General features: G+C 38.6%; 1 long non-coding RNA gene across 1 annotated transcript; it reads left to right on the forward strand.

The window, feature by feature from the left end:
• The first annotated feature begins 24,964 nt into the window (after window positions 1-24,964).
• On the forward strand, window positions 24,965-89,445 carry LOC132513552 (uncharacterized). The gene is made up of 3 exons (XR_009538500.1): window positions 24,965-25,047; window positions 82,064-82,123; window positions 89,397-89,445. It is a non-coding gene; the product is annotated as an uncharacterized LOC132513552 (long non-coding RNA).
• The last annotated feature ends 27,500 nt before the right edge of the window (window positions 89,446-116,945 follow it).

Here is a 116,945-nt window from a genome sequence, read left to right on the forward strand (position 1 = left end):
ATAGAAAAATATTTTTCTTTTAGGTAATAGTCCCTGGCAACACTGGTCTACATGGCTGTACAGGGATCCAGTTCCCTTCAATCTTCTTGCTCTTCTGTCTCTCCTCTGTGTTTGTTTATGCAGTTCCAGGTGGCTTGCCATAATATTCATGTTCCAGACAGTAGAATAGAAGAAGCCATAGGAGGGAGGGAACTAAAATATGCTTCTCCTTTTAAGGGTGAGAACTAAAGTTTGCACATGTAACTTCTCTTCACACGTTAATGGCCAGAACTTTATCACATGGCCATACATAGCAGCAAAAGAGGCTCAGAAATTCAGCCTTTAGTTGGGCAACCATAATCAGCATAAACATTTTTTAAACATTTATTTATTTATTTTTGGTTGCATTGGGTCTTTGTTGCTGCACGTGGGCTTTAGTTGTGGCGAGTGGGCACTACTCTTCATTGCGGTGTGCGGGCTTCTCACCGCGGTGGCTTCTCTTGTTGCGGAACACGGGCTCTAGGTTCATGGGCTTCAGTAGGTGTGGCTTGTGAGCTGTAGAGCGCAAGCTTAGTAGTTGTGGCGCACGGGCTTAGTTGCTCCACGGCATGTGAGATCTTTCCAGACCAGGGCTTGGACCCGTGTCCCCTGCATTGGCAGTTGGATTCTTAATCACTGCGCCACCAGGGAAGCCTAGCATAAACATTTGATTACATCAAAAATGGATCACAGATACAAATGTAAAATGCAAAACTATAAACCTCCTAGAACATAGCATAGGAGAAATTCTGGATAACCTAGGGTTTGGCAATGACTTTTTAGATAAAACACCAAAGACACAATCCATGAAAGAAAGAATTGATAAGCTGGTCTTCATTAAAATTAAAAATTTCTGCTCTGTAGGAGACACTATCAAGAGAAAAAAAGGGAAGCCACAGACTGGAAAAAATATGTATTTTACTTATATTATAAAAAATATGGTAAAGGACTGTTATCCAGAATATGCAAAGAACTCTTAAAACTCAACAATAAGAAAAGAAACAGCCAGATTTAGAAATGGGCCAAAGTCCTTACAGACACATCACCAAAGAAGACATATAGATGGCAAGTAAGCATATGAAAAGATGATCCACATCATATGCCATCAGGGAAATGCAAATTAATACAATGAGATACTACTACACACCGATTAGAATAACCCAAGTCTGGAACACTGGCAGTGTCAAAAACTGGTGAGGCTGTGGAGCAACAGGAACTCCCATTAATTGCTGGTTGGAATGCAAAATGGTACACTTTGTATGACAGTTTGGTGGTTTCTTATAAAACTAAACACACTCTTATACAATTCAGCAGTTGCATTCCTTGGTATTTATTCAAATGAGTTGAAAATTGTATGTCCACACAAAAACCTGCTCACAGATGTTAGTAGCAGCTTAATCCATAATTGCCGAAATGTGGGAAGCAACCAAGATGTCCTTCAGTAGGTGAGTGGATAAATAAACTGTGGTACTTTGAAACAATGAAATATTATTCAGTGCTAAAATGAAATGAGCTATCAAAGCCATGAAAGATGTGGGGGAAACTTAAATGCATATTATTTACTGAAATAAACCAATCTGAAAAGGCTACATACTGTATTATTTCCAACTATATGACATTCTGGAAAAGGTAAAACTATGACAGTAAAAGGATCAGTGGTTGCCAGGGGTTAACGAGGAGGGTTGGCAGAATAGACAGAGCACAGAGGATTTTTAGGGCAGTAAAAATACTTTGTATGATACTATAATGGTGGATATATGTCATTATACATTTGTAGGGACCTATAAAATGTAGAACACCAAGAGTAAACTGTAATTTAAACTATGGACTTTGGGTGATAATGATGTGTAGCTTCTTCAGTTGTAACAAACGTACACTCAGATGGGGCATGTTGATAATGGGGATAATGTGCATGTGGGGGCAGAGAATATATGGGAAATCTTTGTACCTTCCCCACAGTTTTGTTGTAAACCTGGAACTGCTCTAAAAAACAAGGCCTATTAAAAAAAAAAGATACTCGGTGGGAAAAGCCCATAGATTAAGGCAGGGTGGCCTCAGAGGTAATCTAATTTAATTCATTCATTTTGCATTTGGGAAGAGTGAGGCCCAGAGAGGGTGAATGACTTGCCTGACATCACACAACCAATTACAGTATAACCAGAACGACTCTTGACTGAGGGATCCCTTTTTGGGGGCATGAAAGATAACCATGACTCCACAGTTGAGCAGAATCTCTATCTGACAAGATCATCCCCAATCTTCAAGGCCTGACACAGCTCATTAGCTCTCTGGGAGTCTTGAGCAAGTTTCTGTGTATTTCCATGGCGTCCTCATGGCCACCATTTTCACATGGAGAACATGAGGCACAATGAGCCTGCTGTCATGCTGAGGTTCCACAGATAGTAAGAAGCTATCCAGAGCCTGGGTGCTAGGTCTCTTGATTTCATTCCTTACTGTCCCCATCTCCCTCTTTCCAGAAAAGAGACCTTCCTCTTTCACGTACATGTATAATGTTGAGCAACCACTCAAGGCACAAGATTCTCCGTTATGCACTGGCAGCACCACAGACAAGGCACCTCCCTGCAACCGTTTCTCATGCCACGACACACAGCTTTTTCCCCTGTGCTTCTGGAGCTTTGCCTATATCAGTCATGGCCACTACCAAAAAACGGTATTACATAAAAGAAAAGGAGAGCAGATGTTGGGGGACAGCCAGCAGCCCCTCCCATACTTGGGTTCCTGTGATCTTCCTCTGGATCTTTTGCTGTCATTGCCACATAGCCATCACGCTTGGAAAGTCACCTGCTTGTATCAGGGCTCTTGGTATTTGTGGGAAATGCTCAGTATTTACCCACATTTAGATATATTTTTTGGCATTGTATTTCATTTAATTAATTAGTTAATTAATTTTTAATTGGGGTATAGTTGTTTTACAATGTTGTGTTAGTTTCTACTGTACAGTGGAGTTCCCTGTGCTATACAGCGGGTTCTCATTAGTTATCTATTTAATACATATTAGTGTGGATATGTCAATCCCAGTCCCCCAGTTGAAATTTTAAATGTCGTAATCTTTGTATTGCTAAGGAAATTTAAAAGTTTTGCTTCTTGCCAATATATTGTGCCTGCTGCTGTACCTTTTTAACTGGAAATTGTTTCTCGTTCTGTCTGTAGAACCTGCAGCTTTTGTCTGTTACATTCACCTGACCACCCTATTTTCTCGTTTCTTTAGTCGAATGCTGCTTACTGTTTTTATGTTTGACCAGCAGTTTTGCTCCTTTGTATGAGGATGTTTTGGTTATTTCTTTGTTTATTCCTTCAGGAATATTTATTGTGTCTACTATGCCCCGGGCAGAATATTAATTCTTGGGTAGTGGACAGGACAGGCACAGTTTTTGTCCTCATGAAATTTATGGTACAGTGGGGGAGGAAAAAATAAACATTATATAATATACATATGTATACATATATACACAAACCACACATGTATATGTACATATATGCATGAATATATACACATATATCTTAGAAATGTTGCGAATTGCCTTAAATAAAAAGAAAGGATGGAGTCAGAGTAAATAATGGAGATAAATATAATTTAGTTTGGGTGGGAAGGTCAGGAAAGGGTTCCCTGAAGACATGACACTTAAGCTGAGACCTAAAAGATAAGAAGGGATGAACTGGGGGAAGAGAGGGGAGAAGAGTAGGCTAGGCAGAGAGAAGAGCATGGATTAATGTTCTGAGGAGGGAAAGAGCTTAATAAAAATTGGGAAAAGTGAAAATAGGTGAGTTTTAATGGAACAACGTGGAGAGTGGTGGAAGATGAGGTTAAAGAGGTTGGCACAAGCTTGAAATTCATGGAAAGCTATGGATGTCATTTTGAATTTTATTCTAAGTGCAGTGGAAATTTGAAGAACTTTAGGAGAATAACATGATGTAGCTTACATTAAAAATTCCTTTGGCTGCCTTTCGGAAAGTGGAGAGCAGGAAGGCCAGAGTGGGAGCACAGACACCAACTCAGAGACTATCAGGATAGTCCAGGAGCATGATGATGGTTGCTTGATCTAGAGTGGTAGTGGTAGAGATGTGTTTGAATCATATTTTGGGGGTAGGTTTAGCGGGATATGGCAATGGGCTGAATATTGTAGATGAGGAAGAAGAAAGAATCAATAATGTCTGTCAGGTTTCTAAGTTTATCAATGGGCTGGAGGTGGTGGCTTTTTCCTGGATGGGTAAGAGTGAAAGTGGAATAGGTTTTGCAGAAAGATGAAGAGAAAGTTTGTGATTGGGTCTGGACTGAAAATAGCCTTATCTAATGGGTTAAAATCTACTCGTGGACACAGCAGGTCAAGGGTTTATGGTTAATCATAGTGCCTTGATTTTAAGATGCCATAAGTTTTAAGGCGCTGAATTGATTTAACATCAGCTTTTCATAAAGAAAGGAATGCTATCATATTAAATCTGTACATGGATGTAACACACATCTCAACTGAACTGTTAGAATGTGGAAAATACATCTTAGATTTGAGGAAATTTAATATTTCAAGCCCACTACCACATAAAGTACAATTGTAAATAAAGGATAATAATAATGGATAGACCCAAATAAAAAGTTTATTTTTAATTTCTAAAGAGCTTCAGGAAATCCTTTCACAACTTTGCAGAAATGGATATCCATTTGTCTATCGGATGTCTTTACACAAATGTCTCATGAATACCTCAAGGTGCTGTGTGTTTGAAATGGAATTCACTCTTTCCCATTAATCCCAAATCTGCTTCTCTTCCTAAACCTCCTATTTTGGTTAATGGTGCCACCATCCTCTCAGTTTTTCTTTCTTTCATTTATTCATCCATTCAACATATATTTTTTGAGCTCTGACTAGCAGTTAGGTACTTTGTTTTCATATCCCTTTTTATATCTCTTATCTTTCTGAGGGATTAGAGTTGCGGTAGCTTGGGCATGTGACATGCTTTGGACAATGGGACGTAGTAAATGTGATACAAGTGGACACTTAAAAAGTACTTGCACAATGGGGTTTGACCTCTCTTGCTGCTCTTGGGAACTTTGTGATTATCACTGTGTGAATAAGCTTAGGCTAGCCTGCTGGAATGATGAGAGTTATGTAGCCAAGCTCTTCTTATTATCCCGTCTGACGTCAAGTCAACAGTCAGACATGTGAATGAGGCCAGTCTAGATCACCTAACCCAGCCAGGCTGGCCCAGACCAGAAGAAATGCCAAGGCAATTCACAGAAGTATAATAATACACGTTAGTAGTTTTAAACACTAAGTGGTGAAACGGTTTGTTATGCAGCAAAATCTAACCAATAAGAGTCGTGGACTATTTCCTTAGTAACTCTGTAGGAGTGGGTGGGTGAAGGAGTCTGGTTTCACAGCTGTGTTCTGACATTTACATTTAGATACCTCAAGCAAGGAGAGTCCCATTCCAACATCCTATGATGTTAGACATTAGCGTCTCCAGTTTTACAGAAGGAAGAACAGATCGTCGCGGAAGTAAAGTGGCTTGTCCAAGGTCACACGTAAAGTTGGAGAGCTATGATTTGAACTCAGTTCTTTTTGAATCCAAAACCCTTGCTTTTTTCTGTAATATCAAATTATATATTTCTCTAATATTCCCTCAAATTTTCTGGATTAATGTTAAAGGATATAGCATGATTCCACATATGCTAAGATGTTTCCAAATAACTTTTATGTTTCTGCAAAACAAAACAAAGCAAGATCAAAACTCCCCAAATCATGTCATATTGTGCATTTTGTGTGGTTAAGAGACTCTTAGCTAGAATAGTACTTAATACATTTCAATTTCAAAGCACTGGATTTGTAATCTGCTTTTAATTAGACAGATGTATGTATTTACATGTTCTTATATAAATAAACATCTGTGCAGTGCACTGTAAGTACTTGAGATGATTACATTTTCACTTAAGGAAGAGTCCCTTCATTCTATGCCTACAACCTGTTTACTTATCCTCTTATACTTCCATTTCATATTCATGCTCAGCCCTAAATGGGCTCATACTGCGTTTCTCTTCTTAGTTTCCTTTGTGTAGCATCAGTTACTACAGAGAATGAAGTAGATCCTGTGGGGTGCACAAGCTCCTGCCTGGATATAAATTAGGAACCTAAAAATATTTAAAATATATATTATATTCATTTATACTATATTATCATATTTATAATAGCTTCAATTTTTAAAATAAAAACTGTGGGCCTTTAATTCTAAAAGGCAAAACATATGCTTGAATATATAGTACAATACACTGATTTTTTCCATTTTTATTATTGTTTAAGTATAAATATGCTCAATTACACATGTAGAATATAAATTTTCAATGGCCAAAACTTGAAGGTGGAGTGGGGACTGAAATTAGTCTCTATCTTGAACTCAGTTTATAGCAGAAAATGTAATTTAGTCAGTTCTAGGTAAACTCAGTCCCTTCTAGTTTCTGTTTTTCTGTGTCTTTTTCAAGTTAAAACTGTGAGTTTTCCATCATTCAGTTTTCTCCATGAGCTCCTAATTCCATTCTACTTCTGTTACGGAGTTTCATCTTAATATAATTTATTTTATCTTTAGATGTATGTTACTTCTCTGCCAAAATATACATAAATGAATAGTTTAAAAATTTTCTGTGTCCTTCATGGGGCTGAAAGTGTTAAAACAGTGGCTTTAAATTTAAATTAAATTTCTTTCACAGGCACTTCCCTGAAAGTCTTTGCACATTTAATCCCATTTTGGCATCTGTTCTTGAGAGGACCTGGACTAACACATCTGTCTTTCACTTATTGATTCATAGGAATCCTTTCTATAGTCTTGACATAAGCCCTTTGTTTTTTGTGTATTACAAGTATCTTTTCCCAGTCTTGAGGCTTGCCTTTTCACTCTTTTGCTGATGTCTTTTGATGAAAAGGTGTTCTGAATTTTAATGCAATACAACTTATTAATGGTTATTATTTTTTTATGTTTAGTTTAAAAATGTTATTGCCTCAAACGTATGGACACCAAGGGGGGAAAGCGGCGGGGGGTGGTGGTGGTGGTGGTATGAATTGGGAGATTGGGATTGACATGTATACACTGATGTGTATAAAATGGATGACTAATAAGAACCTGCTGTATAAAAAAATAGAAGAAAATTCAAAAATTCAAAAAAAATGTTATTACCTCATGCCTGGATCATGAAGTTAATTTCCTACCTTCTAGAAGACTTACTGTTTTTTTAGATTTCTGAATTTATTTTTGTATATTGTGTGAGAATGGAGTCAAGTTTGTTATATTTTCCATGTAGATATTAATTTGACTAAGAAGCATTTATTGAAAATGCCACCCTTTCTCCTCTGATCTGCAGTACCACCTTTGTCATAAATCAAGGGTCTTTATATGTGTGAGAGTTTGTTTCTGGTCTCTCAACTCTGTTCCATTGTTCTATTTTTCTGTCTTTGTGCCAATACCATGATGTCTTAATTTCGGTAGTTACAGAGTAAGTTGATGTCCAATAGACTGAGTTCTCCCACATTATTTTTCAAGAGTGTGTTGGTTGTTTGATTTCTATATACTAGTTTATGCCCTTATTTTTTCCCTAACTCTACTTTTTTGTTGTAATTTGCTCTTCTTTTTCTAACTTCTTGAGGTAATGCTTAGATCATTGTTTTTCAGGCTTTCTAATAGATGCCTTTAAGTTTATGTTACCCCTTAAGCATAGCTTTAGTTGCATCCATAAGTTTTGATACATTGCTTGTTTGTTTGTTTTTTGAAATTATCGTTCAGTTGAAAATACTTTCTGATTTTTGTCATTATTGCTTCTTTGAATCATGGGTCATTTAATTAATTGCTACTTAATTTCCAAATATATGAAAGATTTTCTAGTTATCTTTGTTATTTATTTCTAGCTTAATTCTATTGTGATCAGAGAACATACATTTGGTATATGATCAGCTTCTTAAATTTTTTTTTTTTTTTTTTTTGCGGTATGTGGGCCTCTCACTGTTGTGGCCTTTCCCGTTGCGGAGCACACGCTCCGGACGCACAGGCTCAGCGGCCATGGCTCACGGGCCCAGCCGCTGCACGGCACCTGGGACCGGGGCACGAACCCGCATCCCCTGCATCGGCAGGCGGACTCTCAACCACTGCGCCACCAGGGAAGCCCCTTCTTAAATTTTAATTAAATTTAAATAATACATTAAATTAAATTAATTCTATATAGAATTAAACAATATTAAATTATTAAAATAATAAACTTTAATAGTTGTTTTATATAGTCGTATTCTTTTATGTGTACCTACATATTTATTCATGTGTTTAATTTTCATTCTTTTTTATAGCTTCTTCCACCTAAGAATATTTTACTTGTGATTGAATATGATGATAGTGAAGATCTGTTAGTGATAAATTGATTCTTCTAGTGTATGTCTAAAAATGTTTTTATTTTACCTTAATTTTTGAAAGTGGGATAAAATTTCAGGTTAGGGTCAGCACTTTAAAATTTTAATTACATTGATTTATGGCTTCCACTGTTTTGTTGAGAAGTTGGTTGTCAGTCTTGTTGCTGCTTCTGTGAAATGAACCTATTTGTTATATCTATCTGTAGTAGGACTTTCCTTTTTGTCTATGGCTTTAACAAGTTTTCTGTGATGTGCCTAGGATGTTGTATTATGGTTCTTCAGAGAAACAGAACCTGTAAGATCTATCTATCTAGATACACATCTATAGATATCTATCTATATCATCTATGTCTATCTTACATCTATATCTATAAATAGATATAGTAATATTCCATTTTTCCCAGTCCAGGAGGGGATCTTCCTGGACCGGGGCACGAACCTGTGTCCCCTGCATTGGCAGGTGGACTCTCAACCACTGCGCCACCAGGGAAGCCCGCACATACACTTTTGATTTTTTTATTTTTCCTTCAGTAAAGCTCAGAAGTTCTCAAATTTTAGGGGGCCTCAGAATCAGTTTGTGTGTAGTACACAGCATACCATTTGTTACAGGCAGTAAACTAATTATTATGAGTAATTTAAGGGATTTTCAAAAATGATTTTTACTATATGCAATATTTGCTTTGCATGTTGAATTTAGTGACTAAATCCCAAGTAACTCTCCTCTGTAGGCTTAAAAACATCATCATGGCATGAAGGGTTGAAGGTAGTAAGGTGGAGAAAAGGGAAATGGAGACATGAGTATTCGATTTTGGAGGGTAGAAAATTTAGCAAATACAGAGAAGAATAATGTAGAAAAGCAATCAGCGTTAACTTCACCACCCCAGAGATGATTACTTTTAATATTTCGGAATATATTCTCCTAGCTTTATTTATTAATTTAATAAACATAAGATAATCATTTGCATATTGTTCTGTAGCCTCCTCATTAATCTGTACTGGGTTACAAACCTTGTGTGCCATCTCAGGTTTCTTTAACCGTTTCCTTTTTTCTGCCCTTTTGATTAATGCTCCATCTGCACTGAGTTATCCTCCACATTCAGACTGAGAAGAAATATTACAGTGGGTTGTAGGATCTGGTTTCTTGATCAGCTGCCCACGGGTCATTTGGTATTACTGGGGAATGTGCGAAATGGGAGCGGGAAATGAGTGATAAGGAGCTTGTCAGATAGAATTTGCCTCCTTCCTTTCTCCTCTGGAGTGCTCTGAAGTACCTACGAGTCCTTCTAGCAAAGCTTCTAGAGAAGTCCTATGTGCTGAGCGAATGCGTCTGCTGAGTGTATTACTGTGTCTCCTCGTGGTTCCTTGTGAAGGCAGTCATCATGCTAAGTAATTGCATGTTTTGCATTTTTCCTTATCTTGCTCCTTACCTCATCCCTTTTTTCCTCACTCTTACTGCCCAAGTTTGCACCTCCCAAATAAAGTTTAATGTCTTAATCCTTGCCTCAGGTTCTGATTTCTTCATGACCTGGGATAAGGTGGCACAAGCTTAACTATATATTGTGCATATTTTCTTAAATCATTTTTGGCATCTCATAAATTATTTTTATGTATTTTTATTTTAATAATAAAATAATTTATGGAGAAATGTACACATCTTACGTTCAGTGAGCATACAAATATATACACATGTGTGGCATCCCAATCAGATTTGGAATGTTTCTGTCACGCAAGAAAGTTCCTTTTTCCCATCATTAAATATTATTCACTAATATCCTAGCTATAATTGTCCAGTGCTTCCTTGTTGAGAAATCAGTGCTGAAACTGGGGTTTCAGAGTTGTAGTGGAAAGAGCAATGAACTGTGAATAGTGAGACATAGGTTTAAGTCCAATTGTCATAAAAAATTAGCTAGGGTGACCTTGAAAGAGTCGTTAAAATGCTTTGGATCTGCTTCATTATATGTCAAACAGAAGGGTCAAATTAAATAACTCTTATTGTTCCTTCAATTTTAACATTCCAAGCCTCAGCTGTACTTTGGGAAGCCCCTTTTCTTCTTTCTCATGAGCGTAGTAGTTGGATGCTTCTTAAAGCAACCCCGTTGCACCAGGAGTCACCATCTAGAGCCAATTCAGTCATCTTATGTGGACATAGTGACATTATGTTTTGGGTTCTACCCAGAGTTTCGGTGACTGTTGGTGTAGCCTCCTTTGAGATGTTTGGGGGGATTTCCTTCACACTCAACCTCCCTTGATATCTCAATGAAATGAGAGCGACCTGTCATATAATCAATGAAAGTCTTCCTTGGGCCACAGCAAGGTAAAGTGCCACTTTGTCCCTTCTCAGGCTTTCCTTTTAGGTTGTGAGTAGTGAGGTGAGGGTTTACTTGGGGATCAAGTATGTACTGAATGATTATGCTTCTCTTTGATGAGTAACATAGAGGTCACCCAAGACTGTAAGAATAGCTTTTCTGCAGGGCACATAGAGGTGTGTTCTTGTGTATTGCATGAAGGTGTTTAAGAGGAGGATACCATGTGGCCTAGAGTTCACATACACACACACACTTCATTTTATTTATAGTTAAGTTATAAAAACAACCGTCTCATTTTCCACTCAAATTTTTTTAAATACGATTACTAGGATCGGGCTTCCCCAGTGGCGCAGTGGTTGAGTCTGCCTGCCGATGCAGGGGACACGGGTTCGTGCCCCGGTCCGGGAAGATCCCACATGCTGCGGAGCGGCTGGGCCCGTGAGCCATGGCCGCTGAGCCTGCGCGTCCGGAGCCTGTGCTCCGCAGCGGGAGAGGCCACAACAGCGAGAGGCCCGCGTACCGCAAAGAAAAAAAAAAATTCCTAGGATCGAACAGTTGGAACTTGGCAGCAGTTTCATGTTTGCTTGGATTGTCTCATGTAAATTGATTGGAGTCTTGTTTGTGTTCTCTCAAAGAATAAATTATTGGCCATTTAAGTGCATAGTGTAGGATTTAATATGGATAGGGCATTTCTACTATAATTTGGTTTGGGATGATTCATACTAGTTGGAAATTTTTAAATAATGTTCACTTCTGAATACCTAATTTGTCACTTTTTTAAGCATTCCCAGAGAGTCATAAGCATTCATGAGATTTATTATTAGCTGTTCTATTTATGACTGGGATTCTAAACTATTTTTGAATTAAGGAAGAAACAGTAGAATGCATAATCTCCAATAGTTTGATCTTGAGAAAATGATAATAACATTTACTTAGGTAAACTTCCACAAGAGAACAGCAAATGAGGGCTTCCCTGGTGGCACAGTGGTTAAGAATATGCCTGCCAATGCAGGGGACACGGGTTCAAGCCCTGGTCCGGGAAGATCCCACATGTCGCGGAGCAACTAAGCCCGTGCGCCACAGCTACTGAGCCTGCGCTCTAGAGCCCGTGAGCCACAACTACTGAGCCCACAAGCCACAACTACTGAAGCTCACATGCCTAGAACCTGTGCTCTGCAACAAGAGAAGCCATGGCAATGAGAAGCCCGTGCACCGCAACGAAGAGTAGCCCCTCCCTCGCCACAACTAGAGAAAGCCCATGCGCAACAAAGACCCAATGCAGCCAAAAATAAATAAGTAAAATAAATTTATTTTAAAAAAAAGAGAACAGACAATGAGTACTTTAATATACACCATAAAAAATCCAGTTTCTCATAGTTTTATTAGTGCTATTTGCAAGTGGTTTATAAAAATTCATTGGTGCCCTTCAGAAGAAGATCAGTATTACCCCTTTTTGGGTAACTATTTTCATTTTTGAAATTTTCTTTATTTCTAGGTAATCATTGTTGTCTTCCTGCTATGTTCTCTAGGTGATTTTTCCCCGTACATGGATGGAATTGCCCTGTTCTAGTTATACTTCAAAATGCTAGTCCATTTACAGGATAATAGCCCAAATTAAGTGGGAAGTATTTGACCACAACCCAGAGGAAACTAACCATGCCACAGCTCACATAAGCCATGACCTTGGCCTCTTTCCTACTTTGGGGACAAGAAATATTCTCTTTTCCTTTATCATACAAAGGGATTAGAAAGGGAAAGGAGAGAAGTGAATTGCTCTGATAGATTGTATTATTGTTCCCAAATACTAGCTCCCTTACTGATGAGAAGTTTTTATGTTTTTGCTTGTTGGCATTTGTGTTGCTGTGCCATCTTTTTTTTTTTTTTTTTGCGATACGCGGACCTCTCACTGTTGTGACCTCTCCCGTTGTGGGGCACAGGCTCCGGACGTGCAGGCTCAGCGGCCATGGCTCACAGGCCTAGCTGCTCCGCGGCATGTGGGATCTTCCCGGACCGGGGCACGAACCCGTGTCCCCTGCATCGGCAGGCGGACTCTCAACCACTGCGCCACCAGGGAAGCCCTGCTGTGCCATCTTGAAGGCAGAGTTTATAATACTACTACATTGACTTTAGGCTTGGACATGTGATGTAATTTAGCCAATGGAATGTGAGTAGACGTGATGTGTGCCACATCTGAGCATCACGCACGTCCATCATCTCTCTTGCTTGTTCTCTTTGCCATTAAAATGGGTATGTCCCAAGTAGGGGCGTCTCCTGGAGTCTGGACCCCGGAATGAAATCACATATGGAATTGCAGCAGCACACCTGCAAGTGCAACATGATATGAGCAAGGAATAAATGCTTGTTGTTGTAATCTTGAGATATTTGAGACTGACTGTTTTACAGCAGAGCTGACATTAATACACTTGCTCTCTCAAGGTATGAAGGGTCCTTGGGATATTTTAGGGTAGGAAGTGGAAATATTATATGTAAAGAGGGAAGAGATATGGGAACATATGTATATGTATAACTGATTCACTTTGTTATAAAGCAGAAACGAACGCACCATTGTAAAGCAATTATACGCCAATAAAGATGTAAAAAAAAAAGAAATATTATATGTATATTTTGCTATGTGGCTTCAAAACTTTAAGGGACCTGAGACATTATTTACACTGGTGGCTTTGAAACTTTTTGATGACAACCTACAATTAAAAAAATAATTTTACATTATAATTTAGTACAATCAAACATATATGTTCATGTATGTGTATGTAGACATGGTATATATGGAAATAAATATACATTATATATGTAAATAGCTATATACATGGAAATAGATTTTAAGAAACAATTCTTACTCTTAAGTGTACTCTAATATTTTCTAGTTTTCTGTTCGGGTTTATTTCTTTTAAAATGCTGCTTTTGATATGCTCAATCAATTTTACAGTTCACCAATGAGTCTTAATTTGCAGGTCAAAAAAATCACTGATTTAGAGAAAACTCTTCATTATAAAATGATGACGAGCTAAAAAGAGAGTGTACTTACAGTTACACTGCCATCATTTGGAACTTGGCAAAATTTAGATGTACTTGTAAAGTTCACACACTCAAAATATTTTTATCTATTTTTAAGGGAAGAATGGAGGCCACTAAGCTATGAAATAAAGAGAATTAAAGCTTGTCACTGCTTTACACATGGCAACTGATACATGAGCATAAAAATGAGCAGTTGATAAAATTAAGGTCAAAAGATACACGTGTAATCCATTTTGAGTTTATTTTTGTGTATGGTGTTAGGGAGTGTTCTAATTTCATTCTTTTACATGTAGCTGTCCAGTTTCCCAGCACCACTTATTGAAGAGACTGTCTTTTCTCCATTGTATATCCTTGCCTCCATTATCAAGCAGCTCAATATCAAAAAAACAAACAACCCAATCCAAAAATGGGCAGAAGACCTAAATAGACATTTGTCCAAAGGTATACAGGTCACCAACAAACACATGAAAGAATGCTCAGCATCACTAATCGTTAGAGAAATGCAATTCAAAACTACAATGAGGTACCACCTCACACCGGTCAGAATGGCCATCATCAAAAAATCTACAAACTATAAATGCTGGAGAGGGTGTGGAGAAAAGGGAACCCTCCTGCACTGTTGGTGGGAATATAAATATGATTATATTTTAAATGGCTGATTCAATACCAACCAGTTTTGCTATGCCAAACTGTTGCAAACTTTCCCACTCTGCCAGGATAATACTAATAAACTGGAAATTACCTGAACCTTAAAAAAACCCCATAAAACAAAACAAAACAATAACAACAACAAAACACAAAAAAGCAATTCTGCCAGTGATACTCTGGATCCTATCACCCTTATCTTCTTAAGCCCTTGCTCCTTCAATTATGCTTTTTCTTTCCTGCAATATATATTTCTGTTTGTCTTATTTGGATCATTCGCCCAGCATATATGCTGTGGTCTAGCCATCTTAAGAACCACTCTGCCCCTCAAAAAAGAAAACCCAATATTGGCTCTGCATCTTTCTTCAGGTACTAAATTATTCCTTTGTTTTACTTTACAGCGAAGTGCTCTAAAGTAGTCTACAGATACTGTCTCACTTCTTCACTTCTCATTTACTTTTTCAAAGTTTAATTTGGTTTTTATTTTTGTCAAATGTATACATATCCATTGTTAATAATTCAAATAATTCTACAAGGCTTGCTCTGAAAAATAGCTTGTTCCACCTAGCCACCACCATTTCTCACTTCCTAGGCAAACACTTAACTCTTTCAGTTCATTCTATTGGTATTTATGTCCATATCTAAATAACATGCTCACATTGTTATGTATCATTATCCCCCATTATCAACATTCTCCACCAGAGTGGTACATTTGTTATAATTGATGAACCTACATTGACAGATCATTATCAGTCAAAGTCCATAGTTTACTTTAGGGTTCACTCTTCGTTTTGTACACTATATGGGTTAGGATAAATATATAATGACATGAGTCATTATGGTATCATACAGAGTATTTTTACTGCTCTAAAAATCCTTTGTGGGGAATTCCCTGGTGGTCCAATGGTTAGGACTCTGAGCTTCCACTGCAGGGGGGACAAGTTCCATCCCTGGTCAGGGAACTAAGATCCTACAAGCTGAGAGGCACGGCCCAAAACAAAAAATCCTTCGCGTTCTTCCTATTCATTCCTCCCTACCCTTTCCTACATGTTATCTAAATAACATGCTTACACAACCTAAGTGTCAACTGACAGATGAATGGATAAAGAAGAGGTGGTGTGTGTATATATATATATATATATATATATATATATACACACACACACACACACACAATGGAATACTACTCAGCCATAACAAGAATGAATTTTTGGCATTTGCAGCAACATGGATGGACTTGGAGGGCATCATGCTAAGTAAAATAAGTCAGACAGAGAAAGATAGATGCTGTATGATATCACTTATATGTGGAACCTAAAAACCACAACAGACTAGTGAATACAAAAAAGAAGCAGACTCACAGATAGAACAAGCTAGTGGTTACCAGTGGGGAGAGGGAAGGAGGGAGGGGCAATAGAGGGGTAGGGGTTAAAAAAAGGGTTATTATGAGATTATATGAAATCATGTGTGTGAAACTTTTGAAAATTGTGAAGCACTATAGAATTTACTTTTTTCTGTTGAATTTTTATTTTTAATTTTTATTTTAATTTTAAATTTTTATTGGAGTATAGTTGATTTACAATGTTGTGTTAGTTTCAGGTGTACAACAGTGAATCAGTTATACATATACATATATCCACTCTTTTTTTTAGATTCTTTTCCCTTATAGGTCATTACAGAGTATTGAGTAGAGTTCCCCATGCTATACAGTAGGTCCTTATTTGTTATCTATTTTATTTATAGTAGTGTGTATATGTCAATCCCAGTCTTCCAATTTATTCGCCCCCTCCTTACCCACTGGTAACCTAAGTTTATTTTCTACATCTGTAACTCTATTTCTGTTTTCTAGATAAGTTCATTTGTACCCTTTTTTTTTTAAAGGGTGTATGCGTTTTTTTTTTTAAAGAAGATGTTGGGGGTAGGAGTTTATTAATTAATTTATTTATTTTTGCTGTGTTGCATCTTCATTTCTGTACAAGGGCTTTCTCTAGTTGTCGCAAGCGGGGGCCACTCTTCATCATGCTGCGCGGGCCTCTCACTATCGCGGACTCTCTTGTTGTGGAGCACAGGCTCCAGACGCACAGGCTCAGTAGTTGTGGCTCACGGGCCTAGTTGCTCCGCGGCATGTGGGATCCTCCCAGACCAGGGCTCGAACCCGTGTCCCCTGCATTAGCAGGCAGATTCTCAACCACTGAGCCACCAGGGAAGCCCCATTTATACCCTTTTTTAAGATTCCACATATAAGCAATATCATATGATATTTGTCTTTTTGTGTATGACTTACTTCACTCTCTATGACAATCTCTAGGTCCATCCATGTTGCTGCAAATGGCATTATTTATTTTATTTTATTTTTTACGGCTGACTAATATTCCATTATGTGTGTGTGTGTGTGTGTGTGTGTGTGTGTATACACACACACACATATACAATCACATCTTCTTTATCCATTGCTCTGTTGATGGACAAAGAATCTTTAATTCAATGAAAAAAAAGGAAAATGATAAAGAAATAAATAAACAAACAAGTAAATAAATAAATGACATGCTTACGTTGCTACTTTGTGAATTTTTAGCTTTGGCCAGAACCATTGGTTTCTGACTAGAGAAGAAGAGGATTTAGTTTCTTTTACTACCATCCCATCCCCTCTACACCTACATGCTTGTGCACACACAGAAGGACAAGTCCTTTTATCCACCATTCCAATATTGTAATTTTAGTTATATCACTATTCAGTATTTATGTGATAATCCCTGTGTAAAATGTTCTTCACATTGGTTTACTCCTCATTTTGATGGAGCACAGCTGTGAATAGAGCACGTTTTCCATTGGATTCCAGACAAGGGATACATAGAAAGTAGATAGTTTTTAGAAATTACATGTCTGAAATTATCTTATTTCTACCATCCCACTTAATTGTTAGTTCACTGATACTTTTAAGAAGAATTAAAATAATATTTTATCCATCTTTTTTAGTTGTCCTCAGTGGAAGCATTGATCTAAATTACCTAGCCCACTGTTACTGGAAGTGGAAGATTCATATGTTTCTTTTTTATTTTATTAATTTCTTCTCTCATCTTTTGTACTTCCTTCTACTTTGTTGGGGATTATTTTGCTGCACTTTTTTCTAATTTCTTGAGATGGCTGCTTTAGCTCTTTTATTTTTAGTTTGTCTTCTTTTCTAATTTATACATTTGAGACTATATTCTCTAAGTTCCACTTTAGTTGCAGTTAATATGTGGTATTTCTTTATTCTCCAGTTCAAAATATTTTATAATTTTTATCATGATTTCCTTCTTGCCCAATGAGTTATTTAGAACTGTGTTTCTTAATTTCCAAACATGTGAGTATTTCTAGTTTTCTTTTTGTAATTTTTTTCTGTGTTAGTTGTTGTCAGAAAATATGCTCTGTATTATTTGGTCTTTTGAAATTTGTTGAGGCCAGCTTCATAGTCAAGCATTTTGTTTGTAAGTATTGAATATTCTGAAAATAATTCTACATTGAGTATATTTTATTGTTGTATTTTATAAATATCCATTAGAACTTGTGTGTTCATCATGTTGTTCAAATTTTCCATATCCATTCTGATTTTTTATTCCATTTATTTATTAATTACTGAGACGTGTGCTAAAATCTCTATGTTTATGACTTTGTGTATTTCTCCTTTTTCTTTCAATTTTTGCTTTAATTATTTTGATGCTATATTATTAGGTACAAGTTTTAAATGGTTTTATCTTCCTGGTAAACTTTACCTTTGATGTATATAAAGTGATTATCTTTATCTCTGGTAATACTTTTTGACTTACATATTTTCTGACAGTACTATAGCTATCTATCCTAGCTTTCTTTTGATTAGTGTTTGCATGGTATATTTTTTTCTGTCCTTATACTTTAACATTTTTCTAGCCTTAGTTTTTAGATATTGTCACTTTTGATCAAAATGTAGTTTTTTGATTAAAATGTAGTTTTTTAAAGTTAAAATATATCTTTTCTAAGAACCTTTGTCTTTTAACTGGAGTATTGGATTGATTTACATTTGAAGGAATTAATAATAGGTTTTGGTCTTAATTAATCATTCTATTTTGTGCTTTGTATTTCTCTCTTTTATTGCATTATTTCAGATTGAGTACTTTTTAAATCGTTCTAATTTTTTCTACCAGTTTCAAAAATTAAACATTTTTTTCTTTTAGTGGTGCCCTTAGATTACAAAATACTTACTTAATTTGTCAAGTCTAAAATTCATAGGTACCTTTATTTTTCTCTTGGATACTGTAAGGGTCTTAGAACACTTAATTTCATTATTTCTCTCTTCAGTTATAAATTATTCTTGTTTTGTAAAAATTATATTTTAATTTCAAAAACATTATTATTATTGATATTTTAAAGTAATTTTTAAAAGATTTTCCGACAGCTCCACTTCTTCCTTGCCTCTATATTCTTTGTTCCATCATAATTCTTCCTTCTGGAATTTTTCTGCCTGAAATGCATTCTCTAGAATTTTCTTTAGTGAGATTCTGCTGGAGGCAAATTCTCTCCATTTTTGTTTGTCTTAAAACTTCTTCAATTTACAATCACTCTTGAGAATTTTCAACATAGAATGGGTGGTTATTTCCTTTTAGAATACTGAATATATCATTTTACCTTCCTCTGGTTTCCATTGCTCTTGTTAAGAAGTCAGCTTTCAGTCTGTCATTCATCTGAATGCAGTCTGTTTTTTTTTCACTCATTGCTTTTGAGATCTTCTCTTTGTCTTAGGTGTTCTGCAGTTTTACTATTATGTGTCTAAGGTAAAAGTCCTTTTATATATCCGGTTGGGACTCACTGGATTTCTTACGTCTGCAGATCTGTGTTTTTCATTAATTCTCAGTCATTAACTTTTCAAATTCTTACCCTTTCTTTTCTTTCTTGGAACTCTAATTAAAAATGTGTTAAACCTTTTCACTCTACACTCTACATAGAGTCTCTTAAATGCTTTTTATTAATTTTCTATACTTTTATATTCCTGTGCTGCATTTTGGATTCTTCTGACCTGTATTTCATTTTACCAACGCTCCCTTTTGCTATATGTAATCTGCTGTTAAACTAATCCATTGAGTTTTAAATTTTAGATTTTAATTGTTTTTTTAACATCTTTATTGGAGTATAATTGCTTTACAATGGTGTGTTAGTTTCTGCTTTATAACAAAGTGAATCAGTTATACATATACATATGTTCCCATATCTCTTCCCTCTTGCGTCTCCCTCCTTCCCACCCTCCTTATCCCACCCCTCTAGGTGGTCACAAAGCACCGAGCTGATCTCCCTGTGCTATGCGGCTGCTTCCCACTAGCTAGCTATTTTACGTTTGGTAGTGTATATATGTCCATTTCTATAAGTTCTTTGGCTACATTTTCAAATCTCCCTGGAAACTTTTTGTGGTTTCCAGTAAAGTTACTTTCAGGCTTGTGTTTTATTTCATTAAGCTTAGTAGGAATAGTTGTTTTAGATCTGTGTCTTAACAATTCATTCCTATATTCAAAGTCTTCGAGGGTCTGTTTCTACAGTCTCTTATTTTTTCTTAATCTTAATTATGGTATCTCGTTTTCTTGGGGCTTTCTTATTTTTGTCTGTGTAATGGTCATTGTTCTTGAAAACGGTGTGGGACTTCTTTGCAACCTAGGAATGATGTGCCTTCCTCCAAATAGTATTTGCATTTACATATGCTTTAGGATCACTAACAGTGGTTCTTCAACTTGGCTATATATAGAATTGTCTGATGAACTTTAAAAAATCCTGATGTCCAAGCTGAACTATATAGACCATTTAAATCAGAATCTGCAGAAGTCGAATCCAGGCATCAGTTTTTAAAGCTACTCAGGTGATTTCAATGAGCATCCACGGCTCAGAACTGCAGATATAAAATAACAACCCTTTCTGACTTATTTATATACACTACCAAATGTAAAACAGATAGCTAGTGGGAAGCAGTCGCATAGCACAGGGAGATCAGCTTGGTGCTTTGTGACCACCTAGAGGGGTGGGATAGGGAGGGTGGGAGGGAGGGAGATGCAAGAGGGAAGAGATGTGGGGATATATGTATATGTATAGCTGATTCACTTTGTCATAAAGCAGAAACTAACACACTGTTGTAAAGCAATTATACTCTAATAAAGATGTTAAAAAAAAAAAAACAACCCTGCTTGAAGTTGTTTTTGGCCCACCCAGGTGATTTGACTTTGGGATGCGAATCTGCTGGAAGCTACTGTCTTTACAAATTCTGAGAGATTTCCCCTTCATCTACCACTTGCTCAATACCAGTTGGCATATGGTAACTTTTTTCTAATGTCAACAGTATATTGAAGATGAGGAATACAGGGACAGGATTATAGGAGATTTTGAGAGAGTATTTAATTCATCTACCTCCACCATTTATGAATCATACGCAAAGCATTTTTTACCTTATCCAATTATTCATTCATTACATTAGCTGTACTAAGTTAAAGATAACGATGGTGAAAACGTAAAATGCTTTTTGAATTTTATGGTGTTGTCCATGAAACATGTTGGTTTTATCATGTATTATTTAATTTCTTCTGGGAAGTTTTCATGCTGACCCCTAAAGAATATCTGTAGGGTCTGATTATTCAACTTGTAAGTAAAACGATTAATTTTATTGAAGGTGGACCTTGCTATCTCCTGTTGGAAAGACCCCTAGACAATGTTAATGCATTATGAAATCATAAATTGAAATTGGCTTGCTTTTATCTGTAAGGATCTTGGCATGTATTAGGATTAATCAATATATTACTCCCACGTATACTTCATTTTTTGATAACACATTACATTTAGTATGAGCAACAGAAATCATGATTTTATGTTAACGGAATGACATCATCTTCCTTTTTTCCTTTCAGCATTAAATACCTCATTCCTGTGTTGGGAAATAACACGTTGCGGCATTTGTCAGTGTTATTTCCAGTCCAACTTCTCCTTTTTAAGTTCATCATTCTTTTAGGTTCTTAATTATGAGCTGTCTTCTACTCAGTGTAGTTCACTATTTCTGTAATCATAAGAATCCATTCTCAGTCCTTTATAGGTGAAAAAAGGACAAAAACTACCCAAGCAGCCATTGAGTGCTGGGTACTGGATCGTGTCCACTAACCTGTCAGCATTTCCCAAGATGTGTGTTGGGCAGAATTAAGTAGGTTCATAGATATTCTGTAAAATATATTTCCATGGTCAGGTAAGTTCAGGGAGGGCTAGATTAAATGAAGTTAAGCTGGTTTGTTTAAGGGAGGCTTGGTAGAATCTTTAATATCCAAATATGCATTTTGAATTTCTCAAGGAAATGTTTTATTTGAGCATTTAAAATGATTAATGTTCTTCAGAAATTTGGAAAATACTCATATATGATGATATTAAACCTTCATAATTGCCTTTTCACGTAATTATTGGTCCTGTTTTTACAGATGAGGGAACTTAGGTTTAAAGAAGTTGTTAGTTTGTTCAGTGTCAAAGAGCTATGAGGTGGAGTCTGGATGCGGATTCAGATCTGTTGTATACAAGAGTCTGCATTCACTCTTCCTCTCCCTTGCTCCCTCCCTCCTTTCTTCTCATCCTGCCTTTTAAAATTACATTTATTTATATGATTGTAAAATTAACATATATTTTCACTGAAGACTCTGAAAAAACAAACAAAAGCACAATGAAGAAAATAAAAATTACTCATAACCTCCTTCCCTGAGATAACATTAGAATTTTAATTAAATTAATTAATTAATGGCTGTGTTGGGTCTTCGTTGCTATGTGCAGGCTTTCTCTAGTTGCGGCGAGTGGGGGCTACTCTTTGTCTTGATGCACGGGCTTCTCATCGCAGTGGCTTCTCTTGTTGTGGAGCATGAACTCTAGGTGCGTGGGCTTCCGTAGTTGTGGCATGTGGGCTCAGTAGTTGTGGTGCACGGGCTTAGTTGCTCCACGGCATGTGGGATCTTCCAGGGCCAGGGCTCGAACCCATGTCCCCTGCATTGGCAGGCGGATTCTTAACCACTGTGCCACCAGGGAAGTCCAGCATTAGAATTTTAACATTTTATTTTATTACTCTTTTTTTGGACTTTTTTTTTGATGTGGACCATTTTTAAAGTCTTTATTGAATTTGATACAATATTGCTCCTGTTTTATATTTTGGTTTTTTGGCCACGAGTCATGTGGGATCTTAGCTCCGTGACCAGGGATCGAACCCGCACCCCCTGCATTGAGAGGCGAAGTCTTAACCACCCGACCGCCAGGGAAGTCCTGAATTTTAACATTTTAAATGTTTTAAACACACATGTAAATTATATCTATATAGTGTGTGTGTGTGTGTGTGTGTGTGTGTGTTTTACAAAATCCATATCATACTGTGTGTATTTTTAAACCTGCACTGTTAATTTAATGTAATTAAATAATTTTCTATAATTCAATTCTAATGGCTGCAAATTATTCCATCACAGGCATGCACTAAATTTACTTAGCCAGTTCTCTGTTGTTGGACTTGTAAGTTGTAGCCAATTTTTCACTGTTATAAATAGCATTATGATGAACAACTTAGTACATTACATCTTTGTGCACTTGTCTGATTTTTCCTTTGGATTAAACATATACACTCTACTAATAGTGTAGGAGAGTGCTTGTTTATTCATGTTCTGGTCAATATAAGTCTTATATATTTATTTTTATTTCTTGACATTTTTATAAGCAAAACATGCTTTTTATTGTTTAGCTCATTATTACCTCAGTTGTGCCCCTTTGGCTGTCATTAAGCTGCCCTCCTAGTAGTAGGGCTTGTGCCCTATATGATTCGTCCATGAGTGGAGGTTATTTTGCATCCAGCTTTCTTGCTGGTTTTGCCTTATGATATGAATTAGTCAAATCAGTCAGTGAGGTAAGGAGTACAATCTGAGTATAAGACAAGTAATCCACATGGGTATTAAACCTACAGCCATGGTTTTCTTAGCTTCTTGTTCCAGTCTAGCAGTTTTCAACCTGTAGTACACATAACAGATGGCATTCACATGTTGGACACATCATATGGGTACACTCTGTGGACTTCTCACAATTTGTGACATGCTCCATATAATTATACTTCTTTTCTCCTGCTCTATAAAACACTTTGGAATAGAAGTTAGTGTGAGTAGTATTATAATAGGACAACTACTCTAATGTAAAACAAAATAAATAACTCACAATCATCCATCCTTAAAATTTTATTAGTAAGAAATTACTTGCCATGTATCTATAATAGTATAAAATCTCTGCTCTAGCAGAGATGAAAATGAACAATGCCTTAAACAAGATAGAGGTTAATTTATTTATCAAAGTAAAATCTCAGCAGTTATGATGCTGCTGTACTGAGACGTCATCTAGAGCCCAGGCACCCTCCATCTTTTTGCTCTGTCATTCTTAGAATGTTGACTTCATCCACATGATCCAAGATGACTCTCCTAGCATCTGAATTCCAGGCAGCAAGAAGGGTATAAAATGGGAGTAGAGGGCCACATTCTTGCCATTAAGGACATGACCCAAAAATGTAAACTTTACTTTTGCTCATCTTCCTTTGACCAGAACATAGACACACAGAACCACACCAGTTACAGAGTAGCATGGAAAATGTTTTAAACTGGGGAGGCTAAGAGTCTAGCTTAAAATCAGGGGTTCTCTTATTGTGAGAGAGAAGGGGGACAGCTGGAAGTGCCTGTCATAATGTTTCTCATGAGTGTATTGTTTCTGGGTACTTGATAAAACTGCCTTAACAATCTCAACCCTCGGGACCACTGATCACTGCAGTATCTACTGTCCTTCCCCTGCGTCCCAAACTGGTCAATATGCATTCCCAGTGGTCCTGTGTCTAGATCATTAACCACATTAGTGGACTGAACTGAATATGGGATACATGGTTTGAGACCCACATTGTTCAATATTTAAATTGCTCTTTTGTTCATGGTTTGAATTTTAATGAGAATTTAATTTGTGCTGGGGTCCTGGCCTTAATGTGAATAAACCTAAATGGTTAGCCTTACCATTTTTCTATACTGTTTACACAGGAGCAATGCTAAGCTGAACTAAATGGAAATTATCATGTGTTAGTTATTGGCATTTAGAGAATAAAGGGTATACATATTAAGAAAATGTAAAAAGAAACAATTTTATCACTGCCATTTCAAAATGTGCCTTTAATATATCCCCCCTTTTTACCCAAAGGAAAATAAGCAAGTCAGCAATACATTTTAACTTGAAAAATTCTAGCTGAAACTTTCTTGGTTGGGGTGGGGTGTGGATTGTGGAAAGGTGGGATGACTACTCTTATTGTTAAGAAGCTGGCATCACTGGCATTTTTTCTGCTTTATTTTCCTAAATATTCAATCATGTGATCTCCCAGTTACATAGCATCTGCTTCCTTCACGTTTTAGCCTAGGGCTGGCCTTGAACGTGGTTATATCGTCATATGAAACAGAGAGGAATAGCCCTTGAACAGTCTTTAGTCATGGTTGATATGATGCTGGAAATAAAGGATCCAAGCTAATGAACATTAATATTAATGCATGTTTTACAGGTGCAGCGTGAGTCTTTGATGTGTACTCAATTCAGGCAAACCTAGCAACTTGGAAAGTGTCATATACATCAAGTTCAGATCCGTGAGTAGATATGAATAACAGATGCTTCTGTGTTCTGGAGCACAGTTCTGAAACCCAACATGTTCTGAATGTTCTTTATACTCAAGGAATTTAACAAGCCAGATCAACATAATGACCATTAAACTCATACCCCACCCTCATATCCAACCCTTTTTCTGAATACTCATTTTAGAGAAATATGGGACTTTTTAGGATATGTGTGGGTGAGTCTACCTGTTGAAAGACAATTTCACACCTCTGCCAATTTCCTAATTCTCTGTAGACCCCGATGGCTTCTTTTTTCTTCTCCTATGTTTCTTTTTTTTTTTACATCTTTATTGGAGTATAATTGCTTTACAATGGTGTGTTAGTTTCTGCTTTATAACAAAGTGAATCAGCTATACATATACATATATCCCTATATCTCCTCCCTCTTGGGTCTCCCTCCCACCCTCCCTATCCCACCCCTCTAGGTGGTCACAGAGCAGTGAGCTGACCTCCCTGTGCTATGCGGCTGCTTCCCACTAGCCATCGGTTTTATATTTGGTAGTGTATATAAGTCCATGCCACTCTCTCACTTTGTCCTAGCTTACCCTTCCCCCTCCCCGGATCCTCAAGTTCATTCTCTATGTCAGTGTCTTTATTCCTGTCCTGCCCCTGGGTTCTTCAGAACCATTTTTTTCTTTTTTAGATTCCGTATATATGTGTTAGCATATGGTATTTGTTTTTCTCTTCTGACTTACTTTACTCTGTATGACAGACTCTAGGTCCATTCACCTCACTACAAATAACTTAATTTCGTTTCTTTTTATGGCTGAGTAATATTCCATTGTATATATGTGCCACATCCATCTTCTTTATCCATTCATCTGTCGTTGGACATTTAGGTTGCTTCCATGTCCTGGCTATTGTAAATAGTGCTGCAATGAACATTGTGGTACATGACTCTTTTTGAATTATGGTTTTCTCAGGGTATATGCCCAGTAGTGGGATTGCTGGGTTATATGGTAGTTCTATTTTTAGTTTTTAAAGGAACCTCCATACCGTTCTACATAATGGCTGTATCAGTTTACATTCCCACCAACAGTGCAAGAGGGTTCCCTTTTCTCCACACCCTCTCCAGCATTTATTGTTTGTAGATTTTTTTGATGATGGCCATTCTGACTGGTGTGAGGCGGTAATCACTGTAGTTTTGATTTGCATGTCTCTAATGATTAGTGATGTTGAGCATCCTTTCGTGTGTTTGTTGGCAATCTGTATATCTTCTTTGGAGAAATGTCTCTTTAGGTCTTCTGCCCATTTTTGGATTGGGTTGTTTCTTTCTTTGATATTGAGCTGCATGAGCTGTTTATATATTTTGGAGATTAACCCTATGTCCGTTGATTCATTTGCAAATAATTTCTCCCATTCTGAGGGTTGTCTTTTCGTCTTGTTTATGGTTTCCTTTGCTGTGCAAAAGCTTTTAAATTTCATTAGGTCCCATTTGTTTATTTATTTGTGTATTTATTTTGCGGTACGTGGGCCTCTCACTGTTGTGGCCTCTCCCGTTGCGGAGCAGAGGCTCCGGACGCACAGGCTCAGCGGCCATGGCTCACGGGCCTAGCCGCTCTGCAGCATGTGGGATCTTCCCGGACCGGGGCACGAACCCGTGTCCCCTGCATCGGCAGGCGGACTCTCAACCACTGCGCCACCAGGGATGCCCCCATTTGTTTATTTTTATTTCCATTTCTCTAGGAGGTGGGTCAAAAAGGATCTTGCTGTGATTTATGTCATAGAGAGTTCTGCCTATGTTTTCCTCTAAGATTTTTATGCTGTCTGGCCTTACAGTTAGGTGTTTAATCCATTTTGAGTTTATTTTTATGTATGGCGTTAGGGAGTGTTCTAGTTTCATTCTTTTACATGTAGCTGTCCAGTTTTCCCAGCACCACTTATTGAAGAGGCTGTCTTTTCTCCATTGTATATTCTTGCCTCCTTTATCAAAAATAAGGTGACCATATGTGCATGGGTTTATCTCTGGGCTTTCTATCCTGTTCCATTGATCAATATTTCTGTTTCTGTTCCAGTACCATACTGTCTTGATTGCTGTAGCTTTGTAGTATAGTCTGAATTCAGGGAGCCTTATTCTTCCAGCTCCATTTTTCTTTCTAAAGATTGCTTTGGCTATTCGGGGTCTTCCATACAAATTGTGAAATTTTTTGTTTCAGTTCTGTGAAAAATGCCATTGGTAATTTGATAGGGATTGAATTGAATGTGTAGATTGCTTTGGGTCGTGTAGTCATTTTCACAACACTGATTCTTCCAATCCAAGAACATGGTATATCTCTCCATCTGTTTGTACCATCCTTAATTTCTTTCATCAGTGTCTTATAGTTTTCTGCATACAGGTTTTTTGTCTCTTTACGTAGGTTTATTCCTAGGTTTTTTTTTCTTTTTGTTGCAGTGGTAAATGGGAGTGTTTCCTTAATTTCTCGTTCAGATTTTTCATCATTAGTATATAGGAATGCAAGAGATTTCTGTGCACTAATTTTGTATCCTGCAACTTTACCAAATTCATTGCTTCGCCCTAGTAGTTTTCTGGTAGAGTCTTTTGGATTCTCTATGTATAGTGTCATGTCACCTGCTAACAGTGACAGCTTTACTTCTTCTTTTCTGATTTGGATTCCTTTTATTTGTTTTTCTTCTGTGACTGCTGTGGCTAAAACTTCCAAAACTATGTTGAATAATAGTGGTGAGAGTGGGCAACCTTGTCTTGTTCCTGATCTTAGTGAAAATGGGTTCAGTTTTTCACCATAGAAAACAATGTTGGCTGTGGGTTTGTCATATATGGCCTGTATTATGTTGAGGTAAGTTCCCTCTATGCCTGCTTTCTGGAGGGTTTTTTTTTTTATCATAAATGGGTGTTGAATTTTGTGGAAAGCTTTTTCTGCATCTATTGAGATGATCATATGGTTTTTATCCTTCAGTTTGTTAATATGGTGTATCACATAGATTGATTTCCATATATTGAAGAATCCTTGCATTCCTGGGATAAACCCCACTTGGTCATCGTGTATGATCCTTTTAATGTGCTGTTGGATTGTGTTTGCTAGTATTTGGTTGAGGATTTTTGCATCTATGTTCATCAGTGATATTGGCCTGTAGTCTTCTTTCTTTGTGACATCCTTGTGTGGTTTTGGTATCAGGGTGATGGTGGTCTTGTAGAATGAGTTTGGGAGTGTTCCTCCCTTTGCTCTATTTCGGAAGAGTTTGAGAAGGCTGGGTGTTAGCTCTTCTCTAAATGTTTGATAGAATTCGCCTGTGAAGCCATCTGGTACTGGGCTTTTGTTTGTTGAAAGATTTTTAATCACAGTCTCAATTTCAGTGCCTGTGATTGGTCTGTTTATATTTTCTGTTTCTTCCTGGTTCAGTCTCGGGAGGTTGTGCTTTTTTAAGAAATTGTCCATTTCTTCCAGGTTGTCCATTTTATTGGCATAGAGTTGCTTGTAGTAATCTCTCACGATGCTTTGCATTTCTGCAGTGTCAGTTGTTACTTCTCCTTTTTCATTTCTAATTGTATTGATTTGAGTCTTCTCCCTTGTTTTCTTGATGAGTGTGACTAATGGTTTGTCAATTTCATTTATCTTCTCAAAGAACCAGCTTTTCTGCTAACTTTGGGGGTTTTTTGTTCTTTTTTCTCTAATTGCTTTAGGTGTGAGGTTAGGTTGTTTATTTGAGATGTTTCTTGTTTCTTGTGGTAGGATTGTATTGCTGTAAACTTCCCTCTCAGAACTGCTTTTGCTGCATCCCAAAGGTTTTGGGTCGTCGTGTTTTCATTGTCATTAGCTTCTAGGTATTTTTTGATTTCCTCAGTGATCTCTTGGTTATTTAGTAGTGTATTGTTTAGCCTCCATGTGTTTGTGTTTTTTACAGATTTTTTTTCCTGTAATTGATATCTAGTCTCATAGTGCTGTGGTCAGAAAAGATACTTGATACAATTTCACTTTTCTTAAATTAACCGAGGCTTGATTTGTGCCCCAAGATATGATCTATCCTGGAGGGTGTTCCATGAGCACTTGAGAAGAAAGTGTTGTCTGTTGCTTTTGGATGGAATGTCCTATAAATATCAGTTAAGTCCATCTTGTTTAATGGGTCATTTAAAGCTTGTGTTTCCTTATTTATTTTCATTTTGGTTTATCTGTCCTTTGGTGATAGTGGAGTGTTAAAGTCCCCTACTGTGGTTGTGTTAGTCTCGATTTCCCCTTTTATGGCTGTTAGTATTTGCCTTATGTTTTGAGGTGCTCCTATGTTGGGTGCAGAAATATCTACAATTTTTATGTCTTCTTCTTGGATTGATCCCTTGATCATTGTGTATTGTCCTTCTTTGTCTCTTGCAGTAGTCTTTATTTTAAAGTCTATTTTATCTGATATGAGAATTGCTACTCCAGCTTTCTTTTTTTTTTTTTTTTTTTTTTGTGGTACACGGGCCTCTCACTGTTGTGGCCTCTCCCGTTGCGGAGCACAGGCTCCGGACGCGCAGGCTCAGCGGCCATGGCTCACGGGCCCAGCCACTCCACAGCATGTGGGATCTTCCCAGACCGGGGCACGAACCCGTGTCCCCTGCATCGGCAGGCAGACTCTCAACCACTGCGCCACCAGGGAAGCCCTCCAGCTTTCTTTTGATTTCCATTTGCTTGGAATATCTTTTTCCATCCCCTCAACTTTCAGTCTGTATGTGTCCCTAGGTCTGAAGTGGGTCTCTTGTAGACAGCATATATATGGGTATTGCTTTTGTATCCATTCAGCCAGTCTGTGTCTTTTGGTTGGAGCATTTCATCCGTTTACATTTAGGGGAATTATTGATATGTATGTTCTTATTACCATTTTCTTAATTCTTTCGGTTTGTTATTGTAGGTCTTTTCCTTCTCTTGTGTTTCCTGCCTAGAGAAGTTCCTTTAGCATTTATTGTAAAGCTGGTTTGGTGGTGCTGAATACTCTTAGCTTTTGCTTGTCCGTTGAATCTGAATGAGGTCCTTGCTGGGTAGAGTAATCTTGGTTGTAGGTTTTTCCCTTTCACATTCAGCCTTTTTAAAAAAGAAGGATATTTTGCCATTTGTGACAACATAGATGGACTTGGAGGACATTATGACAGTGAAATAAGCCAGACACAGAAATTAATTCTTATTGTAGCATATCCCATCCAAAACCATTGGCAAAGACAGGCAGCAAAGAAATGTGCCACACCTGGCTCATCATTTGCTAACCCCTCTCGACCTAATGCTGTAAACTCCTCATCACGTGAATGTTACATAAGAGCAGAAGCTTTGTTTTGTTCATTGCTGTACTGCCAACAGCTAGAACAGTGCCTACAAGCAGCAAGTGCTCAATACAAGTTGATGTTGCTGGACATAAATATAGCTCTGAGCCTTGAAAGAACAAAGTCACCTTTTCATAACCAAGGTTATATATGCAAATATTAGCTTCTTCTAATTCCCATTTCCATTATGAAAACTTTTTTGGCAAAACTCAGATTTACAGGTCTGCATCTGATCTGCTAAACCAGTCACAATACATGTCACTGGAATAAAAGTACATTTCAGATCTGAGCATTTGTGAGTATACAAGTATAAAGATTGTTATTTCCAAGGTTCATGTTTTACCAAATTAACATTTCATGCAAGATAAATAAGTTCTGTGCCTATAGCTAACAATACTGTATCATATACTCACATTTTTCTAATAGGGCAGATTTTTTTTTTTTTTTTGCGTACGCGGGCCTCTCACTGTTGTGGCCTCTCCTGTTGCAGAGCACAGGCTCCGGACACGCAGGCTCAGCGGCCACGGCTCACAGGCCCAGCCACTCCGCGGCATGTGGGAACTACCTGGACCAGGGCAGAAACCCGTGTCCCCTGCATTGGCAGGTGGACTGTCAACCACTGCGCCACCAGGGAAGCTCTAAGGCAGATCTTATGTTAAGTGTTCTTACAACAAAAAAAATAATGAAAGTGATGAGAGCAAACTTTGGGAGGTAATGGAGGTCTATGGATGCCTTGATGGTGGTGTATACTTATCCCCAAACTCATCAAGTTGTATGCATGAAATATGTCCCGATTTTACATGTCAGTCATACCTCAGTGAAGTGTTTTTTTAGAGAATGTCTTAGTTTGCATTTCCCCAGAAGCAGACCTCAAGGCAAAGACTCAAGTACAAGTAGTTCATCTGGAGGTGAGGAAACATTGGTATGGGAGTGGGGAAGTGAGACAGGAAAGAGAAGGTGGCCAAAAAAACCCCACCAATGTGAGTGATTGTTGCTTAATGTCATGAGAAAAGTCTAGGAAACAGAGCCTCCCTCCTGCGGGGCAAGGGAGCTGGGATGTTTATATGCCAACTCCCATTAGTCATCCATTGAGGCCTTTTGGGAGCAAGGTTGATGCTAAGTCTGGCTTTCTGTGTGAGCAGCAAGGTGGGCTTTGGTATCCTAAGAAAGCCCTGAGGCACAGGCACACAGGTTCTGGAAGCTGGAAGACAGCACAGCACGCAGTGAGTTTGTAAGGACTGAGGTTAGAGGATGTGGGCTGGGCTGCACAGATGTTGAGGGAGAGCTGGTTTTCCACAGTAAATGAAAGCACTCCTCCTGTTTCACAGATGGAACTGATGCATGGGCAAAGCAAACTGAAATAATTCTTCTAAGACTTCGTTAGTGGTGTAGTAAGATAGGTGTGTCACAATGGGCTACCTTTTTTTGTTGTGGGAGTATAGTTGATTTACAATGTTGTGTTAGTTTCAGGTATACAGCAAAGTGAATCAGCTATACATATACATGTATCCACTCTTTTTAAGATTCTTTTCCCATATAGACCATTGCAGAGTATTGAGTAGAGTTCCCTGTGCTATACAGCAGGTTCTTATTAGTTATCTATTTTATATATAGTAGTGTGTATATGTCAATCTCAATCTCCCGATTTATCCCTCCCCCTCCCTTATCCCCTGGAAACCGTCAGTTTGTTTTCTACATCTGTAATTCTATTTCTGTTTTGTAAATCAGTTAATTTGTACCCTTTTTTAAGATTCCACATATAAGCAATATCATATGATATTTGTCTTTGTGTGTCTGACTTCACTCAGTTTGACAGTCTCTAGGTCCATCCATGTTGCTGCAAATGGCATTATTTTGTTCTTTTTTATGGCTGAGTAATATTCCACTATATATATGTACCACATCTTCTTTATCCATTCCTCTGTTGATGGACATTTAGGTTGCTTCCATATCCTGGCTATTGTAAATAGTGCTGTGATGAACATTGGGGTGCATGTATCTTTTGGAATTATGGTTTTCTTCAAGTATATGCCCAGGAGTGGGATTGCTGGGTCATATGGTAGTTCTATTTGTAGTTTCTTAATTAACCTCCATACTGTTCTCCATAGTGCCTGTATCAATTTACATTCCCACCAATAGTGTAAGACGGTTCCCTTTTCTCCACACCCTGTTCAGGATTTATTGTTTGTAGATTTTTTGATGATGGCCATTCTGACCGGTGGGAGGTGATACCTCATTGTGGTTTTGATTTGCATTTCTCTCATAATTAGTGATGTTGAGCATCTTTTCAGGTGTTTGTTGGACATCTGTATGTCTTCTTTGGAGAAATGTCTATTAGGTCTTCCACCCATTTTTGGATTGGGTTGTTTGTTTTTTTGATATTGAGCTGCATGGGCTGTTTGTATATTTTGGAGATTAAACCCTTGTCAGTTGCTTCATTTGCAAATATTTTCTCCCATTCTGAGGGTTGTCTTTTTGTTTTGTTTATGGCTTCCTTTGCTGTGAGGAAGCTTTTAAAGTTTCATTAGGTCCCATTTGTTTATTTTTGTTTTTATTTTCATTACTTTAGGAGATGGATCAAAAAAGATCTTGCTGCGATTTATGTCAAAGAGTTTTCTGCCTATTTTTTCCTCTAAGAGTTTTATAGTGTCTGGCCTTAAAGTTAGGTCTTTAATCCATTTTGAGTTTATTTTTGTGTATGGTGTTAGGGAGTGTTCTAATTTCATTCTTTTACATGTAGCTGTCCAGTTTTCCCAGCACCACTTATTGAAGAGACTTATCTTTTCTCTGTCACTTTAGCAGTATAATTTTCTCTTACTGCTAGGTAGAACATACACTGGATTGGAGGTGGTACCTTCTTGTGGAGACACTAGATGGTGCTGTTCTCTAAGTAGAAATCTACAACTAGCATTCTGATGCTGGTCTATTATTACAGCTTAGCACACAATTTTAAATCAGTTGGGCTTCAATCAATCAGAAAGTATTTACTGAATACCCATTAAGCGCCAGAGTTGGGCCTGAAATAGAAAGGAAAATAGCATTAAGAAGAGAAAGGCAGCAAAGCCCCAAACCTAAGCAGGAGCTTTCCAATTTAAATCAGCCTGGATTTTCCCTTTCTTTAGAGAACCTGTAGAGAATTTATGTAGCATAAGAATTTTATTTTTTGTGTGAAAGAACTTTGTATTAATGCAACCATATTTAGCATCAGTGTTTGACTATATTTTTGATTGAATGTTATATATTCAGTTACTGATTAACTATATTTGCTTTCTGACTTTATAACGAAATAAAAAGCCATGTTTTCTGTAAAATAATGTTTTAATATCCTTCTCAAATATGTCTTCTCCATGAAGCTTTACCTGTGAAATCCCACTAGCTTTAATTACTCCAAACTTCTCTTCTTTCCCTTAGTAACTCTAGGGAGTCCTTAAAGCAGTGCTTCCTAAACTTTCATGTGCATAACAGGTACCTGGGGATCCGGTTAAAAAGATTCCGAGTCAGTGGTCTGGGGTACAGTCTGAGATTTTGCATTTCTAATGACCTCCCAGATGGTATTGATACTGCTGCTCCATAGGCTGCACTCTGAGTGGATTTTCACTGGGAAATATGGTGGTTGAATGAGTTTTGCCCCAGTTAGAAACATGTTTTAATTTTAATTTCCTGTAGGAAGAGTACTTTCTTCCTTTGTGACTCTCCTTCCATCTTCAACTTCCTTTACCCCAGCCCCACCATGTTTTTATAATTGTGTACATTGCATATAGTAGACACTTACTATATGAAGATGATGCTTGGGAAAAGAAAAACTGTTTTGCCCTAAAACATGGAGTGTTGGATAGATTCCATTTGTCCTTCCAGAGCCAGTCTCCTTTTGTGTTTGCCCTGGGATGCTGACCTGTGTGGATCTCATCAAGGTGTTTTATGTCCTCTGGCTTCCAGGTAGGTTCAGCCCATGGTAGCCCCAGCAGAAGTTCAGAGAGGGAGTGAGATCAGGTATTTATCTCTTGGCTCCCTCCCTCCAAAGTTACCTTGGGCTGGCTGAGAACTTCTGAAGGTCAGTGCCCTTCACACAACTCTCTCCTTTTGCTTTCTGGAAACTGTTCCCTTCCCCCGCTCCCTTTCAGCCTAGGGGTTGTAATTGTCCCTGTATTATTAACCCTGGGCTACTTGTGGTTCCCCTGCATCTTGCCCACACCTTTTTAAAAGAGGTCCTTTTAATATAAATCCTCCTCAAATTAACCTAATTTGCGAGTGCCAACCCATTTGGACCCTGACTGAAACACTTGGTTGCCATTGATTTTGGAAATATAAATAGGTAAAATTTGATGGAGCTGTAGGAAGACATAAAATAACAGAATTTGAGCCAAATAGAAAAGGCTTGATTTTGACAAATATTTAATTGCTTTACAATTTCAGGGACATGTCAGTATTGTATGAGTTTATCAACTCTGTGGGGCAATGACTGAAATTTGACTTAGGTTTTCCATTATCTCTGTGGTATTTGAAAGATTCATACAAATTCTTCTATTTCTCGCGTCAGTGTGGGTCAGAGTCTAAGTTAGATGTAGCTGAGCAGGGGCTTCTGGCTTGTTAGAGATTTCCCAGACTGCTGGTCTTTATTCTCATTACAATGGATTATGACAAACAACAGAAATGTAAATTTCACTTACTCTGCAAAACAATGGTAATCATTGTCTCTCTTTGACTCACCCTTTTTATCTGAACAGATTAATTTTGCTATTCTCTCATCTGACGGTATCTGTGCATACGTATGGGAATATAAAGATACTCAATCCAAGTATTTACTTACAAAAAAAGAGCTTTATAGTGGTCTGATTGAAGGAGATATGCTTTGTGTTAAATGTACCTATTACCATATTTAATTTACACCTATTAAAATGTCAAAGAATGATCCATTTTGAATTTGACCTGGAATATTCCAGGGTGATAAAGTTTCTAGTCCTCTTTGCGACAGGGATTTCTTTTTGGCTGTATTGACTCCTTCTCCACGAGACTCTAGCACTTGAGGCTGCAAATTCATTCTTCTCCTAAATAAATGGTCACGATGTTTACCAGAATTTTATTACTATGGCAGAGACCTCATCATTGGGATTTTTTTTTTTAATGGGGAAATTTCATGGCCTGTTTTCAAGGTTATTACTCAGAGCACCAGATATGTAACAAGGTTTTATTTTTCTTTTATATATTGTCACAATCGATGCCAACATAGCAGTTTCAATTGCTCAAATGATCATGGCAGCAGGAACTTTTTCATTCAAGACAATTAGGAAATCTAGTCGGAATGTTTAGAAAAATAAACAGTCGTTGATGGTTTACTAATTGATTTCTTCTTCACTTTAATCATTCATCCATTCACCACCTGGTGATTGAGAACAAATGCTAAGTATGTAGATAGGAACAATAAATAATCTTTCCTCATAGAGGTTATCTTTTTAGATGAGTAGCACCTGTACACAAATTAATTATAATTTATTTTAGCAATGATAAGGATACTAGGTACGTGACATAGAGGAAGGAGGGCCTAAGTGGTCTGTGGGGAGAGGGGTTAGTTAGGAGAGCTTCATAGAAGAGTTGACATCTGAGTATGGTTTTGAAGGTTGATTAGGAGATAAAGAGATGGCAAATAGGTAGGAGCCAATTTATAAAAAGTCTAAGGAAGTTGGGTTTTATCCTGTAGACAATGAAAACCTCTAGAGAATATTACCTAGGGAAGAAATATGGTCAAGTTTGCATTTTGGAAAGACAGACCTTTTTTGGTGAGGATGTAAGGGATGCCCTGGAAGGGAGGGGTGACATTGTGTGTGTATGAAGAAAAGTAACTAGTTGCTACAGAAAGAGCCCACATAAGAGCTAAAGACATTCTGGACTAAGGTTATAGTAGTGAGAATGAACAGAAAGAGGCAGATTCAAGAGATAATTAGGAGGTAGAATTGGCAAGACAATGTATGAGAAATTATTGCTAAGATATGGAGTATACATAAGAATATGTTGGGAAAATGGATAGGGAGAAAGGATGAGTTTACTTTTGGATTCTTTGAGATTGTGGCACCCCTAACAAGACAGCCAGACTACTAGATAACTCTGGAGCTCAGAAAATAAGTCTGGAGTAGAGCCACATGTTTGGAAATCAGGAAGTTGTTAAAAACCAGAGGAGTAGATGGGATGTTTGAGAGGTTGAGTGCAGAGCAGAGCCCTCCAAACTGCTTTTTTGTCTTCAGCTTTTCCTATGTGCAACACTCTAATGTCGCTAATTACAGGAGGATTTCCACCAGGATGCGGAGTGGGAGGGACATGCCCTGAGTTCAGTTAAGAAGATGGACTGCGAAGTTGCCTGTAAATGTAGGAAAAGAATGAGGAGAAGCTAAAGTCCCAGAGTCCAAGGAAAGAAAGAGTTTTAAGAAAGCAAAACTCAATTGCTTAATGAGATAGGTTGGTTTAGATTAAAAAAAAAGAGAGAACATTAAAATTTTTTTAAACATGTGCAGTGATAGTCATTCTTAAGCAGAGGTCTCATTTTAGCATGGAACATGGATGACTCTGAAGTCAGAAATAATTGAGAAGGACCCCGAAGCATTTGAAATGGTTGTCATGGACTGCTTTGCTGAAACCATATGTCCTTGATAGGCTTATCTTCACTTCACTTTGAGCCATCTTTGCTATTTTTAATACCAGCAAGAAGTACTTTGAACACATATTTAAAATTATTTTCTTCAGAATTTGCCTAATCATTGTTTTTTCTATTCTGAAAAAATTTCCTCTGGTAAAATCAGGGGTGCAAAGCCTGCTTTTCTAGAAACAGAATGATATATTCAAACTGCTGAGAGTGATTATTAGAATTCAGGGTCCAAACAGGGACATGACAGTAAAGTTCCTTCTGTCTATGCTGTGAGTAACCTTTGGTGAATCCACTTTGCAAAAACTGCTGCATGAGAGCCTGAGAGTGCTACATCCAGGCTCCCCACTGCTCCTAGTTTGCGACTGTTGATCAGACTTATTGCATTCTGTAGCAATAGGGATGTCAAGCTGTGCTATACTTGAATCAACAGAGAGAATAAAAGGAGTTGTTTATCTGTAAAGAGCGTCGCAGAAGTGTTACAGGAAACATGTGCTTGCACATATATACCTATGTTTATGTCTCGTTCAGTCTTCTGAAATGAGGCTGGGAAGGTGACGCCCCTTCTCTTGGCCGCTTGTATGTAGGGAGAATCTGGGACCCTGCCAAGAGGTCTGTCAGTGAGCTAGCTGCATGCCAAGGCCGGGTGAGAAGGCTTGGTGGGGTCTAGGTATTAAAGTATTAAAGCAGGAAGATTATGACTTCAGAAGTCAATGGAATGGCTGGGAAGGGCTGAAAACAAGCTCAAATAACAATGGAAATGCCCAAATGTGGATAGTCATTGTTGAGATGAGACCCAAATGGAACTAATGCTGACCTCCTAGAAGCAGGCAGTGGCCAGATGGTTAAAAGCCACATACATCCAACTAAGGGAGTTAGATTTTTTTTTTTTTTTTATCCTGAAGGCAATGGGAAGCCATCTGTTATCTCAGATCTTTGGTTTAAATATGGCATAGGATGTCCTAGGATTTCTATGCATTCCTTCTACATAAATGGCTTTCATTCAGGTTTATTGAGATATGATTTACATACATAAAACTCAGTCATTTTAGTGTACAGTTATAAAAGTATTGGCGAACACATACAGTTCTGTAACAGACAGCACCTTCAAGCTATAAAATAGTTATATCACTCACTTTGTTCCGTTGTGGCCATTTGTAGCCAACCCTTCCCTCCACCCCAACCTCTGGCAACCACTGGTCTGTTATTGTCCCTGTAGTTGAGCCATTTTGGCACAGCCGGTATGGAAAATAGTTTGGCAGTTTCTTCTAAAGTTAAATATACATTTACTATGTGACTCAGCAATTGCACTCCTAAGTACTTACCCTCAAGAAATCTAAATTTATGTTAACATTAAAACCTATATGTGAGGGCTTCCCTGGTGGCGCAGTGGTTGAGAGTCTGCCTGCTGATGCAGGGGACACGGGTTCGTGCCCCGGTCCGGGAAGATCCCACGTGCCGCGGAGCGGCTGGGCCCGTGAGCCATGGCCGCTGGGCCTGCGCGTCCGGAGCCTGTGCTCCGCAACGGGAGAGGCCACGGCAGTGAGAGGCCCACGTACCTCAAAAAAGCAAAACAAAACAAAACAAAAAAACAACCTGTATGTGAAAGTTTATAGGCAGCCTTACTCATAATTGCCCCAAACTGGATAAAAACAACTGGTTTATCCATAAAATGGAATACTACTTGGCAATAAAAAGCAAGTAACTATAGATACAAGCAACAATGTGAATGAATCTCAAATGCATTATAAGTGAAAGATAAGTAAAAGAAGGCAGCCTCAAAGTGCCTCAAAAGGCAGCATGCTGTATGATCCACAATGGCTGTACCGTTTTGCATTCCCACCAGCAATGTATGAGAGTTCCAGTTACTCTACAACCTTGCCAGCACTTGGTAGAGTTAGTTTTCTTAATTTTAACCATTGTAATAGATTTGTAATGTTATCTCATTGTGCTTTTGATTTGCATTTTCCTAATGACTAATGATGTTGAACATTTTTTCATATGTCTATTCAGTATCCATGTATCTTTTTTGGTAAAGTGTTTTTCATATCATTTGCCCAGTTTTTATCAAGTTGTTTGTTTTTATACTGATGAGTTTTGAGAGCTCTTAATGTATTCTGGAGACAAGTCCTTTATCAGACACATATTTTGCAAATATTTTCTCCCATTCTGTGGCCTGTTGGTACATTACTTTAGTGTCTTTTGATAGAGAAGTTTTTAATTTTGATGAAGTGCAGTTTATTATTTTTTTCTTTTACATAACCTGATTTTGGTATTGTATACAAGAATTTTTTGCCTAACTCAAGGTCACAAAGATTTTTTCCTATATTTTCTTCTAGGATACTTATAGTTTTAGGTTTTACATTTAGGTTTATGATCCATTATGAGCTAATTTTTGTATTTGATGTGACAAATGGACTAAAATTATTTTTTCTTTCCTTTCTTTTCCTTTTTTCCCCTTTCCTTTCCTTCCTTTCTTTCTTTTCTGCTTACATGGGGGTGTCCAAACGTCCCAGCACCGTTTGTTGAATACACTGTTCTTTTTTTTTTTTAATGTATTTTTTATTTTATTTAAAAAAAATTTTGGTTGCATTGGGTCTTTGTTGCTTCGCACACACTTTCTCTAGTTGCGGTGAGTGGGGCCTGCTCTTCATTGTGGCCCCCAGGCCTCTCACTGTGGTGGCTTCTCTTGTTGCGGAGCACGGGCTCCAGGCCCATGGGCTTCAGTAGTTGTGGCTCGTGGTCTCTAGAGCGCAGACTCAGCAGTTGTGGCGCATGGGCTCAGTTGCTCCATGGCATGTGGGATCCTCCCGGACCAGGGCTCGAACCCATGTCCCCTGCATTGGCAGGCAGATTCCCAACCACTGCGCCACCAGGGAAGCCCTAGACTGTTCTTTCTCTTTTGAATTTCATTTGAACTTTCATTGAAAATCAATTGACCATGTGTATGTGGGTCTGTTTCTGGACTCTCTTTTGTTCCATTGATTGATGTGCCTGTCCTTTGGCCAATAGCACGGTGTGTTGATTATATATAGTAAGTCAGTTAATCAGGTAGTGTGAGTCTTCCAACTTGGTTCTTTTTGAAGACTACTTTGACTATTCTGGTTCCTTTGCCTTTCCACAAACATTTTAGAATCAGCTTGCTGATTTCTATAAAAATCCTGCTGGTATTTTTAAAATATTACATTCATCTATAGATGAATTTGGGGAGAATTGCTAACTTAAGAACATTGAGTCTTCTAATCTACTAAAACTGTATATCTCTCCATGATTTTTATAGTTGTTCTGATTTCTTCGATAAGTGTTTTATAGATTTTATCATATATTTCATCACTTGTTTTGCTAAGATTCATACCAAAGTATTTTATGATTTATTTGATGCTATTTAAATCGTTTTTTAAAAATTTTATTTTCCAATTTTTCATTGCTAGACTATAGAAATACAATTGATTTTTGTACATTGATCTTGTATACTGCAATCTTGCTAAAGTCACTTGTTTGTTCTAGTAACTTGTTTGTAGATTCTTTGGGATTTTCTACATAGACACTCATGTCTTCTGCAAACTATATGCCTTTTATTTCCTTTTTCTTGCTTGACTGCACTGGCTAGCAATTCCAGTTTGTTGAATAGAAGTAGTAAGAGTGTACAGCCTTGCCTGATTCCTGATCTTAGGGGGAAGCATTCAGTCTTTAACTGAGGAGTCTGGCTCCTATATAAAATACCTATATGTGATTTATCAGGCCTGATCATAGGCAATTCCAAAGGCTTTACCTGGCAGACCTCACAGGGGAAATGCCCTTCCCACCAGACTGCACTGCAGTCTCTGAAGGGAGTTGCAGTCAAAGACTCAGATCTCTCTGGACGCCCATGTTCTTACACATGTTTTCATTCTTAGCCCAGGTACTCTTTGGGCAAGGCTTTCCTCAGGAGCCTCTGTGAAGGGTTCCTTTTGGGGATTAAGGGGAAAATTGAAGACACTTGTCCCCATTCTGAGTCAGTACTCAGTATTTTTCCATGCCTAGCCCTCCCCCCTCTCCCTCTCACTGGCCTGAGTCCATACAGGAGCCTTTTGTTTGGGATACGTCCACAGTGAGAGGACCCTCACCCACATCTGTGCTGATTTACCTGACCCTCAACTGCTGGGGAAAATCGAAGTGGGTGTGGAAGGGTAGGGAAAGTCAGTACTTTCTCTAGCTTTAGCCGTTTTGCTTATACTATTACAATAAATGTTTAAAAGCTTTATTGTTTGTTACTTTCATTCTTGGCTTATTTTTTTAATTGTCTACTCTAGACACCTGGCAGCTCAGCTCTCTTAACTCAGCTGAGCTCCTGCCATTCACCATTAAGTATGATGTTAGTTGCAGGGTTGTTTTGTAGATGCCCTTTATCAGATTGAGGATGATTCCTTTTATTCCTAGTTTGATGAATTTTTTCCTAAACCATGAATAGATGTTGAATTTTGTCAAATAAGTTTTCTACGTCTGTTGAGATGACTCTACACATTTATTTATTCTCTGCTTTAACATTGTTTTATGCTTCCCACTCTGTATCTAGTTTGTTCTTTATAATGTGTAATTCTTGATGCCAAAGGATTTGAGTCATTCAAGAACCATATAAAACATAAGGAGCTAGGTCCTTTGGTTTATTCTGATGAACACTCTCCCAAGCCCACAGTTTCCTTAATGGGAATGGAGAGGTGAATAGTATGAAAGCAGTTAAAGATTTTGAGTATTTGGATGTGGCTTCATTCTTTTCTTAAAATAATATTTATTTCTTTAGTATGTAATGAATACAGATATGCACACTTCTGCCATCTTTTCTGTGTTTGTACCCCTGATGCAGGACTTGGGAGGCGGGACAGGAAAAAAACCAGATGCTTTCTTATATGATTGTTCATGACAAGTTGACTCTCTTCTTTATTTTGGTCACAACTGCTTTTCCCATACAGGAGCAGCAACACTTTTGGTAGTTGGAAGAGTGGTAGTCCTTTCTGTGTGTCACCCAAGTCGATCTGTCTCATTTGTAGACTTATCATGAACTGATTGTGTCCCTAACAGGCCTGCTGGAGGGGAGCTCAATCCTAAGAACCTCTCCTAGTCTCCTAGGCCTTGGTGGTCCTTTGGGAATTTCACCTACCTCTTCTGACTGGTGACCTCATGCCTCTTTTCTCAGATCTTCTTCTTTGTCCCATGTTGCATTGGTTCACGGAAAGTGGATAGACCCTATCTTTCTTCTCTCATTCATTTCTCCAACTCTGGTAACACTGGTATATTCCAATTTTTGTTTTTAAAAAATTTTTTAAAGCTCTGTGTTTCTATTTTATTTTATTAAAAAAATTTTTTGGCCACACCACGTGGCATGTGGGATCTTAGTTCCCCAACCAGGGGTTGAACCTGCGCCCCCTGCATTGGAAGTGCGGAGTCTAACCCACTGGACCACCAAGGAAGTCCCTTTGTAAATCTTTTGAGACCTGAGAACTTCAAGGGAGAGCAATCTTTGCCCACTTTATACCTGGTCATACTATGACACTATTTCTGAACACTTTAGACCTCCCTTCTTTCAGAATCCACCAACTTAAAAAATAATTATTTTTTCTCCCCCTTCTCACTTTAGTTTTAAGGACAGAAATATGGCAAGTCTCCCCTTCTTTAAGGTGAAGTGAAGGCTAGCTTCTCTTTATAAATTCAATATTCTTCTTAAAAGGCACATTTCCTTCTCCCTTACAGTCCTGCTTTTTATATCAGTTTAGCTTGTCTTGTACCTAGAGGAAGGCTAGAAATTTTATACCGAGGATGAGGCCTTTATTAAATTTGAACTTGGAGAAATAAGTAACTTTGCTCTCAACAGGGTTTTTAAAAATCTTTGATACTATCCTTGTAGTAGTTGTTAAACACCAAGGTAAATAAAATATTTAAATTATCATCTCGTGAGATTTTTGTCACACGTTCAATATTCTTTTTCCTGTGAGTGTTAAGATACTTTGGGGTATGAGGAAAAGAACTTCAGAACTTGTAAAGCAACTTGAACTTGCTTCAGAAATGGAAACTTACTCAAAGAGTACCTGTTAGTAGATATAATTCAAGGAACGAACGATGGAAGGTCACATTCACAGGTTCTGGGTAGACATGAAGTTTGGGGGGGATACTATGCAACATAGTATATATATGCAGTCAATAAAAAGAATATGTATGTGTATACATATATATATATATATATATATATCCGTCTGAAGAATGCTTTTTAGTGGCTGCATGTTTTTTAATCATATGGTTAACTATAAGTTATTTTTCTAATTTTTGCCATCTAGGCTACTATTAATGAGTTTCTATTGTAACCAACACTGCAGTAAATATTCGTTTTTTTTTGGTTCCAGCATTGTGATTTTTTAAATTTAATTTCTATTTTATATTGGGGTATAGTTGATTTGTAAATGTTCTCGTATATACATCCTTATGTGCATATCCAAAAAGTTCCTTGCAACAAATTCCTAGGTGTGGAATTCGGGATCGGTTCCATTACATTTAATGTAATCTTTAATTTTTAAATTTTATTTATTTTTATTTTTTTATTGGAGTATAGTTGTTTTACAGTGTTGTGTTAGCTTCTATTGTACAGTGAAGTGGAGTTCCCTGTGCTATGCAGCAGGTTCTCATTAGTTATCTATTTTATACATACTAGTTAGTATATATATGTCAATCCCAATCTCCCCGTTCCTCCCACCCTCCTTTTCCCCCCTTGGTGTCCATACGTTTGTTCTCTACGTCTGTGTCTCTATTTCTGCCTTGCCAACCGGTTCATCTGTACCATTTTTCTAGGTTCCACATATATGCGTTAATATACGATATTTTTCTCTTTCTGGCTTACTTCACTCTGTAATGTAATCTTTTATAAGATACTTCTTGTAAAAGCATTTTGCCAAAGAAATTGCAGACAACTTCCTGTTCCAAAGCTAGAATTCTAGGTAGTGTCATTCTTTGTCTTTGAATTAAAAAAAAAATTCAGAACCTAAAAGGGAAATGGCTCTGCTGAAATAAACACACATACAAATACACAGATACCTTTTTGCTTCTTTGACAGACACCTTCTAGCTGGCTTCCTGTATGCCTCTTATATGGTTGTGCTTAAAACTGATGCAAGGAAAAGTAGTTGAAACCACATTTCATTATATTACCAAAAAAAAAAAACAGTCACACACAAACAGTTCAATGGATTATGCACTGTTTGTTCCTATAGTATCAACCTCTTGTCAGTGCAAAGAGAGAAGGCCTTTGTGAAATCTTTTTTTGTTATATTGTCAAAATACAATTTGTGTCATAGTGTTGTGAGTGTCTACTTATAAGGTGCTTCTGATATTCATGGTAGCTACTCTTGGTTGAAGTGCAGTCACTGCTAATGGCCAAGCTTTGTCGTTTATTTGGAAGGGATTGTTGCTATTGAAATTCCTCCTATACAACTTAAGAGAAATACTTAGGAAATGCCTGTAACTATTTCTGGTGCCAGGCTGACCTTTTGGCTTGGTTTGCCTGTAACAGTCATTTTGGATAAGCTAGTTTGGTTACTTGAGTGTAATTTCTATGAAAGTGTAAGAAAAACTCACTAACTTTTATACTAATTTCTGGGTCTTTGGCATGGATAAAGCTTTCTGGTGATTCTGTTCTTTGGGAGAAATGATTTATTTAAAATCTGATGACTGAATTATGGGAAAGTTGTAAAGTGGTATTACTGTTACTCCCAATGACATTGTTTTCTGGTAGAGCCAAATGTCATGACCAACAGCTTTATGATTACTTTTAAAGGATTGCTGGCTGGGGTTGAAAAAAATTACGTTGGCTTCATTGAGTATGCATTGGCTTTATACATGTTGGTTTAAAATTTATAGACAAGCAATGGCCTGAAGCAAATTCAGTCAAGTACATCCTATAAACAGATTTTGGTATCAGGGTTATTCTAGTCTTATAAATCAAATTGAAAGTCTCTTCCTCCTAGTGAAACCAATTCCCCCTAAAACTGAGTTCCCCTGCAGAATTTATAATTAATCTCTCTATCCAAAACTTTATTCCCTTTCTTGCCCCGCCCATGTTCCCCTCAGGATTGAGGAGTGTCAAAGAAAAGGGATTGAAACCAAGCAGGACTCTATAGGGCCTTCTTGGGTACAAAGGTCCTCTGTGCCCCCTGTCTCTTGTTTGTAGAAAAAAGACTTTAGTCTCCTAGGCCTTTCCTGAGTTCCAAAGAGCAGACTCAAGCAGTTAATGATTAGAATAACAGAGTCATGGGACTCCTAGTTCCTCCTGAAGGGATATAGATAACAATGTGATGCATATCTCTGAGTTGTTCTGCAGAAACTAAGACCCCTCACCCAGTGGAGGATGGTGACTCCATGCTGATCACAAGCACGTAGACCTCAGACTGGTTGGAACCAGAAGATTGCTGACTGAGATTCCCAAAACATCATCCTATGACCTCACCACCAACCAATAAGAAAGAAGGTCCACAAGCTAATCAGGCATCCTACGACCCTCTCCCCTAACACTGTCTTTAAAACCTTTGCCTGAAAGCCATCCAGGTGTTCTGGCTGAGCTGCCCATTCTCCTTGCTTGACACCCTGCAATAAATACTATACTTTCCTTCACCATAACCCGGTTGTTAGTAGATTGGCATTGCTGTGTGTTGGGTGAGCAGACCCGAGTTTGGTTCAGTAACACCGGGTTTTCTGAAAGATTTTGTGTAAATTTGTGAAAGATTTGTGTAATTCTTTCTTAAATGTTTGATAGGATTCACAGGTGAAGCCAAACTTGCCTTCAGTTTTCTTTTTAGGAAAGTTCATAATTTCTTTAAAAGATATAAGGCTATTCAGATTTTTGATTTCTTTTGTTAGATACTATAAATTATAAATTTTGTTATTTTGTTTTTCAAGGAATTTGTTCATTTATGTTGTCAAATTCATTGGTATAAAGTTGTTCAAATATTACCTTATTACCTTTTAATACCTGTAGTAGTATCTGTAGTAATGTCCTCACTTTCATCCCTGACACTGGTAGTTGATATTTTCTCTGATTTTTTCTTCATCAGCCAAGCTAGAGGTTTATCAATTTTATTAACCATTTAGATAGCCAATTTTTAGCTTTTGTTTTTCTGTTTTCTATTTTATTTATTTCCCTTTTATTATTTTTCTTACTTTCTATCTTAAACTTAGTTTGGGTTTTGTTTGCTCCTTTTTAAGTCTGGCTTCCTAAGGTAGAAATTTTCTTTTCTCCTAATACAAGCATTTTAAAGCTATAGGTTTCCTTCTAAATACTGCTTTAGATAAATCCTACAAATTTTGATATATGGTGTTTTCATTATCATATAGTTCAAAATATTTTCTAATTTTGTGTGATTATTTTTCACCCATGGCTTCTTTCAAAGATATGGCTTAATTTCCAAATATTTGCAGATTCTCTAGTATCTCTTTGTTATTGATTTTTAAATTAATTCAGAAAATAAATTATGTTTGATTCTATCTTTTAAAAACGTATTGAGACTTGCTTTGTAACAGCATATCTTTGTGAATATTAACTCTACACTTGAAAAGAATTGTTTATCTGCATTTGTTGAGTGCAGTGTTCTATACATGTTAATTAGGTCTAGTTGGTTGATATTATTGAAGTCTTTTATGTCATTACTTATTTTTTCCTACATTCTGTCTATTACTGAGAGAGACAGGGAGAGAGAGACAGACAGAGAAGGTCATAAGAGAAAGAGAGGTGTTAAAATTGCAACTATGATTAGTTGTCTATTTCTCCTCTTAGTTTGGTCAATTTTGCTTCATACATTTTGAAGTTCTGTTATTAGGTGAATAGCGATTTAAAATTGTGTCTCCTTTGCAGACAAAGATGTCACAAAAAAAGAAAAGTATAGGCCAATATCACTGATGAGAATAGATGCAAAAATCCTCAACAAAATACTAGCAAACCGAATCCAATGACATATTAAAAGGATCATACACCATGATCAAGTGGGGTTTATCCCAGCAATGCAAGGATTCTTCAATATGCGCAAATCAATCAATGTGATACACCATATTAACAAATCGAAGAATAAAAACCATATGATCATCTCAATAGATGCAGAAAAAGCTTTCGACAAAATTCAACACCCATTTATGATAAAATCCCTCCAGAAAGTAGGCATAGAGAGAAGTTACTTCAACATAATAAAGGCCATATATGACAGACCCACAGCCAACATCATTCTCAATGGTGAAAAACTGAAACCATTTCCTCTAAGATCAGGAACAAGACAAGGTTGCCCACTCTCACCAGTATTATTCAACATAGTTTTGGAAGTTTTAGCCACAGCAATCAGAAAAGAATAAAAGGAATCCAAATCAGAAAAGAAGTAAAACTGTCATTGTTTGCAGATGACATGATACTATACATAGAGAATCCTAAAGATGCTACCAGAAAACTGCTAGAGCTAATCAATGAATTTGGTAAAGTAGCAGGATACAAAATTAGTGCACAGAAATCTCTTGCATTCCTATACACTAATGATGAAAAATCTGAAAGAGAAATTAAGGAAACACTCCCATTTACCACTGCAAAAAAAAAGAATAAAATACCTAGGAATAAACCTACCTAAGGAGACAAAAGACCTGTATGCAGAAAACTGTAAGACACTGATGCAAGAAATTAAAGATGATATAAATAGATGGAGAGATATACCATGTTCTTGGATTGGAAGTATCAACGTTGTGAAAATGACTATACTACCCAAAGCAATCTACAGATTCAATGCAATCCCTATGAAACTACCAATGGCATTTTTCACAGAACTAGAACAAAAAATTTCACAATTTGTATGGAGACACAAAAGACCCTGAATAGCCAAAGCAATAATGAGAAAGAAAAATGGAGCTGGAGGAATCAGGCTCTTGGACTTCAGACTATACTACAAAGCTACAGCAATCAAGACAGTATGGTACTGGCACAGAAACAGAAATATAGATCAATGGAACAGGATAGAAAGCCCAGAGATAAACCCATGCACATATGGTCACCTTATCTTTGATAAAGGAGGCAAGAGTATGCAATGGAGAAAAGACAGCCTCTTCAATAAGTGGTGCTGGGAAAACTGGAGAGCTACATGTAAAAGAATGAAATTAGAACACTCCCTAATACCATACACAAAAATAAACTCAAAATGGATTAAACACCTAAATTTAAGGCCAGATACTATAAAACTCTTAGAGGAAAACACAGGCAGAACACTCTATGACATACATCACAGCAAGATCCTTTTTTGACCCACCTCCTAGAGAAATGGAAATAAAAACAGAAATAAACAAATGGGACCTAATGAAACTTAAAAGCTTTTGCACAGCAAAGGAAACCATAAACAAGACCAAAAGACAACCCTCAGATTGGGAGAAAATATTTGCAAATGAAGCAACTGACAAAGGATTAATCTCCAAAATATACAGGCAGCTCATGCAGCTCAATATCAAAGAAACAAACAACCCAATCCAAAAACGGGCAGAAGACCTAAAGAGACATTTCTCCAAAGAAGATATACAGACTGCCAACAAACACACGAAAGGATGCTCAACATCATTAATCATTAGAGAAATGTAAATCAAAACTACATGAGATATCACTTCACACCAGTCAGAATGGGCATCATCAGAAAATCTACAAACAATAAATGCTGGAGAGGGTGTGGAGAAAAGGGAACCCTCTTGCCCTGTTGGTGGGAATGTAAATTGATACAGCCACTATGGAGAACAGTATGGAGGTTCCTTAAAAAACTAAAAATAGAACTACCATACAACCCAGCAGTCCCACTACTGGGCATATACCCTGAGAAAACCATAATTCAAAAGGAGTCATGTACCACAGTGTTCATTGCATCACTATTTACAATAGCCAGGACATGGAAGCAACCTAAGTGTCCATTGACAGATGAATGGATAAAGAAGATGTGGCACATATATACAATGGAATATTACTCAATCATAAAAAGAAACAAAATTGTGTTATTTGTAGTGAGGTGGGTGGGCCTAAAGACTGTCATACAGAGTGAAGTAAGTCAGAAAGAGAAAAACAAATACCGTATGCTAACACACATATATGGAATCTAAAAAATAAAATGGTTCTGAAGGACTTAGGTTCTGAAGATGCAGATGTAGAGAATGGACTTGAGGACACGGGGAGGGGGAAGGGTAAGCTGGGATGAAGTGAGAGAGTGGCATGGACGTATATACACTACCAAATGTAAAATAAATAGCTGGTGGGAAGCAGCTGCATAGCACAGGGAGATCAGCTCGGTGCTCTGTGACCACCTAGAGGGGTGGGATAGGGAGGGTGGGAGGGAGATGCAAGAGGGAGGGGATATGGGGATATATGTATATGTATAGCTGTCTCACTTTGTTATACAGCAGAAACTAACACAACATTGTAAAGCAATTATACTCCAATAAAGATGTTAAAAAATTTTTTTGTCTCTTTGACGAATGTATGTTTTATCATTGCAAAATGAACCTCTTTACCTTCAGCAAAACTCCTTGTCTTGAAATTTACTCTGAGTTTAATAAAGCTTAGTGTTTGTGTGATATATCTTTTCCTATTTCTTTACTTTTATGCTGTTTGTGTCTTTGTACTTAAAATTGTCTCTTACAAATACCATATAGTTGGATCTTGCTTTTTAAACAAATCTCGTCTGATGACCTCTGTCTAATTGGAGTCTTTAGTTCATTTTTATCTAATGTAATTTTTAATATTGTTGGATTTAAATTTATCTTCTTGATGTTTGTTATCTCCTCCATTCTTCATTCGTTTCTCTTTTCCTATCTCCTCTAAGTTAAAGTTTTTTAAACTTTTATTTTTTAGTATTCCATTTTACTCTCAATCGGCTTTTTAAAACCATACCTCTTTACTATTTTTTTACGTGGGTTCTCTATGGATTTCAATATGCAACCTTAACTTACTGCAGTCTACCTTGAGTAATGTTATACCACTTCATATATAATATAAGAAACTTACAATATAATTCCACCTAGAGCCATTCCATCATTTATGCTGTTGTTGTCATATACTTCACTTCTACATATGTTAGAAACTCCACAATATACTTTAATATTTTTCTGTTAAAAACTCATAGTTTTTGGGCTTCCCTGGTGGCGCAGCGGTTGAGAGTCCGCCTGCCGATGCAGGGGACACGGGTTCGTGCCCCGGTCCGGGAGGATCCCACATGCCGCGGAGCGGCTGGGCCCGTGAGCCATGGCCGCTGGGCCTGCGCGTCCGGAGCCTGTGCTCCGCGACGGGAGAGGCCACGGCAGTGAGAAGCCCGCATACCGCAAATAAATAAATAAATAATAAAATAAATAAATAAATCTTTAAAACAAAAAACAAACAAAAAAAAACTCATAGTTTTGTCATACTAATGTTGATATTAGTATAGTGGCCATACTAATATCAGACAAAATGGACTTTATGCCAGAAATTCTTACTAGAGACAAAGAAAGACATTTTATGATAAGAGGGTCAACCCGTAAGGAGTATATAACAATCATAAATGAGAATAATAAGTCAGGATCTGTGTATTCCTCACCATTTCTCCCATCATTTACTTCTTCATAACCATAGTAAAATATCAAAACCAGGAAATGGATATTGGTACAATGCATGTATATAGTTCTATGCCTTTTAGCACATGTGTAGATTTGTGTAACCACCTCCACAATCAGGATATAGAACTATTCCATCACTACAAAGATCTCTCGTTGTACCCCATTGTAGTCACACCCACACGTCCTCTCCCCTCCATGGCTTCTGATGAGAAATCTGTTGTCGTTTAAATTGTTTTTGTCTATGGGTATTGCTCCCCTCTTGCTGCTTTCAGTTTTTTTTCTTTGCCTTTAGTTTTGAGAAGTTTGATTATGATATGTCTAAGCATGGGTTTGTTTGGGCTTATCCTGTTTAGGATTCACTCAGAAATTTAAATCTGTAGGTTTATGTATTTTCCTAAATTTGGGAAAATTTCTGCCACTCTTTCTTTGAATAATATTTGTGCCCCACCTTCTTTACCACTCCTTCTGAGACACCATTGATCAAGATATTAGATCTTTTTTTTACAGTCCCAGAAGTCCCTGAGGCTCTGTTCATTTTTTTTTGCAGTCTGTTTTCCCTCTATCGTTCTAATGGGATAATTTCTATTGTTCTATTTTCAAGTTCACTAATTCTTTTTCTATCATTCCCATTCTGCTTTTAAACTCATCCAGTGAGTTTTTCCTTATAGATTATTGTATTTTTTTTCTTTTAGCTCTAAAAGTTCGGTTTGGCTCTCTTCATATATCTTTTGTTTCTTTGCTGAGACTTCCTTTTTTATGATTTGTTTCAAGCACTTTCATAGTTATATTTTTATGATGGCTACTGTATTTTTTATTTATTTTGTGGCCACACTGAGGCAGCGTGCGGGATCTTAGTTCCCCAACCAGGGATCAAACCCGTGCCCCCTGCAGTGGAAGTGTGGAGTCTTAACCACTGGACCACCAGGGAAGTCCTAATGATGTCTACTTTAAATCCTTATTATGTAATTCTAGCATCTCTGTCATTCAGTGTTGATGTCTGCTAGTTGTCTTATTGTCATTCAAGTTGAGATATTTCTTGTTCTTGGTATGACAAGTGCTTTTCAATTGTACCATGGACATTTTGGGTGTTATTTATGACTTTGGTTCTTATTTAAATTTTGTGTTTTAGCAGGCCTCCTCTGTCCCCAAGCAGGCAAAGTGAACAAGCATGCCACCTCATTATTGTCAAGTGGGGGTAGAAGTCCAAGTTCCCCACTTGGCCTCTTTTGACATCCTGTGGGTGAGGGGCACTTTATTATTTCTGGGCAGGGGTGGAAGTTCATGCTTCCCATTAGGCTTCCACTGACACCCACCCCGTGCTGGGAGGGAGCAGGATAACTTGTTATTGCTCCCTGTGTGGGCCCCCACTGACACCACAGGGAGTGGAGTGAGGTTTATTATTATCCAGCAGGGATGAAAGTCCTTAGCTCCCCACTCAGACTTTTCTACCACCACCCCAGTTGGGGAAAAGGAGCACTTTGTTACTGCTGGGCAAGCCTCAAAATCTAGGCTTCCTATTAAGCCTTTGTTGATGGGGGTGGTGGGTGATGGGGCTGCAGCTTTTTGTGGTGCTAGGCTGGATTTGTGTGGTTATTGTCTAAAAGTTTGTCTTGCCAGGCTGCCCTTTTCCTGGAGAGTACAAGCTATTCTTGCAGTTGTTTTTGTCTCTGCCCACTGGCATTTCTGGGTTACTGGCTTCTCCAGCACTTAGTATAGGATATATTAACCAGAAGGAGAACCCAGAGAACTTACTGCTAGGTTGTTTTCATGATTCCTGAGGTCTCTAGCTAGTCTGCTTTCTTTTCACCACATTTCACAGTCTTAGGTTTCTTTTATATGTAATGTCCGGAGTGTTTAGCTGTACTTAATGGGAAGAACTGGGAAAAGTACATCTACTCTATCTTATCCTGGACCAGAAAAACAATGTTGGATGTTATATAGCTTTTTATTTTTTATTTTTTTTAAACATCTTTATTGGAGTATAATTGCTTTACAATAGTGTAAAGTTTAGTTTCTGCTTTATAACAAAGTAGCTTTTAATTTTTCAAATCTGATAGGGATTAAATTGCATTGATGTTTTATTTATGTTTATAAATATATTTATACTGAGATAAAGCATCTTTTACTATGGAATTGATTATATTCCCTTTTTCTTTAACTTTCTAGTCATATTCTCTGCCTATTTTTTATAAGATTGTTCACCTTTTTTATTATGTAAGTTATAAAAAGAAGCCATTTCCTATAGTTAAAAAATATTTTCCCTTGCTTGCTGATTTTTTTTGGTTATAATATTTTGTTGCCGTGTGGATATTTTATAATTTTTTCTTGTCAATTTAATCAGTATTTTACTTTATGACTTCCGGATTTTGCATCTTTTTTAGAAAGGTCTTCCCCACACCAAGATGAAAAGTAAATTCACTCTTGAGTTAAATAGATAAATTCCTTCTAGATCTTTCATTGTTTTATTTTCTCTATTTATACTTTTGTTTCGTAAATAATTTATTTTGGTGTAGGGTGTTAGCTGGGAATTCAGCTTTATCTATTTTGCCTTATGTTTAGTTAGCTATCCTAGTACAATTTATTAAAAAGAAACTTTCTCCCACTGATTTGAAATGCCACTTTTATCACTAACTAAATATCTATAGTGAACTAATATGTAAACTGCTTTACCAAGCAAACCGTTTTCAAGAATAAACTTTCTAAATATTTTCTGGCACTTTTGAAGTCAACAAACTATATACTAATTAAATATAATTCTCACCTATTTATTAAAAGCAAGTTTCCTGGTGTCTTCATTAAGCAACAATTTATTAGTCTAATTCTATCTATTGTATTTTGAGAAAGACCTACAATTGGATATCTTTAAACATATTCTAAAATTTAGGCCAGCTTTCATCTCATTACTTAGAATTAGTGGGCTCTCCCCATTACCTTTTGATTTCTTTATGTTTCTATTGTTGTTAGTTACAGTATTTTTTTACAGCTATTGAAATAACAGTACAGTCTTGGATAAATTGAGTCTCAGTCATTTTTGAGATACCAAACAATTCTATTAGTCTTTATTTTTTATGTTTAAAGATTGATTACATATATGGCTGATTTAACCCTTTATAGTTTGAATTTTTATATTTTTCCTCTCTATTTAATGAGAGCCCTATTGATGCATTTGGTCAAAGATGTTTGGGTTGCTCCCTCACATATAGGTATATCAAGAAATTCTTGTTACCATACCCGGCATCTTCTGCCACAAGCCTTTTATATTTCAGTAGTGTTTTTCAACCCTGGCTGCGCATCAGAATCACCTGGAAGGTTTTTACAGCCCTGATGCGGAGACCACAGCCAGGACCAATTAAATCAGAATCTCTGGGATGGCATATAAGTCATTTTAAAAGTTCCCCAGGTGATTCCAATATGCAGGCAAGCTAGAGAAATACTGGGTGAAAGGAAATTGAAAAGCTGAAATGTCATGCAGAATTTCTCTATACAAGGGTTTTGAAATTCTGAAATTCTAAAATAGAGTACTTAAAGTTGATTATGCTTCAGTTTATAGTTGTGTTTTTCACAACACAATGCCTTTATTGATTTTTTTTTTTTTTTTTTTTTTTTTTGCGGTACACGGGCCTCTCACTGCTGTGGCCTCTCCCGTTGCGGAGCACAGGCTCCGGACGCGCAGGCTCAGCGGCCATGGCTCACGGGCCCAGCCCCTCCGCAGCATGTGGGACCCTCCCGGACCGGGGCACGAATCCATGTCCCCTGCATCGGCAGGTGGACTCTCAGCCACTGCGCCACCAGGGAAGCCCCCTTTATTTTTTATTTTATTTATTTATTTATTTTTTGTGGTACGCGGGCCTCTCACTGTTGCGGCCTCTCCCGTTGCGGAGCACAGGCTCCGGACGCGCAGGCTCAGCGGCCATGGCTCACGGGCCCAGCCGCTCCGCGGTTTGTGGGATCTTCCCAGACCGGGGCACGAACCCGTGTCCCCTGCATCGGCAGGCGGACTCTCAACCACTGCGCCACCAGCGAAGCCCTCCTTTATTAGTTTTTAAAAATTCTGTAAAGTTGGTGTGGATGTTCCTTCTGTTTTCTCAATTCTGTCATAAGCACCTTGAAGGTAAGCACATTGTTTTTGTTTATTTGGGACTCCTCCTGTAGAGTTAATACTGAAGTTACCGAAAACTGTGAATATCATTGATTATCTTGAGCCAAAATCTCCTTAGGGTTATATATACACAAATCCTATTAGGACAGTCTTTTTTTCCACTCAAAACGTGTTTATTGAGTACCTATTCTCTTCAATCCATGGCTTTACTATACTTAGTTGATTTCCAAATATCTCTCTAGGTGTGACCTACCCTCTGAAATCCAGACCCATATATTCAGTCGCCTATTCCATATTGGCATTTGATTGTATAATAGAATTCTCTAATTAACATGTCCCAAAGAGAACTCTTGATTTACCTATCCAAACAGTATTCACCCAGTCTTTCCCATCTCAGTAAAGGGCATTAATATTCATCCACTTGCTTAGTCTAATTCCTAGATTCTTTTCCTAGTAACACAACCCCATCCAACTCATTAGCAAGTTTGGTCTATTCTACCTTTCAAAGCAGACTACTTCTTAACCATCTCCACATATACCACCCTTGTCTACTAGGGGTTGCTAGCCTTCAGGATTTTGTGACATTTAGATAAAGGACTCCTTTCAAGTGGAAATTTTCTTTTATTGAGATGTAATTGACATATAACATTATGTTAGTTTCAGATATATAGTATAATGATTTGATAGTTATATATTGTGAAATGATAACCATAATTAGTCTAGTTAACATCCATCACTACACAGTTACAAATTTTCTTTTTCTTGTGATGAGAACTTTCCTTTTTTATTGTAGTTGATTTACAATGTTGTATTAATTATTGCTGTACAGCAAAGTGACTCAGTTATACATATATATACATTTTAAGATCTACTCTCCTAGCAAATTTCAAAGGAAAATTTTATATTAGCACATTACTGCTCAATCTGAAGTGGTTGGTCCAGGGATTGTGGGTGGCTGATCCCTCTGGGTGCCATAGGCAACCCAGGACATGGCTCAGGAGTGAAGGCGGGGAGGGAGAGAGGAGCATGGGGACTCTACTTGTTGTGTGCCTGTAAGTATGTGCATGTGTCCTTTCCCAAGTGGGTAAGGCTGCATGCTTGGGTGGGTCTGTGTAAGAGGAGGCTCTGTCCTCCATTGCTCCAGGACTCAGCCAGGAGACCTGGAATCTCTATACCTGTACATTTGCCTACAGCTCTCACAGGAGTTACTCTAGGTCTATTTTGTGAATAGCACTTTCATGCAAATGACCCGATTGTGTCTTGTTCAAACTAACAACTGAATGTGCTTATCCTGTTTGTCCAAATATCATCTAGATTGCTTCAGTAGCTCTTAACTAGTGGCCTTGCTTCTCTTAATCCCCTACAGCCTGGCATCCAGAATCATCCCTTTAAAACACAAAACATTATGCCACGTTCCCAGTCCAAACTCTTCATTAGCTTTCTGTCACACTTGGAATGAAATCTAAAGTTCCTACCAAGGCTTACGTGATCTGGTCGAGCTACCTCTGTGACCTCATTTTCTACTTTTTCCCTTTTTCGCTTTGTTCTAGGTGCTTTGACTTGCTTGCAGCTACTCAAACACATCAGGAACGCTTCCAGCTCAGGCTCTTTGCAGTTGCTGTTCCCTCTTCTTCGAATGCTCTTTCTGCAGATACTCACATGGCTCACTCTCTCATTTCCTTCAGGTCTGTTCAAATGCCACAGTCTCAGAGAAGCCTAGCTTGACCACCCAGTGTTGGAAATACATTTCCCCTTCACCTAACCCTGATTTGCCTCTATTCTCTTACCCTGCTTTTATACCCTGCTTTTTATACATTATATATGTTTATTTGCTTATTTGTTGTTGTCTGTTTCCCACCTTAGAATGTAAGCTCTAAAGGGAAAAGACTTTGTCTATTTTATTCATTGTTGCACTCCCTAGAGCTGGGACCATTTGCACATAGTTTGCTGTTAATAAATACTTGCTGAATTAATAAATGAAAGACACTGTCCTCTGTAATCTGAGGAACATAAAAGTATATACGATACAGAGGCATGGTGTGCTGCTAAATGTTTAACGACTGTCTCTTTGTGTGTGGGGGAGCCCTGATGTGTGGCATTTGCTGATTTCCGTGGTGTAAATACACCCACTGTGACCCATTTCAAGCTACCAATATGACATCAGTGAAAGTGGAGTTAGAAAGAGATGCATACTTGGTGCTCAAGAGCTGGTACAAACTGGCTTCAGCACACAGCTACAGGAATTTAGTGGGATGGATAAGGTGTGTCCACAAATACCCATAATACATGATAAAATAGAATAAGTATGGAAAGAAATGGGTAAATGAAAAGTTACGAAAATTTAAAGGGCGATACTATTTTTTTCTGGATGTTGTAAGGTGTTTGCACATTGGTGGGGTCAACGTGCATCCTAGGACTAGTCTTCAACTTGCTGAGGATCTTCAGTTTTTCAGTTTACCCTGAACAAAGGGAGATTGTTATTTTATACAGAGTGGTCCAGCTAGGGTTCTCCGAGGAAGTGGCGTTTGAGCAGAGACGTGAAGGGAGTGAGGGAGCAAGCCATGCGAGTATCTGCAGGAAGAGCATTCAAGGGAGTGGGCAGAGGGCACTTGGACATTGATTTTCAAAAATGGTATTGGTTGGGATATTTTTGGCTCTGTGTAACTGAATACAATTCAAAATGGCATAAATAATAAGAAAATTGTATTAGCTCACATTTGAAGAAGCTCAGTAGGTGCTCAGGGTTGGGTAATTCAGTGGTTCAGCAATGTCCTCAGGGAAGCAGGTTTTCTGTTCTCCTGCTCTTCCACCGTCAGCATGCCAACTTTTCCCTTCAGCCTTGCTCTCCTGATGGCATCAAGACGGGTGCCTCAATTTTGGGGATCATGTGCAGAACCAATAATATCCAGTAGAAGAGAGACTCATTATCACTTTTGGGGGGGACTGGTTAAAGTTTAATTGCTCATAAAAGTAGAGAGCATAATATAAAAATTAGCCATATCTATCACATAGATATAATCCCATACCTATCACATAGATATAATTATTAACATTCTGACATATTTGCTTCATCTCTTTTCTGATGAATAATTTTAACTTACTGACATCATGAAATTTCTTTAGAATGCATCCCTGAAAAAAGGATATTTCCTTAACTAATCATATTATTTTCCTACCAAAAATTTAATAACTATTCCTTAATAGCATCTAATATTCCAGGCCATATTCATATTTCACAGTTTTCCCCAAAATGTCTTTTATGGCTGGTTCAAACAAAAATCCAATCAAGGATCATTCATTACATATTATTGTTATATTTCTTAAATCTCTTTTAATAGTGATTCTAGAACATTACCTCCTTCCTGTTTTCTGCATAAAATTGAAATGTCGAAAGGCCCAGTCTGTTGTCCTGTAGAATGACTCAGATTCACTTTGGTTGGTTGTTTCTTTGAGGTGTTTTTCTGTCCTCCAATTTCCTGTAAACTTGATGTTGGATTTAAAGAGTTATATAGGTTCAGATTAAACATTTTAAGAAGGAATACTTCATAGGTGATGTTGTGTACTTATTGCATCATGTTAAGAGTCAAGTAATATCAAGTCCCATTCTTAGTGGTGGTAAAATAAGGGGATTTCAGCCTCCTCTCTTCATTGTGAAATAACATCGTATAGTAACATTTTCCTTGCAACTAGTAAATAATTTGGGATATGGTACTTTGGCACTTAATGTAACTATCCAGGTCCCCATTAACCTTTTTTGACCTAATGGCTCTGGCTTCCACTGAAGATAGTTGCCTGACTCAGTTATTTCATTAGTGTTTTACAGAATGATATTTATTAGCTGAAATTCTTATGAAAAAAAGAGAATCAACTAGGACTATTTGTTAGGATACCCTTAAGGACTAGAAGGGTAAGATCAATGGTTGACTCAACTTTTAATTACCAATTTTCAAAGTGAAGTTTTGGTGTAATGGTGACAATTGAGTTTGTTTGTTTTGACTTTTTTTTTTTACATCTTTATTGGAGTATAATTGCTTTACAATGGTGTGCTAGTTTCTGCTTCCTAACAAAGTGAATCAGTCACACACACACAAATGTTCCCATATCCCTTCCCCTTCCTGTCTCCCTCCCTCCCACCCTCCCTATCCCACCCCTCTAGGTGGTCACAAAACACCGAGCTGATCTCCCTGTGCTATGCGGCTGCTTCCCACTAGCTATCTATTTTACGTTTGGTAGTGTATATATGTCCATGCCACTCTCTCACTTCGTCACTGCCTACCCTTCCCCCTCCCCACATCCTCAAGTCCATTCTCTAGTAGGTCTGTGTCTTTATTCCTGTTTTACCCCTAGGTTCTTCATGACATTATTTTTTCTTAGATTCCATATATACGTGTTAGCATACGCTATTTGTCTTTCTCTTTCTGACTTACTTCCCTCTGCATGACAGACTCTAGGTCCATCCACCTCCCTACAAATAACTCAATTTCGTTTCTTTTTATGGCTGAGTAATATTCCATTGTATATATGTGCCACATCTTCTTTATCCATTCATCTGATGATGGACACTTAGGTTGTTTCCATCTCCTGGCTATTGTAAATAGAGCTGCAATGAACATTTTGGTACATGATGCTTTTTGAATTATGGTTTTCTCAGGGTGTATGCCCAGTAGTGGGATTGTTTCTAGATTTTTTGATGATGGCCATTCTGACTGGTGTGAGATGATATCTCATTGTAGTTTTGATTTGCATTTCTCTAATGATTAATGATGTTGAGCATTCTTTCATGTGTTTGTTGGCAGTCTGTATATCTTCTTTGCAGAAATGTCTGTTTAGGTCTTCTGCCCATTTTTGGATTGAGTTTTTTGTTTTTTTGTTATTGAGCTGCATGAGCTGCTTGTAAATTTTGGAGATTAATCCTTTGTCAGTTGCTTCATTTGCAAATATTTTCTCCCAATCTGAGGGTTGTCTTTTGGTCTTGTTTATGGTTTCCTTTGCTGTGCAAATGCTTTGAAGTTTCATTAGGTCCCATTTGTTTATTTTTGGTTTTATTTCCATTTCTCTAGGAGGTGGGTCAAAAAAGGATCTTGCTGTGATGTATGTCATAGAGTGTTCTGCCTGTGTTTTCCTCTAAGAGTTTGATAGTGTCTCGCCTTACATTTAGGTCTTTAATCCATTTTGAGTTTATTGTTGTGTATGGTGTTAGGGAGTGTTCTAATCTCATACTTCTACATGTACCTGTCCAGTTTTCCCAGCACCACTTATTGAAGAGGCTGTCCTTTCTCCACTGTACATTCCTGCCTCCTTTATCAAAGATAAGGTGACCATATGTGCGTGGGTTTATCTCTGGGCTTTCTATCCTGTTCCATTGATCTATCTGTTTTTGTGCCAGTACCATACTGTCTTGATTACTGTAGCTTTGTAGTGTAGTGTGAAGTCAGGGAGCTTTTCCATACAAATTGTGAAATTTTTTGTTCTAGTTCTGTGAAAAATGCCAGCGGTAGTTTGATAGCGATTGCATTGAATCTGTAGATTGCTTTGGGTAGTAGAGTCATTTTCACAATGTTGATTCTTCCAGTCCAAGAACATGGTATATCTCTCCATCTATTTGTATAATCTTTAATTTCTTTCATCAGTTTCTTACAATTTTCTACATATAGGTCTTTTGTCTCCTTAGGTAGGTTTATTCCTAGGTATTTTATTCTTTTTGTTGCAATGGTAAATGGGAGTTTATCTTAATTTCTCATTCAGATTTTTCATCATTAGTGTATAGGAATGCAAGAGATTTCTGTGCATTAGTTTTGTATCCTGCTCTTTGGTTGGGCTAATGGTGGACTCTGGGAGGGCTCACACCAAGGAGTACTTCCCAGAAGTTCTGCTGCCAGTGTCCTTGTCCCCACGGTGAGTCACAGCCACTCCCGGCCTCTGCAGGAGACCCTCCAACACTAGCAGGTAGGTCTGGTTCAGTCTTCCCTGAGTTCACTGCTCCTTCTCCTGGGTCCCGAAGTGCACACTACTTTGTGTGTGCCCTCCAAGAGTGGAGTCTCTGTTTCCCCCAGTCCTGTCGAAGTCCTGCAATCAAATCCCGCTAGCCTTCAAAGTCTGATTCTCTAGGAATTCCTCCTCCCATTGCCAGACCCCCAGGTTGGGAAGCCTGATGTGGGGCTCAGAACCTTCACTCCCATGGTTGGACTTCTGTAGTATAAGTGTTCTCCAGTCTGTGAGTCTCCCACCCACCAGTTATGGGATTTGATTTTACTGTGATTGCGCCCCTCCTACTTTCTCATTGTGGCTTCTCCTTTGTCTTTGGACGTGGGGTACCTTTTTTGGTGAGTTCCAGTGTCTTCCTGTCGATGATTGTCCAGCAGCTAGTTGTGATTCTGGTGTTCTCGCAAGAGGGAGTGAGAGCATGTCCTTCTACTCCGCCATCTTGGTTCCTCTCTCCATCCGGTAGGTTTTTGCCAGTTTATTAATTTACATGGAGAACTATCTCTGGCAGGATAATGGCTCACAGTAATTTATACTGGGGATGCCCATTTAGGAGGAGACATCACACATTTTCTTCATAAGAAATAGAAATTGAATGGACTTAGGGAGTACTGTCATCAAGTTTTGTAGCTGGTTATAAAAGTATTTTGGTATAGGGAATTCCCTGGGGGTCCAGTGGTTAGGACTTTGACTGCCGAGGGCCCGGGTTCAATCCCTGCTCAGGGAACTAAGATCCTGCAAGCCAGACGGCGTGGCTGAGAAAAAAAAAGTATTTTGGTCTATAAAACTATGACAGCATTAACAGAATCAGAGCATTCTCTTGCTGGAAATATTTCTGTTAAATACTGACATTTTACTTGGAATTCCAACACCTTGGAATAAGGCAGTCATGGATTGGAATGCCAGCTCTTCTACCTACTAGCTATTTATTTCCTAATCTCTCTAAGGCCTCAGTTTCTGCATCTAAAAAGTAGAAAGAGTAAAATGCATTTCACAGAGTAGTTTGAAGCTTAACTGATATAAAGCACCTAGCCCAAATGCACGCATGGTATTCAATAGGAGTTAATTTTTACCACAGTCCTATTTCTCCCTCGTTTTTTGATTATCACAGTTTTCTGCCTTTCTTTCTTGTTTCAGAGAAGTTGGTTTCCAAGAGTATAGTTTATCTACCAGTAGTAGTTATATTTTAGATTTCATTTTAGGGAAGAACCCAAGCCTCTTTATGAGATTCAGCAAATCATTTTCTATTATCAGCAACCAATGTCTTTAGAAGTTATCTTTTAGATGAGTTATCTATTGGGGAGGCATCTATCTTTTATATGCTAGCTCTTATTAACTGTAATTTCAGAGGGGCTATTTTCCAACCCTTCACCAAATTCAGGGGCACACCTGTTGGGGGCCTTCTGCTTTCTATGTACTGATTACAAATGAGTCCCAGAAAGTGGTCTCTAACAGCTCAACAGATGATCAGAGAGGATAAAGGAAGCAACACAGAACTCCCTCCACTTAATGCACTTGGTAATTGCCCTTCACAGCTTTAGGCATTCATGGGAAAGTGAATGCACAATCAGCCTTGATTATCTGAAGCTAGTTATCATCTCCATCAGCTTGGCCCCTGTGATTTTTCTCTGCTCTCACCTGCTGATTGACCAGTTCACTGTTCATCAACAGTTTTTAGAAAGATGGGCAGAGAAGAAAAATGTTACATTTTAATCAGTCTACTTAGGTTAAAAAAATTAGTTCATATAAAATGGTTTCATAAAAGTAAAGGAGAGGGATGAGGTTAAAAAAGAAAACTAAAATGATGTTTCTTGGTGTATTTGTTGATTTGGTATTATTCATGAGTCTTCAGCTCTAATCATGGCAACTTGACAGCTGTAACTACATCTATTTAAAAATATTATTATATAGAATGATCCTAATTTTGCAGAAAAGAAAACTGTACACACGCGCGCGCACACACACACACACACACACACACACACACACACACACAATATATGAGTAGAAGAAAATACACCAAAATTTAATAGTGGCTTTCTTTGGTGATGGAACTTTTACTTTTCCCTTTTTGTTGTGCATGTTTTTCAAATTATCTACAATGACCCTCTATTACTTTTAAAATCAGAATGACAGGTATTATGGAGATTTTATTAAAGTGCAGTTTGAAATGTGAAGAACAAATGGCTGCAATGATTTAATATTTTGTAAGTGTATGTTAAGTACTACTTGAAGCTTTTATCAGATAGATGAGGCAATGTTCCTTTAGGAAGCCCATCAAATTCTGTGGAACAGACAGAAGAGAAAATGCTGAAGGACCAGGGTAGATGAGGATCTTTGGCAGTCTAGTACTGGATTCAGAAATGTTCCTTTAGATTTAAATTTTTGGTCAGTAAGCCTCAGGCCTTTGAATCCCAAGGGCTTCATTTTGCCTTCATATCAAACTTTTTAGGAGACAGAATTCAGGGACTTAAGGGTTCATGTCCTTTGCTTATTTGTTAGTTGGGATTCCAGACATTTAGATTTGTGTCTCTTCCCTATCTTAGGCTATCTTCTCCTAGAAGTAGATTCTGAGGCGAAGATTCCAGTACAAGTAGTTAATTTGGAAGATGATCCCAGGAAGCGCTGGCAGGAGAGTGGAGAAATGAGTTAAGGACGGGAAGGGTGTGTTATCAAGCAAGTTAGTACCATGGATAACTGGAGTATAAGTCTACTGGGAACACTGGGAGCCAGTATAGAAGAAGTGCTTCAGAGCTCTCTCATTCGGTCTCTGGTTGAGGGCTGCTCCTGGCGGCACCGATTCGCTGCTGGGCTCTGACAGCCAGGACAGTTCTTTAGGCAGAGAACTGCAGGTGCGGCAGTCAGCAGCGGGCCAGGAGTTCACGACAAGGGTAAGGCCTGAGGTGCTAGAGGCGGGCTCTGACATATCTGCCACACTCGCCCTTTCAGAGGACATTGTACCGTCACAGTACTTGTCTGCATGGAAACAAAAGCAATTGTTTCCTTGCTTGAAAATGCAGCCTGTGTTACAAAATGCCAAAAGCGTATTTGGTAACATTCCAGTAAAGGTCACCAGTGTGGCTAAATGAAGCTCTGTCTTACTGGGGCCTTTGAGAGATGATATAAAACATGCCTCAGAGTTATCCCATCCAAGGGCCGAGGAAGCTTGGGGTTTTAGCTTCCGGTTCAATCATTACCAGCTGGGAATTACTCCCCGGGTATTTGCTTGGTATTCCCACCTGCCCGTTCATAGGCTGAGAGGAGGCCCTCAGGTGGAGAACTGTCGGTGCTGGCAGAGGGAGGAATGGTGAGTCAGGGCCCTGGCTGCTCTCTCCCACACCTGCTGTGGCCGGGGCAGCAGTAATGACAGTCGTCCCTGTGGCAAGGGGAGGAGGTGACCTCTTTGTCCGAATTGCAGTGGGCAGAAGGGCCTAAGACATGAGCTCTGGTGGCACCCATGACTGAGTTCCCCTAGGGAGAGTAGCAGAAAAGACAAATGCAGAGCCCACGTCGGGCGCCCCTTAGAAAATTCCGACTTTGGGAAGGCTTTAAAGAGGGATTGGAGAGCCACGACACTTTATTACGGTCCACTTTTGTGTCTAAAGGCTGTCGTGGCCTGGGCAATCCAGGTGCCAATAGAATTTTAGCGCTGGAAGGAGCCTTGGGCATCCACCTCCCCCGTACAGGGTCCTGCTTCTCCTTCTCCATCCACTGTGTGGGCTGTGCGTTGTTTAGGTCTGTCTGTTCTGTCACTGGATGCTGCGGGGACCTGGGGCTGAAGCTGGGAGTGGGGATGGTGTAATAGCTATTAAGATCTCTCACACAGTAGAGCATCTGCAAGACAATCAGACCTTTCCCATTGCCAAGATTTACTCCCTCTTAAATTTCTCCTGTGTGTGGTTATGCTAAAAACATGCCTCTTTCCCAGACTCTTGCGTATATTCTAGTATCTTTCTCATATGCTTGGTAATTGCTGCTACATGTTGGTTCATAAACCTGCTTGGTGTATCCATCCAGGGAAATGTACTCATGGCCACTATCGGTGTGCTTGACTCTGAGGAACCAGGAAAAACTGAAAGTTACTGTGGAATACAGAGCAAATTGCTGGGCAGGGAGTTAGATAAAAATTCAGGAACTCTGGCCTAGGCTTTTCTGCTCAGCTAGGCTATCAGTGCAGGATAAATCATTAGACAGACTCATAAACAATCCCGACAATACCTTGCATGTGTTTCATTTCCCTTCGTGAGATTGAAAATTTTTCTTATATTTCAATAGGATTTTATTTTGTCTAGGGAAACATCCTTCCCCACACTCCCCAGAAGAACACAGGTACCATTTTATAATGGTAATTCTCCAAAAATAGTATTTGATAAACTTTGTTGAGAACCTTTTTGTCTCATTAATTAATCAGCTATTTAATCAACAAATATAGCAACAAATATACATGGAGCTCCTACTATGTGTCTGTCATTGTGCTCAGTGCTAGCAAGTGATCAAAATGGACGCAGGCCACATCCCCCCGGAGAGGTAGGGTGGGAGGGCGGCTGCAACACCTATGTAGAAAGTGCAGCCCGTTTGCCTCCTTGAGAAATTTAAATGCTAGAGATGCAGCTGTGAAGCGGTAAGCTCAGCTCTGTTTTGTCAGTCCCTGCTTCACTCCCGGCTTCTTTCTCTTGTTTCCTGTTATCCCTCCGTCTGTCTCAAAGGGATTTTCTGGGCTGTCTCTTCCTTCCGATGGCTAGGTTCCCCTGGCGCTGGCTCTTGTCACACAGCCAGTTCTTGAAGGTTGTGAAGAGAACGTCACCTTGTTTTTTTCCCCTAAACTCTCCTTACATATTTGGAAATCGAAGGTGATTTACAGCAGTGATTCATACCCTGCAGCCGTGGGATTGAATGACTGAATCCCGGGAGCAAAGGAGCAAGGAATGGTCTGAACCCCTCAAATTCAGACATCTACTTGCCTTAAGCATTTGGGAATTATGCATTCCAGAAACGCTTTCTTCTTGCATTTTACTTGTTGTGTGAGCAGGTGGGCGTAAGCCTGGTAGGTGTCATGGGCTAGAAAATGCTGTGAAGAATTCCTAACAGCTCCTGCCTGAACCTTCCACAGTGAAGCTGATTTGCATCTGAGCCTACAGTTCTGGGGCTTCAAGCTTTATTGAGTATGTGCTTATTTAATCGCCCTCTTTACACTTGGTTCCTTTCTGCACTTTTGAATTTGGTCTGTTCCCTGCCGAACAGACTTGACTATTTTTAAACTGGTTGGCATTGAACGTGATGTGATTTCTCCTTTAAATTTGTTGATTGGGTAAATTAATTTAGAAAAACTGTGGAGATAAACATTTAAGGGAGGATTTTTAGGGAGAGGCTAGGATTTGATTCACTATCTTTTCAGGCTGCTGTTAATGCAAATGAATTTCTTGTAGTCACATTCTTGGGTTTGTCTCTCTCAAGTCAGGATATTGTTAAGTACAGATGCTGCAAAAGGGAGGATTTTTCCATCATTTGTTCAGAGAAGTAAGAGAAAAAAGCATGTTCACAGCAAAGAAGAAATTGACTTTAAGACTGTATCAAGAATAAAATGGCCTGGACTGCAGTGCGGAAGAGGAAAACATTCACTAGAGGGGGAGAACATATACCTATAGTAGTATAATTAATTTACTAGTCATTCACATTATTATCCCAGATTGATTAACTATGACAAGAGATTTAACACAGAATCCTTCAGAGTGCCCTACTTACAGGAGAAAAAAGGGTGACACATTTGTCAATTAAAGTGTTGCTCTAAATATTAGGTTTTTTTTTTTCACAAGGATTTCTTTTTCAAGGAAGAGATGTTTGAGACGAAGAACACAAATGAAATACGTACGAAATGGTGCTTTGTGCTCACACTCCTGGACGGTTGGTATATCTGCTTTGAATTAAGGGTTTGATGTCATGGAAACAGCTTGTTCATTTGGAAAGCTGCTGACACTCTGTGGGAAGGCAGAGGACCCGTGTGTGTGTGTGTGTGTGTGTGTGTGTGTGTGTGTGTGTGTGTGTCTGTGTGTGTGTGTGTGTGTCTGTGTGTGTGTGTGTCTGTGTGTGTGTGTGTGTGTCTGTGTGTGTGTGTCTGTGTGTGTGTGTCTGTGTGTGTCTGTGTGTGTGTGTGTGTAACGGTCCCTATCAACCCTCAGCAAAACAAATACCCGTTCCTGCCAAAGTATGGAATTATATGGGAGGGTTAGGCTTCTTTTTACTTTTGGCATCAGAATTTTAGAACAGAGCATATGCATCATCTGAAGAAAAATGTTAGAATGAGAATTCTGATTCAGTGGGTCTGGGATGGGCCCTGAACTTCTGCATTTCTAAGGAGCTCCCAGCTGATGCTGATGCTGATGATCTGGGGGTCACACTTGGAAAACCACTGCTCTAGCGTTTTTATCAATTTGGGTGAACATTAGAATTATTTTCCTCTTTGGCTATTGTGAAATATCAATACTTAATGTTTGGCCAGAATTTTTAAAAAGAATTATAGTTTTAAAGTGCTGCTTTCATTTTTGCTGATTGCTATGTCAGTTTTAACTCTTATCTAGAGCTAGATGTCTTGGAAAATAAAAAGGTAAAGACTACATACATGTTTAATACATTATTTTGAACTGGGCACCGTTTGTAGACTATCAAATTATACTGGAGTTTGGCGACCTGGAAGGAAAACGGTTTATAGTCTCCTATCCATAAATAGGACCAAGCAGCCATATAGGAAATCAGTCTGGTAAGAGCGGTGACTCTTTGGCAAATTGAGAATGCCCACTATAGTGGGTTGGATAGTGTCCTCCAAAAATTCATGTCTACGTTATAACTTCAGAATGTGACCTTATTTGGAAATAGGCCTTTTGCAGATGTAACTAGTTAAGATGGGGCCATATTGAATTCAGGTGGGCCTTAAATCCAATGACTGGTGTCCTTATAAGATGAGGAGTGGTCACACACACACACACACAAAGGGAAGAAGAAGGCCATGTGAAAATGGAGGCACAGGTTGGATGATATAGCTGCAACCCAAGGAACTCCAGGCATTGCCAAGAGCCACCAGAAGCTAGGGAGAGGCAAGGAAGAATTCTTCTCTAGAGCCTTCATGGGAAGCATGGCTCCTCTGACACCCTGATTTCAGGCTCCTGGCCTTTAGAACTATTAGAGAATAAATTTCTGTCGTTTTAAGCCACCAAGTTAGTGGTAATTTGTTACAGCAGCGCTAGGAAACTGATACACCCACCATAGCATAATGAGCTTGTACTGAAATCTGTTCTCATCAGAGTTGGATAACATATGCTCTTCTTTACTTGAGGTGGACAAGCACTCTATTTCTTAAGGCAAGTGTGTGATTTTCATTCTATCGGGCCATAAATTTAAATCCCTCAATAAATTCAGAGATCATCTATTGTCCTGTAATTTTTGAATAGCCTGTAGTTAAGTACATGGTTCCAATCACAGCTATGAAAAGATAATGATAAAGTAGTACATCTTTCACCCAGCTTTCTTCAGCATCCTTAGGTTATACTTGAGGAGCTCTATAGTAGTTGTGCTGCTGATTTCTGCATGATTCGCTATGACTGCTTAGATACTTATGGGGTCATGGTCATGGGTTTGATTCCCTGGTGAAACAGTTGGTTATTTCTTGGCCTTAGACTGTCACTTAACCCTAGGTAATGTCCTTGAAAATGTTGATCAGAATTGGAATTGAGTGGAGATGTCTAGAACAAGTTCACTACTGTAACAAACAAAACATCTCACGATCACAGCCTACTAAAAGTGGGTCAGTAGGTGTCAACTTCTGATACAGAGGACAGTGTGATGATGATGATGATGATACTTAATCTGATAGCTATATGTGGGTCAGCAGTTTCACTCTCCATCAACATTTGGTACATAGTTTGGAAAATTGAATTGTGTCTCAGGTTTGATCTCAATCTGTGCTGGATTTGTAGGCACAATTGAGATGGTTTTGAAATTTATTAAGTCAATTACTAATGCAGCTGCTTTTATTTTTGAGGGTGAAATTAATTTCATGGATTTTTATAGTTGCATCAAATATAGCTTTGGGAGTTCCAGGGAGACATTGAAAATATTGCCCATTAATTTCTCTTAAGTTGTAGAATCTTAAACTGACAAATTTGATCTGGGTTTTATAACAATTTGTAGCAAGGTGTAAACAACTTAACCTGTAGGATATTTGTGTCAGTGCAAATTTGGTCTTATGATTTACATTCTAATAAAGATTATGAAAGATCTTGGGAGTTATTTCCTTTATGGCAAGATGCTGTGCTCTTAAGAAAATAGTTTAATGAAAAGCTTTTCTGGATGCAGTGCTACAACAGGCTCACTCTTTACAGTATATGTTAGTTGGTAAAATTGTCTTGGTAGAGGCAAGAGGCAAGGAGAGGAAACGTGTCTTTCCAGAGTTTGAATAACGATTTTATTAACTCTAAGATGAAAGAAGGAAGTGGATTTATCTTAGAGCATTTGGGATTTGAGATAAAATTTTTAAAAATTCTCTATCATAATACAGCATTTCATAGTCTTTCAGAGGTTAAATATACTATGCAGTAGGTTTAGTCAGAGAAAGGGGAATTTGGCAGAATACCAGCTGATTATATTAACAAGATGCCTATTGCTCCGGCTGCCCAGTCTGTCTTATTTGGTGTCATTTATTACATTTGGGGATAGGGGCCTCCCTAAACATCTTTCCTATTTCTCATTTTCCTCCCATCAGGAAAAATTCCAGGAGATTTTCAGAGAGAACCAGAGGTACTATGCCTGATGACTTTTATTTGTCCTGTTTGCTTGTCCCTTTGGGTTGTTAGAGGGGAGAAAGGCTTAGAGTGTTAGTACACTCGTAGAGGAACAATTTCAAGGCTCTACATGTACCTGATTAGGGAGAGGATTAAAACCAATGTTTATCTGAGCACCCATCAAATGCCAGGTGTGGTGCAGGTAAATTCACATATCCCAGCAGCCCTCTGACATAGGGATTATGATTTCAGCTTCACTTTTGGGAAACTGAGGCTCAAAGAGATGATGCATTTTCCCAAGATCACACAGCAATTAAATGGCATTCAGATTAGTCTGACTCCAAAGCCCAAGTTCTCTTACTGTACCCTGTAACCTTTCAAAGTGTAAAATGTGAATGTAAAGTATTGAGTCCCAGCTCCATTTTCACCAGGCATGCATTTTCACCTCCTGAGAAGTGATAGAGCATGGTGGTTAAAAGGGCAGGCCCTGGAGCCAGGTTGCCTGGGCTCAAGCCTTACACCTGCTACTTTTTAGCTGTGTGACCCTGAGCAAGTTGCGTGCTATCTCTGTGCCTCATTTCTTCATATGTATAAAGGGTAGTAATATTAGCACCTACCCAACAGGGTTGTGGTGAATCTGGAATGAGCAACTAGAGCAATGCCTGCCACATGGTGGGGACCAGGTTAATACTTATCATTAAGCCTTGTGATAACACTATTTGACAGGTGAAGAACTGATGAACTTGCCTGGAGTGGTACAGCTAGAATGGAGTAGCACAGCTGAAACAGGGTTTGAGCACAGCCTGATGATATGTCCAAGGCTCTTTTCACTATATCTCAAGTGAAAATTATCAGGAGTCATGAAGAATTAGAATTAGGGAGAAAATAATATACTCTTCTGAGTCCCTGAAACCTTTGCATTGATCTTTTTTTTTAATGTATGGGTATTTTTTTTTTTGCATTGATCTTTGAGCATGCGCACATACACACACAAACAGACACACTCAGAAAAAAGTGCACGGAACAGCTGTTTTTAGGGGTATGTGAAATCCTGCGTCTGTAACCAGAGGGCTCTGATTTCCAGTTCCAGCTCCGGAAGCTAGTTATTAAGAAGGCCGTCACAGCTTCCTCACTCAGTATTTTTCCCTAGAATTCTGACTCACTGCACCCTGCATCCCCTCTCTCCCTGCCCAACACAAACCCTGGGAATGCTGTGAAGGCAACAAGGATCTGATGACTGTGAAGTGACCATGACTTGGGTCTCCTTGCAGAGCCAGTCCTCACATTGGTTGCTGGGTTATCAAAGCTTTAGAGAAGATGGCCCTGGTACCGGCTGCCAAGCCCCTTCTGACTGTTGGTTCAAATGTGAGTGGGTGAGGGCAGGGACATTTTACAAGCTTCTCAGCAGGAAAGACTAAGTATCATGTTGTCACCTCTTACCACTACTACCCATGTCTCCTCTTTATTCTTTGTCCTTGGTGGGCAAGGGTCATTTTTTCTTCACATGTAAGTGGACCACAATTCACCCAAGATAGTTTAATACAAATCTCTCTAAACGTTTCTGATGGTGTTTGATTTGAGGTCGCAGTTAGCCCCCAAATCTCCATTCCTCCTGCTTGCCATAGTTTCTTCCTCTCCTCTGTTTCACTGGAATTGATAATAATGGTGCCATGGAGAGACTTGCTCCAACTAACCTTGTTTTCTTCTCATCCATTGAGCACCCCTTGTACATACCCAGCCCTAGGACTTGACTCCTGCCATGCCTTCTCCATTCTGCCGTTTAGAGCATTAGGACACCCGTAGAATAGCAATTTAAGACTCTCCATATTCTTGGCTGGGGGAAAGATAAAAACTAACATTTTCTGAGCACTCATCAAGGGCTAGGTGGGATGCTGATAAATTCACTTATCCCAGGAGCCTTCTTTCATGGGGACTGTGATTTCCATTCACATCCTGCTGCTCCTTTAAGGATTAGTCCTACTTCCTCTGCCCTGGAAGATCTCTCTGAGCTGCCTTTTGGCATTTATCATATAGCCCCTTTGGCAGACACTGTCAGCACCTCTGTCATATAGCCCCTCAACAGACGCCGCTGATTCATGTAAACACAAATATTGGCTTCTCACTAGGAACACTTGCTACTTGTTAACTTCCTCCCTGTGGGGTTTTTCTGCTGAGATTATTCTCAGCCTATGTTTAGGGCAAGTGAATGCCCCAGAAGCAGTCGTCAGCAAATGATAGATGAGAAGTTGGTGAATAAATTCTGCTGCTCCGTCACCCTTTGCTGAGGATAACTCTGAGATGTGTTCTACAGTATCTCAGAGGTCCCCAGCAGGATTGAGTCTCAGTTGCCCACAGCTCTGTAATGAACCTTTTACAGCTTTTACAGCTCTGTAATGAACCCTTTTCTGGCTTCTTTCCCTTCCCTGGCTTACTTCCTGTCACCCTTACCAGAGCTTCCTGGGATCATCTCCAGAGTAAACTACTTGTATGTGAATCCTTGTCTCAGGGTCTACTTCTGGAAGAATCTAACCCAGACAAAGCCTTTAGATTCATTCATTTTATGTGGTTGTTTTCCACAGCTTTGTTGCAAATTCTTTTGTGGAGTGGGGTGGGGAACTATTCCTTCTCTTGTTTCAACAATATTTATGGAGCATTTAATGTGTATGAGACACTGTGTTGGATTATACAGAGGATTAAAAATTGAATGAGTTAAATGATTAAAAAATAGTTCTGACCTCTAGGAATTGTGATATGAAAATAAATTTCAAAATGGCAGTCTCAAGATTTCTTTACAGTTTCTTTCTATTGGTTTTTAATTGGTGTACTAACAGAAACAAAGGAAATGCTCTTATGGTAACACTGAGATTCAGAGATGACACATTTTTTTTTTTACATCTTTATTGGAGTATAATTGCTTTACAGTGGTGTGCTAGTTTCTGCTTTATAACAAAGTGAATCAGTTATACATATACATATGTCCCCATATCTCTTCCCTCTTGCGTCTCCCTCCCTCCCACCCTCCCCATCCCACCCCTCTAGGTGGTCACAAAGCACCGAGCTGATCTCCCCGTGCTATGCGGCTGCTTTCCACTAGCTATTTTACGTTTGGTAGTGTATACATGTCCATGCCACTCTCTCACCCCATCACAGCTCACCCCTTCCCCTCCCCATATCCCCAAGTCCATTCTCCAGTAGGTCTGTGTCTTTATTCCCGTCTTACTCCTAGGTTCTTCATGACATTTTTTTTCTTAGATTCCATATATATGTGTTAGCATACGGTATTTGTCTTTCTCTTTCTGACTTACTTCACTCTGTATGACAGACTCTAGGTCCATCCACCTCCCTACAGATAACTCAATTTCGTTTCTTTTTATGGCTGAGTAATATTCCATTGTATATATGTGCCACATCTTCTTTATCCATTCATCCGATGATGGACACTTAGGTTGTTTCCATCTCCTGGCTATTGTAAATAGAGCTGCAATGAGTATTTTGGTACATGACTCTTTTTGAATTATGGTTTTCTCAGGGTATATGCCCAGTAGTGGGATTCCTGGGTCATATGGTAGTTCTATTTGTAGTTTTTTAAGGAACCTCCATACTGTTCTCCATAGTGGCTGTACCAATTCACATTCCCACCAGCAGTGCAAGAGGGTTCCCTTTTCTCCACACCCTCTCCAGCATTTATTGTTTCTAGGTTTTTTGATGATGGCCATTCTGACTGGTGTGAGATGATATCTCATTGTAGTTTTGAGTTGCCTTTCTCTAATGATTAATGATGTTGAGCATTCTTTCATGTGTTTGTTGGCCATCTGTATATCTTCTTTGGAGAAATGTCTATTTAGGTCTTCTGCCCATTTTTGGATTGGGTTGTTTGTTTTTTTGTTATTGAGCTGCATGAGCTGCTTGTAAAATTTGGAGATTAATCCTTTGTCAGTTGCTTCATTTGCAAATATTTTCTCCCATTCTGAGGGTTGTCTTTTGGTCTTGTTTATGGTTTCCTTTGCTGTGCAAAAGCTTTGAAGTTTCATTAGGTCCCATGTGTTTATTTTTATTTCCATTTCTCTAGGAGGTGGGTCAAAAGGATCTTGCTGTGATTTATGTAATAGAGTGTTCTGCCTATGTTTTCCTCTAAGAGTTTGATAGTTTCTGGCCTTACATTTAGGAATGACACATTGTTGACTATTCAGTTTTAGTAATATTAGGTGATCCTCTGAATTAAAAAATACTCATAGTCTTACATTGCTAAAGCATCAAATGTCATTTTATCTCATGTTCTTTTCCAATCTTTATCTATAGTTATATTACTGTAACAGATGGCAATCAGAGCATACTTACAATTTTGAATTCTGCTTTTGAATTATCACTCTTCTATGTATGTTTCCATTTTTTTAGACAATCTTCATAATTATTGTAGCTGAGAGTACTATACTGAGCTGATGTATCATAAATTACAAAATTGTTTTCATATTGTGTAACTTTTAGATTATTTATAAATCTTTACTATTATGTATAATACTTCAATGAAAATCTACTGACAGCTTTTTTTCCCCTGTTGGAATATTTCCCTTTTATAAATTCTCAGGAGCAGGATTACTATCCCCAAAGAGGCTGAATATTTCGGTAGCTCTTCTTGTCTCTGACACTTCTTTTCTTTGCAGTACCTAGAGCAGAGAGAACTGTTTAAATGTACATGTTAGGGAAAGTGGATAGATGAGAAAAATAGTAGGTGTCCGTTAAAACTTTTTCTTACTGCTCCAATAGCATGGATTAATGTAAGAGGCCAGTTAATGATCATGTTGGCAGTCACCAAGAGTCTAGCCCTAAGGAGCCAAGATACAAGGCATCTGAGCAGGATTGTTCTCTGGGCCTGGAAGTAAGGGTCCAAGTACACTTCCCAGTGGGGTGAGTGGAGTGCTCCAAGTAGCATGAGGCAGACATATGGGACTAATGTCTGGCAGGTTTTGACCAGGGCTGCCCTTGGCTTCATGGGCTGGGTGGACTTGCTCAGGTCAGCCAGGAACTCTTAGCAACTGCTGCTTGCTTAGAGCTGGGCTGTGATTTGAATGTGTCGTCATCTGCTCCAGTGGTCCCTGACTCACCCGTCGTTGTGCTCACTGATGATCAGAAGGAGAAATTCTGGGTGTTCCTTGCCTACTGGGCTGCAGCTGAGGACTGTTGTCTGCTTCAGAAGTTCCCTGATATCCTCAAATATATGGTTTTAATTTAAGCAATACAGAGGACATATATAAAGTTCAAGACAGTATCTAGATACCTGTTTGATTAGGTAATTAGTTAGTTACTTCATTATTAGTTAACAAACAACTATAAGCATTTTTTGAGGGGTTACCATGTACTAGTCATTATTTCACCTGCTAGGAATATAAATACCAGTAAGACTTGGTACTAGCCCTTGCAAAATTGGTCTGTGACACAGTATTACACTATATATTATTCTTCAGGGTAAGAACAGGAAGTCAAAACTCCAGATTTGTTTTGTAGTTTATGAACATGCATTTCCAAAAGGGATTTAAGGATCATAACCCAGGCCATGTCATGACTAGCCCTTCTATAGGTACATTGTTTCTCTCATTTGAAAGCATCTTTTTAACAGCCCTAAACTCACCATCCTAACTTGGCTTCAATTTGTAACCTCTTCCTTCAAAACCTGCCTCAAAGCTTACTTACCCTGAGATATTTTCTTAGTTACATCCTGTTTGATTCGGATTCCTACATATTCCTACAGGATTCCTTGGTATTTAGGATGGACTGTTAGATTATCCTGAAGGTATTTGGATTTTAGTGTTATATAAATGTGTATATTTTAATGTAAGTTTCTTATATATATGTATATTAACATCTTTATTCAAGTTTAATTCCTTTACAGTGGTGTGTTAGTATATCCCCATATCTCTTCCCTCTTGCGTCTCCCTCCCACCCTCCCTATCCCACCCCTCTAGGTGGACACAAAGCACCGAGCTGATCTCCCTGTGCTATGTGGCTGCTTCCCACTAGCTATCGGTTTTACATTTGGTAGTGTACATATGTCCATGCCACTCTCTCACTTCGTCCCAGCTTACCCTTCCCCTTTCCCGTGTCCTCAAGTCCATTCTCTACATGTGTATCTTTATTTCTGTCCTGCCCCTAGGTTCTTCAGACGATTTAAAAAAAAATTCCATATATATGTGTTAGCATACGGTATTTATTTTTCTCTTTCTGACTTACTTCACATTGTAAAGCAATTATACGCCAATAAAGATGGAAAAAAAAAAAGGAGTATCCAAATGGCAACAAGGTTTTTTTTAAAACAATAATTTGAAATATAATACGTTAAGTTCAGGAGAATAGCTAACATTTTTTGTATCACCAGTGATGATTCTGAAAGGGTTATTACCCTACCATCCTGCCCATCTATTAATCACAAGACGAATAAAGAGCATGCCCTGCTGTTTATTCTGGGATGATACTGGTTTGTGGTTAAGAGTTGTAGGCTATGGATTCACATTTTCTGGGCTTAGAAACTCACTCTATAAATGATCTTTAACAGAAGAAAGTTTAGGGGTTTAGTGGAGTGGGCCATTGTCATTAATAGAGCTTTATAGCATCATAGGGATTTGATTACTGAATATATCTCTTGCTGAATTCTAACAAAGTGAAACAAAAAACATGATTTCAGGATGTTTTATTTGGGTCCTTTATTCTGTGGGCCCTTCAGACTTTGGGGTTTTTATTGGGCACAGCTATAACCATTGCTTGATTCTTTTTAATGACATAAATCGAATTTAATATAACAATAACGAGAAAATGCTCAGTATAAGATGAGCAAGGCATTAGCCAAACAGAGCCACTTGGAACATGTTCTCTAACAGAAGGTGGCTGTTACTGGAGGGAGGTGTCGAGTAGGCATTCTAGAAAGGCAAAAACTACAGCTATCATAGTTTCCTACAGATATATCCAGGTAGAGTGAAAAGTGGAAGAGACCTTAAGAGATCTAAACCAGTGGGTCACAAACCTGGCTGCACATTAGAATCACCTCAGGAGTGTTAAGAGTGGTCCTTGGCCAAGATCTATCCCAGAGATATTTGACTGGGGAGGGGTCTGGGCATTCTCCAGGAATTCAGATGTGCAGCCAGTGTTGCATCAATATAAACCAACTTTTCTGAAACGTAGAGATGTTAAAACAGATTCCCCAAGTCTATGCAATTATATGCGGTGGCGCTGGCTCTAGGCCTGTGCTTTTTCTAATGTACCACCCTTCCTGCTTCATTACCTTGGCAAATTCTATCTCCCTCTCCCCCTCCATCCTCATTCACAATCCTACCTTTTGACTTGACAAAATGTCTTCTTCTGGCAGTGAAATGGTGTGTTTTGGCTCCAAGAGGTAAATTACTTCTTATGACAAGCACTTTTCCTCCAAGAGAAGCGTATTTCACTTACCCTACTTCATAGCACTGTAGGGGGTCCACAGAGATGTTAAGCAACAGGAATTCTTTGGGTGATACAGGAGGCATTGTATTAAAAGGGCATGACAGCTCTTTGGAAATACAAAAAGAAAACACTTTTAGGAGCCTCCTGAATCTTGTACATTTTGCTTTGGAAATGAATTCTTAGTTCTTGGGGTTTTTTTGGAACATATGAACCATTTCTAAGATAGAAGTCTTTCAACTCTACTTTGTAGGACTTGTAGGCTTCTGATAAGCTTCTAAAGAGTGGTATTACAGAGATATTTGTGAGACTGGTAAAGTTTACATGGGGAAGATGTAGAATTTTCTTTGTAAAATGAAACAATATTTCAAACATATAGAAAAGAGTAGCAGAAAATATAATGAATAACTGTGTACCTGCCTCTAGCTTTTACAAATCTTAATAATATACCATAATTATAGTACATCACAATATAATTTGGTATATAAAAACTTTTTACTAGAAAAATTTCAAAAATACACTAAAGTAAATATATAGTATGCTGACTACTCATGTAGCCTTTTATCCAACTTTAACACTTATCAATATTTTCCCAACTGTTTTTCATCTATCCTCCACCTCCTTTTCTTATATTTCTAGAATACTTTTTTTAAAAATCCTAGACTTCAAGTAGTTTCAGTTGCAGATATTTTGGTATGCATCAGTGAGGTTTGTTTGTTTGTTTGTTTGTTTTTGCGGTACGCGGGCCTCTCACTGTTGTGGCCTCTCCCGTTGCGGAGCACAGGCTCCGGACGCGCAGGCTCAGTGGCCATGGCTCACGGACCCAGCCCCTCCGTGGCATGTGGGATCTTCCCGGACCGGGGCACGAACCCATGTCCCCTGCATCAGCAGACGGACTCTCAACCACTGTGCCACCAGGGAAGCCCTGTTTGTTTGTTTATTTTACATGACCACCATGTCATTATTATACCTAACAGAAATAGTGGAAATTTCTTAATATTGTCTAATACCCAGCCCATAATCAGATTTCCCCAATTCTCTCAAAGTTTTTTTTAAACTGTTGTTTGGTGTAGTAACTTTTTTTTTATATATAGATTTCTTTCTTTCTTTTTTGGCTGTGTTGGGTTTTTTGTTGCTGCATGCAGGCTTTCTCTAGTTGTGGTGAGCGGGGGCTACTCTTCGTTGCGGTGCGCGGGCTTCTCATTGTGGTGGCTTCTTTTGTTGCAGAGCATGGGCTCTAGGAGCACAAGCTTCAGTAGTTGTGGCACACGGGCTCAGTAGTTGTGGGTTGTGGGCTCTAGAGCACAGGGTCAGTAGTTGTGGCACACGGGTTTAGTTGCTCCGCAGCATGTGGGATCTTCCCGGACCAGGGCTTGAACCCGTTTCCCCTGCATTGGCAGGCGGATTCTTAACCACTGTGCCACCAGGGAAGTCCCAGTATAGCAACGTTTTAATCATCAAAATTTTCAAACATAACCCAAAGTGGAAAGAATGGTATAATGTAACCAGTATTCTATCACCCATCTTCAACCATCAGACAGATGTAGTTTTTAAAGAGCTAAAACATTATTGTATACCTCTTCTGTTGTTTGTATTTGGTTTGTTTTATTTCTGAGAATATTTTAAATAATGTTATTACATGTAGGTAATATATAATGTAAACAATAAATGTATGGTGTTTGCATGCTTTGAACCATACTTGAACGCTGTACCTATTCTTTGGCAATCTGTCTTTTTCACTTAATATCATATATTTTTAGGTTTATTTTTAAATGTTCCTTCTGTGGGTCAGTGGTTTTGACTGGGCTCAGCTTTTTCTGCATCAGTTGAGATGATCATGTATTCTTTTTTCTTTATTCTGTTAATGTGGTGTATTACATTGATCGATTTTTGTATGTTGAATCATCTTTGCCTTCCAGGAATAAATCTCATTCAGTCATGGTGTATAATCTTTTTAATATGCTGCTAAATTCAGTTTGCTAATATTTTCTTGAGGATTTTTGCATTAATGTTCATAAGGGCTATTGGTCTGTAGTTCTACTTTCTTTTAGTGTCTTTGACTTAATATCAGGACACTGCTGGCCTGATAGAATCAGTTAGGAAATGTTTCCTTGTCTTCAGTTTTTTTGAAGAGTTGGAGAAGGATTGGTGTTAGTTCTTTAAAGTGTTGGTATAATTCACCATGAAGCCATTAGGTTGAGCTCTTTGTTGGGAGATTTTTGATTACTGATTCAATCTCCTTACATTTATAGGTTTATTCAGATTTTCTGTTTCTTTGTTATTCAGTTTTGATAGATTTTGTATGTCTAGGAATTTGTTTCATCTAAGTTACCTAGCTTTTTGTCAAATGATTGCTCATAATATTCTCTTATAATCCTTTTAATTTTATAAGGTCAGTAGTAATATCTCCACTTTCATTTTTTATTTTTGTTATTTGTGTCTTCTTTCTTTTTCTTTGTCAGTCTAATTAATGGTTTGTCATTTCTGTTGCTCTGTTAAAAGAACAAACTTTTGGTTTCATTGAACTAGTATTTTTAACAATTCTCTATTTTATTTGTCGCTGCTGTAATATTTATCATTTTCTTCCTTATGCTAGCTTTGTGTTTATTTTGTTCTTCTTTTTCTAGTTCCTCTAGATGTAAAGTTAGGTTTGGATTTGAGATCTTCTTTTTTAATGTATGCATTTATAGCTATAAATTACCCTCAGAACCCTGCCTTCACTGTATCCCATAAATTTTGGTATATTGTGTTTTCATTTCATTCATTTCTAAATAGTTTGTAGGTTCCATTGTGATTTCTTCTTTGACCCATTGGCTGTTTAAGGTTCTATGTGTGTGTGAATTTTCCATTTTTCTTCTGTTACTGATTGTGGTCAGAGAAAATACTTTGTGTGATTTAAATTTTTTAAAATTTGAGTCTTGTTTTGTGGCCCAACACATGTTCTGTGCTGGAGAATGTTCCATGTTCACTTGAGAAGAACGTGTTTTTTTTGTTAGGTCTAGTTGGTTTATAGTGTTGTTTCACTATTTCCTTATAGATCTGTCTATTTATTCTGTCCATTATTGAAAGTGGGGTATTGAATACTGCAACTGTTATTGTAGAACTATCTATTTCTCCCTTCAAATCTATCAATGTTGCTTTTTATATTTTGGGGCTCTGTTGTTTGGTGTATATATGTTTATAATTTGTATATCTTCTTGATAGATTGATCCTTTTAACAATATATAATGTCCTTTGTGTCTTGTTATGGTTTTTTACTTAGACTATTTTGTCTGATATTAGTATAAACACCTCAGCTCTCTTTGGGTTACTATTTGTATGAACTATCTTTTCCCATTCTTTCACTTTCAGTCTATTTGAGTTTTTGGATCTGAAGTTTGTCTCTTGAATACAGCATATAATCATATTTAAAAATCTCTTCTGCCGGGCTTCCCTGGTGGCGCAGTGGTTGAGAATCTGCCTGCCAATGCAGGGGACACGGGTTCGAGCCCTGGTCTGGGAAGATCCCACATGCCGCGGAGCAACTAGACCCGTGAGCCACAACTACTGAGCCTGCGCGTCTGGAGTCTGTGCTCTGCAACAAGAGAGGCCACGACAGTGAGAGGCCTGCGCGCCGCGATGAAGAGTGGCCCCCACTCGCCGCAACTAGAGAAAGCCCTCACACAGAAACGAAGACCCAACACAGCCAAAAATAATAAATAAATACATAAATAAAAATTAAAAAAAAAAATCTCTTCTGCCAATTTATGCTTTTCTTTTTTTTTACTGAAGTGTAGTTGATTTGCAATATTATATTAGTTTCAGATGTATAGAATAGTGATTCAGTATTTTTAAAGATTATACTCCATTAAAAGTTATTACAAGGTAATGGCAATGGTAATTCCCTGAGCTATATAATATATCCTTTTTGCTTATCTGTTTTATACATAGTAGTTTGAATCTCTTATTTCCATACCCCTAACTTGCCCTTCCGCCCTTCTTTCTTCCCTTTTTTGACCACTAGTTTGTTTTCTGTTTCTGTGAGTCTGTTTCTATTTTGCTGAATAAAAGCATAAGAAATACAGGAAACTAACAAAAAGGCAGAAGTAATTCCTTCTTTATCATTAATCACATCAAATATAAATGGATTAAATTCTACAATTTAAAGGCTTAGACTGTATTATTTGCTGTTGAACCCCTTTAGTGACTTTTTCATTTCATTTATTGTACTTTCCAGCTCTAAAATTTGATTGTTTTTATAACCTATTTTTAAAGTGATTTTCTCGCTTTGTTCATATGTAGTTTTCTTGATTGCTTTAGTTCTTTTTCCATGTTTTCCTTGATCTCTTTGAGCATATTTAAGACAGCTGTCTAGTAAGTTTGATGCTTGCGTTTCTTCAGGGATGATTTCTGGAGATTTGTTTTGTCCCTTTGAATGGGCCATCCTTTGCTGTTTCTTTGTATGCCTTGTGATTTTTTTGTGTGTGCAAAACAGACATTTGAATGTTGCAGCTCTGCAAACCAGATTCTTCTTTTTCCTCAGGGTTTGCCTTTGCTTTTTTTTTTTTTTATTGTTGCAGGCTGTAACAGTCCATTTGTTTAGTGACTTTCCAAATTATTCTTGCAAAGACTGTTTTCCTTGATGTGTATGTTCTCTGAAATCTCCGCTCCTTAGCTTAAGTTCAGCTAGTGTGTTGACAGATATTTCTTGAATGCCAGGAGCTAAAAACAACAAGAAAATAAGAAAAACCAAAACCAAACAATATAAATGAAAAATGTCTCTCCCAATCTTTGTACCTTGGCTTTGTTCTGGGATTCTCCTTCCACACTTAACCTGGCTTGCACTGAGCCTAGGGACTGGCCCAAGGTGAAAGATTGGAGTCTTCTCAGTTCTCTTCTGAGCATGTACCTTGCCCTGGGCATGTGCACACCTTTGTAAATTCCCACATATACACAGGTGCTATTGAATGTCCTAATTTGCCAAAGAAATTCTCCCCAACTTTTGCTCCTGGGACTTAGGCAGTTTATTGTATATTTCAACATTAATCTTTGGCCCCAGGTGTCAATGGGCTGTTAGTTGGGCTTCCAGTGTTTTTGAATAATGCCCCTTGCTTTTCTGGCCTTAGTTTGAGTTAGGTGAAAGGGAGATAAATACCTTGCATCAGTACTTCAGATAACCCCCCAGACAGGTTAGAACAGACATACACAATAATTTGTAAATAGACTCTGCTTTGTTTTCTCTTGGACCAGGAACCAGAATCCCACACTGACCATGGGCTACAACTCCTGCCATGCCAGAGAAGGCTTGAGGTAAGGACAAGTAACAACTCCACAAAGCTTTCCCACTGTTTTGAAGTTGCCTTTTTCCTCATTCATTGCCTGCTTGATTGCTGTAAACCTTTGACTGTTTTCCAAAGTTCTGAGACAGTTGTTTTTCATAGTTTCTGCTTGTTTTTTTGATGTTTCTGTGGGGGAATGAGAGCTTGGAGCTGCCTACTCTGCCATTTTTTTCACTAAGTTGTATCATGAAGTTCCTTTTAAGGGAAACTTCCCACTCATTGTCCCTAAAGAAGGACTATTCTTACAGAGGTCAGGTGACTCTACCCCCTTGACCATAGTTGTTGGGACCATGGAATGTGTACCTGGTACATAGCTTGGCTTGAAAATATTTTGTTAGTAAAACAGATTACCTTTCTTGGAAACCTGAACTGAGAAAATGAAGCAAATAGTATAAGGAACTGAGGCTAAAAGCATGTATGTCGGGAGGTCTCATGATTTAGAATCCGCAGTCAGGGGGCCTCATGGCAGATTTTGAGGAAGCAGATATTTAGGAAACAGATATTGAGAGCTACAGAGAAGCCATAATTAAGAGATGATGTGGCTGGTGAGAGAAGAGGTAACAGCCAATCCCCAGATTTCCCTTGGCTCCCAATGTCTTTCCGTTTCCAGTGCCTGTGTATCCTTAAACAAACTCCAATTGTCGAAGTTCCTTGTATGATTTCCTGTTTTTCACAACCTGTAGAACTCAGTTGGAACCTGGCACCGTCCTCAAAGGCTTCCATAACTACTCAGACTTTTATGAAATATGTGTGAGTCACCTCCCTAGCATGGCTTATATTTCTCTTACAAGGCCACCAACATAAATAATGAAAAGGAAAACATCAGAGCAAATGTCTCCAATGAAAGCAACTCATGTGAAAAATAGTTCACAACACCAGATATGACTGGATTCATTCATCCTTAAAAAATAAGCAGTTGCCCTCTGTGTTTTTTGTTTGGCCAAATTCAAAGCGTAGTAGAAATTTGAATTTATCTTTGGACCATGTAAATTTCTCTTTTTCCCTTCAATGGAGTACCATAGTGGAAAGGCTGTGTATGAAAAGATGGTAGATACACCTCAGGCAAGCTTCTTCAAGAAGAGTTACAACTGTATTTACTCAAAGGATTGGCATGGAGAAGCACATAAGAAAGGAGACAACTTCTTTCTAATAGGGTAGTGGAGACAGAAGGCAAAATAGGCACTAAGTTAGACAGTTGTTCTGTGTTTGTTTTTTGAGTAGAAGAGGGAAATGTGCTCAGAACAGCTGTGTAATACTGAGGGTGAGTAATTATACTGCCTACAAAAATGCCCCTGCTATTGCTGTTATAAGAAGCTTCTACAATGGGTGAGACACCAGAACCAGTTTGCCTGCTTACATGCTGAGTCAAAAAAATGGAAGATCCCTTGGGGAGATTTGAGTACTCAAATGATTCTCGTGGAAGTGCTGCTGATTGAAAAGTGGCAGGTGGTATGTTCACACTGGGATAAATGCCTTTTGAGTCCATCGACATGCACCTTAGGGGCCCACGTTTGAATCAAGCTGAAGGGACACAAGGGGCATTTTTCCTCATTTTATTATCAGAAATACAGTTTAGGTAAATGACATGGAGTAGTGTTTCTTAATCATTTTTTTCCAACTCATTTCTTTTTTTAACAAGCATAAAAATCTCATGCCCTCCATTAATGTTATTTCAAATTTCTAAGTAAATTAAAATGTGATTTAAACTAAATCAGTGTAAAGAGACAAAGGAATACTTCATTGTCCCACTAAAGACTGATCCTTTTAAAATCACTAAACAAGATAACCAAGTTATCAAGTTGAACTTGCAAGTCAATTTATCAAGTTATCAAGTTAATCAGGTTTCTTGAATGCTCTAAACATTCTGTAGCCTTCATGTTTGTCTCTTGTGCTTCTCTATATATAGAGATAGAGACCTGTATCATATATATATCACACCTCTCCTGAGAGTTATAGAAGAGCACAAAATAGTTGTTGTTAATACATTTGTGAAACAAGACTTTCACATCTAAGTTAGGTACCATTACAGAGTTATGATTCTACTTTGAATCAAGGGAAGATGATGTAAGTGCCAGAAAAAAGGCATAAACAACTACTATTGGAAGGAAATGATAACGGTAAGTTATTTATGCCAGAAAAGACTTCTCAAGGTGGGTTAGAGTTGTCCTAGGCCTTGACAAATTAGTAGGAAAATTAGATAGGAAGAGGAGATGGGGTAGTGTTTTTAGTCTTTAAGGCTCCTGTGATTTTTCAGAGAATGCCCTGAGTCTGAAGACTCTATGTACACAATCTCCACATCCCAGTGTTAAGCCTCCAAAACTTTATTGAGATCCTTGTAAAACCCTCTCTTCAGTGTCAGCTGGTAGTGTTGGAAACTCACAGGAGGACACGTAATTGTTTTGGGTAGGCCAAGATGCAGCCAGTGACACATATAAAAGAATGTGAAGAGACTGGCTGCAAAGAGGAAACACTTCTCTAGGCCAAATGGTAACTAGCCTGTGGCTGAACTTCATCATAGTCTAGGTTGACTCTGGGCACTGATGTTGAATTCCTGTCGTGCTGTTACATGGGAAACCAAAATAATGTGCCTTCTAAGATGGCTTGTAGTATCTTTGTCTCCCTGAGATGTTGGGTCTGAAATAGAATGGATAGACATTTAAAAAAAAGATCTCAGCTTTTCATATATAATCACTGTCTAATATTCCAAGAAAAGCCAACAAGCTGTCTCAGTTCAGTGGGCAAAACGTGGTGAGCAACAGACAATTTTAAGGACTCTTATATTGAGTTTTTATTAAGAAATAAACTAGAACAAGGGAAGAAAGAACTGTTACCAAAGCTAAGGGCTGGAATGCAGCACAAGCTCCTTTTAATTGTGCCTGTCAGCCACTTTGCTCTCTACCCCCCTTGCTCTGTTTTTATTTTCTTCCCCTGCTCTGCATTCAGAACCAAGTTTGGAGTGTTTTGAAAGCTCACTATGTGCCCTGAAGCTCTTTTCTCTGGAAATGGCATAGAATTGGCCACTTAATACTGTTTCGCTCCACTATTGTTCTCTTTTGAGCTGAGTCAAGTGTCCTACAAGTTGGTTTGGGCTCCATTTCCACCTCTGTTGCTCTATGGGTATATCATTTAGCCTCGTTTTCAGTTTAAGGGGTTCTAACCTTGAGGGAACAAAAAAAAAAACCCCTTCAGATGTTTTCTTTGTAAACTTTCAGTTGATTTCAGCTTGATTTTGGCCACAAACTAAATCATTCAAGCATCATCAGCGTTGGCCTACTCTTTTGCTTTCCCTCTTGTCCCACCTTTAGTCCTGGGACCCCACAGTTATCTCGTCCATGCTAGTGCTTGCCTAGAGCATTGCAGATCAAAGCATCAAAAGATAACCGAGGCTTTATGCTTAAAATCTTTAAAAGCTTTATATGGCTTCTAAACAGCAACAGGGTAAAATCTGTACGCCTTGGCATGCCCAATGGATCTTTAATACGTGACTCGACCGCACTTTTTACAATCCAGTGTGGTGGGTAACTTGCCTACACAGGATATATACTTCCACACCACCAGGTCTTTGCTCGCCCCAGAAACTCTGCCCTGAAGACCCTTTCCCTCACCTACTTCTACAGCCTTCACGGTCCAACTAAATATGTCACTTCCTCTGTACATTTGACTTATACCCCACTCCCAAATTAATTTTTTCTTAATGGTGGTTTCAGTGAAGATAGGCCAGGTTTTTACTGTAGTAACAAATGGCTTCCAAATCTCAGTGATTTAAGTTTAGTTCTCCTTTTTGTTACATGTCTATCTCAAATCAGCTGTGTCTCTCCTCTGAACCATGTTCACTCTGGGGCCCAGGCTGGCAGAGCAGCCTTTATCTGCGATATTGTCAGTTGGCATAGGGAAAAGCAATGGCTCTTAGCTCAGAAGTGGAGAGTGTCAATTCAGTTCATATTTCCTTGGCCACGAGAAATCCTATGTCATTAGTCATTGTAATGAGGAAGTATAATATACACCCAGAAGGGAGCAGATGATATATTTTTAAATTGAGGAATAATTGACATATAACATTATACTAGTTTCAGGTGCACAACATAATGATTCAATATTTGTATGCACTGTGAAATGATCACCACAGTGTCTAGTTACCATCTATCACCATATAAAGTTACAAACGTTTTTTCTTGTGGTGAGAACTTTTAAGATTTACTCTCTTGGCAACTTTCAAATATGCACAGCAATATTATTGGCAATCGTCACCACGCTATACATTACTTATTTTGTAACTGGAAGGTTGTACCTCATGACCCCTTTTACGCATTTTGCCCACCCTCAATGCCCCTCCCCTCTGGCAACCACCATTCTTTTCTCTGTAAGTTTTGTTATGTTATGTTTGTTTACTTGTTTTGTTTTTAGATGCCACATGTAAGTGAAATCATTCAGTATTTGTCTTTTTCTGTATGACTTATATCACTTAGTATAATACCCTCAAGGTCCATTCATGTTTTTGCAAATGGCAAGATTTCATTCTTTTTTATGGCTGAGCAATATTCCATTATATATATAGTCAAAGGGCATAAAGTTTCGTTAAGGCAAAATGAATTAGCTCTAGGGATCTGCTGTACCTGTAGTCAACAACAATAGAGGTATAGATACATACACATGCCACTTAGGTTTTTTCCATATCTTGGCCATTATAATAATGCAGAACATAGCAGTGCATATATCTAATTATATCTAATTAGTGTTTTTGTTTTCTTTGGATAAGTGCCCAGAATTGGAATTGCTGGATTGTATGGTTGCTTCACTTTTATTTATTTATTTATTTTGCGGTACGCGGGCCTCTCACTGTTGTGGCCTCTCCCGTTGTGGAGCACAGGCTCCGGACGCGCAGGCTCAGCGGCCATGGCTCACGGGCCCAGCCGCTCCGCGGCGTGTGGGATCCTCCTGGACCGGGGCACGAACCCGTGTCCCCTGCATCGGCAGGTGGACTCTCAACCACTGTGCCACCAGGGAAGCCCCACTTTTAATTTTTTGAGGAACCTCCATACTGTTTTCCATAGTGACTGCACCAATTTTACATGCCCACCAACAGTGCACAAAGGTTCTCTTTTCTCCACTTCTTCGCTAATACTTGTTATTTCTTGTCATTTTGATGATAGCCATTCTAACAGGTTTGATGTGGTATCTCATTGTGGTTTTGATTTGTATTTTCCTGATGATTAGTAATATTGAGCATCTTTTCATGTGCCTGTCTGCCATCTGCATGTGTTCTTTGGAAAAATGTCTATTCAGAATTCACTGCCCATTTTTTCAGTCAGATTGTTGTTTTGCTCTTGAGTTGTATGAGTTCTTTATGTATTTGGATATTAACCCCTTATTGGATGCATGATTTGCAAATATTTTCTCCCATTCCATAGGTTGCTTTTTCATTTTGTTGATGGTTTCCTTTGCTGTACAGAAGCTTTTTAGTTTTATGTACTCCCACCTGTTTATTTTTGCTTTCATTGCCTTTGCTTTTGGAGTCAGATCCAAAAAATCATCACCAAGACTGATGAAAACACCTATGTTTTTTTCTAGGAGTTCTACAGTTTCAGATCTTACATTCAAGTCTTTAATCCATTTTGAGTTAATTTTTGTGTATGGTGTGTGATAGTAGTCTAGTTTCATTCTTTTGCATGTGGCCGTCCAGTTTTCCCAGCACCATTTATTGAAGAGACTGTCCTTCCCCATTGTATAGTCTTGCCTCCTTTGTCATAAATTAATTGATCATACAGGTATACCTCATTTTATTGTGATTGATTAAAAAAATTTTTTTCAGACATTGATTTTTTTTACAAATTGAACGTTTGTGGCAACCCTGCATCAATCAAGTCTGTCGGCACCATTTTTCCAACAGTATTTGCTCACTGTGTCTCTGTGTCATATTTTGTTAATTCTTGCAGTATTTCAAGCTTTATTATTATTATTATATTTGCTATGGTGATATGTGATTAGTGATCTTTGATGTTACTACTGTGATTTGCTGAAGGCTTAGATGATGGTTAGCAATTTTTAGCAATAAAGTATTTTTTAATTAAGATATGTACATTGTGTTTTTAAACATAGTGGTATTGCACAGTTAATAGACTATGGTATAATATATATATATATAACTTTTATATGCACTGAGAAACCACAAAATTTGTGTGACTCTATTGCGATATTCGCTTTCTTGTGGTAGTCTGGGAACCTAATCCATAGTATCTCTGAGATATGCCCATATATGCATGGGTCTATTCCTGGACTCTCTATTCTGTTCCCTTGATCTATGTGTCTGCTTTTATGCCAATACCATATTGTTTTGATTACTATAGCTTTGTAATATAGTTTGAAATCAGGAGTGTGATGCCTCCAGCTTTATTTTTCTTTCTCAAAGTTACTTTGGCTATTCAGGATCTTTTGTGGCTCGATACAAATTTTAGGATCATTCTATTTCTGTGAAAAATGCATTGGAATTTAGATAGGAATTGCATTGAATCTGTAGATTGCTTTGGGTAATATGGACGTTTTAACAATAATTGTTCTTCCAGCCCATGAGCACAAGATATCTTTCCATTTATTTGTGTCTTCTTCAGTTTCTTTCATCAATGTCTTATAGTTTTCACTGTATGGGTTTTTAATATCCTTGATTAAATTTATTCCTAGGTATTTTATTCTTTTTGATGCAATTGTAAATGGGATTGGTTTCTTAATTTCTCTTTCTAATAGTTCATTGTTAGTGTATAGAGATACAACAGATTTTTGTAAATTGATTTTGTACCCTGCAACTTTACTGAATTTGTTTATTAGCTCTAACGGTTTTTTGGCAGAGTCAGGTTTTCTATATATAAAATCATGTTCTGCAGGTAGTGATAGTTTTGCTTCTTCTTTTCCAATTTGGATACCTTTTATTTGTTTTTCTTGCCTAACTGATGTGGCTAGGACTTCCAGTACTATGTTGAATGAAAGTGGTTAGAGTGGGCCTCCTTGTCTTTTTCCTGATGTTGGAGGAAAAGCTTTCAGCTTTTCACCATTGAGTATGATGTTAGCGGTGGGCTTGTCATATATAACTTGTATTATCTTGAGGTATGTTCCCTCTATACCCACTTTGTTGAGTGTTTTTATCATAAATTGATGTTGAATTTTGTCAAATGCTTTTTCTGCCTGTATTGAGATGATTATGATTTTTATTTTGCATTTTTTTAATGTGGTATATCATGTTCATTGATTTACAGATATCGAACCATCCTAGCATCCCTGGAATAAATCCCACTAGATCATGGTATGTGATCCTTTTACCGTATTGTTGAATTTGGTTTACTAATATTTTGTTGAGGATTTTTGCCTCTATGTTCATTAGGGATATTGAACTGTAATTTTCTTTTTTTGTTGTGTTCTTGTCTGATTTTGGTATCAGGGTAGCGCTGGCCTCATAAAATGAGTATGGGGGTATTTCCTCTTTCTCAATATTTTGGAAGAGTGTGAGAAGGATAGGTATTAAATCTTCTTTGAATGTTTGGTGGAATTCACCAGTGAAGCCATCTGGTCCTGAACTTTTATTTGTTGGGAGGTTTTTGATTATTGATTTAATCTTACTAGTAATCAGTGTATTCAGATTTTCTGTTTCTTTATGATTTATTCTTGAAATATTGTATGTTTCTAAAAATTTATCCATTTCTTCTTGGTTGTCCAATTTGTTGGCATATAATTTTTCATAATAGTCTCTAATGATCCTTTGTATTTCTTTTGTATCAGTTGTAAGTTCTCTTCCATTTCTGACTTTATTTATTTGAACTCTCTCTCTTTTCTTCTTGGTGAGTCTATAGCTAAAGTTTTATCAATTTTGTTTGTCTTTTCAAAGAACTAACTCTTAATTTCACTCATCTTTTCTATTGTTTTTTTCGTTTTTATTTCACTTATTCCACTCTGATCTTTGTTATTTCCTTCCTTCTACTAACTTTGGGCTTCATTCATATTTCTTTTTCTAATTCCTTTAGGCATAAAGTTATATTATGTATTTGAAGTTTTTCTTGTTTCTTGAGGTAGGCCTGTATTGCTATGAACTTCCCTTTTAGAACTGCTTTTGCTGCATCCCATAGATTTTGGTATGTTGTGTTTCCATTTTCAATTGTCTTATGGTATTTTAAAATTTCTTCTTTGATGTCTTCATTGATCCATTGATTGTTCAGTAGAATGTTGTTTAATTTCCACATTAATCATGATTTTTCCCATCTTACCGTAATTGATTTCTAGTTTCATACCATTGTGGTCAGAAAAGATGCTTTATGTGATTTCAGTCTTCCTAAATTTATTGAGACTTGTTTTGTGGCCTAATGTATGACCTATCCTGAAGAATGCATTTGTAAGAATATGTATTCTGTTGCTTTTTGATGCAGTGTTCTGTATATATCTGGCAGTGTTCCAAAGGAAGGGATCTCATTCAGCACCTAGTTTCAGGCTGATTGGAAGCCAGATCCTCATGCAACAGCTTTCAAAGTATGCAAATATATACAGTCCTCTGGGACCACAGTTGTAAAGCCTGTTGGCCTCCAGACCAGGAGATCTGGAGGTGTCTCTTGGGTGACAGTTGGAAAAATTGAGGCTCCTGATGAGGATATAAGCTCCTTTCTGTGAGGTACTGGTGAGCCGTAGCAAAGCTGAGGGAGAGTGTGGAGGTGGCATCCCTTGGCCTACATTCCCTGATAGCACCACTGTACCTTTTAGATTTGTGGCAAACTTGAAGCATGTCCCTCAGGCTGAAGCTCCAGGACAAGTAAATAGACCTTTTTCACAGAGACTGGGGGTGTGTTTCAGTTTGCTGTCTGTGCAGTGCCCTGAGGATGGTAGCCTTCCTAGAACTGTCTCTGATTGTCATAGTCCTGTGGGACCCAGGAATGGAAGGCCCCCTGGCCACCGGAGCCAGGCAATCAAGGAGTGTCCCCTGTGTGCACTGCATGTGCCTGCTAGCTCTGGCATGGCAGAGGGGGAGCATAGGCTTGATGCCCACCTGCTGGTTTTAGTGAGGCAGTGGGAGCATGCAGGGCCGTGGCACACCCGTTGTTTTTAGTGAGGCAGTAGTAGAGTACAGGGTTGGAGTAGGCTGCACCTGCTGGCTTTATTGGGGCAGTGGGAATGTTCAAGGACTGTGCACACCTGCTGGGACTAGCAAGGTAGAGGGAGAGTGCAAAAATGGCACCTACCAGTGCCTCCATCCTCAGAGAGATTCCCAAAGGGCCCCTACCCCTTTGGCAGATGCTCCAAGATTAGCAAGCAAACCTTCACAAATAGTCTAGGCACCCTTCAAACTGCTGGTTCTGCACTGGGCCTTGAAGCAAGTGAGTCTGCATGTGGACCTTTTAAGAGTAGTATCCCAGTTCCTTATAGCCCTTTGGATTTCCTAGATGTAAGCCCCATTGGTTGTCAAAGCCAGACACTTCGGGGGCTTGTCTCTCCAGTGCAGGTCCCAAGGGTTGGGGTACCTGATGAGGGGCACAAACCCCTCACTCCTCAGAGAGATGCTTCAGACTTGTGAGATCCCTCCCTATCGTGGGTCACCATGCTGGGGGTGGGGCTCTTGGCGAGACTGCGCCTCTGCCTCACCTACCCATCTTGACGTGGACCCTTTATCATTCATTGTGAAGGAGCTGTTCATTTAGCTTTCAGGTCTTTTTCTGGGTGAATTGTTCCATATGTAGCTGTAGATTCAGTATGTGCACGGGAGGAGGTAAGTTCAAGATCTTCCTATGCTGCCATCTTCGACCTGAAATGAGCAGCTGGTATTTTGAATATTAATATAATCAACTCAACAATTCCCCATAACACGTTGACTGTGTCACAGTTGTATTTGTTGTATAGTGTTATCGTTTATTTATCTTGTCCCTCTGACCTATGAATTCATTAAGAGCAGGGAATGCGTTTTATTTATTTGTTTATTTCTGTAGTTTACACTGTACCATCAAGGCACATAAGAACTGCTTAATTGTTTGTTGACTAGCTGGATACATAAATGAATAAATAATTTTTGGCTTGAATCCTGTTGGGACATTTGAAAAAAAACCTACTCTATTTAAAATTGCTCAGTGTCTTGGGAAAATATATTTTTGGTGAAATATCCTTATGGTGTCTTTTGGACCTTCTGCCTCTGAATTATTTTCACAAAATATGAAATCTTTGGGAGCCAGTTGGCATCATCATTAGTCACTGGAAATCATCCATTTGACACCAGGAAAAATACAGGCATGACACTTTTTTTTTTAAGTCTTAATTGAGTTTGTTATAGTATTGCTTCTGTTTTATGTTTTGCTTTTTTGGCCCCGAGACATGTGGGATCTTAGCTCCCCGACCAGGGGACCAGGGATCGAACCTGCACCCCCTGCATTGGAAGGCGAAGTCTTAACCAATGGACCACCAGGGAAGTCCCACAGGCATGCCACATTTCTCACAAAGGCTCTGAGTTAGTGAAACACCCAGCAGTAAGAATACATCATTGTCCTTTCTGTTCTGAGATGACACAGTTGATGATCTCCCCTTCTCCTGTTTGGATAAGGAGCAGTCTTATACAAATGAGCCTTTGAATACTGAATCAAATTTGTCCATAGGACAGGGCTAGCTTCTCACAAGTTGCTGTGTAAATGATGTTGCTTCAAGTGACTCCAAGAAACTCTTTCTGCTTCCAAATGATCATTCCTATAGTGTTTCAGTGCCCCAGATTTCCCCATAAGAACTATTACCATGCTCGATTCATTGTTCAGTCGTTCCACCTTGCTTCTGCTCCTTTCTTTGCGTCCTACGCAACACCGACCCCCCTTCGCCCCCCCGCCCCCCCCCTCGCCATAGAGGCAGCAGTTATAGCTTGGCTCTTTTTTCCCACTCCCTAACACAGGCACCTTACATTTTTATAATTTAATTTGGGTTGAGAAATGTAATTTATGTGACAAAAATCTATGCATTGTATACTGGGTGTTAGGCACTGTGCCTTCTCTTAATAAGTTCACAGTCTAGAGGGGATGATAGACAATTAAACCAAGAATTAAAGTGTGGTGTGATAAACGCTATGATAGAGGCATTCCTGGAGTGCACAGACATTGGCCATCTATAAGGTGGAGGTGGTCAGGAGATGACATGAATCTTGAAGGATGAATGGGTGTTGTGTAACTCAGCAGTAGATATTTGAGACTGAGGAAATACCAGGTATATCCATATAATATATAGCATGGGGGTGAGGAAGATCATTTGAACGTTTTGTGAGCTGGCTGGAGCCTAGGATGGCAATTCTAGAAAATGATGCCAGGTCATGGAGAGTCTTGTTTAAGACATTAATGGAGGCACTGGGTCTTTAGATTTGAGTTTTAGCATGTTAATTTCAGGTGGAAGAATACAGCAATGAGTATAAGTGGAGAGAGGGCATTTCTGGTGGTGAGAAATGATATGAACTATAACCTTAGCAGTTGGCACTTAGAAGTCATTGTGAAAGGAGGAAGTAGAAATAGTAGAATCTGACTGCTTGCATGTGGTGGTGGGGCCGAAGGGAAGGAGGGAAATAGAAGAGTCTAGGAAAGCTAACAGATTTCTCAGTTGGGTAAATAGATAGTAGTATCTTCTACCCAGATGAAACTGTGTACCAGGTTAAGGGGCTGAAGAGTAAGAGAGGTTAGGGTGAGAGGTGAAATAATAGGTTTTAAAATAGTGGATTTAAGGAGCTTTTATGACACTTAAATGGTGATATGTTGATGTCTAGTAGGTAACTGAGTTAATAGGTTTAGAGTTCAGTAAAAGGGAGTTGACAACTACCAGTGCATAGATTTCAATTAAATTCAATGGAGAGAGGGAGAGAAAATGAGAGAAAGATTGAGAGGGAGTAAAGGGAGGAAGGGAGAGAGAAATAAAACTATGATCTGAGAAGAGAAAACAAGAGTCCTGTATCAGTCAGGGTTTTAGGTTCCAAGTAATAGGAATTGAGATTGAGCCCTAGTTGATTTAACTAGAATTGCCAGGAAGGCAGGAGGACCAAGCATGGAGGTTTCATAACCAGGATAAGTGCTCCAAATCATGCCAGATGACTGTTATGCTGCAGATCCCACTGCTGCTAGTATCATAGATTTCACCAACTCTGAGCCACTTTTTACCAGGATGGATTTAACAAGGTTCCTGCTTTATTCTGTTTTTAGTTTTTATATCGGGCAGGGTTCTGACAGGAAATAGATGGCATGCTCAAAAGGGTCACAAAAGAGAATTTGAAGAAGGGACTAGATATTTTCAAAGGAACAAGAAGGGATGGTGAAGCACTCGAGCTAGCAACAGAAAGAAGACTCTACCACCCCTAGGACTGAAGGGGGGTAGGAGGGAGCAATTACAAAAACCCAGCAAGATCTAGTACCATAGGAGTGAGGCTGTGGCCTTACCTAGAGGCATACAGCCATTGCCAAACTGCATCTCAGTGAGGAAGAAGCAGAGGGAATAGATACCTCAGCCTCACTCTCCTCTGGCCCTCTTACCTCTTTTTTTTATTATTTAATTTTATTTATTTTTTTATACAGCAGGTTCTTTGGCCTTCTTATCTCTTGCTAGTGTGTTTCATTGGCCAAGCATAGTGGGAAGGATGCTGGCAAGGGGAGCCAAGGGGATGTGGTGTCTAGAGGTCCACTTCTTGAGCACAGAGCAGGGTGGAAAGTGGATCCAGAGGGGTAAATGGGAATATCCAACATAGCTTCCAGTTCAAATTGTGATTGACAGAGCCTGGATTATTTAATCATGGCTTGGTTTCTAGGGAACTTGGGGAAGCAAGCCACTGACATTTTCAGAATGCATACTGGGTGTCAGGCTATATTCAGATGATCGGAGAGAAAGATCAGCCGTAAAGAATGACAACTGTCCCCTCAGTGGTCAAGGTTAGTGCCCTGGGAAAAAACAAATATTCAGGATAGAGGCATGTAAAGAGCATACTCTGAAAGGCAAGTAAAATGGTGCAGCTAAAGAGGAAGGAAGGAAAGCCAGGGAAGATCATAGTCAGGTAAGCAGAATCACCAGTGTCAAAGGCTCAGAAGGGTGGATTGAAACAAGAGCTGTTTCTCTGGGGTGGTAGGTGTGGAAACTATATCACCAAAAAGTGAATGAGAGGTTATGAGGTGCTGAAGGGGATTGTATATTACTCTCTTTAGAATGTTATGGTTTTTGAGGAAAAGGAGAGAGACAAAATAATCACTTGTTTGGGGATGATCATGAATTTGAATGAGGATTTTATTTTTTTTAAAGAAGAGAGAACTTGAGTGTTGCTTATGTGTGTGAAAAGAGCTTGTAAAAAGAGTTGGTGGAGGTATACTATGCACTAGCAAGAGAAAGCCCTCTTACCCTCTTTCTCTCTTTTTTCTCATTTGTGTATGCTTTATCTTTCTACCTATCTACCTATCTATGTATATACATTTTTAATGGGATTATCCCAACTATGCTATTTATGATTCATATTTTTTTACTTATTTATATAAAAATAACTACATATTGCTACCATAATTTTTTCTAACTTATTGAAGGAAAATTGAGAAACATATTTGTGTTTATTTAAAGTGTACAACGTGATTATTTGATATACATTGTGGAATGATTACCAAGGTCAAGATAATTAACACATCCATCACCTCACATAGTTACTCCTTTTTTTTTTTCCTTTTTTGTGGTGAGAACACTTAAGATCTATTCTGAGCAACTTTTGAGTATACAGTACTGTATTATTTATTAAGTCACCATGGTATACTTTAGATTCTCAGAACTTATTCTTATAACTGAAAGTTTGTACCCTTTGACTTACATCTCCCCATTTCTTCCTCTGCTCAGCCCCTGGAAACCACTGTTCTATTCTCTGTTTCTATAAAATTGACTTTTTAGAAATCTCCCCCCACCAGTTTTATTGAGATTTAATTGACATATGGCACTGTATAAGTTTAAGGTGTACAGCATAATGATTTGACTTACATACATCATGAAATGGTTACTACAATAAGTTTAGTGAACATTCATCATTTCACAATATACAAAATTAACGAAATAGAAAAAATATTTTCTCCTTGTAATGAGAACTCTTGGGATTTACTCTCTTAACAACTTTCGTATATAACATACTGCAGTGATAATTATATTTGTCATGTTGTACATTATATGCCTAGTAATTATTTATAACTGGAAGTTTGTACCTTTTGACTGCCTTCATCCAATTTCCCCCTTCGCTTACCTCCCCACTTCTGATAACCACAAATCTGATCTCTTTTCCCATGACTTTGTTTGGTTTTGATGTATAGTTGACCTACAACACTATGTTAGTTCCTGTTGGTCAATATAGTGATTCAGTATTTCTACACATTTCAAAATGATCACCGCAGTAAGTCTACATGACTCGTTTATTCTGCAGTTGGAAGTTTGTGCCTCTTAATCTCCCTTACCTATTTCTCTCCCTTCCCCCTCCCCTCTGGCAAACACCGTTTTGTTCTCTGTATCTATAGCTCTCTTTCTGTTTTGTATTCTTTGTTCCTTTGTTTTGTTTTTAGAATCCACATATAAGTGAAATCATATAGTATTTGTCTTTCTCTGTCTGACTTATTTCACTTAGCATAATACACTCTAGATCATCCATGTTGTTGCGAATGGAAAGATTTCATTCATTTTTACGGCTGAGTAATATTCCATTGTATACATGTACCACATCTTTATCCATTCATCTATCGATGGACACTTAAGTTGCTTATCTTTTCTTGGCTATTGTAAATAATGTCGCAATGAACATAGGAGTGCATATATCTTTCCTAATTAGTGTTTTTGTTTTCTTTGGATAAATACCCAGGGATGGAATTGATGGATTGTATGGTAGTTCTGTTTTTAATCTTTTGAGGAATCTCCAAAATGTTTTCTATAGTGGGTATACTAATTTACATTCCTACCAATAGCGCACAAAGATCCCCTTTTCTCCACATCCTTTCCAACTTTTGTTATTTGTTGTCTTTTTGATAATAGCCATTCTGACAAGTGCATGGTGTTATCTCATTGTGGTTTTGATCTGCATTTTTCTGATTATAAGTGATGTTCATCATCTTTTCATGTGCCTGCTTGCCATCTGTATGTCTTCTTTGGAAAAATGTCTATTCAGATCCTCTGCTTATTTTTTAAAGTAAGTATAGTTGATTTACAGTATTGTATTTAATTGGGTTGGTTTTTTTTTATAGAGAGTTGTATAAGTTCTTTGTATATTTTGGATATTAACCCTTTATCAGATGAATCTAAATCATTGCAAGTATCTGTCTGGCCTTTATTATGTTGAGATATGTTCCCTTTATATCCACTTTATGGAGAGTTTTTAACATAAATGGATGTTGAATTTTGTCTGAAGCTTTTGCTGCATCTATTGAGATGATCATATGATTTTTTTTCTTCATTTTTTTAGTGTGGTGTATCACATTGATTTATTTGCAGATATTGAACCATACTTGCATCCCTGGGATAAATCACACTTGATCATGGTGTATGATCTTTTTTAATATATTAAATTCAGTTTGCTAATATTTTGTTGAGGATTTTTGTATCTATGTTCATCAGTGATATTGGCCTGTAATTTTCTTTTTTTGTGGTGTCCTGGTCAGGTTTTGGGATCAGGGTGATACTGGTCTTGTAGAATGAGTTTCAGAAGCATTCCTTTCTCTGCAATTTTTTTGGAATAGTTTGAGAAGGATATGTATTAACTCTTCTGTAAATGTTTGGTACAGTTCACCTGTGAAGCCATCTGATCCTGGACTTCTGACTTTTGGAGTTTTTTTAAATTACTGATTCAATTTTATTACTGGTAATTTGTCTGGTCATATTTTCTATTTCTTCCTGGTTCAGTCTTGGGAGATTGTACATTTCTAGGGATTTGTCCATTTCTTTTAGGCTGTCCATTTTATTGGTGTATAATCTCTCTGGGTTTTCTTATTGTTATGTTGTCAGTTGTAATTTCTCCATTTTCATTTCTGATTTTATTGATTTGGGCTCTCTCTCTTTTTTTCTTGATGAGTCCTTCTAAAGGTTTATCAATTTTGTTTATCTTTTCAAAGAACCAGCTCTTAGTTTCATTGATGTTTTCTATTGATTTTTAGTCTCTATTTCCTTTATTTCTCCTCTGATATTTATTATTTCTTTCACTAACTTTGGGTTTTGTTTGTTCTTCTTCTAGTTCCCTTAGGTGTAAGGTTAGATTATTTATTTGAGATTTTTCTTGTGTCCTGAGGTAGACTTGTATCACTATAAACTTCCCACTTAGAAGAGTTTCTGCTGTGTCACATAGATTTTGGATCATTGTGTTTTCATTTTTATTGGTCTCCAGGTATTTTTTATTTCTTCTTTGATTTCTTCACACTCATTGGTTGGTTAGTAACATATTGTTTAGCCTCCATGGTTTGTGTTTTTTGCATTTTTTCACGTCATTGATTTCTAGTCTCATAGTGTTGTGTTCAGAGAAGATGCCTGATATGATCTCAGTCTTCTTAAATGGACTGAGACTTGGTTTGTGGCCTAGCATGTGATTTATCCTGGAGAATGTTCCATGTGCACTTGAAAAGAATGTGTGTTCTCCTGCTTTTGGATGGAATGTTCTATATATATCTCTTAAGTCCATGTGATCTAATATGTTATTAAAGCCAGTGTTACCTTATTGATTTTTTGTCTGGGTGTTCTGTCTATTTATGTAAGTGGGGTGTTAAAGTCCCCTGCTGTTATCGTGCTACTGTCAGTTTCTCCCTTTTTGTCTGTTAATATTTGCTTTATGTATTTAGGCACTCCTATGTTGGGTGCATATATGTTTACAATTGTTATATCTTTTTCTTGGATTGATCCCTTAATCATTATATAATGTCCTTCTTTGTCTTTTGTTACAGTCTTTGTTTTAAAGTCCATTTTGTTTGATACAAGTTTTGATATTCTGGCTTTCTTTTTCATTTCCATTTTCATGAAATACCTTTTTCTATCCCCTCACTTTCAATCTGTGTGTGTCTTTGGATCTGAAGTGAGTCTCTTATCAGCAGTATATATATGACTCTTGTTTTTGCATCCATTCAGTCACTCTGTGTCTTTTGGTTGGAGCATTTAGTCCATTAACATTTAAAGTAATTATTGATAGGTATGTGCTTTATTGCCATTTAGTTAAATGTTTGGTGTTGTTTTTGTAGTTCTTTGTTCTTCTTTTGCTCTCTTCCCTTGTGATTTTGATGACTATCTTTATTGTTACGTTTGGATTCCTTTCTCTCTTTTTTTGTCTATATCTATTATAGGTTTTTGGGTTTTGGTTACCCTGAGGTTTATATATGGGTATCTGTGCATATACATGATTATTTTAAGTTGCTGATTTCTTAAGTTTGAATGCATTTTAACAACTCTGAATTTTTACTCCCCTTGTCCCCCATTTACTGCTCTTGACATCATATTTTACATCTTTTTGTTTTGTATATCCCTTATCTACTTATTGTGGATATAGATGACTTTGCTGCTTTTGTCTTTTAACCTTTCTATTACCTTTATACATGTTGATTTACTAGCTTTACTCTATATTTGCCTTTACCAATGGGATTTTTCCTTTTGTACTTTTCATATTTCTTGTGGCCTTTTCTTTTTCACTTAGAAAAGTCCCTTTAACATTTCTTGTAAAGCTGGTTTGGTGGTGCTGAACCCCTTTAGTTTTTGCTTGTCTGTAAAACTTTTGATCTCTCCTTCAAATTTGAATGAAAGCCTTTCTGTGTAGAGTATTCTTGGTTGTAGATTTTACCCGTTCATCACTTTAAATATATCATTCCACTCCTTTCTGGCCCGCAGAGTTTCTGCTGAAAAGTCAACTGATGGGAGTTCTTGTATGTAACTTGTTGCTTTTCCCTTGCTGCTTTTAATATTCTCTATTTATCTCCAATTTTTGCCATTTTAATTACTGTGTGTCTTTTTAAAAAACTTTTATGTATTTATTTTTGGCTGCGTTGGGTCTTTGTTGCTGCATGGGGGCTTTCTGTAGTTGTGGCGAGTGGGGGCTACTCTTCATTGCAGTGCACAGGCTTCTCATTGCAGTGGCTTCTCTTGTTGCGGAGCATGGGCTCTAGACGCACGGGCTTCGGTAGTTGTGGCATGTGGGCTCAGTAGTTGTGGCTCACGGGCTCTAGAGTGCAGGCTCGGTAGTTGTGGTGCACAGGCTTAGTTGCTCCGTGGCACGTGGGATCTTCCTGGGCCAGGGTTCAAACTCATGTCCCCTGCATTGGCAGGTGGATTCTTAACCACTGCACCACCAGGGAAATGCCTTACTGTGTGTCTTGATGTGGTTCTTTTGGGGTTGATCCTGTTTGGGACTCTCTGTGCTTCCTGGACCTGGATGTCTGTTTCCTTTCCCAGGTTAAGGAAGTTTTCAGTTATTATGTCTTCAAATAATGTTCTCTGCCCCTTTCTCTCTTCTCCTTCTGAGACCTTTATAATTCAAATGTTAGTATACTTCATGTTATCCTTGAGTTCTCTTAAACTATCCTCATTTTAAAAAAAATATTTTCTTTTTTCTGTTTGGCTTAAGTGATTTTCACTCTCTCTTCCAGTTTGCTGATCTGTTCCTCTGTATCATCTAATCTACTATTGATTCCTTCTAGTGTTTTTTTGTTTTAGTTATTATATTCTTCAACTCTTTTTAAAAATATATTTTCTGTCTCTTTGTTCAAAACTTTTCACTCTGTTCATGCATTCTTTTTCCAAGTTCTTTGAGCATCTGTATGATCATTACCTTGAACTCTTTATCAGGTAGATTTTTTAATCTCCACTTCACTTTGTTTGTTTTCTTGAGTCTTATCTTGTTTCTTTATTTGGAACATATTTCTCTATCATTTCATTTTCCCTAATTTGCTGTTTTTCTTTCTGTGTATTTGGTCAGTTATGTTTCCTGATCTTGTAGAAGTAGACTTTTTTAGGTGATGTCCTATGCGTCCCAGCAGCTCACTCCCTTTTGGTCACCAGACCTATATGCTCTAGGAGTGCCCTGTATGTGGGTTGCATGTACTCTTCTGGTATACTGGCCTGACTTCTGTGGGTTTTCTGGAAGCCATGGCTGGCCCCTGGTCCAGTTGGTTGTTAGGCTTTGCCTTGTGTGGAGGTTGCCATTCGCTAATGCTAGAGGCTGGGTCATAAGGCAGCTGGACCCCAGCATGGGTCCTGGGGCTAGTGCTGGCTTACTGGTGGGTAGAGCTGGGTTTTGGAATGTGTGGTTTCAGGGCCATTGGTTCCTCATCTAGTGTTGGCCTGCTGGTGGGTGGGGCCAGTTCCTGACGTGCCTGGCTGCAGGGTCTGTGGTGGCCCAAAGCTGGAACCAGCCTGCTGGTGTGTTGGGCCTGATCCTGGGATTGGGTGGCTGAGGTTCACAAGGTGTCTTGGAGGTGGTGTTGGCCTGCTGGCAGGTGTGGTTGGAGCCCAGTGGATCCTGGGGCTGGTGCCCACCCACTGATAGGTGGAGCCTTGTCCTGGGGCCTCTGTCTACAGGGCCCTGGGTGTCCCAGAGCTTGTGTTGGCTGGCTGGTGGGTAAGGCTTGTTTCTAATACTGCTCATTGTGGAGTCTGCGATATCCCACTGCTGGTTTTGGTCCACTGGTGGGTGGGGCTGCAACCCAGCGTGGTTGGTTGAGGGTCCCAAGGTGTCCCAGAGCTGGTGTAGGTACACTGGTGGGTGGGGCCAGGTCCCTGGGGGTTCCAGGGCTGGTGTTGGGCTGCTGGTCAGTGGGTTGGGTACTGACATGGCAGGCTGTGGGCTGCAGTGGTCTTGGAGCTGGTGTCCACTGACTGGTGGGTGAGGCCGGGTCCTGGGGCTAACTGTTGGCCCACTGGTAGGCGGAGCCAGGTCCTGGGATCTCTGGCTGCAGGGCCTGGGTATCCTGGAGCTAGTATCAGCCCAGTGGTGGTCACAGTCTGGGCCTAGGGGTTCCTGGGTCTAGTGCCAGCCTCTGGCGAGTGGACCCATGTCTTGGGGTCTCTGGTTATAGGGCCCTGTGCATTCTGGCATTCGTGTTGGTCTGCTTTTCAGTGAGGCCAGGTCCTGCAGGGGGCAGCTGGGGGCTCAGGGAGTCCTAAGGCAGCTGGTCTTCTGGTGGGTGGGGCATTGTCTATGCCTGGCTAACTGCTTGGCATGAAGCATCCTGGTATTGGTGCCAACAGGCTGGTGGATGTGGCTGGGTCTGGTGGTAATAAATTAGAGGGAGGATTCCAAAATGCATTCCAGCACCACTGTCCTCCCCAAAATGGCTGCTGCCAGCATCTGTATCCCCAAGGTGAGCTCTAGTTGCCTCCTGCCTCTCCAAGATCAGTAGGTAGGTCTGATCCAGGGTCCTTTCAAATTATTGCTTCTGCCCTGGGTCTTGGAGCATGCGAGATTTTGTGTGTGCCCTTTAAGAGTGAAGTCTCTATTTCCCACAACCCACTGGCTCACCCCAAAATAAGCCCCTGTGGCCTTCAAAGCCAAATGTTCTGGGGGCACGTCTTCCCAGTGCGGGTCCCCTGGGCTGGGAAACCTGATGTTGGGCTTGGACCACTCACTCCTTAAGGAGAACCTCTGCAATTGTAATTATCCTCCCATTTGTGGGTTGCCCACCTGGGGTTATGGGTCTTGACCACACCCCATTTCTGCTTCTCCTACCCATTTCATTGTGGTTCCTTCTTTATATCTTTAGTTGTAGAAGACTTTTGCTGCTAGACTTCAGGTCTTTCTCGTCAATAGTTGCTCTGTGAATAGTTTAATTTTGGTGTGCTTGTGGGAGGAGGTGAGCTCAGGGTTTTCCTACTCTGCTATCTTGGCCACAACCTATGAAATTTACTATAAAAACTGATTCTACATATAAGTGATACCAAACAGTATTTGCCTTTCTCTGCCTGGCCTATTTCACTTAGCCTGATGTCCGCCAGGTGCATCCATGTTGTGACAAATGGCCGAATTTTCTTCTTTTGTATGGCTGAATAATATTCCATTGTATCATTATGTACCACATTTTCTTTATCCATTCATCTATTGAAGGACATTTTAGGTTGTTTCTGTATCTTGGCTCTTGTGAATAATGCTACAGTGAACATGGGAGTGCAGGTGCCTCTCTGAGGTACTGATTTCATTTCCTTTGTATATATACTCGGGAGTGAGATTGCTAAGTCATATAGCAGTTCTAGTTTTAATTTTTTGAAGACCCTCTGTACTGTTTATCATAATCACTGTGCCTATTTACATTCCCACAACAGGGTATAATGGTTCTCCTTTCTCCATATTTTTGCCAACATTGGTTATTTCTTATCTTTTGGGTAATAACGATTCTAACAGGTGTGAGATAGTATTTCATTGTGGTTTTGATCTGCATTTCCCAGATGATTAGTGATGTGAGCACATTTTCATGTACCTTTTAGCCATTTGTATGTCTTCTTTGAAAAAAATATCTATTTGGGTCCTTCACCCATTTAAAAATTGGATTATTTGCTATTTTGCTATTGAGTTGTGTGATTTCTTTATGTATTTTGGATATTAGCCTTTTATCAGATATAAGGTTTGCAAATATTTTCTTCCATTTGATAGGTTGTCTTTTCAGTTTATAGATTGTTTCCTTTTCTGTGCAGAAGTTTTTTAGTTTGATGTACTCCCACTTGTTTATTTTAGCTTTTGTTGATGTGGCTTTGATGTCTTATCCAAGAAATCATTGTCAAGACCAATGTCAAGGAGCTTTTTCCCTATGTTTTCTTCTAGGAGTTTTATGGTCTCATGTTTTAGATTGCTAAATTTTGGGATAATTTGTTACACAGCAATAGATAACTAAAATAGTAGATTGAAATAGCATGTCCCAGACTTACAAAGGGTGAAACTCATTTTAAAGTGAAATTTATTAACTATTTTAACATTGAAAAGCACCTTAATCTGTTAATTAAAAAATACTTGATCCCCAAAGCTACTACAATTTCACAATTGCTTTAAAATGAATATGTGTTTTATTAAACAAGCAGTATCTACATATATCTGAAAAATATCTGTGTATGAGACATGTGAAAGTGTTCAGATTTTAAAACTTCATACCTGTTCCTCAGAACCCCAAAGATCTATGGCCCATTAGTCTTAGAGGTCAAACCAATTCTACTTGTCTTAATAGATGTAAAAAAGTTGGATATGATTTGGGAGCTAGTGGAACCAGCCCTTTGAAGCCCACTGATGATTTATCATTGAAAGATTTTTCTCCATAGGCCTAAGTTCATACATTGACTGAAAAACGATTGGTATCTAGGCAATGGCTAAAATATATATATATATATACACATATATATTTATATATCACATACACTTATATTTCATGATGTTCAGAAATGAGCACTGTGATTATTTTCATCTTTATATATTTCCAGGAATTATTTTCTGAATACTCTAGTTTACCACTGAACATACTATAGGTACTAATAAATTCTCATAATAACATTTGACCTTTGACACTTGTTTTGATCAAATGTTGCTTTAAAATGTCTCATACTGGAGAATGGGAAGCCTTATCTAGAAAAGTAAGTTAAGGAAAATATTAGGTTTTTTCCTTAAAGGTAGAGTGTCTGATTTTAAGCTAGTTCAGTGTTGTAGTCGCATCTAGTATCAATGTAATTTCTTTCACATTACTCGGTATTATGTGCCTGGTATATTTTCAGAGCAGTTTGGAAAGCAATTGAGTAGACGATGTAAGTGTTCTTTCTACTGAGCATTACCTGGTACGAACAGATTATATAATAAGACCATTTACTTTTGTGGAATTCAGTGTGTGATACATAGATCTACTGAATTTACTCCTGGCCTCCCATAACCCAAAGGAAGTAAACTTAAAACTAGAAGAAAAAGCAATATCTGAGACTAAATTTACTGATGTTGAATCCTTACCTACAAGATGAATGTAGCTAAACATATGAACCTATCTGAAAATAAAAGGAGGATAGCTCATAAAATAGTGTTGGGACATTTCACTGTCCATTGGAAAGAAAAAGTTGGTTTCTTCCTCGTACCATTAACAATAGTAAGCTCCAGAAGGATTAAATATTTAAATGTGAAAAATAACATCATATAATTATTAGAGGAAAAATTAGGAAATCATTTTCAGTTTTTGGAGGGGGTGAAGGATTTTCTCAGTTTGGCCCCAAGGTTTTACCATATTAAAGAAAAATTGTATCACTTTGACTGTGTATAGTAACCATAGTAATAATAATAGTAGTAGTAGTAGTAAAATCATTGACGTGACAACACTAAAACAAATTTTGAAAACCCATAACAAACAAAGATGTCACAGGGTTAAGAACATATTATATAAAGATATTTTAGAAATTAATAAAACAGATAAACACTTAAATAGAAAAATGGGCAAAAGATTTAAATAGGCAATTTTCAAAAGAAGAAATTCATATAGAGGCCAATAAACAAGAGAAGATACTTAATTTCTCAGTAATTAGAGAGGTACAAATGAAAATGGCAATATTGTGGTACTTTGTTCAGGTACCATACTGTCAAAGATGAAAAAGATTGATCATAGCCAGAGTGGATGAAGGTGCCAGGAAACAGGCAATCTCCTGCCCTGTGGAGGCAGAGTCTAAGTTGACTAACCTTTCTGGAAGGCAAAATTGCATTAAAATTTATTTACCATTTTTTCACTGAAGAATTCACTTCTAGGTAATTAGTCTAAAGAGGTAATCATATAAGTATCCCAAAGGTGTTTTATTTCAGTGTTGTATAGAATAGCAAGTTTGGCATGAACCCAAGGGTCCATCCATGCAATAGAAAAGTAGGTGTTTATTTTAAACAAATAAACCAGGCTATATTTATAGGCATTGACATGGGAGTAATGCCACAAACTACTTCATACTTTTAATTTTTATTTATTTTTAACATCTTTATTGGAGTATAATTGCTTTACAATGGTGTGTTAGTTTCTGCTTTATAACAGAGTGAATCAGCTATATGTATACATATATCCCCATATCCCCTCCCTCTTGCGTCTCCCTCCCACCCTCCCTATCCCACCCCTCTAGGTGGTGACAAAGCACCGAGCTGATCTCCCTGTGCTATGTGGCTGCTACCCACTAGCTATCTATTTTATATTTGGTAGTGTTTGTATGTCCATGCCACTCTCTCACTTCGTCCCAGCTTACCCTTCCCCCTGCCTGTGTCCTCAAGTTCATTCTCTACATCTGCATCTTTATTCCTGTCCTGCCCCTAGGTTCTTCAGAACCATTCTTTTTTTACATTCCATATGTATGTGTTAGCATACAGTATTTGTTTTTCTCTTTCTGACTTACTTCACTCTGTATGACAGACTCTAGGTCCATCCACCTCACTACAAATAACTCATTTTCGTTTCTTTTTATGGCTGAGTAATATTCCATTGTATATATGTGCCACATCTTCTGTATCCATTCATCTGTCGATGGACACTTAGGTTGCTTCCATGTCCTGGCTATTGTAAATAGAGCTGCAGTGAACATTTGTACATTTTCAAAAGGCCACAGAATAGTGTGTGTGGAATGAGCACCTTTAGTTTACATGCGTATGAAAGTTGGGAAGACTAACAGATAGCAGAGAAGTTTCTCTTGGCGGTGGATGGGGCTTTGCTTTCATTTCTTTTCTTTTTTGTGTTGCTTAATTTTTTTGATTACAGTGAACTCATATTACTTTTAACTATGAAAAGACACTGAAGGTTTGCATTTTGAGTAAAATTGAAAATTAAGAGGAACTTTTCCATAAAGTACCCACATTTAATATAGTTATCTTGGATCCCTTGGGCCTTGTTTTAATCACTGTAAATAACTAAGGTAGACAAGAAATCCCTGGCCTGAAGAGTCTTCACAGAAAGAAAAATGGGGAAGGACCAAAAATTGTCTGAGTTTAACCCCTTTTGAAGGACACTCAGCTTTGTCCATATCAGATTGGAGTGTTGTACACACACCTTGACAGTGATACTTTTTGGGAGGGGGTGTGGCTGCATATTATCTTCCCTACTCCTTCCCACTTCCCTGTTTTTCCACTTCTTTTTTTGTGCCCTGTTAAACAGTAGCATTATAACAAGAACAGATACTTGAGACCTTCTTCTCAAGGACCTCTGGACAACACCTTGTTTTGCATATTCAGAGAATCAAAATGAATAAATAACCCATTCCAAGTTCAGTTTAAGGCAACTATAATGACTGCAAGCCTCACCTAAAATATTGGTGAGCTGAGGCCTTCAGCAGTTTAGCCTTTGCTGCAGGGAACACCTGTGAATAGCTGCCGTTAGGGAAAGGAGGTCACCAAAAGCTTGGCCTTGACGAGTCCCTCTGTCTCCCTTCACTTCTCCTCTCAGTAAATAATCAGAATGCTGCTTTTTGCTTGGAGGTGTAAGGTCTATGCAGTGGTTCTAAATTAGGGATGCATATCAGAACTTAGGGAAGATTTTTAGAAATAAAAATGCCTGGGAAGTACCTCTAAGAGATGTGGCTGGATTGCTGGAATCTATTTCACTTTAAACATTCCTTAGGTGATTCTCATGGTCAGCCAGCACTGGGAAACATTGGAAACCATAGCTTATTGCATACATCTGCAAAGCTTTGAAGACCTGGAGGCTCATTATGCCGTTAGAGATGTCTCAGGACTCACTTCTTTATAAATCATATAAAAATTGGCTTTTGGTATTCTCTCCAGTTAGCAGTGAGCTCTCCCTTCTCTGAGTGCTTATAATACTTCTCGTATGTACTACATTACTCAAATGGTACCCTAATCCAACATTATGTCACTAATTCATGTAATTAACACTTATTTAGCACCTACTACATTTCAGGCTCTATTACAGGGATCATTTCATATTTACTGTTCCTGATTATGTGTTGCATCTCTCCCTGTAGGTACTGTGTTCATCTCAAACCACTGTAATAAGGAATTTACATGTCTGTCTGCCCATCCCACTATGGCTGAGTTCAGAGATTGTGTCTTATTTTTAATTGTGTTTCTAGTGTTTAGTGCCTCCCCTGCACTTAGTGAATGCTCAATGAATATTAGCTTATGTTATTATCCTTGAGGGAGCTGGGAGAACTCATGGTGTGTTCTAGGACTAACAGGTCAGTGATAACTACTCAGCATGGCTAGTACATAGCAGGCATGGGAAGAGGTGGTGGGAGTAGAGGTTGAAGAGGCATCGAAGATGAGACCGTGAAGAGTCTTATATGCTATGTTAAGAAGTTTTGATTTTATATACAATCGTCAGTACTATGATCTGAATGTTTGTCCCTCCAAAATTCATATGTTGAAAACCTAATACCCAAGGTGGTGGTATTAGGAGGTGGAGACTATGGGAGGTGAGATTAGTTTCTTTATAAAAGAGATCCCATAGAGATCCCTTGCCCCTTTCCACCACTTGAGGACACAGTGAGAAGTCAGCAGTCTGCAGACTGGAACAGGGCCTTCACCAGAACCCAACATGCTGGCACTCTGATTTCGGACTCCCAGCTTCCAGGACTGTGAGAAATGAATTTCTGTTGTTTGTAAGCCACTCAGTCTCTGGTATTCTGTTACAGCAGGTTAAACAGACTAAGATAGCAAGTCACTCAAAGTTTTATGCACAGAAGAGGCATGATGAGAGTGCAGCTGGGAGGAGGTTAAGAGGAGAACCAGGAGTAGGCCGTGGTTGGTCAATTAGGGTTTATTGCAATAATCTAGATGAGGTATGATACAGGCCTAAGCACAGGCCGTAGTGGAGGGGTAAAGGAAGAGAGGATAAAATAATTCATGAGACATTTTCAGTGGTTTGCTGGAGCTGGTTTGTACTAGTTTGTGGTAGCTGATTCTGTACCTCTTTCCCCAGCTCCGTGATCCGTGACTTCACATTAGTAGCTTACAACTGGCCATGGTGGGAGTATTTACACTATGGAAATTGGCAAACACTACAAATCACGGCTTTTGCTTTTTTTCCTGGGAAGCCATTTTACCAAGACATCACTGCATTTACCTTGGTTTAAAGGTCATTTCAGCTAGAAAGCCTTACCTTATTGCAGTGCGTGGATAAGGTGCATCCTCTGTGTGCTCTCATAGCACCTACTCCATGTACATTAGAATACTCAACACTCTGTAGTTTAATAACCTGTTTACTTATTTGCATATCATGCTGGGGTGTAAGCTTTGTGATGGCAGCAACATGTCTGCCATGTTCATAACTGTACCCCCATGCTTGTCATATAAATAACTGTTCAAAGATAATACTGTGTGAATGAATAATGTTTTTTCCCAGTAGTTAGTGTGGCAGATATGTTTCTACAGCAATTCCAGAACTGATGAATTTTCACAGTTCATACTTTTATTTTTTTAGGATAAGTTGAATGAGTCAGAATCACAATGTAATTATCAAAAAAGCCATATATGTCTTCAGCTCTTGAAAGAGAGTAGAAAGAATATATCATTTCTCTGATCATAACATAAAAGAAATATTTTAAGAGAGAAATTATTTTTCATTTTGTTTTAATTTTTTCTTCCTTGCAGATATGAAGACTACAATTTTCTTTGCATTTTTAAGTGTAGCATGGGAAGAAAGAGCCTTTTGAAGATCTAAGCCAGCATTTTATAATAGCTAGGAAAGTACTCTTTCAGTGTTGAGATTTGGAGAAGAAACAAAAAGTATTGGGAAAAAACTGAGACTTCCTTTTGCTTTTTCATGTTGTTAACATTACACCTGTCAAAATAGATAACTTTCTGTCAAAATAGATATGTATACTTACATGCACATATAAAACATATATAAAGCACAGTTATTAATTTAATATTTGTGAAAAATTTATAACGTAGCTGTGTTCATTATCTACTATTGCATCACATGTGGCCTTAAAACTTAGTGGCTTAAAACAGTGCGCATTATTGGACTCAGTTTCTGTGGGTCAGAAATCTGGCAACAGCTTAGTTGTGTGGTTCTGACTTAGGGTCCCTCTTGAGCTTGAAGTCAAGATGTTGATCTGGGCTACGGTCATCTGAAGCCTTGAAAGGAGTTGGATGGAGGATGAACTTCCAAGGTTGCTCACTTGCATGCGTGGCAGGTTAGTACTGGTTTTGTCAGGAGACTTCTCCATTGGGCTGCCTGAGTGTCCTCATGACATGGCAGCTGACTTCCTCCAGAAAGACTGATGTGAAAGAATGAGCAAAGAGGAAGCCACAGTGCCTTTTATTGACCTAGTCTACACCTTTTGTTGCCTTATTCTGTTCTTTGGAAGCAAGTCACTAAATACAGCCTACACTCTAGAGAGAGGGGATGGTCAGGCTCTACTCTTTGAATGGAAGAGTATGAAAGAATTTGTGGACATATTTTAAAACCACCATGATGGCAAAATGGTTGTTTTGTAATTCTGAGTGACAAAAGTCAAATTCACAATTACTTGTGTAATATCAAAATTGGGTTAGAAAAATAGCATAAAAAGTTAAAGAGATGATAATTATTCAGATCCCATGGGAAAAAAAAGAGATGATAATTATTAATAGACCAATAATCACGTAAGAGAATAAAAAACTTATGACTAAGAAGGCAAAATAATTGAATCACAGGACTTTAAAGGGTTCTTACAAAAGAGTAAGAAAAATTTTTAAATGACTTAGGATAGCAGTCAGGGCATGGGGAATGGACAGAATCCAGAGGTGGAGGCAAGATGTGAAGGCAGCTGATCAGACTATGGTAAGGAGATCCTGGAACAAAGGCACATTTTGCCCCAGCCAGAAATCTATATGTGCTTTCTTAAGGGCGTAGGCTTGTTTCAGAGCAAGCCAAATTAGGAGAAAACAAGGTGAGTTAACTGGCATGGAGGAAGAACTGTGAGTGAGGCTGGAGGTGAGGCCTAATTCTGGTGTTAATGGTTTATCATTAAACAAGCTATCTCCCCTAGGTGTTTGACCTTCCATCCCCATCCTATCTTTATTCCATGTGTATGTATTACATAATGTTTTCGTGCTTTCTTCTGCCATATTGAGTATTGATTTTCTGTTAATCAAGTCTCCAGCTTTCCAAAGCTGGACATTCCAGGTGAGGGGATGCAAATATTGCAGGTGAAGGGGAAAAGATAATTGCCCCATGAGGACTCAAATGAAATTAGAGACCGTATTCCTGAGGTATAAATTGGGAACTGATGGCAAACAATGGAATAAAATGACTTAGAGAAATTAGAAATCAGTGCTCTCAACAGTCAAAGCACAGGTCCCAAAGATAGACAGTGACACTTAATGTTCTTTCTGGCAAACTGCTTTGCAGCTTTGAATGTTTAGTGTGAGTCTGCTTTTTTGGAATCATGGCACAGAGCATAGCATATTCTTAACGTATGCAGACTCATCTAAGTGGCCTCTTAGGAAAAGAAGGAGTCTCTAGAAAGGCAAGTTGAGTGGTGTCTTTCCCAATAAGCTCTTGTATGTATTGAAAAGTAGCTTTGCAGTGTAGAAACTGGCTATACCTCAGTGGAATGGATGCACATTGCTTTGTTTCTCAGAAGAGTTGGTAGTCTTAAAATATTTCCTTCTCAGATGCTGCAATGATGTATTCTAGTTCACTTCATAACCTTCTGATGAAGCCAGGATGTTTCCCAAGATTGTCTTCCCTCTGTAACCATGGTTCCAACTCTCTCCTCTGCCTTTGGGCCTTGCCCCAATCCACCCTGTCCTTCAGTTCTCTCAAAATCTGGCCCAAAACTTAACCCTTCACAGAGTCTTCTAAGATGAACTCCCTCTCTCTTCCATCACTACCAACTTAGAGTCTTAAGTCTCAAGTCTTTAGTTGATGGTGTATTATTAATAACTGGTTGTTTTTAATCATTTCCAAGCTGTGCCCTTTCTATTGTCCAATGTAGTAATATAGTAGTAGTTGAGACCATGGGCCTAGATCCTAAATTGCAGCTCTACCACTCGTTCGTAACCTGTGTGACTTTGGGCAAGTTACTTAACTTCTCAGCATCTCCATTTTCTCATGTGTAAAATGAGAATAATATTAGCGCCTCTCTTACAGGGTTGTTGTGAGTATTGGAGGATAATATGTATCAAATGCTCAGGAAGCCCTCAGTAAATATTAGTTATTAATAGTAAGAGAAGCTGCATCAGCAGGGCTAGTATGTGTAGAGGAAAAAGTGTGATATTGTTGAAACCCAGATCTGCAATTTAGTAGCATACTGACCTTGGGCATGTTATAGAAGCTCTCTGAGCCTTAATTTCCTTGCGGTAAATGAGGAAAATAATAAACACACCTGCTCATGGAATGAACGCAGGGCTGGTACTTAGAGGTGCTAGCAAATGCCTGTGTACTTCCTCAACAACAACAACAACAACACAACAATTGCTCATTTTAATGAAGCCCAAATCTTATTTCCTCATTACCTCCCCCCTCCTGCTGATCAGGTAATTTAGTGGTGCTTTAATGAAGAAAAAAATTAATCAACCTGTATATTCAGCATCCCAGAGAGTGAACACACAGCTGCTTGAATTTTTCACTCTGCATCTGGCTGGACTCACATTGCTGGCATTATTGTGTAGGTTTGTTTACCTCTTCCTAGGGAACATTCACATTTCCAGGTAATATTCTTGTGTCCACAGAATTTCCTGCCCTAAATGAAAGAATAGGGATTTGTGAAATGGAGGCAGGAAAGTAGGTAGTCAAAATTGACCTGAACCATATGGTTCAATGGTCATTTTCCATATGGTCATCAACCAATGGTCATCAACCATATGGTCAATTTCCTTGGGCCTATAGTATTAACCTCAATAGCTGATTCTGGAACCTGATTTTAGTGTTGCCATTGTTTCCACATGCTCAGTGAATATGGTCATTGTCTCTAGATGCATCCCCTATAGCTCTTATGACAGTGACAATGAGAGCAAATACTGCATTTGCTTTTTCCTTTGTCCTTATTATACCCCATGAAAAAAGGTAAGGAGTTTGGGGCTTCATCTTAACACATAATGTAGACCCTAGTTTTGTGAGGAATCCTTTAGAGTCTCTGATGCATGGGCTGGCAGCATCGGCATCAACTGGGAGTTTTTAGATATGCAAATTCTTGCACTGCACCCAGACCTACTGAAGAGTCTTTGGGGGTGAGGGACACGCATCTGTGTTTTGCATCTCTCCAGGTGATTCTTGGGCCAGAGTTTGAGAAAGACGATAATCCAGAATCTTGCCAGATTTGGGTGACTTGTAACAAAATGCTTTAAAGAAAGAGTCAAACTCTAGCCATGAAAACCTAAAGAACGTTAGCCTAGTTTAAATCCGAATAACTGATTCTTCACTTTAGATTTTATGACAATCCTGGAGCTTTCAGTGTCCTTGAAGGTTGTCATGGAATTCTAAAAAAATTAAACCTCAAAACAAAATTAATTTTAATATAATAAAATAATCCACTCTGGGCAGATTATGGAGCCATTGGAAAAGAAACAAACAGAAGAATGGCATAACTTTGTAGGTTTTAGAATCACTGTCCTCAGTATTGGCCAGGAATATTTTATGATTATATCACTATTTATACATGTAAACATGACTTGTACTGTTGTTTTCACTTTAAACCCATGCTCAATTGTAATCTGTAGAATTATAGTTCTTAATATAAAAACATTTCCTCACAAACCAGACATGATAAATAAGTCTGAATGTGACCACGTAAATACACAGCATGCTGGACTTCCACGGTGCAGATACCTCTTGAATTAGCTCTCACTCCTTTGGAGCAATACGTAATATCAGGGCCACCTGCCGTAATGCAGCCAAAACGAAAACAAGCCATCAGCTGCCAGGCACACCTCTGTCGCAGAGGTGAATGATTCAGGTAGATTTCAGCATTTAATGAAGCCCGTTGTTTCCTATAAATTAACTGAGTGCTGTTAAATTTTGCTGATAGAAATAACTGTTCTGACCATGAGCCCCTCCGTTTATCAAGGACAAACAAGAAAGACAAACAAGGATCTGGAGTGGCACAGATAAGAGAACATAGAGAAAATCCCCCTAAAGGAAGTAATTCTTTTTATGGCCTTGTAACACGTTGGCCTCCGTATAAGGAGATACTGTTGGTGATCCTGTCACTGCCCTAGGATAGGTCATGTGAGTAGTTTTTCCAGTGCTAGGGCATAGAGTTACAGGCATAAATTATGGCTTGGACATTCACTACCAGCTGGCTTAACTCCTTTCAGAGGGAAGTATTTTGGAAGCAAGGCCTGATGTGCCTTGTGGGCCCTGGAGAATTGTCCATCCAGAGCAGAAACCACAAGAGGGGCTGGCTTCCCCCTTCTTGCCAGTGAGATATTCCTATGACTGGTGTTATAGCTTCTTGCTCCTCGGTAACTTCATCTGTTGATGAAGTGGGACGCCTGTAGGTCCTCCAGTTTTTGCTTGAAAAATAAGTACAAGGATTAAAATATCTAAAGTGAGGCCATGCCTGATGAGAGAGCAGAAGAGCAGTAAGGTGATGCCCCCTCTATTGACGTGGGTGCTCTTGTCCTTTTTGCTGCTGAGAGGTGAAGCCTTCTGAGCAGGAAGTGGTGAGGATGGCAGGGAAGTGGAGAATAGATGATGGCCACAGATGAAAGTGGCGGGCTCCCAGACAAGCAGAGCACTTTGGGAATTACTCATCAAGGGTGCCTGCCTCCACCCTTTGCTATGGTACAGAACTCTCCTACGTTCTCGAGTCCTTTGACAGCCGTTCTGCTGGGCAGCTCCTTTCTGTGTGCTCATGGTCCCCAAATCACTGGTGTGTAGAATTGCTTGGTGTGTTGTGTGTGTCAGTCATAGTCCTGTAGCAGCCACAGCCCCTGCCAACGCTGTTTAGCCTGTGACCCACTATTGACTAAAATCATCCAGCTTTTAAAAGTGGCTCATTTTGTTAAACAGGAAAGGAATATTTCTGAACTCAGCCCTGTACATGCCATGCCCTCACCCATTTCTTATCTTTCAAAACACAAAACACCCGATCTGAGCTCTCCTGATGCTTAGGTATGAGGAAAGCAATGAGGAAGGACGAGTGTGGCTGGTGGCTTCTCCTCGTAGGAGAAGAGTGCTCCTCTGCGGGCTTCCTTCTTCAGCCTAGTAAGCACAAGTGTATTTCCGCATAGCTTTTGCTCACGTGTGAGAGTTTTGGGGAAACTGACCCTACCCTTGGCACTAGGGGTGAGATCTGTCACTTAGGCCTGAGCTCCTCAGAGTAATCCCATTCCTTGGTCATAGATACTGGTTCACGGGTGGAATTGTGACACAGTAATAGGCATTCCTGGGTAAGCAGCTTCCAGGCCCTTTAGAGCTAGGTTGACTCTCTCCATATCTTGAAGGGGATGTAGCTCTGGGAGTCACTAGAGTTACCTTGAGACCAGAAAGGGGAAACAGCCTGAATATAAAATTGACACATGGAGGAAAGAACCTAGGACTTCAGTTTCGCTGTTGAACTGCTGAGCCAAACCTGCCCTGAAACCTGCAGGCCCTAACACTGAACTTTCAAATTACACAAGCCTTTTATTGTTTAACCTATTTTGAGTTGGCTTTTTGGTTACTTGCAACCTAATTCATCCTAATAATACAATGGGTGGAAGTGGGATTTGAGGGGTATGTTTAATTAAGACAAATTTCCACTATGCTTCCAAATTAACAGAGGAGACGTCTTGGGAGTGGAAGATTTCAAGGAGGGGAAGGGGCTAGTAGAAGACATTGCAGACACGAGTGAGGCTCTTGGATGCTATTATTGACGTGCGTATCCTCTTTTTCTGTCTAGGTATAGGTTCCCCTGTAGGCTGAATTTCTCCCATAGCTACCTATTATTGAGCAGATACTCAATGACTATCACATACAATTACATGAAACCAAAGCTATGCTACTGAGAAAGCATGTACACCTCCTCCATTCACTTCTTGGTTTATTTAGTAGTGTCACAAAAAGGTCATATTTCCACAGTCCATCAGAGTCTGAGTCATTTGGGCTTTTTACTGAAGAGTAGATCTTTGGGATTATGGGTGATGACCCTTTGTAGGACACTGAAAACAGATAGTGCCACAGAGCAGAGGAAGGGCAGGCAGCACAAATTAAGCCTTCATTCTTGTTGTAGTTGCCTTCAAAATGTTTTGTCACTCCCTTGCCCTCTTTAATTCTTTTCTGAGCTATATTGACCCCCGCATCTTTCAGTGTCACTTGTACTATATACTCATTATTCCTGAATGAGTGTGTATCAAGGAACTTCCACTTTGTGTAAAACCAGTCAAGAACAAATAACACAGTGTTCACTCCTGTAAGATGCTGATAGTACATACTTGCTTCCAGTAAAATGACTGAGATGTGTTTCTCTTGGGTGAGGGGGTCCCATGTTACACTTCACACCCTATTGTCCTCACCATGGGTCCCATCACAGTTCACGCCCACCACAACATAGGGCCAACAGTTGATCCGAGTAGACTTGCCTTTAAAAATAATCTACTTAGTATCTGTTTTCGAAACAAATGGTACAGTAGGCCTCCAAGTTAATGCTGCAATGAATGTAATCTGTTTTATGGAATTACCAGGTTAGAGGCAAGAAACAATTTTAAGACTTTTAATATATAAAGTATCCAAAAAATCCCCGTTTGGTTTGAATTTTTCATACATTTACTTCTATATAAGATAAACAATTTATAAAATATAACAGAGAAAGCTTTTACACAAGATTTAAATAAAATTGTTAATGATTCATTTGTTATAACATTTATTTTGACTTATATTCATAGCTGTATACAGATGTATCAGAAATGATGGCAGAAATGAAAGCTAACATTGCTGTGATTAAATGAGCTA

The sequence above is a fragment of the Lagenorhynchus albirostris genome, chromosome X, assembly GCF_949774975.1.
Source record: "Lagenorhynchus albirostris chromosome X, mLagAlb1.1, whole genome shotgun sequence".
Taxonomy (NCBI): domain Eukaryota; kingdom Metazoa; phylum Chordata; class Mammalia; order Artiodactyla; family Delphinidae; genus Lagenorhynchus; species Lagenorhynchus albirostris.